The sequence below is a fragment of the Dreissena polymorpha genome, chromosome 2, assembly GCF_020536995.1.
Source record: "Dreissena polymorpha isolate Duluth1 chromosome 2, UMN_Dpol_1.0, whole genome shotgun sequence".
Lineage (NCBI taxonomy): Eukaryota > Metazoa > Mollusca > Bivalvia > Myida > Dreissenidae > Dreissena > Dreissena polymorpha.
In genome coordinates, this window is record NC_068356.1 from 139539841 (window position 1) to 139684019 (window position 144179).

General features: G+C 36.9%; 6 protein-coding genes and 1 long non-coding RNA gene across 19 annotated transcripts; 3 read left to right on the top strand and 4 right to left on the bottom strand.

Annotated features, from left to right (window-relative positions):
• Window positions 1-6333: 6333 nt before the first annotated feature.
• Window positions 6334-17508, bottom strand: LOC127869197 (uncharacterized). Its single transcript, XM_052411552.1, has 8 exons — window positions 17356-17508; window positions 15235-15370; window positions 14216-14309; window positions 10922-11046; window positions 9236-9378; window positions 8394-8439; window positions 7794-7945; window positions 6334-7337 (listed from the first exon to the last, which is right to left on the bottom strand). The coding sequence occupies exons 1-8, from the start codon at window positions 17364-17366 to the stop codon at window positions 7229-7231; spliced, it is 816 nt and encodes a 271-aa protein (XP_052267512.1). The 5' UTR covers window positions 17367-17508; the 3' UTR covers window positions 6334-7228.
• A 67-nt stretch (window positions 17509-17575) lies between these two features.
• LOC127869199 (uncharacterized) lies at window positions 17576-30592 on the top strand. 5 transcript variants are annotated; one of them, XM_052411554.1, is made up of 7 exons: window positions 17576-17812; window positions 19065-19178; window positions 19751-19865; window positions 22309-22382; window positions 23114-23267; window positions 27451-27573; window positions 29611-30592. In XM_052411554.1, exons 2-7 carry the CDS (start codon window positions 19107-19109, stop codon window positions 29799-29801), a joined length of 729 nt encoding a protein of 242 aa, XP_052267514.1. In that variant the 5' UTR covers window positions 17576-17812; window positions 19065-19106; the 3' UTR covers window positions 29802-30592. The 5 variants fall into 5 exon arrangements, with proteins under 5 accessions (XP_052267514.1, XP_052267515.1, XP_052267516.1 ...); XM_052411555.1 differs by lacking the exon at window positions 17576-17812 and adding an exon at window positions 17823-17899; XM_052411556.1 differs by lacking the exon at window positions 17576-17812 and having other exon boundaries at window positions 18626-19178; window positions 22312-22382.
• Window positions 30593-41532: 10940 nt separating this feature from the next.
• Window positions 41533-97681, bottom strand: LOC127869185 (DIS3-like exonuclease 2). Of its 3 annotated transcripts, none has more exons than XM_052411517.1 (26): window positions 97576-97681; window positions 93829-93915; window positions 92948-93040; window positions 70586-70715; window positions 68709-68812; window positions 67839-68300; window positions 67560-67628; window positions 66424-66477; window positions 66045-66146; window positions 65156-65518; window positions 60155-60302; window positions 59877-59964; window positions 59239-59338; window positions 58533-58686; window positions 57442-57554; window positions 56815-56922; window positions 55403-55579; window positions 54664-54800; window positions 54141-54264; window positions 53433-53492; window positions 51735-51821; window positions 51143-51290; window positions 49680-49810; window positions 48838-48942; window positions 44129-44293; window positions 41533-42622 (listed from the first exon to the last, which is right to left on the bottom strand). In XM_052411517.1, the coding sequence occupies exons 1-26, from the start codon at window positions 97651-97653 to the stop codon at window positions 42383-42385; spliced, it is 3627 nt and encodes a 1208-aa protein (XP_052267477.1). In that variant the 5' UTR covers window positions 97654-97681; the 3' UTR covers window positions 41533-42382. The 3 variants fall into 3 exon arrangements, with proteins under 3 accessions (XP_052267477.1, XP_052267476.1, XP_052267478.1); XM_052411516.1 differs by having other exon boundaries at window positions 92948-93043; XM_052411518.1 differs by lacking the exons at window positions 92948-93040; window positions 93829-93915; window positions 97576-97681 and adding an exon at window positions 73066-73084.
• Window positions 57586-58499, bottom strand: LOC127869208 (uncharacterized). Its single transcript, XR_008044477.1, has 3 exons — window positions 58330-58499; window positions 58084-58247; window positions 57586-57837 (listed from the first exon to the last, which is right to left on the bottom strand). It is a non-coding gene; the product is annotated as an uncharacterized LOC127869208 (long non-coding RNA).
• Window positions 97682-97688: 7 nt separating the features above from the next.
• LOC127870125 (uncharacterized) lies at window positions 97689-107342 on the bottom strand. The gene is made up of 5 exons (XM_052412781.1): window positions 107256-107342; window positions 105598-106236; window positions 104318-104415; window positions 100310-100417; window positions 97689-97706 (listed from the first exon to the last, which is right to left on the bottom strand). The coding sequence occupies exons 2-5, from the start codon at window positions 106229-106231 to the stop codon at window positions 97689-97691; spliced, it is 858 nt and encodes a 285-aa protein (XP_052268741.1). The 5' UTR covers window positions 106232-106236; window positions 107256-107342.
• A 3917-nt stretch (window positions 107343-111259) lies between these two features.
• On the top strand, window positions 111260-117343 carry LOC127869200 (tumor necrosis factor receptor superfamily member 5-like). Its single transcript, XM_052411559.1, has 5 exons — window positions 111260-111595; window positions 112095-112271; window positions 114089-114221; window positions 115801-115826; window positions 116761-117343. Exons 1-5 carry the CDS (start codon window positions 111484-111486, stop codon window positions 116994-116996), a joined length of 684 nt encoding a protein of 227 aa, XP_052267519.1. The 5' UTR covers window positions 111260-111483; the 3' UTR covers window positions 116997-117343.
• Window positions 117344-126503: 9160 nt separating this feature from the next.
• On the top strand, window positions 126504-141705 carry LOC127869201 (39S ribosomal protein L51, mitochondrial-like). 7 transcript variants are annotated; one of them, XM_052411560.1, is made up of 5 exons: window positions 126504-126640; window positions 132637-132722; window positions 136036-136177; window positions 139171-139278; window positions 141292-141705. In XM_052411560.1, exons 2-5 carry the CDS (start codon window positions 132648-132650, stop codon window positions 141537-141539), a joined length of 573 nt encoding a protein of 190 aa, XP_052267520.1. In that variant the 5' UTR covers window positions 126504-126640; window positions 132637-132647; the 3' UTR covers window positions 141540-141705. The 7 variants fall into 7 exon arrangements, with proteins under 7 accessions (XP_052267520.1, XP_052267524.1, XP_052267522.1 ...); XM_052411564.1 differs by having other exon boundaries at window positions 136069-136177; XM_052411562.1 differs by having other exon boundaries at window positions 126522-126577.
• Window positions 141706-144179: the final 2474 nt, after the last annotated feature.

Below are 144179 nucleotides of genomic sequence, written 5' to 3' on the forward strand. Positions count from 1 at the left end.
GATCTTTGTTTAGCATGTAATCTTCTTAAACAATTTAGTGGTTAAGTCGTCTTGGGTATATTTAAGAGTCAATGTAAGCAATATGATTGTTCGAACATGTGCGTCCCTAAATGTTTCTAATTAAAGATTGGTTAATCAAATAAGTCAATCACACTTGGGCAAAAATGTTTTGATGAAGGAATTTTATTGAGCCATCAAAGATAACACTGTTTAAAGAAGACAAGTGATTACCCTCGTAAGAGGACTCAGATAAGTGCATACTGATTAATCGTGGCAATTAAATCCTCTCTGTACAAGTTCTAGTTAAATAATCTGAAGTTAGTTTGACAAATTAAACTTCAAAATCCAAAAGTGCATACAGACGAATTTAGCTAATTCCAGCGTGGCATACACAGAAGGACTCTTGATAACATGATGCCCCTTATGTGTGACGATGAGTTTTCCTGAATTCAATTCGTAATAGATATGTATGCGTAATTTGGGTTATTATTTAAGAACAGTGAAATACATTCAAAATGCGAAATATTTATTTTTAAGTTGAACAGTGCAGTCAATGTATATGCCATGTTTTCTTATCAATATAACGTTATACAATACTAGTTTAGTGCATTTGCTAAATGTTTAAAGCAGGTATGTGTATTAGACATACCTGGTTTAAAGGTACCTATTCACAGATTTTGGCATGCATTGAAGTTTGTCATTAAATGCTGTGTATTGATAAATGTAAACATTGGATCTAAAAAGCTCGAGTAAAAAAATATAACTAAATTAAAGAAAACAAGAAATGTGTTTGTCGGAAACACTATGTCCCCTTCTGCGCCGCTTTGAATATTTTTTCTTACATTTGACCTTGAAGGATGACCTTGACCTTTCACCATTCAAAATGTGCAGCTCCATGAGATACAAATGCATGCCAAATATGAAGTTGCTATCTTCAATATTGCAAAAGATATGGCAAAATGTTAAAGTTGAAGCAAACAAACCAACAGACAGACCAACAGACAGGGCAAAAACAATATGTCCCCCACTAAAGTAGTGGGGGACATAAAAAGGTAACCCACCACATGGCTCAAACCACTGACAACTGAAGTAAAACGACAACAACAAAACTCTCCCAATTATTCAATCGTTTCGCGATGCAACGCTTTATAATTTTTAAGTTTTTAAATCATCAAAAGATGCATTTAATGGATATTTTAGAGCATGTTAAATGTTCAGCATTACTGTTTCCTCACAAATATCATAACTTAAACGATTTTTTTTTCATTTGTCAATTTACCATAACGTGAAAAGGTCCCTTTTAAAAGTTGTTCCTGATGATAAACTGAAAAACTCTTGTTTGCATGGTTACAGCTTAAGTATTTTATATAAACAGGAAGATGTAGTGATGTAAATCGTTGATTGATATGGCAGTGAAAGCGTTCTTATGTCCCTACTTTCAGAGGAATGGATATAGATTTGCTCTTGTACGTCTGTTCGTCCGGTGGTCTGGCTGGCCGGCCTGCTCTTCGGTCAGGAACTCATCGGCATTAATTTTCAATCGATTGTATTTACTATGTTTTAAGATTCAATCAAATTCCCTCACCAAAAGCATTTGCGTTTTACCGGGGCTGTTGTGTTTGATATCAAAATCGCTAAAAACAAACCTTTGATAAAGCGTCTTGTCATTGGGGGGAGAAAGGGACAAATATTTCAGTTAGACCTTCAAAACTTAGCCAAGTTCAAGTTGGCATTGAAGACGCACTACAATGGAATTGTACTAACATATCAATGAGCGCTACATGTTTTACCCGATACGGCGATGCACAAGTATCGTCTGCCTCCGTACACACTGCGTTGTAAGCAACTGCACACAAGAGAAAATATGTTGAATATTCGATTGACGATAATAAAAAAAGCTTCATTTCCAACAGAATGTTGATGTGCACATATTTACAGTATGCTAGAAAATGTTGTTTTTTTTAAAGATTCTCCATCGATTGAAATGAAGAGACAAGCTGAATGAGTTATCGCCAGACAAATAATTCTTTGTTTGTTATCTTTGTTCTGTTTTTCAACAGTATTTAACCCATTTATGCATAGCTTCTTGACAAAAGGCAAACAGCGTAGACCCAGATGAGACGCCGCAAGATGCGGCATCTAAACAGGGTCTGTGCTGTTTGCTTAAAGAAATTTCTGTCAGAAATATTCTAAATATAGAAATAAATAGACTAGACATCCCCAATTTGGAAAGATTGGAGAGTACACTAGGCATAAATGGGTAAACCTACTAACGCTTGTCTGGGCTAGCTGGTTCACCACAACTTATGCTTATTACTGACAACTGCCTTACTTGAATCTGAGGGCAGAAAAGAACCGTATATATAACGCAGGGGGTAATCACGTGACAAACAAGCTGGCGACGTCCATGCCGAGGCAGGTATTTTGCGTCGTTTTATACCCTTTATTACTTGTTTTATTTTTTTATTCCGCTAACTTTCCAGCCATATTAGAAAGAAAGTTACTGGCTTTTATTTCATAGTCATATTCGCTCTATATCTTGACTTTACTCGGTGCGAAATTTCTTAGCGGGATGACCTAATTAGGGCTCCACTAAGAAAATTTGCGGGGAGTAAAGTCGAGATATAAAGCGAATTTAAATACGAAATAAACGCTTATCACATTTTTAATTATATGGCTGGAAAGTGAGCGTCATTAAAAAAATAAACATAAGTAATAAAAGGTATAAAACGGCGAAAAATATCTGTCTCGTAATGGACGTCGCCATCTTGACTATCACGTGATTACCCCCTCTGTTGTCCTATCACCCTGAAGGTTGTGGCCAGCCGGAGAGTCTAACCCACGATAATAAGATTTGTATGCCGTACCATTTGTGTCAAAAGTACATATACGCCAACAGCTAAAAATAGATATCACCGCGGTGACAATTTGTCACTGCGGTAGCAATTTTGTCGCCGCGGTGATATCTATTTTGTCACTGCGGTAACAATTTTGCCACAGCGGTGACAAATTATTACTGTTGGTACATTTTTATGCCTGCTTTTACATTTATTTGTTTGGGTCAGTTTTCAACCAATAATTTTCCCCGTACCAAACCGACTATCATATATCAAAATCGTGTCAACCTTTATTTTGTTGTCGAGTTTGGTCTACACATGTATAATTACTTATACATGGATCTTTAAAACAAAAAACAAAACAAAATAATAAATAAACACTTGATAAGTCAAGTTGATATTGATTTATTCTTAGTAAACCAGCAACTTTTGTAAGAGTTTAATAGAGATCGCCAGCTGTTTGTCACACTTATCGGTTTTAGTAAATAAATGGTTAGTGAATCGTACATTTTATTTGTTAAATTACACTTATTGGCATATCATCTGCTTTATCGCAATTAGATCATAGGGAATCCATTGTTTAAGACTTGTGCTATTAATCTGTTATCGTTTGTTTAACGGTCCACTGCCTTCACGCTATACCCGGTTTTATGACACTTATCTGGCTGTAAAAACACACACAGACGTTGAGACAACGGAAAATAATAAGGTTTCTGAAATTGTCACCTAGATTATATTTTTTTATGAAGTTATAATTATATAAACATAAGGTGACAATTCTTAAGTTAAAACGAATAAAGCTTCATTTAAACTATTCGCCGATTTGCCGTTTTACAAGATGTTATTTCATTGGTCAGTTTGGTTTAGCTCTTATCAAGCTCTTTGGGTCAGACAAAGTACCACCGCAGTTACAAATATATCACCGCAGTGATAAATTTATTACCGCAGTGACAAAATTGTCACCGCGGTTACAATTTTGTCACCGCGGTGATATCTATTTTTAGCTGTTGGCGTATATGTACTTTTGACCCAAAGGGTACGTCATAGTATGATTTGACCAAATAATGATAACTGATGCTCATGGTCACATAACCCCAAACCGTAACTCCTGTTTGCAGGGTTACATGCAGTCAACATGATACTTAGCACACATTCGTCAGTGCATGCTGCCTAGGATTTGTAAAATACATTGCAAATGGTACGTTTTGGTATCAATTTGAAGGTATACTTGTAAGCAATAAGAAAAATAGCCATTTGTGTGCTCTACTTTTTCTGTTGATGGTTCACGGCTTTGCATACTATTTGAGACCAAAATGGCCGCCTCCACATCTGTCAAAACTAATGTGCATCTAAGGTAAATATTTTGAGTTACAACCCATAGAATTTGATGACATGCATTTTTTTCAAAAGATTATGCATTTATCTTTCCAATGATGTATGTTGCTATAGTGCTCAAACGCTTGGTCACGGTAAAAATTGATATCGAACTTCAACTATTTTATATGTAATATAGAAGGAAATTAATGCGAAACCTCATCTGTCCCCCGCTTTATAGAACAGACGAAATATAAATTAAACGAAATAACACGTTTAATAATGAAAACGTGATAAAGTCGCACGTGATTACTGCAGTTGTGTTATTTTGTTGTTTGTGATTTTGATCGCCCGTCTTATATTGTGTTTATCCTTAATGTTTATACTTTAATAAATTAATCCTGAGCGGAAATTAAATCACTTTGACAAGCCAACGTGCCTTTGACCTATTGGCCTCAAAATTAATTGGTCTTTTCCTTTCTTCCCAATCATATCATTCCCAATTGTTGTAGGTAAAATATTCATTAGATATCGCACACAAAACACAGAGCTACAGACCTGTCTAGCTACCGACTCATGGACAAGTGTAATGTAATACAACCCTTGCTGTTTTAAGGGGAGGGTGGGCATAAATATTAGGTCACCGAATTCTTTTGGAAATAACAAGACTTCATTAATTATTAAATCATAAATGAGATATTAAATAAAAGAACGGTAATTTTCTAGATATAAAATATATATTTATTAAAAAATCCTATAGTGCAAGGTTACAAAAATACAATTTTCAGGAAACATTAGTATTAAATAAGGTAAACTTTGTAACATACATTACAAACTAATAAATTTACTGAAAATTGTTCAAATTATTTAATTAAACAATAAACAGAAGATATAAAAGTTAACAAATTAACAAAGACGGTCTAATCTTAATTACAAAATAATAAGCAAACACTTGGTAATTGTGATAAACTAAAGATTACTATTTTTTATATAAATACAATCGACATAAATTAAAACATTATGTGGTTTAAACAAAATTCATAGTCATTAGAATTTCAAATTATTATGACCATAATGCATGACTCTTCCTTATTGTTGTTGTTGTTAAAAAATTGACCTAATAATGTGAAACGCCATGTAAATGCGCACCTGAATTTTTCTTCATTTTGGTGTTACTGATTGATTGAACGTCAAGTGTTTAAATCCAGGCCTTTTTATAGCAAACTGTAAATACTTATTAGATTAAAGAATCTGCATTTTATTGGACAGTTTTAAAAATAAAGTTTAACTATTTACAAAGAGCATTATGAATTATCAATACAAATATGAATTAATAAGTAAACTTTTCAGCAATCAAACATTTGCACACACTTAAAAAAAATACATTATGGAGACCAGCCCCGATGTAACACAAACACAATCAAAGCACAAAATGGAATGTTGAGTTTTAGTAAAAGACTGATGAAACTAACATAATAATAACAAGACTATTGCCAAGCAATATGTCCCCTACCGGCTCCACCATTGTCAGATTTTTTTTAATTTGTTGCATAGCAACCATAATTTTTGACGTACGAACAAAATAAAATGATGTGCATAATGTCCATATTGCCATCATCTATCAATGTTTTAAGTTTCATGAAAAAATATGAAGAACTTTTTAAGTTATCGCAGGATCCAGAAAAGTGTGACAGACAGACTCACAGACAGACAGACACACAGAGCGCAAACCATAGGTCCCCTCCGGTGAAACCGGTAGGGGACAAGAAGCAGAAGCAACCATTGTTTTGAATACAGTCTGCACAGCATGTGTACACATGTATAAATATTTTCCTAAAAATAAAATATGTAAACATAAATGCAGAAAATAAAGTAAATGCAAACCAAAATGATACTATGTTAAACATAAATCATAATGTATATATTGACAAAGATGGTGCTAAATAACAAAACATGTTCTGGTGGCAAAGTATCATTTATTGTAATATGTATGAGACTTTAAATAAGTAATTAAAGATGTGTAATAGTGCAGTTATTTTTTATCCCATCACCATACCAACGTACATATTAAATTTGCATCTGACAAATTTTGGTGTATTTCAAATTTGTTGAATTTAAAAAGATATGCAGTATAGTGAAATCTTTTATTTTCATTATGTCATTGGATGTTTTAAATTTTATGTTGTTTTCATTCATTTTCTTTTGTTTACTTTAGGCATGAAGACAGAGAAAATGCAAAATTAATAGGATAAATAGAATACTAGTGAAGTGTCCAACAAATGTAAGTTTATTTGCATGGCAGGAAAATCTGAGCATTTGACAAGATTTGTGCTTTAGGTTTTCTAAGTCCTGCTAAAAAGACTGACCTGTATTCAACTCTTAACTAGTAATATCTATATCTCTATGTGTACAGCAAAATGATTTTCTCCAACAAAAAACACACATTTTAAAATCTACCAAATCATTATTAAGTGCATACTTCCTTTTATTAAATCTAGTTATAACACGTAAAGAACAGTTATTTTAACAATTGGAGGCAAAATATCAGTTTTAAAAGTAAACGTTAAAACCAAAAACATTAAGAGAGAAAATAAAAAACCATGTAAATCTACAAAAAGAATTTTTATTTTTTATAAAGTATCTGAAGCCAAAAGACCGGAAAAGAAAGTATTGACTTTGTAAAAAAAGAACAAAATTTGCCCTTCACAAACATTTATTATGTATGCCACCAATAAAATATTGCATTAAAAACTTAAACTTTTTATGTTTAGATTGCCAAAGTTTATAACAGTGAATAACTTCATATTATAGCCACCATATATTATATCTCTATTCTTATTTATTCTTATTCATATTTTTTACATCCTTTTAAAACTTCTATGTTGACTATTAAATCCAAGCAAACATGTTTTATTGGAAAAAACTGTTGTTTTTTATAGCAGATGTTTTTGTTTCAGATTGCAACAATGCTTTCCCATCCAAAGTGTAATTATTTTTGTATCTGGACACTTTTGATAGCCAATGATTTTCTTGCAGATTGTTCACATTCTTTCCCATCCCAGTGATGGTTCTGCTGTCTATGTGATGACACATGAGGAGGGATCACTCGGAATGTCAACCTCTTTATCTGAGGACAAACGCGGGATGCCATCCAACACTCGCAGATTCGGCAAGTACGAAAAAACCCTGAAAATCATATGCATTTCAGGCATGTTCCAACTGTGTATGGGTAATTAGGAGGCAAAAATAAATAACTATAGCATTTATCAAATTAAATCTGCAGATATGAATTTCAGACCAAACATCAACAGAATGGCTCCAGAGTGACATTAATAGATCCAGAGCAGTATTATAAAAACCACAACAATGACACATCAATACCATATGTGTATGTCAGATGTCTAGAGAGAATTTTTTATCTTAATTGAGGGAAAGCGCCCAACCTTCCATTTTGGAGATCAAACAAAAAACAAGAACTAAGAACGGGAAGTTTTCACAGTAATCTTTATATTTTGGGACAATTGCATAAAATCAAGGTGATAAAATTGGCCCCATGCTAAAGAAAGAACAAAAGCCCTTGGATACTATTTTTTTCTGATAATCCTCCACACTTGAACACAAGACCTATGATAGAGCACTCACATGTTGCGATAGTTGATAGTGAAGGTGATAGGGTTTCCACGGAGATCCAGCTCCTCCAGTGGTGTCCCCTTAAGGCCCGCAATCCCCTTCCAGATCTTGATGGCATTGTTACGTGCCGTCAAGCTCTTCACTGCTGGTAGTTCTGGCAAACACTGAAAAAATGTATGCAGAAAATATTATTTTTACTCATTTACTTAATATTTAATTTCTGAACAATAACTGTAGAATGAATGATATTTGCAAAGCATAAGACACATAACATGTGGCAAGACCTTGTACATATCATTTCTGACTCTAGATTTCACTGTAGATCAGATCTTTTTTTTTATTTTTGCATTCAAGATTTTTAAGGCCATTCACTTGAATATAAGCCATACTTGCATAATCACAGACAATTTTGAAACAAATGCCTTAAACAGTTCAGCTGGTAAGCTTTTGTCCAATTTTTGCAGTAAGCTTTGTGTTTAAAGAACATTTAAATTTAATCAAATGTTTGAATAATAACAACTCCAATGATACAAAGCCCCATATAAACTTTTGCAACATCAGATTGTAATGTTTTTGATATCATTAAATATGACCAATATGCGTTTAACTTACCCAAAATCCAAACAAGAAATTGTCATTCAGGTTGATGTATTCACATCTGCAAAGAAAACAAGATGATAAGTTCAAAATACACATCTATGCCCTGTGGAAGCCTTGTAAGAATCGATTCATTTGCCCATTTGTAAAAGTTCAAAAGTAGGTCATGTCAATATCAAAATGAATTAAGGTGCTTTGAGCGTGTTTAAGAGTGTTCATAGAAAACAACCATACAAGTATCAAAGGTTTGTAGCAAGCAGTATTTAAATTAGAAAAAAATATGTCAGTTTAGGTCACTAAGAATTTGGACCTTCTAAAGTAGTCCAAGTCCATATGTGGGTCTATGTAAAGCCAAATGATGTCCGACCAAGTATCTAAGCTTTGTAATAAGCATGATTGATTTTGAACAAACATGGCATGTACTGTCATGTATGATCACTTGTAGATATCACAAAACAAACTAACTGACAATACAATTGCTATAGGCCTCATGGCGTCTATAGAAAGTCTTAAAAATAAAACAATTAAATCTTGTAAAACCAATTCAGCTGTTTCCTTTCAAATATATGATACCATAGGTAAATCTCTTTCTTCTTGTATTCATGATAGAAGGCATAAACATTGTACCTCTTTGTACAGAATTACATGTAGATTTTTGTAATTGAAGACTTGTAACCAATTGATCTTGATGACCACTGGAAATTTAGTACAGCATGGCTTATCTGCCTTTTTTTTCACTAACCCGTCAATCAGGCACTGTTGTAAATGAAAACAATGATGGATTTTGATTGTTTTTGTATTTTATTTTGTGTGTGACAGTGCTTGAAATTTATTAGTGATTTTAATTAAAAACCTACCTAGGAAAGGAAACATCCTTGATGTTATCCAATGTGTTATGTGCAAGGTTGATCTGTTTTGCAGACACACATCGCTTGAGGATCCGGATCAGATTCCTCTTCTGGTACTCCTCTTGAAGCTCCTGGTAACTCAGATTCACCACCTGAAAATACAAAGCTCCTGATAACCCAGATTCACCAACTGAAAATTTTTACAACCTGAAAATACAAAGCTCCTGATAACCCAGATTCACCAACTGAAAATTTTTACAACCTGAAAATGCAAAACTCCTTATAACTCAGAATCTCCACCTGAAAATACAAAGCTCCTGACAATTCAGATTCACCACCTGAAAATGCAAAGCTCCTGATAACTCAGAGTCATCACCTGAAAATACAATCTCCTGATAACTTAGATTCACCACCTGAAAATACAAATCTCCTGATAACTTAGATTCACCACCTGAAAATACAATCTCCTGATAACTTAGATTCACCACCTGAAAATACTAATCTCCTGATAACCCAGATTCACCATCTGAACATACACTATCACTGTTCTACAATATGTTGTCTAAAATGAGCCTTGTTGTGGGTAAACTGTGCATATGCGTAAAGTGTAGGCTCAGATAAGCCTGAGAAGTCCGCACAGGCTAATCAGGGACAAAACTTTCCTTTTTAATGGTATATTTCATTTAAAGGAAGTTTCATCTTAACAACAAGAAATGTGTTTGTCAGAAACACTATGTCCCTTTCTGTTCCGCTTTTTGTTGTTGACCTTTGACCTTGAAGGATGACTTTGACCTTGACCTTTCACCACTCAAAATGTGCAGCTCCATGAGATACACATGCATACCAAATATGAAGTTGCTATCTTCAATATTGCAAAAGTTATGGCAAAATGTTAAAGTTTAGGCAAACCAACCAACCAACCAACAGACAGACCAACCAACAGACAGGGCAAAAACAATATGTCCCCCACTATAGTGGTGGGGGACATAAAAATCCAGTCTAGGCGGAAAGTGTTGTCCCTGATTAGCCTGTGCAGATAGATATATATAAAACCCAGTCACCTATATAAAATGTGATGTCATCCATCTTAGGAAATTTCAGCAAGGCAGTCTATTGGACAGCTATACCTAGCTGTAACTTAATGACCTTTAAGTGGTGACCCTGACCTTGAGTTGACATGATTGCCTCATGCCATGTGCATATTGCCTCAATGTGACATACATTATTTACAGTGCATATAGATAAAGGCTCAAACATTCAACCTTTGAGTGTAGGTTCGAATCAGCATGCCTGGGTTATGCCTTCTACACTGTTTAAATGAACAAAACGTGCAACTAAGTTTAATGATTTTTTGTTCCATCTGGTATAGCTCATTAGCTGATATAAAATAATTGACACAACAATCAAGTCTAAACAATTTTGCCTTTAACCCTTTCAGCGCTGGAACCGAATTTTAAAGGCCTTTACAAACAGTTTGGATCCAGATGAGACGCCACAGAACGTGGCGTCTCATCAGGATCCAAACTGTTTGCTATTCTGATAGTATTCTTTGAAAAAAAAATCGAAGAAAATGCTAATTTTAGAAATTCAGCAAACAACATTTTAGCAGACAACAAATTTCCCAGCATGCAAAGGGTTAAGAGTGACAGTTGTCACAGTAAACTACCTATGTTCAGTGACCACTGATCCTCCTACCTCTGCCTGTTCCCAGTTCTCAAACTGCTGTGAATGCTGCTGCCGCTCCTGGCCGGCGTAGTCATGATGGATGGGGATCCCCTCCTGCTCTATCTGATGAAACAACTGCTCCTTCTCTGGGGGACCTGAACACAGCAGTCATATACCATTTATGGTGGACATGAACACAACAGTAAGATACCATTTATGGTGGACATGAACACAACAGCCACATACCATTTATGGTGGACATGAACACAACAGCCACATACCATTTATGGTGGACATGAACACAACAGCCGCATACCATTTACACATGTATGGTGGACATGAACACAACAGCCACATACAATTTATGGTGGACATGAACACAACAGTGACATACTATTACTGTAGACATGAACACAATATTATGATACCATTTATTGTGGAAATGAGCACACCAGTAATATATGATTACTGTGGCCTGAAATTAACAGTAACATACCATTAACTGTGGACCTGAACTTAACAGTAAGATACCATTAACTTTGGACCTGAATTTAACAGTAAGATACCATTAACTGTGCGTGTAAACACAACAGTCACACAACATTAACTGTGGCTGTGTACACAACAGTAACAAACCAATGCACTCTTTCAACTTGTCATATAATCTGGTTTCAACCTTGAAGTCAGTAACCCCCAAGACTTTCAGCTAACTGGTCTACTGTAGTAATTAACACTTGACCAAACAGCTTGAATACTTAAACCACTGCTTTATTGCAGACTTCAGTTCTCCCAATTTTACGGCACAGAGACCTCCTTTTATAGCCTCAACATTTTTTAACGAGATTGAAAAAGCATTGCTGTTTATGTACAGTTCCCTTGCTATTTAACCTTTCCACTTCTTTTCAACATCCATGATTGCAGAATATTTTGTTTCAATTTTCTTGATTTCTAACTTTTTAAGCTTATTTTACCAATTACAGTTGTGCGTATTTAAGTGCAGATAGAGCATAACAATTTACCCGGGTGGATATTGTTCAGACATTTCATGCATTGAACAACAAAATAGTAATGAAACGGATTGTCAATCAATAAATATTTAGTTGTTATGACTTGCTCAGTTTTATCTAATGAAATTGCATCAACTACTAAATGACTCCAATCACTATTTCATGATAGTCTCATAATTAACAGTTTGTAACAACGCCAGATTGATTTCGCCAACACGTTTATTACCAGCAGTTAAGTTTGTCCACGTGTCAAAACAATGCCTGTATTGACACCAGGAGGCGTCACAAACTTCCTAGATTCTTAAAGGGAAACAAGAGGCCCATGAGGGCCTGAATCGCTATACTGCTATAAACACTTTGCAAGTTTGGAAAGAATAAGATGGAAACTGTGTACTTAATCGCGCAAACAAGGAGAATTTTCTCTAATTCAAGGGGAGATTATTGTGTACTTATTTCTCCGATACTGCTCATATTCAATAGGGTTCAATTCCTCATTGATATAAAGATACTGTGCATATTTGGAAATATTTGGATGAAAACTGTGGAATAAATTGCATAAACAAGCGAGATTTCAAAATTATCTCATATTCAAGGGGAAGTCATTCTGGACTTATTGCTTCATTATTGCTCTTTTTAAACAAGGGCTGTTTGTAAAATATGCCCCATATGGGCTGTCAGTTGTAGTGGCAGCATTGTGTGAATACGTTTTTTGTCACTGTGACCTTGACCTTTGACCTGAAAATTAATAGGGTTCATATGCCAGTCATGATCAATGTACCTATGAAGTTTCATGATCCTAGGCGTAAGCATTTTGGAGTTATCAGCCGGAAACCATTTTACTGTTTTGAGTCACTGTGACCTTTACCTTTGACCTAGTGGCCTGAAAATCAATAGGGGTCATCTGCCAGTTATGATCAATGTAACTATGAAGTTTCATGATCCTAGGCTTAAGCATTCTTGAGTTATCATCCGGAAACCATTTTTCTATTTCGAGTCAATGTGACCTTGACCTTTGACGCAGTGACCCGAAAATCAATAGGGGTCATCAGCCAGTCATAATCAATGTACCTATGAAGTTTCATGATCCTAGGCCTAAGCATTCTTGAGTTAACATCTGGAAACCATTTTACTATTTTGAGTCACTGTGACCTTGACCTTTGACCCAGTGACCTGAAAATCATAAGGGTTTGAGTCCTCATTAATATAAAGACACTGAACAAGTTTGAAAAGAATCGGATGAAAACTGTGGACTTTATCGGATAAACAAGAAAAAGTAACCATTTTACTATTTTAAGTCACTGTGACTTTGACCTTTGACCTAGTGACCTGAAAATAAAAAGGGGTCTTCAGCCAGTCATGATCAATGTACCTATGAAGTTTCATGATCCTAGGCCTAAGCATTCTTGAGTTATCATCCGGACACCATTTTACTATTTCGAGTCACTGTGACCTTGACCTTTGACCCAGTGACCTGAAAATCAATAGGGTTCGAGTCCTCATTAATATAAAGACACTGAACAAGTTTGAAAAGAATCGGATGAAAACTGTGGACTTTATCGGATAAACAAAAAAAAGTAACCATTTTACTATTTTAAGTCACTGTGACTTTGACCTTTGACCTAGTGACCTGAAAATAAAAAGGGGTCTTCAGCCAGTCATGATCAATGTACCTATGAAGTTTCATGATCCTAGGCCTAAGCATTCTTGAGTTATCATCCGGACACCATTTTACTATTTCGAGTCACTGTGACCTTGACCTTTGACCCAGTGACCTGAAAATCAATAGGGTTCGAGTCCTCATTAATATAAAGACACTGAACAAGTTTGAAAAGAATCGGATGAAAACTGTGGACTTTATCGGATAAACAAGAAAAGTCTAACACACACACACACAGACAGACGGACACCATGCCATCCCATAAGCTCTTCTGCCTTTGGCAGTAGAGCTAAAAAATGACATGTTTGATTAGAGACTTACAGATGTCCTCGAGGTTTCAGTGCTCAAGTTTAATGGTGTTATTTTAAGCAGTAACAATAACAATCTTATATAATATATATTTATAACAATATTACTGTAGTAATCAAAATTCATATAAGTGAGCCTCATTCTGGAAAAACTGGGAATAGTGCATGTGTGTAAATTGTTGTCCCAGATTAGGTCCTGAAGTTTCTTTGCACAAAATTACGGTATACGCCTGCAGAGGTATGTGAGTGATGCAAAGGCATGGAACAACACTTTATACACATGCTTTAAGCCCCATTTTCCCAAGGCAGGGCTAAATTATCTCCCACATTCAATGTTGTTATAGTTGTTTACCTGCCCTGACCCTTGGAGCATGCAGCTGGTCTCCAGTGAGGCATGTCTGTCGTAGGTCATGCCAGACAGAGTAGCGGAACTTGTGTGAAGGGAGCTGGAAATGTGAAATAACAACAGTGTACATTACTGCAGAAATTAATTGAGTCATGTTTGATTAGCGTGTTTGGACTGCACAGGCTAATATGGGACGACACTTAACACACTTGCATTTAGCCCATTTTTCACAGAAAGACTTCAAATAATTGTAATAATAGGAAGTAGCACATGCTGAGGTTGAGGAAGTTTTAACATAATGATTCATGATTAATATGTTTTATGATGGAAAATGCAGTTAACCAATATAAGGAGGGTGTAATTTTATCATAATTAAAAAAGTTCTTATATTTGTGTATTTCTTTTTTAAACTACAAATATGAAAAACCACTTGTCAAAAATTGAGAGCCTTGTAGTGTTGCACCACTATTTATAACACTTTGCAGAACTGTTAACTTTATCCAACTGAACTAAAACAAGAGGGCTAGGATGGCCCTAAATCGCTCACCTGACTTATTAAGATCAGATGAAAACTATGACCTCTATTGTCTACACAAGGTTTTTTATGATTTGACCTAGTGACCTAGTTTCTGACCCTAGATGACCCAAATACAATCCCAACCCAGATTTCATGAAGATAAACATTCTGACCAAATTTCATAAAGATTGGATGAAAACCGTGACCTCTATTGTCTACACAAGGTTTTTCTATTATTTTACCTAGTGACCAAGGTAGTTTTTGACCCCAGATGACCCAAATACAATCCCAACCCAGATTTTATCAAGATAAACATTCTGACCAAATTTCATAAAGATTGGATGAAAACTGTGACCTCTACTGTCTACACAAACAAATTGTTGACGGATGCACACATGCACGCACGAATGTACACTCAACAGACATCACATCACACTTCGTCGCAGGTGAGCTAAAAATATTCTGCAGAAAACACACTACAAAATCTTTCAACTTTAAGTATATTTACCGGTGGTAAAACTTCCATTGAGTCTGACTCTTTCTTGAATCTGTCTGGAATCTTGGGTGCAGCCAATGAGGGTGGAATGGTGCCAGAAACACTTGTATTAAAGGTAGAGTTGGTGTCATGCCCACTGTCAGTGATACTAGAAATAACAAGGAAAGATGTTGTGAACATTCTATAATTTTACTTTCTTCATGCATAAACAGTAAAACTTCTTAAAAACATAGTTAAGCTGGAGTAGCAGAAATGCTTAAGTTATTGAATGTATCCATATCAAAATCTTGGATCTATTCACTTGGAATTTTTACTACCGAAGTATAAATTATTTGTTTTTAACATGAAAACTGTTGTCTGAAAAAATAAAATTAGAAATCAATGATATTTTCAAGGATTTGTTCACAGTTTTTGGCCTTTGTTACATGGTGTGTCAATTAAAGCTTAAATTGCTAGATTTTCACCACAGAATTGTTGAGCTCCATAGAACTTACTAGAAAAAAATACAAATAACAGATGATAGTTTGTCAGCAGGGCTCGAATCAGTGTCCTTTGGATTAAAAGGCTATTGCCTATACCATTTAGCCATCTGGACAGTTATATATTTACAGTCATTACATTTTGGGATAAGTGTTGTAGTATACTTAAAAAAACAACAACAACAGAATTATTCCAAATTATTCAATTATTTTATGATAAATGATTCTGTAAAAAAAAGTTGGAAAGTTGTCATTTTGACTATCTGGAAACTAGTCTTTTTAACCTTGTATCTAAACAATGAAATATGCAAAAAGGGTTCTATTTTTTTATTTAAGTACAATCAAGATACATTTATGGGATCAGTATCGTAATAAAGTTGTGCTGGTGAAAAGCCATAAATGTTTTGATACTTCTATTACACCAGTTTAATTAATTATTACCTTTTCTTACAGTTAAAGCCGAAATTCTGTTTTAAAATACAGATAATATATTTTTGTGGCACGTGTTTTTCACTGCAGAATTCATGCATTAACTGATCAGTTTTAGCCATAACCAATCACATGATCCAAAACCACTCACGGGGCATCTCAAACGCTATTTGAAATGTCAAAACATGAAACTTGTACACTGTGATTAAAACATTGTACAAAGTTGATATGCTAATAAACAGTGATTATGTTGTGTTTTATGTAGTATTTTTACATATTGCAAGCTGTGGAAATATACATAGCAAAGTCTGCACTAGACTGGAATACCCACAAACCATTGTAACCTGGCCCATTATATTCACAAATGGTAGCACGTAAAAGTGCTAAAAAATTGCAAAAACACAAACTTTCGAATTTTTTTTTCACATTTAATTTCAGCATATATATGTTACTATTAAAAGATTTGATAAAATTAGCGACTGGGTATACCCATTGGACAAGTGTATATTGTCATCTATTTTCGAGATGTGCGGGCACAGATTATTCCATGCATCATTTTATGAGAATCAAAAAAAGTAAAAGAATTTTCTTTTAAATTAATCAAATACATGAAAGTGTTTACACTAACATACTCATCTGCCTCACTTTGCAATTAATGTGGAAGTTTAATAAAGAGGACATGAAAAAATTGAATGGAATATGGATAAATTTGGATTATTTCAGTTGAAGTAAGATTTTGAAACGCAATCATACTTGTGGTTTTTTTTCATTTTAGGCTTGCCTGTAGTGAAGTAATGTTAGTGAAACATTGGTGGGCATGCATGTGACGTCATTCAGGAGCCAAGTTCTTAATGTAAACAAAGTGATACAAATAAGGCTACGCTCGATATAAAGCCATTAAGGGAATTGTACAATATCTGAATGTTGCCTTCGAGTGACAAACATCTGAGACAGGATTTTGATTCATCAAAATGTATCTTCTTTCAGGCATACAATTGAAAGAGTGAAAAATAAAGTTTATGATCAATTAGTTAAATTTCATGTAAAAAAACAACAAGATTGTCATTCTGCGTTCTTGAACTTATTCTGAGCTTCAGTCTGAAGTCTTTGTAAGTCTTTGTACAGTAGCAAGTCAAAATGTTAGTTTATATGCCATACTCATGATACTGATCGTTTCTTTTCAAAAACAATATTCCAATCGATGACTTATTAAATTGTTTTGCACCTTTCAGCCATAGTATAAACGAATCCTTCAAAGTTTAAACTTAAAATGTTTTATGACATGTTCGCGAAAACAATTTCGCCGAGGTTGTTTTGCTTTAAACGTCACCAATTTGTGTGTAAATTATCAAGTAAGCATAGAAACGTGACGCTTTTGTACCGGATATCCGGAATTTACGGGCAAAACGGTCGCAAGTCACTGTGTAAATAAAAAACCGTTATGTTTACTAACCTGTTTGTCCTTCATGAAAATGGTATTTCCACTTTCAGTTTACTGCGAAATAAACAGATAGAAAAAACGTTCGGGAAAAACGTTATTATTCATACGTCTTAGAAGCTTAAAGCAGTTTTCCAGTTTTAACTTCGTTAAAGTTTAATATCTTAAAGTTTTTACTTTACAGTAAGCTGTAACTGAAAAAGGAAGTCTTATATTGCTGAACATTATCTATCATCCTATGACGGTATGAGGTTTTTGTTTGAAAATTAGTAAAACTATACTGTACTGTAGTCTTATAGTGAATTAATAGACGTATTTTTTTCTAAAGGAGGTATGTATTATTTATTAATATAATTTAATTATAACAATATTCCTATTTCAATTAATATTACTACATAAAGCATTATTATGATATTATCTTTGATGAACTTTCCTTATATCATATATGTACTTTCCATTTATTATATAGCATAAACTAGTATGGTTATGAACACAATCAGCAGCTTGTTTGTAGTATTTGCTAGATAAAGAAAGAGTTTGATATTTTAAAAGTGTATGCAGTACATCTTAATGGTCTATAAAAGATAAATCTTACAACAGCTTCGAACTACTACTATTTTTCTAGCTTTAAGATAATAAAGTTGTACATGCCTTCTTTTGCATTTCAGTCTTTGAGATCGTCTCTAAAAAAATAATGTTACACAAATATTTTATAAAATATGTACATACTGATTCAGTGATAATTTGATAGGAAAAATTATCTTGTTATTAATTGGCTTTGCAAGGAATTTTATGATACTTTTATAATTAAATTTGCTGTCAATGTGGTTCATATTATGTTCAGTTTGTAGCATAAAAAATGTCTATAAAGAGCCATGGAAACATAACAAAAATAAATCGTATTGTGATTCATGAATGCTGTGCTTTGTCTGGATAGCTGCAAAAGGACCAAAATCATAATAACATCTTCTTTGAACTCTTTGTGATTATTCAAATTTTCAAAGGCATTTATAAACCATACACAATTGTATATGTTGACTATGTGATTACATGTCATATGATGAGGGTTTGTGCCTGAAAGTGATGTATGTCATTATGTATATATTAGACAGTATGGAAATTAAACCTGTTATTGCTCTAAAAGTTTTTATGAAGAAGTACCTAGAAACTCCGAACTTCTTTACATATTCCTTTGACATGGTAAAACAGAATAGGTGGCCCTCGGGCCATTATTAAACTTTGCCCCTGCACCACTTCTTACTAACCTCTCGATATAACTGTGTGGTCAATTATAAGAAGCTTTCAAATTATACACTCATGAATTTAATACAAATCTTTATGGTATTATGTTAAGGTTATATAAAACAACAGTTGAGGAGCTTAGCACAGTTTACTGTAAAAATGTACCGGTACCCCTACTTAAGGCTTAATAGCATTTCATATACAAGTGCCCTTGATCTCTGACTATTGATTGCAATTAACTTCGATGTTTGAAGTCCAGTTACCACTGGTTGATGGCCAAGTATTGACAAGTCCAGATGTCGGGACACAGGCATGCTGAAGATGTTGGAGACATGGTAGACAGGAAAGTCAGCAGGGCAATGAGAAAGGTAAACTAGAGCTGCATTCTTGACTGTCAGACTTTGCATTCTTGGTTGTTGTATAGAAATATTGTTTTAAATCTCGCTACATGACTCTTAAATTCTATATCTTCAACTATAAATATCATGGACATAAGAGAATTCTTTTTACATTTGAACATGTTTTTTCAGATTTATATATTGATCAATTGCAATGCTTGTTACATATGAACAAAAGTTTTCAATTTATTTTTTATTGACAAATTAGAATGCCTGTAACATTTGAATTTTGATTTCGATTGGATGAGCTTAGGAATATCCCATATGATTTGTAAGTAGGGGTGCAGTTGGTCCCTTTTAAATTTTATGGAGCTGCTGTGTAGAAAACCATCTGTGTTGGAACAAACTTCAGCAAAACTTGAATTTTCTACTTTAATATGCTTTGTCAGCGTTAGCTTACGTCCTTACCAAAATGGCCGTGCGAGGAATTCACGTCCATGTTAATAAATTGCTCTTAATTGTGGTAGTTATGTTCTTACTTTGAAAAATGTAATGTCTTTGAGGTCCTTTAATAAAGAAATATATGGTATTTGATCTTGCAGATGGAAAAAGCGATGGCCAAGGCTGCAATAGCTGAAAAAGAAGCTAAGCGTGCATATAAATCAGGCCGGGATGTCCCTGATGGAGTTACTTACACCACAGATAAACATGGGAATTGTGAGTCTTGGCTGGTTTTCTTAAAGGTCCTTAAAGAAATCTTAACTGAAGTTGTTCTTAAGGGAAAATTTAAGACAAAATTTTCTGGCAGAAATGCATTGTTTTCTTATTGAAGCTTTTAACTATTTTATCAATATTTACTGTTTTAAAACATTCAAGGCGAAAAGACTTCTACACAAAATAACCAAATGCTTAATTATCTTATTAATTTTAAGGAAAGGGTCTTTGTTAATTCTTACCCTGACAGAAAAACATATTGAAAAATATAACAGTTTGTTTAAACTTTGGAACTATTTTGAATGTTGATGTGTTACTCAGCCTTTTTTAAGTAGCATTATTTTTTGGTACAAGACAGTAGTCTCAAAATCTTAACTATGATAGGTAAAAAAGTATGCAAATATTTTTTTTCATATGTTCTGGGAAAACTAGAGAAAATGCATGTGGGTAAAGCATGATCCCTAATAAGCCTGTGCCGTGCGCTTAGTCTTAACTTGGACGAGCCTCTCCGCCTAGGTTTGATTTTCAAATAGAAGAGACTCTCTTTAAAAAAACACTTCTTTAAAAGCTGAATTTTTTGTCCCTGATTAGACTGTGTGGACTGCACAATTTGGGATGACACTTAACGCACGTGCAATCAGCCCAGTTTTCCTAGAATGCTGCTTGATATTGATTGGTTTGAAAAATTAAACCAGTTGACTCTTGCTAGTAGATATTTTTTTATAAATATAAATGCTTTCTCAATAGTCCTATTTACATTAACTGGCGACATAAGCCAATCTAACGAGCTGATATCAAGTGTTTATTGCTTAAAACAAGTTATGCATAAGGGTTTTTGAATTTTGTTTTGATTTTTAGCTCGGCTGTTTTTGGAGAAAACCCGATGTATTGTCATAGCCAGCTCGTCGTCCGCCGTCAGCCGTCCGCTGTAGGCGTCGTGCTAAAACCTTAACATTGGCTCTAAAATCAAAGTGCTTCCACCTACAACTTTGAAACTTTATATGTAGATGCACTTTGATGAGTTCTACACGCCACACCCATTTTTGGGTCACTAGATCAAAGATCATCACTGTGACCTCTAATATAAAACTTTAACATAGGCTCTAAAATCAAAGTGCTTCCACCTACAACTTGGAAACTTCATATATAGATGCACTTTGATGAGTTCTACACGCCACACCCATTTTTGGGTCACTAGGTCAAAGGTCAAGGTCACTGTGACCTCTAATATAAAACTTTAACATAAACCTTTACATTCGCTCTAAAATCAAAGTGCTTCCACCTACAACTTTGAAACTTCATATGTACATGCACCTTGATGAGTTCTACACGCCACACCCATTTTTGGGTCACTAGGTCAAAGGTCAAAGTCGATGTGACCTCCAATATAAAACTTTAACATAGCCTCTACAATAAAAGTGCTTCCACCTACAACTTTTAAACTTCATATGTACATTCACCTTCCTCATTTCTACACGCCACACCCATTTTTAGCTTGGCTGTTTTCGGAAAAACCCGAGGTATTGTCATAGTCCGCCGTCAGCCGTCCGCCGTAGGCTTCGTGCTAAAACCTTAACATTGGCTCTAAAATCAAAGTGCTTCCACCTACAACTTTGAAACTTCATAAGTAGATGCACCTTGATGAGTTCTACACGCCACACCCAATTTTGGGTCACTAGGTCAAACGTCAAGGTCACCGTGACCTCAAAAAAAAACATAATCTGACAAGCTTTCGCAGCCGAGCTTTGGAACCCGTTATGCGCTGCTCTTGTTATTACTAATCAATCCATCATCGGCTGAGCAGCAGTTTGAATTTTTAAGTGAAAATCCCAAATTTTGGTGTATGGTGTTAGGAGAGAGAAACTGAATAATACTGTATTCTAATTAATATTAAACTGAATAATATTGTATTCTAGTTAATATGAAACTGAATGGTACTGTATTCTAGTTAATATTAAACTGACTAATACTGTATTCTAGTTAATATTTAACTCAATAATACTGTATTCTAGTTAATATTAAACTCAATAATACTGTATTCTAGTTAATATTAAACTCAATGATACTGTATTCTAGTTAATATTAAACTCAATAATACTGTATTCTAGTTAATATTAAAGCTTGTCCGTGCAACATCCACATAACCTAAAGCATACATAAAGGGAATGACATTTTACAATTCACAACATGTTTGAAATTAATTCTCATATTCTCTTTGTTATCAAGTGTTTGGTCGTTGTGAACACATGTACTGTCCTTTCATGTTGACAAGGCTTTAACAAAAATCATACAATTTTCAAGATAGTCAATGCATTTTCAGCCGATTAAAATGCTCAATATGTTATCTTACTCCTGAGAAACATTGAAATAATTGTTATGGATGTATAACTCTGAAACTTGGTAAAGCATGTGTGGAAACTAGTTGTTTTTCTCTTTTTTTGGACAGTAGTCAAGGAAATTCATCGTGTTCGCAGTTACGAGGGAGATGTAATCATTGTGAATGGTGCTGGCCAAATTAAAGTAGGTAGCATATGGTATACATGTTCAAAGTTCTAAAAATAAAGATCATGCAAAAGCCTCTTTATAAATGTTGTTTATGAAAAAAGAACTGTCCTAATAAAAGTTTCTCACATTTGTTTAGCCATGTTTTTAACATTTCTATTTAAGTTGAAATTGACATTTTTCCAAAGTTGACAGCTAAAATTGGAACATATTTGGGGAAATGTTGGAGATATTATTCATCTTAAAGATATATTTAATTACATAATTATGAAAGACATTTTTAATCAAGTACCATGCCGTGTCCTCATGTTGTATAATTAAATCTGCCTTACTAATTATACTTCATTCCACATTAATAGAGGGTGTCATGGCCATATATGAAATTTCATGCGCTTTGACACTTAGGTCTGGATAACTCCAATATAAAAGTATACATGAATTTTTCTTTTGAGATAGGGTGTTTAGACCATAGCAATAGCTTGCACTGTCCTACATAATGCTTAATTGCATATTTCAAATATGATGTGCAGACTATAGCTAACTCACAAAATGCTTAGGTAATTCCTGTTTTTAGGTCGGGTTTGGATACATGTCACATTTTCTGTCCTCAATGTATCACCAATATCATAGTCACCTGTAACATTTCATGTCCTTAATGTGCCGCCCATATCATTGTGGCCTGTAATATTTCATGTCTTTAGTTTAATTGTGTAGGCATCTCTTGTGTAATGCAAGATTCCACCTTTAAGGTCGGCTGTCGAGAGCATGTTACCAAAGGCCCTGGTGGTTACAGAGATGAGGACAGCAGTGATGAAGAGTTAGCGACCAGTCGCTCACGACACAGACATGGGGAGCCTGCAAGGCAGGAGCCTGGGGTGGACTCAAACATACAGAGGCTTCTACGTAAGTGGTGTCTTTGGTGGACTCAAACATACAGATGCTTTTACGTAAGTGGTGTTTTTGGTGGACTCAAACATACAGATGCTTTTACGTAAGTGGTGTCTTTGGTGGACTCAAACATACAGATGCTTTTACGTAATTGGTGTCTTGGGTGGACTCAAACATACAGAGGCTTTTACGTAAGTGGTGTCTTGGGTGGACTCAAACATACAGAGGCTTTTACGTAAGTGGTGTCTTGGGTGGACTCAAACATACAGATGCTTTTACGTAAGTGGTGTCTTGGGTGGACTCAAACATACAGATGCTTTTACGTAAGTGGTGTCTTGGGTGGACTCAAACAAACAGAGGCTTCTACGTAAGTGGTGTCTTAGGTGGACTCAAACATACAGATGCTTTCACGTAAGTGGTGTCTTGGGTGGACTCAAACATACAGATGCTTTTACATAAGTGGTGTCTTGGGTGGACTCAAACATACAGATGCTTTTACGTAAGTGGTGTCTTGGGTGGACTCAAACATACAGATTCTTTTACGTAAGTTGTGTCTTGGGTGGACTCAAACATACAGATTCTTTTATGTAAGTGGTGTCTTGGGTGGACTCAAACATACAGATGCTTTTACGTAAGTGGTGTCTTAGGTGGACTCAAACATACAGATGCTTTTACGTAAGTTGTGTCTTGGGTGGACTCAAACATACAGATGCTTTTACGTAAGTGGTGTCTTGGGTGGACTCAAACATACAGATGCTTTTACGTAAGTGGTGTCTTGGGTGGACTCAAACATACAGATGCTTTTACGTAAGTGGTGTCTTGGGAAGTCTCAAACATACAGATGCTTTTACGTAAGTGGTGTCTTGGGAAGTCTCAAACATACAGATGCTTTTACGTAGGTGGTGTCTTGGTCAGACTCAAACATACAGATGCTTTTACGTAGGTGGTGTCTTGGGTGGACTCAAACATACAGATGCTTTTACGTAAGTGGTGTCTTGGGTGGACTCAAACATACAGATGCTTTTACGTAAGTGGTGTCTTGGTTGGACTCAAACATACAGATTCTTTTACGTAAGTTGTGTCTTGGGTGGACTCAAACATACAGATTCTTTTACGTAAGTGGTGCCTTGGGTGGACTCAAACATACAGATGCTTTTACGTAAGTGGTGTCTTAGGTGGACTCAAACATACAGATGCTTTTACGTAAGTTGTGTCTTGGGTGGACTCAAACATACAGATGCTTTTACGTAAGTGGTGTCTTTGGTGGACTCAAACATACAGATGCTTTTACGTAAGTGGTGTCTTGGGTGGACTCAAACATACAGATGCTTTTACGTAAGTGGTGTCTTGGGAAGTCTCAAACATACAGATGCTTTTATGTAAGTGGTGTCTTGGGAAGTCTCAAACATACAGATGCTTTTACGTAGGTGGTGTCTTGGGTGGACTCAAACATACAGATGCTTTTACGTAGGTGGTGTCTTGGGTGGACTCAAACATACAGATGCTTTTACGTAAGTGGTGTCTTGGGTGGACTCAAACATACAGATGCTTTTACGTAAGTGGTGTCTTGGGTGGACTCAAACATACAGATGCTTTTACGTAAGTGGTGTCTTGGGAAGTCTCAAACATACAGATGCTTTTATGTAATTGGTGTCTTGGGTGGACTCAAACATACAGAGGCTTCTACGTAAGTGGTGTCTTGGGTGGACTCAAACATACAGATGCTTTGACGTAAGTGGTGTCTTGGGAAGTCTCAAACATACAGATGCTTTTACGTAAGTGGTGTCTTGGGTGGACTCAAACATACAGATGCTTTGACGTAAGTGGTGTCTTGGGAAGTCTCAAACATACAGATGCTTTTACGTAAGTGGTGTCTTGGGTGGACTCAAACATACAGATGCTTTTACGTAAGTGGTGTCTTGGGTGGACTCAAACATACAGATGCTTTTACGTAAGTGGTGTCTTTGGTGGACTCAAACATACAGATGCTTTTATGTAAGTGGTGCCTTGGGTGGACTCAGACATACAGATGCTTTTACGTAAGTGGTGTCTTGGATGGACTCAAACATGCAGATGCTTTTACGTATGTGGTGTCTTGGGTGGACTCAAACATACAGATGATTTTACGTAAGTGGTGTCTTGGGTGGACTCAAACATACAGATGCTTTTATGTAATTGGTGTCTTGGGTGGACTCAAACATACAGATGATTTTACGTAAGTGGTGTCTTGGGTGGACTCAAACATACAGATGCTTTTATGTAATTGGTGTCTTGGGTGGACTCAAACATACAGATGCTTTTACGTAAGTGGTGTCTTGGATGGACTCAAACATGCAGATGCTTTTACGTAAGTGGTGTCTTGGGTGGACTCAAACATACAGATGCTTTTACGTAAGTGGTGTCTTGGGTGAACTCAAACATACAGATGCTTTAACGTAAGTGGTGTCTTGGGTGGACTCAAACATACAGATGATTTTACGTAAGTGGTGTCTTGGGTGGACTCAAACATACAGATGCTTTTATGTAATTGGTGTCTTGGGTGGACTCAAACATACAGATGCTTTTACGTAAGTGGTGTCTTGGGTGGACTCAAACATACCGATGCTTTTACGTAAGTGGTGTCTTGGGTGGACTCAAACATACAGATGCTTTTACGTAAGTGGTGTCTTGGGTGGACTCAAACATACAGAGGCTTCTACGTAAGTGGTGTCTTGGGTAGACTCAAACATACAGATGCTTTTACGTAAGTGGTGTCTTGGGTGGACTCAAACATATAGATGCTTTAACGTAAGTGGTGTCTTGGGTGGACTCAACATGAAGGGACTGCAAAGGGTTATCTGGGACGACAATTTACGCACCTTCATTTAACCTGTTTTCCCAGAGCGAAGCTAAAAGGAATATATCAAGATCTGCGATACAATTTGAGGTGTCTTTAGCAAGGTACTACAATCAACTACTATAGTTAACATTCATAGTGCAGTTTCTTATCACACAGCATATAAATAACTTGCCTCAAATGTTAAAGGCATGGGGATGATTTGCAGATGGCATTAGTCAGTCATGATTTCTCAGTGTTAAGGTCCTTTAAGTTTGATGTTTTTAGCCTCCATTTGTGTGTCTGCAACATATTTCCCAAACCGTTTGAAGTTTTGTCTGCACCATATCTCCCATACCTGTTAAATATTTTGTCTGCACCATATCTCCCATACCTTTTGTGTCTGCACTATATCTCCCATACCTGTTGTGTCTGCACCATATCTCCAATACCTTTTGAAGTTTTGTCTTCACCATATCTCCCAACCTTTTGAAGTTTTGTCTGCAACATATCTCTTATACCTGTTGAGATTTTGTCTGCACCATATCTCCCATACCTTTTGAAGTTTTGTCTGCAACATATCTCCCATACCTGTTGAGGTTTTGTCTGCAACATATCTCCCATACCTTTTGAAGTTTTGTCTGCACCATAGCTCCCATACCTGTTGAGGTTTTGTCTGCACCATATCTCCCATACCTTTTGAAGTTTTGTCTGCTGCACCATATTTATCATACCTTTTGAAGTTTTGTGTGCATCTCCCATACCTTTTGATGGATTTTCATGACATTTGCTTTCAATGCTTAGGGCATTAAGATAATGTGTAAAAGGCAGTCACCCTTGCTCCAAGCCAGAGTTACACTTAAAGATAAAAAGTTTTCAACTCTGCTGTGTGTGTCTGCTACATGTCTTCTATATCTCATAAAGGATTTCGATGAAAATTGGCTTCAATTTTTCCGTCATTGAGATGTGTGCAGATTGCAAAAGTCAGTAACGTCTGTGTCTTTTTGAGTCTCTTGTCTTGTGCCTAGTCCATATCTTGTACACCCATCGAAGGATTTTCATGAAACAAGGCTTCAATGATTAAGTAATTGGGACGATATGCAGAAGGCATGCGTTAGTCATGCTGGCTCAAAATAAAGGTCATCACTTCAAGGTGAGAAAATCGTGGCAGGAAATATAGCTGTGTCTGCCTTGTTTCCTATATTTTTCGTTTAGAAGAATTTCAGCTGTGAATATAAGGCAAAAAATGAATTCATAAACAACTAAATCTTGGATTTTTTTTGTTTAAGAATTCATGCCACAATTGAAATTGAATAACAAATCTGTTTGTTGACTTATGTAAAGGGTATGGTCTGTGCACAAAAAATGTAAATTTGATAACAGATACAAACCCGAGCCATGACATGCCAACATTTGTCACTCCATTTACAGAGTCCACACGACCTGTAAATTCAGACGATCTCCAAACTGTCAGTCAATACATTGGACAAGATTGGAGACGAGTGTGTAAGTAGACATACAGAACTAACAGTATTGATTTTCCATTTCAAAGATGCAGTTTTGTATTTGTTTGTTTTGTTAATTTTTCAATTGGTTTACTTTACTTGTGTATTGAACAATCCTCACATCGAACAGAAAAGAAATTATCTATACAGTTTATTTTTCATTTATGAATTGTATGTGGGTACCCGGTAATTAAGGTATCATGCAGTAATTAAGGAATTTTGGCAGACCCCATGGCAGACTCGGAAGCTAAGTGAAAATGGCTGTATGCAAACAGGGCAAGAACAGAACAGCCGCCAAGTCAACTGCAGTCTTTTCAGGTTTTATGCTGTTTGCTGCTCATCAGTATATTTGAGTAATAAATGAAGCCTTTTAAACTTGAATCTATTAAGAAAGGTCTTTCATTTTGTTTTTCTTAGGGGCTACTAGTGTGTTCAAATACATATCTGAGCAGGAAAGGGTTAAGAAGGGATGCCACCTGTTAAAGGCCATATTGGCCTGCCCTGGGGCATGTATTGGGGGATGCCACCTGTTACAGGCCATATTGACCTGCCCTGGTGCATGTATTGGGGGATGCCACCTGTTACAGGCCATATTAACCTGCCCTGGGGCATGTATTGGGCAGTGAAGAAGGGATGCCACTTGTTACAGGCCATATTGGCCTGCCATGGGGCATGTATTGGGGGATGCCACCTGTTACAGGCCATATTGGCCTGCCCTGGGGCATGTATTGGGCAGTGAAGAAGGGATGCCACCTGTTACAGGCCATATTGGCCTGCCATGGGGCATGTATTGGGGGATGCCACCTGTTACAGGCGATATTGGCCTGCCCTGGGGCATGTATTGGGCAGTGAAGAAGGGATGCCACCTGTTACAGGCCATATTGGCCTGCCATGGGGCATGTATTGGGGGATGCCACCTGTTACAGGCCATATTGGCCTGCCCTGGGGCATGTATTGGGCAGTGAAGAAGGGATGCCACCTGTTACAGGCCATATTGGTCTGCCCTGGGGCATGTATTGGGGGATGTCACCGGTTACAGGCCATATTGGCCTGCCCTGGGGCATGTATTGGGGGATGCCACCTGTTACAGGCCATATTGGCCTGCCCTGGGGCATGTATTGGGGGATGCCACCTGTAACATGCCATATTGGCCTGCCCTGGGGCATGTATTGGGGGATGCCACCTGTTACAGGCCATATTGGCCTGCCCTGAGACATGTATTGGGGGATGCCACCTGTTACAGGCCATATTGGCCTGCCCTGGGGCATGTATTGGGCAGTGATTACCTGTTACAGAACATATTGGCCTGCCCTGAGGCATGTATTGGGCAGTGATTACCTGTTACAGGCCATATTGGCCTGCCCTGGGGCATGTATTGGGCAGTGATTACCTGTTAAAGGCCATATTGGCCTGCCCTGGGGCATGTATTGGGCAGTGATTACCTGTTACAGGCCATATTGGCCTGCCCTGAGGCATGTATTGGGCAGTGATTACCTTTAACAGGCCATATTGACCTGCCCTGGGGCATGTATTGGGCAGTGATTTTTGTCCCTTTACCACTTAAAATTTGTATTTATACGCTCATTTGTTTTCCCTTGGAAAGTTATATTTAATTTTAGACCTTTCTTACTAAATTCAAGTTTTAAAGGCTTCATTTCCAACCCTTGGATACTGATGGGCAGCATAAACCTGAACAGATTGCAAGTTACTCGCAAGATATTCTGGTTTTATGCTGGTGCAAAAGCTATTTTCTCTTTACTTCTTATTGTGGAAAGGGTTAAAGGTGCCAATTGTTTGTTTTTAATATGAAAAAGGTTTGCCCTCTTGGGCTAAAATATTTCTCCACATTGTATACCACTTAATGATAATTTAGAGTTATTTAATGTATACTTTTACATCAACAAAGTAACAAACTAAACCACTAAATTACCTTACTGCTACAATTTCTATAATTACTGTGAAGGCATCATAAGTTGCTTCCTTTAATGATTCCCAATGAGGAACATTACACCTTACAGCATTCCCAATTTGCTTTCAGTCCGAAATCTTGGCCTTGAAGATGAAACAATTGAGGAGGTACGTGAGGACCACTATGTAGGGGGTTTACGTCAGATTGTGTACGAAGGACTCATGTTGTGGTCACGCAGACAACTGGGGACAGTGGGGGCGCTATCGGCCGTGTTACACCGTACTGGGCAGACAGTGGCGTTAGACCACCTGAGTCCTTGAGAACATACGGGAATTTCTCAGTTTTTTGGTTTGGTTCTATTTAAAAATGTGATGGGCATAATTATGAGATGTTGCAAAACTTTTGGGAAAGACTTTAATTCATGTGTAATAACATTGAAATGCACACTATAACTGGAAGTTACCTTCATTTTATGAATAATTGCTTTGTTATTTAAAATCATTCATCATTTCTCTCATGTGGTATGGTTGCCATTAGCCATCATTTATTTATTAATGATATTTGTCAGGCTTATAATGAATGACCTGGATTGTAAATTATAAAGTTTTGTTTTGAGTGAATTACATTGTATAGATTTGTTTGACTGTTTTTTTAATTTTATTTCATGAGATCAGAATTTGAAAGTAACTGATCGGTTAACTGTCGTGCAATAGAACTTGTCATTTCCATTTATCAGGGATCATCTTGTCATAACTGCTAATTGTGGTAATTGTAGCGTATGAATGTACATAACTGTGTTTATTATTATGTATATCAACTATACCAGCAGCCAATTGTATACATCTAGATAACTCATATCCAGCAGATAACTTTTGGTTATCTTCCATTTTAGGATATCTTTTTTGGTTAGCAATGTAAAAACAAAGAAATATCCAATAGGTGCACGTTTTTGTTATGTTTAGGAGAAGATTTAGCCAAGGTATTTGACTTTGGTTATCTTTACATGTATCAAAATAGAGGTTATCTTAAGGATTGGCTAAACGTTATCCAGATGAATACAATTGACTGCAGCTGGTCAACACATTGAAAGAATAAAATAAGAGTAAAGAAATTGCAAGCTTTTTCTTTCTCTACACATGCAGTAACATGAATACATGTTTTGATATTGAGAATTGGCTTTTCACCTTACTTGACTCAAATTTGAACTCCATCTAGATATTGACAATATAAAACAATGTGACCAAGTTTTATCAACAATGACCCAAACTCTGGCCTCTATAGTGGTACCAGGACTTTCCACCATAGCTCGCAATGACAAAACTGTGTTAGGATGAGCTAAGAAGTGCTGATGTTCACCAGTTGTTTATATCTGATTCAGCCTCCTCTCATTACCACTGTACATTAGAGCCTTGCCAGTTGTTCATATCGGATTCAGCCTCCTCTCATTACCACTGTACATATCAGATTCAGCCTTCTCTCATTACCACTGTACATATCAGATTCAGCCTCCTCTCATTACCACTGTACATATCAGATTCAGCCTCCGCTCATTACCACTGTACATATCAGAATCAGCCTCCTCTCATTACCACTGTACATTAGAGCCTTTCAGCCTCCTCTCATAACCACTGTACATTAGAGCCTTTCAGCCTCCTCTCATTACCACTGTACATTAGAGCCTTGGTATTTCAGCCTCCTCTCATAACCATTGTACATTATTCAGCCTCCTCTCATTACCACTGTACATTAGAGCCTTTCAGCCTTCTCTCATTACCACTGTACATTAGAGCCTTTCAGTCTCCTCTCATTACCACTGTACATTAGAGCCTTTCAGCCTCCTCTCATTACCACTGTACATTAGAGCCTTGCTATTCAGCCTCCTCTCATTACCACTGTACATTAGAGCCTTTCAACCTCCTCTCATTACCACTGTTCATTAGAGCATTGCAATTCAGCCTCCTCTCATTACCACTGTACATTCGAGCATTGCTATGTCAGCCTCCTCTCATTTCCACTGTACATTAGAGCCTTGCTATTCAGCCTCCTCTCATTACCACTGTACATTAGAGCCTTGCTATGCAGCCTCCTCTCATTACAACTGTACATGAGAGCCTTGCTATTCAGCCTCCTCTCATTACCACTGTTCATTAGAGCCTTTCAGCCTCCTCTCATTACCACTGTACATTAGAGCCTTGCTATTCAGCCTCCTCTCATTACCACTGTACATTAGAGCCTTGCTATTCAGCCTCCTCTCATTACCACTGCACATAAGAGCCTTGCTATGTCAGCCTCCTCTCATTACCACTGTACATATCAGATTCAGCCTCCTCTCATTACCACTGTACATTAGAGCCTTGCTATTTAGCCTCCTTTCATTACTACTGTACATTAGAGCCTTGCTATGCAGCCTCCTCTCATTACCACTGAACATTAGAGCCTTGCTATTCAGCCTCCTCTCATTACCACTGTACATTAGAGCCTTTCAGCCTCCTCTCATTACCACTGTACATTACAGCCTTGCTATTTAGCCTCCTTTCATTACTACTGTACATTAGAGCCTTGCTATGCAGCCTCCTCTCATTACCACTGAACATTAGAGCCTTGCTATTCAGCCTCCTCTCATTACCACTGTACATTACAGCCTTGCTATTCAGCCTCCTCTCATTACCACTGTACATTAGAGCCTTGCTGTGCAGCCTCCTCTCATTACCACTGTACATTAGAGCCTTGCTATGCAGCCTCCTCTCATTACCACTGTACATTAGAGCCTTTCAGCCTCCTCTCATTACCACTGTACATTAGAGCCTTTCAGCCTCCTCTCATTACCACTGTACATTAGAGCCTTGCTATTCAGCCTCCTCTTATTACCACTGTACATTAGAGCCTTGCTATTCAGCCTCCTCTCATTACCACTGTACATTAGAGCCTTTCAGCCTCCTTTCATTACCACTGTACATTAGAGCCTTGCTATGTCAGCCTCCTCTCATTACCACTGTACATAATAGCCTTGCTATTCAGCCTCCTCTCATTACCACTGTTCATTAGAGCCTTGCTATTCAGCCTCCTCTCATTACCACTGTACATTAGAGCCTTGCTATTCAGCCTCCTCTCATTACCACTGCACATAAGAGCCTTGCTATGTCAGCCTCCTCTCATTACCACTGTACATATCAGATTCAGCCTCCTCTCATTACCACTGTACATTAGAGCCTTGCTATTCAGCCTCCTTTCATTACTACTGTACATTAGAGCCTTGCTATGCAGCCTCCTCTCATTATCACTGAACATTAGAGCCTTGCTATTCAGCCTCCTCTCATTACCACTGTACATTAGAGCCTTTCAGCCTCCTCTCATTACCACTGTACATAAGAGCCTTGCTATTCAGCCTCCTCTCATTACCACTGTACATTACAGCCTTGCTATTCAGCCTCCTCTCATTACCACTGTACATTAGAGCCTTGCTGTGCAGCCTCCTCTCATTACCACTGTACATTAGAGCCTTGCTATGCAGCCTCCTCTCATTACCACTGTACATTAGAGCCTTTCAGCCTCCTCTCATTACCACTGTACATTAGAGCCTTTCAGCCTCCTCTCATTACCACTGTACATTAGAGCCTTGCTATTCAGCCTCCTCTTATTACCACTGTACATTAGAGCCTTGCTATTCAGCCTCCTCTCATTACCACTGTACATTAGAGCCTTTAAGCCTCCTTTCATTACCACTGTACATTAGAGCCTTGCTATGTCAGCCTCCTCTCATTACCACTGTACATAATAGCCTTGCTATTCAGCCTCCTCTCATTACCACTGTTCATTAGAGCCTTGCTATTCAGCCTCCTCTCATTACCACTGTACATTAGAGCCTTGCTATTCAGCCTCCTCTCATTACCACTGCACATAAGAGCCTTGCTATGTCAGCCTCCTCTCATTACCACTGTACATATCAGATTCAGCCTCCTCTCATTACCACTGTACATTAGAGCCTTGCTATTCAGCCTCCTTTCATTACTACTGTACATTAGAGCCTTGCTATGCAGCCTCCTCTCATTACCACTGAACATTAGAGCCTTGCTATTCAGCCTCCTCTCATTACCACTGTACATTAGAGCCTTTCAGCCTCCTCTCATTACCACTGTACATAAGAGCCTTGCTATTCAGCCTCCTCTCATTACCACTGTACATTAGAGCCTTGCTATTCAGCCCCCTATCATTTCCACTGTACATTAGAGCCTTGCTATGCAGCCTCCTCTCATTACAACTGTACATGAGAGCCTTGCTATTCAGCCTCCTCTCATTACCACTGTTCATTAGAGCCTTTCAGCCTCCTCTCATTACCACTGTACATTAGAGCCTTGCTATTCAGCCTCCTCTCATTACCACTGTACATTAGAGTCTTTCAGCCTCCTCTCATTACCACTGTACATTAGAGCCTTTCAGCCTCCTTTCATTACCACTGTTAATAAGAGTCTTTCAGCCTCCTCTCATAAGCCTTTCAGCCTCTTCTCATTACCACTGTACATTAGAGCCTTTCAGCCTCCTCTCATTACCACTGTTCATTAGAGTCTTTCAGCCTCCTCTCATTACCACTGTACATTAGAGTCTTTCATCCTCCTCTCATTACCACTGTACATTAGAGCCTTGCTATGACAGCCTCCTCTCATTACCACTATACATTAGAGCCTTGCTATTCAGCCCTCTCTCATTACCACTGTTCATTAGAGCCTTGCTATTCAGCCTCCTCTCATTACCACTGTACATTAGAGCCTTGCTATTCAACCTCCTCTCATTACCACTGTACATTAGAGCCTGCCGGCCTCCTCTCATTACCACTGTTCATTAGAGTCTTTCAGCCTCCTCTCATTACCAGTGTTCATTAAAGCCTTTCAGCCTCCTCTCATTACCACTGTACATTAGAGCCTTGCTATGACAGCCTCTTCTCATTACCACTGTACATTAGAGCCTTGCAATTCAGCCTCCTCTAATTACCACTGTTCATTAGAGCCTTGCTATTCAGCCTCCTCTCATTACCACTGTACATTAGAGCCTTGCTATTCAGCCTCCTCTCATTACCACTGTACATTAGAGCCTTTCATCCTCCTCTCATAACCACTGTTCATTAGAGCCTTTCAGCCTCCTCTCATTACCACTGTACATTAGAGCCTTTCAGCCTCCTCTCATTACCACTGTACATTAGAGCCTTTCAGCCTCTCCATTACCACTGTACATTAGAGCCTTTCAGCCTCCTCTCATTACCACTGTACATTAGAGCCTTTCAGCCTCCTCTCATTACCACTGTACATTAGAGCCTTTGAGCCTCCTCTCATTACCACTGTACATTAGAGTCTTTCAGCCTCCTCTCATTACCACTGTACATTAGAGCCTTTCAGCCTCCTCTCATTACCACTGTACATAAGAGCCTTTCAGCCTCCTCTCATTACCACTGTTCATTAGAGTCTTTCAGCCTCCTCTCATTACCACTGTACATTAGAGTCTTTCATCCTCCTCTCATTACCACTGTACATTAGAGCCTTGCTATGAGAGCCTCCTCTCATTACCACTGTACATTAGAGCCTTGCTATTCAGCCCTCTCTCATTACCACTGTTCATTAGAGCCTTGCTATTCAGCCTCCTCTCATTACCACTGTACATTAGAGCCTTGCTATTCAGCCTCCTCTCATTACCACTGTAAATTAGAGCCTGCCGGTCTCCTCTCATTACCACTGTTCATTAGAGTCTTTCAGCCTCCTCTCATTACCACTGTACATTAGAGCCTTGCTATTCAGCCTCCTCTCATGACCACTGTACATTAGAGCCTGCCGGCCTCCTCTCATTACCAGTGTTCATTAAAGCCTTTCAGCCTCCTCTCATTACCACTGTACATTAGAGCCTTGCTATGACAGCCTCCTCTCATTACCACTGTACATTAGAGCCTTGCAATTCAGCCTCCTCTCATTACCACTGTTCATTAGAGCCTTGCTATTCAGCCTCCTCTCATTACCACTGTACATTAGAGCATTGCTATTCAGCCTCCTCTCATTACCACTGTACATTAGAGCCTTTGAGCCTCCTCTCATTACCACTGTGCATTAGAGCCTTTCAGCCTCCTCTCATTACCACTGTTCATTAGAGCCTTTCAGCCTCCTCTCATTACCACTGTACATTAGAGCCTTTCATCCTCCTCTCATAACCACTGTTCATTAGAGCCTTTCAGCCTCCTCTCATTACCACTGTACATTAGAGCCTTTCAGCCTCCTCTCATTACCACTGTACATTAGAGCCTTTCAGCCTCTCCATTACCACTGTACATTAGAGCCTTTCAGCCTCCTCATTACCATGGTACATTTGAGCCTTTCAGCCTCCTCTCATTACCACTGTACATTAGAGCCTTTGAGCCTCCTCTCATTACCACTGTACATTTGAGTCTTTCAGCCTCCTCTCATTACCACTGTACATTAGAGCCTTTCAGCCTCCTCTCATTACCACTGTACATAAGAGCCTTTCAGCCTCCTCTCATTACCACTGTACATTAGAGCTTTCAGCCTCCTCTCATTACCACTGTACATTAGAGCTTTCAGCCTCCTCTCATTACCACTGTACATTAGAGCCTTTCAGCCTCCTCTCATTACCACTGTACATTAGAGCCTTTCAGCCTCCTCTCATTACCACTGTACATTAGAGCCTTTCAGCCTCCTCTCATTACCACTGTACATTAGAGCTTTTAGCCTCCTCTCATTACCACTGTACATAAGAGCTTTCAGCCTCCTCTCATTACCACTGTACATTAGAGCCTTTCAGCCTCCTCTCATTACCACTGTACATAAGAGCCTTTCAGCCTCCTCTCATTACCACTGTACATTAGAGCCTTGGTATTTCAGCCTCCTCTCATTACCACTGTACATTAGAGCCTTTAAGCCTCCTCTCATTACCACTGTACATTAGAGCCTTTCAGCCTCCTCTCATTACCACTGTAAATTAGAGCCTTTCAGCCTCCTCTCATTACCACTGTACATAAGAGCCTTTCAGCCTTCTCTCATTACCACTGTACATTAGAGCCTTTCAGCCTCCTCTCATTACCACTGTACATTAGAGCCTTTCAGCCTCCTCTCATTACCACTGTACATTAGAGCCTTTCAGCCTCCTCTCATTACCACTGTACATTAGAGCCTTTCAGCCTCCTCTCATTACCACTGTACATAGTGCCTTGCTATGAGAAAACAGGGCTTTATTAGTTTTCTAAAAGTGTCATCCCAAATAAGACTGTGCTTATAATAAAATGAGCCTCACACTAGAAAAATGGGCTAAATGAATGTGCTTAAAGTGTAGTTGCAAATTAGCCTGTGTAGGCTGCACAGGCTAATCAGAAACATCACTTTCTGTTGTAATGGTATTTCTTGATTTCAGGAAGTCCAAAGAATCCAGTGTAGGAGAAAAGTGTCCTCCCTGAATAGCCTGTGCGGATTGCACATGCTAATTTGGTACTGCACTTCAGCAAATGTGCATAAAGCCCCATTTTCCTAGTGTGCTGCTTATATTATTAAGTCTATTAATAGATTAAATCTTCATGTAGCCTGAAATAATTTTAAAATTTGTACACCAAAACAACGCTGAAAGTCAACTGAGTTCTGATATGGATTTCATATAGATGCAACAAAATAAAAGTTTGATTGCTCTAATTAACTTATTTGTATGATAAAAATACTTAAATCATATTTATACTTTTTAAAAACTAAACCTGCAATATTTAAGCATACATGTCAGGGCTTGCGCTCTCATTCTTACCATGAAAAATGGCCATAAATAATTTTGTCTAGGCCATTACTTTGTGATTCATTGTGAGATTTTAAAATCATTTGGCACATTTGTTCACCATCATTAGACGTTGTGTAGCGCGAAAGAATAACGTTAATATCTCCAAGGTCAAGGTCGCCACAACTAACAATAGATTGATTTTGAAACAACTATGTAACTCTGAACAATCAGTAACAATGCACATTTTGATTTTTAGTTGTCTCTCTTTATCAGACTTTTTTTATGCCCCCCTTCGAAGACGAGGGGGTATATTTTTTTGCACATGTCGGTCGGTCCGTCCACCAGATGCTTTCCGGATGATAACTCAAGAACACTTAGGCCTAGGATCATGAAACTTCATAGGTACATTGATCATGTCTTGCAGATGACCCCTGTTGATTTTCAGGTCACTAGGTCAAAGGTCAAGGTCACAGTGAATTGAAATAGTAAAATGGTTTCCAGATGATAACTCAAGAACGCTTAGGCCTAGGATCATGAAACTTCATATGTACATTGATCATGACTGGCAGATGACTCCTATTGATTTTCAGGTCACTAGGTCAAAGGTCAAGGTCACAGTGACTTGAAATAGTAAAATGGTTTACGCATGATAACTCAAGAATGCTTACGCCTAGGATCATGAAACTTCATAGGTACATTGATCATGACTGGCAGATGACCCCTATTGATTTTCAGGTCACTAGGTCAAAGGTCAAGGTCACAGTGACTCAAAACAGTAAAATGGTTTCCGCATGATTACTCAAGAATGCTTAACGCCTAGGATCATGAAACTTCACAGGTACATTGATCATGACTGGCAGATGACCCGTATCAATTTTCAGGTCACTAGGTCAAAGATCAAGGTCACATTGACTCGAAACAGTAAAATTGTTTCCGGATGATAACTAAAGAATAATTAGGCCTAGGATCATGAAACTTCATAGGTACATTGATCATGACTGGCAGATGACCCCTATTGATTTCAGGTCAAAGGTCACAGTGACAAAAACGTATTCCCATAATGGATTCCACTACAACTGACAGCCCATATGGGGGGCATGCATGTTTTACAAACAGCCCTTGTTTTCTAATTGAAATCAATGTCAATTTCACACAAGGGGGTTAACAATACACATTTTGATTTGTCTCCCGTTATCAGACTTTTTTCAACTGAAAACCTGGTTTTGTGACAATTTTGTCCCTTGTTCTAAATTGAATCATTTGTTTACGCTACTACTGGTTTATTTTATCGTTAACTTAAAGCCTTTCCAAGTTTAAAAACTGTTTAAAGCCTTCTGATGTTAAAACAAGATATGTGTTTGTCAGAAACACCATGTCCCCTTCTGCGCCGCTTTGAAGCTATATATTTGACCTTGAAGGATGACCTTGACCTTTCACCACTCAAAATGTGCAGCTCCATGAGATACACATGCTTGCCAAATATGAAGTTGCTATCTTCAATATTGCCAAAGTAATAGCAAAATGTTAAAGTTGGGGCAAACAAACACACCAACCAACAGACAGTGCAAAACAATATGTCCCCCCACTATAGTGGTTGGGGGACATAAAAACTGTTTTTTAACATGGGAAGGCTTTGATCAATACCAAGTAGCCAAAGACATTTAGAATTGTATAATTTAGTATTTCCTGAGTTTTCCTTAAGTGGCTTTGTGATTGCGGCCCATGCTGATTTATTCTTCTGTGGGGAAGCAGGTACAGACACATGATGTTTAATTGGAGGAGGCAGTGAATTTAACCATTACCAAATGTTCACATTCAGAACACTGTAAAAACATGTAAAGGATTGTATTTTGTCTTGTTGATTAAGAAAACTTTGTACAAATAAGGCAAAGATGATTATAATGAACACAATTTTTTTCAAAAGTCAGACAATGGAATAAATTATAGTATTGAAACTGTTATTTATTTCATACTTTTGGTCTTCGATAATCTTGGAAATAGCTGGTGCCCGTATTATCAAGCTTTTAGAACATTTTAACATAAACTTAAAGGATCAGTTTTTTTACATGTTCCTATTCGCTTGTCAAATCAGGAGGGTTGTTAAGAGAGATTTCTGTGTATACCCGGTAATACTTTAATGAAGGTAAGTTTTTCTTCTCTAAATTTATGGCTAGGTTGAAGACTATGAACGGGGTACAAAAGTAACACAAACGAAGGCAATCAGTTAAGAATTTATATTCTGAAAATGTGTATGATAATTAATTAAGTCATGGCATCCATACATAATAATACTAGACCATATGGATGTAAACAAGAATGCTGATCTCATTATTCCAAAACACAATTTACAAGTCACTATTAAACCTCAAAAATGGTATGTCAAATAACAAATAAATAGCAAATAAATGAAGAATCCAAAACAAAAGAAGTGTATAATTAATTGAAATAAAACAATTCATTCACAATATATAAATAATCACTTGAATGTATATACGCTGATTTGTAAAACACATGTTTAGAAGAAGTTTAAACTAACGAGATCTTTTAATGGAAAACAAGATGGCCGAAAGGGCTCACTGAGATCAAAGCTGAGTGACCTCTGCGGTCCCTTTTAGGACTTTCTTTCAAGCAAAGGGGAATAACTCTGTGGTTGAACTTAAATCTTGACCATGTTTGTATTGTTTTGAATTTTTATGTCGAGTCAAGATAAGATAAAGCTTTTGTGTTGCACCAAGTGCATTTTGCAGTTTTTTCCCATGAAAAAAAGAGCCATGATGGCCCCAAAACACCCACCTGAGTTCAATTTTCACCAAAAACCTGCTGACTTAGTTTTTTCCCCACAACTTACCCATAATACAACATTGTCTTGATATTGTCAGGATAAACTTCCTATCTTTGTTGTATTTAAAGTGGCTGCTAGATTTGTAATGTTTTTATTTTGTAAAATTTGACCACGTTACGTAAGTTTTGCCACATGCGACCTAAGGTCAAACTCGTCCTAGATATTGTCAAGATAAACAGTCTGACCAATATTCATTAAGATTGAGTCATACATGGGGCTTCTTGAGTCTTACAAAGCTTTTTCTAATATTTGACCACTTAACTCTTTCCCACTGAGAAGCAAAGTGAAAATAGATATGTGCTAACAGCATTAAACCAGAACAGCCTGCGAGTAAAGTGTGTTCAGGTTTTATGCTGTTTGCCGCTCATCAGTATCTAAGGGTTTGAAATGAAGCTTTAAAAACATGAATCTAGTTAGAAAGGTCTTCAATTAAATTTTACTTTTTAAAGGACTACAAACACGTAAAAACACTTATCTAAGTGGGAAAGGGTTTACCTTGTTTTGAAAATGACCCAGATTCGAACAGTTTTATCCAGATTGGGTGATAAATGTAGCATCTGGAGTGGTAACAAGCTAAAAATGGAAACAGCATTCCTCACTGTAACCAAAAAATCATGAAAAAAGCTAAACATCTAGTAAAACTGCTATTATATTAACAACTAAATGTAAAATCTATGTGATTTATACCTGTACTTATATTAAGATCTGACAATTATCTTAATGACTGACAATTGACAAATATTTTCCTCACATTTCCTTTAACAATTAAGCATTGTAATTTCATATAATACATATCTCACTGAGAATTCAAAAGGATAACATTCACTCAGTAAACTTGGCTTTTAGAAAGGTACATTCAAATATAATAACCAACATTAAAACACATCAGCAAGGTTTATAGTTTTGAAAACATGAAAATCAGATTATACATGTCTTATAAATAAATCTTGTTCTTAAAATGTAAAGTAGGAAATAACACAGCAAACTACATATTAAATGAATGCACTGTGAGACCAGTATAAACTGTTTGGCTTCAGGACTGCACCAACAGTTCATTTTTTAGAAGTGTTTCACTGTACACATACATACTAATGGAATAACTTACCGGTACTCAAATTGTGAAATACAATGTCCACTTTAGGGACTGCAACCTGTCACATGAATAATAATTGAGTGTCACTCTGTGATAACGGGCTTTAATGCATGTGCATGAAGTGCCTTTCCAGATAAGCCTCTTCCAATCAGGGACTACACTTTCTGCCTAGACTGGATCACGGACTACACTTTCTGCCTAGACTGTCACGGACTACACTTTCTGCCTAGACTGTCACGGACTACACTTTCTGCCTAGACTGGATCACAGACTTCACTTTCTGCCTAGACTGGATTACGGACTACACTTTCTGCCTATACTGGATCACGGACTACACTTTCTGCCTAGACTGGATCACGGACTACACTTTCTGCCTAGACTGGATCACGGACTACACTTTCTGCCTAGACTGGATTACGGACTACACTTTCTGCCTAGACTGGATCACGGACTACACTTTCTGCCTAGACTGGATCACGGACTACACTTTCTGCCTAGACTGGATCACGGACTACACTTTCTGCCTAGACTGGATCACGGACTACACTTTCTGCCTAGACTGGATCACAGACTACACTTTCTGCCTAGACTGGATCACGGACTACACTTTCTGCCTAGACTGGATCACGGACTACACTTTCTGCCTAGACTGGATCACGGACTACACTTTCTGCCTAGACTGGATCACAGACTACACTTTCTGCCTAGACTGGATTTTGGCTAAAAAGAGACTTTCTTTCAACATATAAATACTACAAAAGCTGAAAGTGTCGTCCCTGATTAGCCTGTGCAGGCTGAACAGGCTAATCAGGGACGACACATTACGCACATGCATTCAGCTCAGTCTTCCCAGAGTTAAGCTCATATTTTTTTACACGAGATACAATGACAATACTGACAAGTACATTCATTGCACTTGGCATTTTCAGAAGCACACAAATCTTGAACAATAAGTATAATTCAATAGAGAAATATCACTGACATCACACTAAATTGTCTATGTTTCATACCGGTACTTAGAACACAACAGGACATAACATCTGGGCCCATGTTTGAAGATTCTTTAGTCACATCTTAGTGATGATTGTATAAAGTATACACCAACACTTATCAAATCTCAATGTATCAATAATATTTTAAGCTCACATTCAGTTAAGAGTAATTTTTCATTTTTGGCTTATAACTTTCATATATGAATTTTCATTATGAATTGACGTTCATTTCCCATGTTCAGCATTCAAACTCAGTGCCTCGGTAGCCCTTGACAACTCTTCATCGTTATGCCCCATCTCCCTGTCAGCCAGGTCCCCTGTCCCACCTCCTTCCAATCCTCCCTCCAGGGAATTGTGCTGATGTGCCCTTTTAATCTGCTCAAATGCCCCACCCATCTGCTGATTTGCCCCACCCATCAACCCAAAGGCATCAAAGTTGTGTGGTTCTGGACGCTTCACAACTGCCTGAAAAATGATGAAAATAAACGAGGGGTGTTTGGAAGTTTTGGGTCAGGTTCCATAACTGATTTTTTCTACAATGTTTTGTTTAGGGAAAATTTTCACAAATATCGCTATATACCTTGTATTCGATTCTAGATTTTATTGCCTTCATATTTTCTAACAACACACAAAACCAGCTTGTTTCTTGCCAAAGCAACATCATTTCAACATGAGTGTTAACTTTGCAGGAAACACGTCATGTATATTATTAAGGTACATCTGTACATCAGTTAAATTTTATATAAATAATGACGAAAACAACAAAGTAGTTTGTTGAGCTTATACTATACAGAATGTAGAGCCTACAAAAAACAACTAATATATGAAAGGACTAAAACCAAACATGATTGAAGTGGTGTGTGTATGAAATACAGTTGAATTAACACTAACACACTAACTTGCAATGTTCTTCATTAAAGAATCATAAATATGTCTTACATTGTATGATTATCATTTCAAGTCCTTTTTGTGCATTGACTTTTGTAGATAGACTTACACATTTTAAAGTATTTAATTTATATAATATTGTTTTACAATTTCACTTTTTTATTGTACCTGTACTTAATTTAAAGGTTTTATTCCTTGTCATTAATGCCTTCTTTTCATGTGTACAAACAAGATGTGTTTGTGAAACACTATGTCCCCGTATATGAAGTTTGACCTTGGAGGATGACCTTGACCTTGACCCTTCACCACTCAAAATGTGCAGCTCCATGAGATACAAATGCATGTCAAATATAAAATTGCTAGCTTCAATATTGCAGAAGTGACATTACATGAGCAATTTTGACCCATATATTTGACCTTGAAGGATGACCTTGACCTTGACCTTTTACCACTCAAAATGTGCAGCTCCATGAGATACACATGCATACCAAATATCAAGTTGCTATCTTCAATATTGCAAAAGTACTCATCAAATGAGCGATTTTGGCCACATATATTTGACCTCTGACCTTGAAGGATGACCTTGACCTTGACCTTTCACCACTCAAAATGTGCAGCTCCATGAGATACACATGCATGACAAATATCAAGTTGCTATCTTGAATATTGAAATATTGCAAAAGTGTACATTAAATGAGCGATTTTGACCCATATATTTGACCTTTGACCTTGAAGGATGACCTTGACCTTTCACCACTCAAAATGTGCAGCTCCATGAGCATGCCAAATATCAAATTGCTATCTTGAATATTGAAATATTGCATAAGTGTACATTAAATGAGCGATTTTGACCCATATATTTGACCTTTGACCTTTAAGGATGACCTTGACCTTTCACCACTCAAAATGTGCAGCTCAATGAGATACATATGCATGCCAAATATCAAGTTGCTATCTTCAATATTGCAAAAGTTATTGCAAATGTTAAAGTTGGCGCAAACCAACAGACCAACAGACAGGGCAAAAACAATATGTCCCCACTACTATAGTGGGGGACATAAAAAGACCATATAAACACTTTACCGTCCATGTTGTTGGGAGATCCCCAGTTGCCAGCACACAGTCCACCACGGTGAAAATAGTGATTTCTTGCCTCACTTCTGGTTCCCCATCTACTGCCTGCCACACCAACACAAGGCTGGGAACCTTGTGCTCTCGTCTGAAGATCTTTTCCTTCAGGGGCAGTTTCTGGAGACATTCAAAGGGGGCATTTAAATTGAGCAGCGCTCAGTGAAAACCAGGCATAATGTATGTGCATATGTTTGCACAGGTTAATCAGGGACTAAACTTTTGGCTTGTATAGTATTTTCCATTTAAAGAACGTCTCTTCTTAGGGAAAATCACGTTTAGGCAGAAAGTGAGGTCCTTGATAAGCCTGTGCTGCCTGCACATGCTAGCTGTCTGCACATGCTAGCTGTCTGCAAATGCTAATCTAGGACAACCCTTTATTTACATGCATTAAGCCCCATTTCCTCAAGAGAAAGGCTCCATTAAATTATCTTTTTTTTTTAAAGAATTCAATGGCTGCAGACGGGTATATATTGATAATGTTCACAGTAATCTAGGGTACATTCCAATCCATAGCCTCTTGATGTTTAATGTCTAAATTTTAGTGCTTGTAACAAACAAGAGGGCCATGATGGCCCTGTATCGCTCCACTGTTTTTTAAATCGTGCAATGTGCATGGGTTGAAATGTACTCAAGCATGTGACTTTCTCTTTCTATCCCTCGTCCCACTGGGCGCTTAAAGTTGGAAGGGTGAGCATATTTATATATAAATTTGGCCCCAGGGGCATAATTTGAACAAACTTGGTAGAGAACTATAAGATGTCACTACATACCAAATTTGGTAGCCCTAGGCCCATTGGTTATGGACAGGAAGATTTTTAAAGTTTGCACAAAAGAGGCTTTATATAAGCATATGTTCAGTTTTGTGACCCCTGAGGCAGAGTCAAATTTGAGCCCAGGGGAATAATTTGAACAAATTTGGTAGAGGACTATAAGATGTCACTACATACCAAATTTATTAGCCCTAAGCTCTATAATTATGAACAAGAAGATTTTTAAAGTTTGCACAAAATAGGTCTTATTTAAGCATATGTTCATCTTTGTGACCCCCGGGACAGGGTCAAATTTGACCCCAGGGGCATAATTTGAAAAAACTTGGTAGATAACTTAAAGATTCTTATACATACCAAATTTGGTATAAATAGGCCCAATGGTTATGGTCAGAAGATTTTTAAAGTTTGCACAAAATAGGCCCAATATAAGCATAGGTTCATTTTTGTGACCCCTGGGGAACGGTCAAATTTGATCCCAGGGGCTTAATTTGAACAAACTTGGTAGAGGACTATTAGATGTCACTACATACCAAATTTGGTAGCCCTATGCCATACGGTTATGGACAAGTAGATTTTTAAAGTTTGCACAAAATAGGCCTTATTTAAGCGTATGTTCATTTTTGTGACCCCAAGGGCAGGGTCAAATTTGACCCCAGGGGCATAATTTGGACGAACTAAGTATAGAACTATTAGATGTCACTACATACCAAATTTGGTAGCCCTAGGCCCTACAGGTATGGACAAGAATCTTTTTAAAGTTTGCACAAAATAGGCTTTATATAAGCATATGTTCATTTTTGTGACCCGAGGGCAGGGTCAAATTTGACCCCAGGGGCATAATTTGAACAAATTTGGTAGAGGACTATTATATGTATCTACATACCAAAATTGGTAGCCCTATGCCATACAGTTATGGACAAGTAGATTTTTAAAGTTTGCACAAAATAGGCCTTATTTAAGCATATGTTCATTTTTGCAACCCCCCGGGGCAGGGTCAAATTTGACCCCAGGGGCATAATTTGAACAAACTAAGTAGAAAACTATTAGATGTCACTACATACCGAATTTGGTAGCCCTAAGCCCTACGGTTATGGACAAATAGATTTACAAAGTTTGCACAAAATAGGCCTTATATAAGCATATGTTCATTTTTGTGACCCCCGGGGCAGGGTCAAATTTGACCCCAGGGGCTTAATTTGAACAAATTTGTTAGAGAACTATTAGATGTCACTACATACCAAATTTGGTAGCCCTATGCCATACGGTTATGGACAAGTAGATTTTAAAAGTTTGCACAAAATAGGCCTTATTTAACGTATGCACATTTTTGTGACCCTCGGGGCAGTTTTAAATTTGACCCCAGGGGCATAATTTGTACAAACTAAAAGAGAACTTTTACATGTCACTACATACCAAATTTGGTAGCCCTATGCCATACAGTTATGGACAGAAAGATTTTTAAAGTTTTCACAAAATAGGCCTTATTCAATTTTGTGACCCCCTGGGCAGGGTCAAATGTGACCCCAGGGGCATAATTTGAAGAAATTTGGTAGAGGACTTTCAGATGTCACTACATACCAAATTTTATAGCCCTAGGCCCAATGGTTATGGACGAGAAGATTTTGAAAGTTTTCACAAAATAGGCCTTATATAAGCAAATTTTCATTTTTTGTGACCCCCGGGGCAGGGTCAAATTTGACCCCAGGGGCATAATTTGAACAAATTTGAAAGAGGTTCACCCCAGGAACATTCCTGAGAAATATTATCAGAATTGGACAAGTAGTTTAGGAGAAGAAGATGTTTTATGGAAAAGTTAACGCACGCACACACGGACGCACGCACGACTGACACAGGACCATGACATAAGCCCCGCTGGCCTTTACACAGGTTTACTGGAAAGTAGCGATGAAGGCATTATTGCATAATTGAATATCAGTGAATTCAAAAGATTTTCATAAGCTAAAGATTGGAAGTTTCAAAGGTAAATTATTTGAAACAGGTCCATAGCTCTGCTGATTTCACAAAACAGCAATCTTAAATAATGTTCACCCTTTTTCAGTAAACCAGTATAACTTTCCAATTATGGACATAACTAAGTCAAATATAAAAAAAAGGTCAGGGACCATATATTTTCCAGGTTCTTAGGTCAACAAGTTTTAACTAATATGGTGTCCGTCTAGCCACCAGAAGAACACAGGTTCTACTCTATAATGTCCACTACATCAATAACAGTAGACCCTCTATAATGTCCACTACATACATCACAGTAGACCCTCTATAATGTCCACTACATACATAACAGTAGACTATAATGTCCACTACCTACATCACAGTAGACTCTATTATGTCCACTACCGACATCACAGTAGACCCTCTATAATGTCTACTACATGCATCACAGTAGACCCTCTATAATGTCCACTACCTACATCACAGTAGACCCTCTATAATGTCCACTACCTACATCACAGTAGACCCTCTATAATGTCCACTACCTACATCACAGTAGACCCTCTATAATGTCCACTACATACATCACAGTAGACCCTCTATAATGTCCACTATGAACATCACAGTAGACCCTCTATAATGTCCACTACATGCATCACAGTAGACCCTCAATAATGTCCACTACGTACATCACAGTAGACCCTCTATAATGTCCACTACCTACATCACAGTAGACCCTCTATAATGTCCACTACCTACATCACAGTAGACCCTCTATAATGTCCACTACCTACATCACAGTAGACCCTCTATAATGTCCACTACATACATCACAGTAGACCCTCTATAATGTCCACTATGTACACCGCAGTAGACCCTCTATAGTGTCCACTACCTACACATGTAGATCACAGAAGACCCCTTATAATGTCCACTATCTACATCAGAGTAGACCCTCTATAATGTCCACTACCTGCATCAAAGTAGACCCTCAAGAATGTCCACTACGTACATCACAGTAGACCCTCTATAATGTCCACTACGTACATCACAGTAAACCCTCTATAATGTCCACTATCTACATCACAGTAGACCTTCTATAATGCCCACTACCTACATCACAGTAGACCCTCTATAATGTCCACTACCGACATCACAGTAGACCCTCTATAATGTCCACTACTTACATTACACTACCTACATCACAGTAGACCCTCTATAATGTCCACTACCTAGTCTACATTACAGTAGACCCTCTATAATGTCCACTACCTACATCACAGTAGACCCTCTATAATTTCCACTATGAACATCACAGTAAACCCTCTATATAATGTCCACTACCTACATCACAGTAGACCCTCTATAATGTCCATTTCCTGCATCAAAGTAGACCCTCAATAATGTCCACTAGGTACATCACAGTAGACCCTCTATAATGTCCACTACCTACATCACAGTAGACCCTCTATAATGTCCACTACCTGCATCAAAGTAGACCCTCAATAATGTCCACTACGTACATCACAGTAGACCCTCAATAATGTCCACTACCTACATCACAGTAGACTCTATTATGTCCAGTACATACATCACAGTAGACCCTCTATAATGTCCACTACCGACATCACAGTAGACCCTCAATAATGTCCACTACGTACATTAGAGCAGACCCTCCATAATGTCCACTATGTACATCACAGTAGACCCTCTTTAATGTCCACTACTTACATCACAGTAGACCCTCTATAATGTCCACTATGAACATCACAGTAGACCCTCTATAACGTCCACTACGTACATCACATTACATCCTCTATAATGTCCACTACGTACATCACAGTAGACCCTCTATAATGTCCACTAGGTACATCACAATAGACCCACAATAATGTCCACTATAAATATCACAGGAGACCCTCTATTATGTCCACTACGTACATCACAGTAGACTCTCTTGGAGACCCCAAGGCGCAGCACGAAGATGTCGAAGGCCTTGTCCATGACTCCCATCACCATCGCCTTCTCCTCCAGGGGACCAGCTGTCTGAAATCAGTACAGCCTTATATGAGTAATGTAGTGTATATGTTTTTACAACCCGCAGATCAATCATGCCTTTACAACCTTTTAAAACATCATTTGTTTCGTATTTCAAACAAAGCAGGTACGGTGAAATACATATTTCACCTAGACAAATGTCAAACAGTCATTATAATTAACTGTTCATCAGTTTAAATTTGAATTTTTTTTTTCTTTGAAACACTTGCTCCTACTTTCAAATACATAATTAAAACATTACACAGTGGTCAGGCACTAGTTACCTTGACAACCCTTGCTCCTACTTTCACAAACATTAGAACATTACACAGCGGTCATTCACTGGTTGCCTTGACAACCCTTGCTCCTACTTTCACAAACATTAGAACATTACACAGCCGTCATGCACTGGTTGCCTTGACAACACTTGCTCCTACTTTCACAAACATTAGAACATTACACAGAAGTCATGCACTGGTTGCCTTGACAACCCTTGCTCCTACTTCCACATACATAAGAACATTACACAGCGGTTATGCTCTGGTTGCCTTGACAACCCTTGCTCCTACTTTCACCTACAAAAAAACATTACACAGTGGTCATGCACTGGTGACCTTGACAATACTTGCTCCTACTTTCACCTACATAAGAACATTACACAGTGGTCATGCATTGGTTACCTTGACAATACTTGCTCATACTTTCACATACATTAGAACATTACACAGTGGTCATGCACTGGGTACCTTGACAAAGACGGAGAAAAAGAGCTCGCTGCTCAGGTCACCAACTCTCTTTGCTGCCAGTTTTTTATCGTTGGCGTGGTCAGCCCACTTCTGTATCTCCTTTGAGGATCTTTTAGACTCAGCACAGTAGTCTATGGAACAATGGGAAAATAATTTAAGCCTCGTTCTTGGAAAACCGGGCTTATTGCATGTGTCTTAAGTGTTGTCACAGATCAGCCTGTGGCACTTTACACATATACATTAAGCCCAGAATCCCAGAATAAGGCTCATTTAGATGCTTTCTTTTAGACACCATTATCTTAGAAAAAAGTATTCAATGCGAATTGTTTACCTCAAAAGGCAAGCTTTCACAACACTCTGTTTTCTGATAGCATTCAATACACTTTTCAAGATGAGCTGGCAGAATTATGCGCAAACAAATTTGCATTCAAATGAAGAAGAAAGCTTAAAATTAGGAATGCAAGGGGTTTACCATTTAACCAGTTAACCTACCAAAATGACCAGTAACCGGTTACATTTTTGGGAAAAGGTTAACCTGATTTTTTATTATGCTTATTTCATGGAAAAATTCGTCCGATTTTATATTTTGAATGCGACATTCTTTCAACTTGCACTGGCAACTAGTTAGAACAACATGCAACATGCTGCACCATCAAAAGTAATAAATAATGTGTCAATAAACAGAATAACAAAGCAATTAATCAGTACTTCCATGCTTTCAAACAGAGGGTATTTTGATTATTGGCACTATTGTTATGTTTTACTAGCAAAAATTTTACAAGCGAATTGCAGAGAATGGGGTTTATCAGCCAAGACAGGGTGCAGGATAACTTGACTTTGTGGAGTTCACAAGGGAACTTTAATGGATGTAAACACACCATCAAGTGGTGCTTTTTTTCAAATAACTTCTTAAAACAATTTTCTTAAGAATTTCCACTAGTGCATTAAAGACAGTCTTAATGCTGCTTATGGCAATTTGAATTATATCAGAACTACTTTATTTAATAAGATTGTGTTCTTGGCCAACAATTATATGTGTACAGCATTTGTGTACATGGTTATGCAGCAGAGCAACGTGAAATTTTATAACCAATTTCAGACATATTCAATGTTTTATGTCTTTTTTGCACTAAATATTTTTGCAAATTTATTTCAATAACTTGAGATATTTGCAAAAATAAAGTTCTTAACAGGGTGTTGACATTCGGTCCTGCCTGTGAGTAAACCCCTGAAAACCCTGCTGATCCTTCACCCTGAGACGTAATTGACACATTTATCTAAATCGTGATAAAAATAAGTTGAGACATTCAATGGCTTATTTTGATGTTTTGTTAACCAAAACTCAACACTGATTGCTGACAAAAAATAAATTGTAATTATAACCTCTTGCATCCCTACTTATAATGCATCTTTATCTCCCCATACATCCTCACCACACTGGTTCTCTATACATGTCCACTTACCTAGGGAGGCGGCCAGCAACCTGTGCACCAGGATGTCCGGGTACCTGCGTATCGGACTTGTGAAGTGCGTGTATAGAGGCACGTTCAGCGCATAGTGGTGGTACATGTGCTCATCCGGTATAGACCCAGAGCAAAAATACTTGGCATTCTGGGTGAAACAATTAAGATTAGTTAACAGGGACAAATACATTGATGCATGTGTGTAGACTGTCACCCCAGATTAGCCTTCAGGGACATCAAGTATGCTTTTGAAGGACTTTTTGGTTAAAACCTAGTCTCTACTAAACGAATATCCAGTCTAGGCCATGTGCTGATTGCACAGGCCAATCCGGGGCGACACTACACTAATGCATTTAGCCCTGTTTTCCCAGAACACAGCTCATATCTACACTTGTAATCCACAAATAAAATGCAAAAAAGATGTTCCATCAAATAAGGATGATTAAGAATAATCTTTAAAACATCAAATTCATGTAATATGATCTGATTTTGTTATCTTCAAAAGATGTAAAATGTGAAAGGAGCAAATCCCATGTGCATTCTGTAACTTAGAAATCACATCATGGATTTCCATGCAATTTTCCATGTATACCTGCATTGGTTTGGAACACAGTGCCACCAGGACCTGCATTCTAGCCATGGAGAAGTCATCCTCGCCATAGTAATTCAGCAGTGACCTCTGTACAACAAAAAGAGGAAACAACATGTCATGAATCAAGCACAACAAAGGGAAAGCATTGTTCCAAATAAAGTTTGAAGAAGAATTCTGGTAAAAAGAAGCATGTACTGGTCACAATTGTTTCATTGCAGTGACAAGATAAAGATAAATTGGTTTGCTTGGCAGGATATATATGTGATCACTCGTCAAGGCTCTAGTTTTAGTTCCCAAAGGCTCATTAAACTTATAACAGTCGAAACCCAATGGCTTGAACTTGCTTGGCTTGAATTTTCAGTTTGTTCGAACTCTCCTTGAAGCAATGATTTTTGTATTGCTATATATTCAAATAAATTTGTGTTGACTGGCTCGAATTCCCAAGGGTCGAATTATCGGATGGCCTGAACTGTTTTCACAGTCCCTGTCACAATTTTCACACGTTCTTTTGTTTTTTTGCTCGAACTTGCTTCAGTTTCCATCAAGCTGTTGATTGATTTAGAGCCATTGATTAAAGTCTCGCTGTGATTGCAAACATGTCATTGACTCAATTGTTAATTGATTTGATGGCGTTTTTTTGTAGATGCTGTATTATTATGGCTGGAACAGCTGCATCACAATATGTACTATGTCACCTTAAATAAATAGAAAACTTTGTATCTTTACATCATTTCATTCTTAAAACAAACTAGAGATGTGTTTGTCAGAAACACAATGCCCCCTACTGCGCCACTTTGAATTACAAATTTTTGTGTTGATTTTATCCCTTTAAAAAAAATATTACTTCCCTTGTGAAAATGATCTGTACCTGCCAAATGAAATAAAATAGAAATTATCTCCCTTTAAAGCTTGCTACTCCCCTTAGATTTTGTTTATTTGACCTTTGACCTTGAAGGATGACCTTGACCTTTCACCACTCAAAATGTGCAGCTTCATGAGATAACACATGCATCATGCCAAATATCAAGTTGCTATCTTCAATATTGCAAAAGTTATGTTTGACGCAAACAAACCAACAAACAGACAGGGCAAAAACAATATGTCCCCCAGTATAGACTGGGGGACATAAAAAATACATGTCGTGCTGTTTAATATTACAGCAATGTGCATATAGTGCTTAGGTAAGTTTTGTTTCTTAGTGCTGTTCCTTACATTTACCCGTAAAAAAGCTACGTAAAAACGAGCTGATATAAAAAACATTTATTATATGGTATTTGTTTTATTGTATGTGTAACTGTTTTAAATATTGATTAGTAAAACTATTTTGTTATTACTTGGTTGTAATTAATTCAAAAGCAAAAAATAGTATGGAGTTGGGCAGTATGAATACTCTTCAACTGGAGATGTAAATCTATTGCAGATTCATGTTAGTAAACATAACTATAGTAGAAATCGGTTTGCTCGAATTCCAGATGGCTCGAACTTATTTTGTCGGTACTGGCAAGTTTGAGCCATCGGATTTTGACTGTATGTTTTCAACATTGACTGAATATATTTTATAAATGGTTTCACTATATGCACATGTAACTTTTATATGCAAACTATACACCAAACTATTATATGCATTTGTCATGTAGTTCATTAGTAAGTAGGCTTTGATTCATGTTTTGTTGCCATGGTAAGATGGATGCTACCCACCTGGAAGGCTCCAGCGGAGCTCGTGTCAATGTGAATCCCAAGGGCACTGCATTGGTCGCGCTGAAGAAACACAATGTAGAGTTATTCATTATACTGGTTGTGAAATCTGATTTAATAAGAAAATGAAATGGATTTTTTGAACTGGTTACGAACAAAATATGGTATGAAATGAAAACAAGGGTAAAGTCATTGTAATCAAATACTTGAAAAAATACACAACTTCTTATAGAACAAAAACATGTTCAAAAATTCGAAGTTGTTTACTGACATGACAAATTTGCCAGTGACATCATTTGCTTAAATCGCATGCCATTGGTCAAAGCAAAACTTATCAATGAAACAATGCTCAAAATGATATTATATTGTTCAACGATTACATGGGCAGCATGAAATAGGATGTCATAGATTAATTTATTTCATGCTCATTCCTTAAGTTATGCCAGAACCTGTTAGACATAGAACGGTAACAACGCTTTTGACAGTCCCTCTTACATAGTGGATAAGGTGTCTACATAGCCACCAGGAGGTCACATTTCAGTCCCAATTGTTGAAGCATTCTTTCAATTTCTCCTAAACACACCAAGTATTGGTAATAAGAATTATGCCTCCGATCAGCTAAAATAAAAAGGTATAAACTGACACTTTGACACAATGTATTCCCATCAAGGAGATGCTTTGTTTCCATGTACCACACAAAACAATACCCACCAGAGTCTCTAGCATCTTCTCCTGGGGTGGGGGGTGTCGTCGTAGCAACGCTTTGTCAGGGAATTCCCTGTTGATCCTATGTGCCACTGCCATGTTGGCCAGCAACATGAACTCTTCCACGAGCCTGCAGTGGACAAAATAAATACAATACTATGTATATATAATGCAAGTCTTTAAAATTGCTTTCATAATAGTGTAGTAAATAAGCATCATGTCAAAGAGCATTCACACGACTTTCAAACACATTTTAAAAGAAATATAAGTATTGTTTTCTCCAAGGAAACAGACTTGATGATGTTTTATAAGCTTTAGGAAATCAATACTATGAGGCTATATAAATTGGCTTATAGTAAATTGCTATAAGAAACACACATTCTCGTACTTGGTGTACGCCATATTTTGGTGTATGCCATATTCTACAATACTTAAAGGTAAGTACATTTTGTGCTCAAGAACATTTCTTAACATTTTTAGCTTTACACCTTGAAATATTATAAGCAGGAAATAAGGAAATTTCACTTACTTATTGCTGTCCTTCTGCTGGTACACAGTGTAGCCGTTGGGCAGGCCAGTCTCTCTGTCCAGGCTGTACTGTAACTTAACCTGGTCTAGACGGAGGGCCCCACTGGACATACGGCCTGCACGGAGCTTCACTGCAATCTGGAGGGGACAGCTAATGTAAGGGGGACAATTGCTGTGATGGGGACAACTGCTGTAAGGGGGAAAACTAATGTAAAGGGGACAACTAATGTAAGGGGGACAACTAATGGAAGGGGGACAACTAATGTAAGGGCAACTACTTTTAAGGGGGACAACTACTTGATGGGGGAAAATGACTTAAAGGGGGACAGGTACTCAACAGGGGACAATTATTTATGAGGTAAAAGTACTTAGAGGAGGACAACTACTTTTAGGGGGGAAAAGTACAACAATTTGGGACAAGCACTTAAAGGGGGACAAGTGTTAAATGGCACAGTCGATATAACTGAAGTTGACCCAGTTAAAATTTAAAAATGTGGATATCTTAGAAGCTTGTCTAAAATATACATGATTGAGCAAGTGTTTTATGTGTTAACGAAAAGTATTTTGAAAATATTGCAAATAAGTTTTCAAAATAAGGAATAACCAATTTTACCAAAAGTTGATGCCACTAAAACACTTTATATGGGCCACACGTTTCTATTTTGTTTATTTCTTAGTAGATATTTACCACATACATTTCCATACACTTCTTACAGCTAACATAACCATTGCCTACAGACCTTGTGCAGGTTGAGTACTCGAGACTTGATATCGTCCACGGTGTAACCCTTTGAGAGAGGAGGCAACTCCTGCTGGCCCCAGTCCCGCTCTGGTTGCTCAATGAAGCCCTGGGCATGGTCATAGGCCAGCTTCACGCATGAGCGAATAATCGAGCGCCCAAACCACTCGTCCTCGATCTGGCACAAGAGAGGCATTCAAGTGAGGTCATTCAAAAATAAGGCATTCAAAGTGAGGTCATTCAAGTTAGAACATTCAAGTGATGACATTCAAGTGATGACGTTCAAATGAAGATGTTCAAGAGAGGACATTAAAATGAGAACATTCAAGTGAGAACATTTAAGTGAGGAAATTCAACTGAGGACATTAAAGTAAGGACATTCAAAGTGAGGACATTCAAAATAAGGACATTCAAAGTGAGGACATTCAACTTAGGACATTCAACTGAGGACATTCAAAGTCAGGACATTCAACTGAGGACATTCAACTGAGGACATTCAAGTTAGGACATTCAAGTGAGGACATTCACTGAGGACATTCGAAGTGAGGACATTCAACTGAGGACATTCAAGTGAGGACATTCAAGTGAGGACATTCAAGTGAGGATATTCAAAATGAGGACATTCAAAGTGAGAGCATTCAACTGAGAACATTCAAAGTAAGGCCATTCAAAGTGAGGACATTCAAAGTGAGGACATTCAAGTGAGGACATTCAACTGAGGACATTCAACTGAGGACATTCAAGTGAGGACATTCAAGTGAGGACATTCAACTAAGGACATTCAAGTGAGGACATGCAAGTGAGGACGTTCAACTGAGGACATTCAAGTGAGGACATTCAAGTGAGGACATTAAAGTAAGGACATTCAACTGAGGACATTCAAGTTAGGACATTCAAGTGAGGACATTTAACTGAGGACATTCAACTGAAGACATTCAAAGTGAGGACATTCAACTGAGGACATTCGATTGAGGACATTCAAAGTAAGGACATTCAAAGTGAGGACATTCAAAGTGAGGACATTCAACTGAGGACATTAAAGTGAGGACATTCAAGATGAGAACATGAAACTGAGGACATTCAAGTGAGAACTTTCAACTGAGGGCTCCAACTGAGGACATTCAAAGTGAGGACATTAAAAGTAAGGACATTTAAATTGTTGGGTTTGGGGTCACTTAAAACTAATGAATATATATTTCTTTACGGTGGATGTATCATCATTTACAATTAAAAAGTAGGCAGGGTGAAAGTTGATTATTTAATGAATTTCTATTGTCAATAATGAAATGACAAAATGAAAAGACTATCATTCACTGTTTGAATTAAAATTGATAATCTACGAACCCAACATACACCTTCTTTGTTATATTATTGATAATTATGATATTTAAATGCTGACAATATGTAAGTTACCTCCCCATTCTCTGTGATGGTCCACTGCACACTGAAGGTCAGTCGGTCCTCATCAGGGTTCAAACTGCACAGCTGCTCACACAGGAGCCTTGGCAACATGGGTATCACCTAGCAACCGCAGGTTACAATTAAAACATGGAAACTGCGTAGCATTAACAGTTACCATGGTAACATGTGATCACCCATAAACAGAAGCAACTGTAGCAATATATGCATCATGTAGAAACAAACAATATCTGTGGAAATAGAGGAATCACCTACCAAAAGTGACCCTGGCAACAGAAGTAACTGTTGCAACACAAGTATAATTTTTAATAGATAGTTACCATGGCATAATTGTTCTTGACAGGTACCACCTAACAAAAAGCAGCCACCATATTTTATTACGTCCACATAGAACATGCCAGTAGTACTGCCTAAATCTCTTAATTACTACACATAGCACGTACTGGATCTCATTTTCTCCCCCAAGGTTTTATGGCATTATATAGGCAGATGAATATTGTTTCAATTTTTAACTGGCATTTAAATTACACAGGAAAAAAGGAAGCATCCCACAACCTTTAGCCCTTCATTTATGAAAGTTATTTTTGTATGTCACACATAAATGTTCTGAAATGTACTCACCTTATGCACAAGATACACACTGGTGGACCTAAGGGCAGCTACTCTGTCCAACACTGTTTCTTCATCAACAAAGTAGCTCACATCAGCAATGTGCACCCCAACTTTGTACCTGCCTAATAAACACATGGTACTCTACATAACACATTGTACCTGCCTAATAAACACATGTTACTCTACATAATACATTGTACCTGCCTAATAAACACATGTTACTCTACATAATACATTGTACCTGCCTAATAAACACATGGTACTCTACATAATACATTGTACCTGCCTAATTAACACATGTTACTCTACATAATACATTGTACCTGCCTAATAAACACATGGTACTCTACATAATACATTGTACCTGCCTAATAAACACATGGTACTCTACATAATACATTGTACCTGCCTGATAAACACATGGTACTCTACATAATACATTGTACCTGCGTAATAAACACGTGGTACTCTACATAACACATTGTACCTGCCTAATAAACACATGGTACTCTACATAGCACATTGTACCTGCCTAATAAACACCTGGTACTCTACATAATACATTGTACCTGCCTAATTAACACATGTTACTCTACATAATACATTGTACCTGCCTAATAAACACATGTGACTCTACATAACTCATTGTACCTGCCTAATAAACACATGGTACTCTACATAATACATTGTACCTGCCTAATAAACACATGGTACTCTACATAACTCATTGTACCTGTCTAATAAACACATGGTACTCTACATAACACATTGTACCTGCCTAATAAACACATGTTACTCTACATAATACATTGTACCTGCCTAATAAACACATAGTACTCTACATAACACATTGTGCCTGCCTAATAAACACACGTTACTCTGCATAATACATTGTACCTGCCTAATAAACACATGGTACTCTACATAATACATTGTACCTGCCTAATAAACACATAGTACTCTACATAACACATTGTGCCTGCCTAATAAACACATGTTACTCTACATAATACATTGCACATGTCTTAATGATTATAGAAAAGTATAGAAGATCAAAATTAGATCGACAAACTTCTAACCGTAGCATGGGAATATTTTACCGTTTCCGAGATCCTCACATGACAATGCGTCATCAAGGTCACGTGCAGTGGCAGGGTCAATTGTGAACACACACTGACGGCGGAAATCTTCCCGCTCCTCCATCTCTGACTCAGGGATACGCCACGGAAGATTTTGAGGCAGGCAGTCCAAGGCCTGACCATAGGAAAAACAATTGTGTTGACCATGTGATTTCCACCGTCAGAGATAACACTTAACTAATTTTTGATGATGCCATGAAAAGCTCTATAAAATCAAACCCCTGTTTTCATTACAAACTGTTTGTTTGATGATCAAATAAATTCCTCAAGCTATTCTTTATGGTAATGAATAATTATTCTACATGTTTCATATTCCAATTAAAAGAAAATACATAAATCGTAGAAAATCTCTTTTTTACCAAACAAGTATGATTTCACATGTACTTTCAGATGTAAGTGGATAACATATCAGGAAGATAATATATTGATGAGATAACATATATTTGAGATAACAAGTAGGGGAGATAACAAATAGGGGAGGGAGATAACATGTAGTGCAGATAACATATAGGGGAGATAACCACTGAAATAAGTTTATTGCTCAACGTGTTCAATCACCATATTCTACTGCATGTTGTCACAAAACATGTTGTAACCAAGCTTTTAATAACAAAATTGAAGCAGTAGCTTGCAAATTCCAATGTGTTATTTAAGCATTAAAAGATACCTGTTGCGGAAATTCATCATAGTCTACTCCATTTTCAATAAGCATGCCTTCTGTTTCTGGTTCCACCTCCCCTGCTTCACCCAGGCTCTTGTGGAGGCAACTGAAATGTTAGGACCAGTATAGATGCTAAAATGCATCTTGTTATAAGGCAAACTAACAGAAATTTATGATTATTTAACAAAATACTTTATGAGCTCTCTATCGACAACAAGTACAATTAGCATTTTAAAACTATCCAATAAAGACTGCAAAATTAAGCTGTGATCCTGTATGGGCAAACCATGGTAAAATATAGATCTCGTTATAATGGTACATTTATTGATCATACAATATCTGTGAGAACTGAAATATTTTTCAAATAATACAAGTCTCACTCTGGAAAAAAACGGCTCCATGCATGAGCATAAAGTGTTGTCCCTAATAAGCCTGTGCAGTCTTCTCAGGGACGACACTTTCCATATTTATTGATTTTTTTTTTGTTAACAGAAATTCTCTTCTAAACAAAACTCCAGTTTAGAACAGAACTTTTATCTTCAATATTATAATAAGGACATTTCATGTCCACATCCCTGCAGAGGGATTTCATGACTGCAAACAATCTAATGGAATGAGAACCATGCTTCAGTTTGTACACTCACCCGTCTGCCATCATAGAGTCAGACCTCCAGTCTGTTACCCTGGCAACAAACAGATTCCTGGCATAGTCGTCAGGGCGCCCCAAGAAGTCTGCAATATAATTAAATATGTGTTAACAAATATTATGGTGTAAATTTTAAAAATAGCAATAAAAGAAGTAAATAGTTCTAACCTTTGGGACAGTTCTCACATTTGTGACAGTTCTCACATTTGGGGCAGTTCTCACCTTTGGGGCAGTTCTTACCTTTGGGGCAGTTCTCACCTTTGGGGCAGTTCTTACCTTTGGGGCAGTTCTCTATGGGGATCATGATCCTGGGCATGCGGTGGTCGTTGGGTGCAAACAAGGCCCTCCCACAATGCTTGTCCTGCATGGGGCGGATTTGTCCTGTGCATGCACGTGAGTGCTTCCTCTCAATAATGGCAACAACCTGCAGGTACATATGATGACAGGGGTTTCATTAAAGCACAGTAAATGGGAAAAACACCTGGCTATTTGATTACAAAATGTTTTGAACCCTGCTACTCTTAATAACAAGAGCTGTACCAAGACAGCACGCTTGACTAAACTTCAGCTTTGATATTATTATCTTTGTTTTCGGTCAGTCAACTAATTTATGGACCATAAAGACATATATAAAGTTGAATATCTGTTTAAGTTAAATAGTCTATAAAAACTTAGCACCGATTTTAAAAAAATAAAACAAGAACTTTGACCATGCCAAGAAACTAAATTTACAACTACAGAGCTCCAGATAAGGTTTTGTGAAATTCTTAACGTTATTACCAAATTTTCAAAAAGAATTCTTAACTCTGAAATTTTATTCTTAACGTTACTACTAAGTTTTGGAAAATAATTCTTAAGTTTTCTAAATGACCAAAAAAGAAATAATAATGGTTATTTTCATGCAAAAAATCAAAATAAACATACTAGCAACTGTATTTATACGAGTTCAACAGTGTATATTCAGTATTATACAATTTTTGTTTTTCAAATACCTTCATATGCCCAAATTGTGCTTAGATTGCATGCCTTCCATGAATTTGTACATATTTCACAATTAAAACGGGTCTACCCTTCAATTTGTTCAAAGATTAGCCACTGGAATTGTCCCTTTCACTCGTTCAATGTTTTTTTTTGTGCAAGTTTGGGCCCGTCGTGTCGCGTTTTTGTTTAGCTTTTCCGACTGTGTCGGCAACTAAACATACAACATCGTATAAGATCTTTTCTTTAATGTCTTTCTTAACATTTAACTTCGGCTCACTTTGCGTACAATATCAGAGCTCCAGATAAGGATTTGTGAAATTAGTAACGGTACTGCCACTGACAGAAAGAAAAGGAGTAACGCTTAAAATCAATTAGTACCTATACTACCATATCCAAAAATACAGGTAGTACTGTACTACCCGTGTTTTTGGATATTGAAGGGTGTATAACTGACTTTACAGAAACATTTGCAGAAATTATAATAAATAAATGTAGCTTCTTAAACAGTTACTGTATTAGGTTTTCCATTCTGAATAATGATGCAAAAACAACTACACATTAAAACTCATGACTAATACTATTTCTTCATTTTTCTTGACAAGAAAACACAAGCCAACTAGTAAGCTAAGAAAATGAACACTTATTTCACTGTCTCATCCATTTCCCATCTGTTCTGTTCTGTGTTCTTCTTGAAACCCCTTTGTAGAGGAACCAAACAATCGTTTGTAGACAGTGAATAATCCTACACCGAATATAAACACTCTATATTACACTTTCACACTATTCACTCCTTAGAATATAAGTGACAGTCTATCCACTAATCGCGAATATATGCCACTTAGAACTGTATGCGCGATTTTTCATTAGTTGTTAAAATATTAAATGAGATAAAAATAAAACATTAAGTGAAAGTTCATTAACGGAAGGTTGGAGAGTGCTTCTGTACATACATTAGAATTGTATTGCCTTGAATAAAAATATCCAATAAACACTATTGCCAGTTTAATTAAGAATTATGCCCTTCTTTAGTTTTTGTGTGTTTGGTACGGGGTGGTCGCTGGCTTGCATTGGTCACTAAGAGCAACTGATGTGTCCTGTCCAGACCGTAAAACAACAGTCCACAATGCTTTTCAAACTCGTGAAATTCTGTAGACAAATGGGTTTTCAGGAAAGTCTTTTAAGTTGGCCAACTGTTGATGAGTATGTAGAACTGTTCGTCTACGGGTAAAGTATTAAAGGAAGTCTCTGTTATCGCCTCCCACTGACGTTCTATGTCTACCATAATTGACTGTCTAACACTATGTAGGGCACTACACTTGAGCACAAAATGTTCTGCGGTTTCATGTTCTTCACCACACATCTGACATGTTGGGTTAATATCATACTGGTTAAAGATCTTACGTTTTGTTTGGAGCATGTAAGTCCCTGTGAGTAACCGTACCTTTGTTTGTAACCGTTCTGACTCTCTGGCCGTATATTCCAATGAGAGTAAAGGGAGAATCTTAACAGGCACGTACTTATCTGATCTCAAGAAAAACAATGTGGAATATAAGGGTGTTAAACTGTCTATTTAATCACTCCAATAGCTATGAACCGCTTTGAGTACACGTGTCTTCCATTTTCCTTTCGTGGGTGTGTTGTCAGCTAAGTCAGCAACAGTCCCCAACTCGTACTTCCACATTATATGCTGCACTTGTATGAACCAGGATGAGCTGTCAACTGATTTAAAGCTAATCTGACGTACAAGTAGCGCCCACTCAATACTGTTTTTATCTTGCAAGCATATAGTATGTAAGAAAGTCAGTGCCTGAATGTGAATTTGTTCTTCGATCGGTAAAAGTCCGGATAGAAGATATACTGCCGCATTGGCTGTGTTGTCTGGTAGTCTAAGAATTTCTTTAACAAACTTTTTTTGGAATGCTTCGAGACAGTTTATAATGCGTTCAGGAGGTAACAACAGTTCCAATCCATATAAAAGCACGGAAAGAACATAAGATTTGTAAAGATGAATAATGGACAGTACATTTAGTCCTGCTTGCCCTTTGTAACCACTACCAAATATACTATATGCTTTTCTTCATGCTTTTTTTAAATTTTCATCCACAATAGCTTTTTGGTTGTTCAGCATAGAGTCAGTTCGTATAATACCAAGATGTATAGCTCTTTGTACAGATGGGATTTCGTCATTGTTCATGAAGAGGGGAGTAGACACGCCCTTTTTACGTTGGTGACTAACATGGATATGCACGCTCTTGGTAGGTTGTAACAGGTATCGCTCCATATTGGCGAATTCTGCTGAAATGTTTAACAGTTCCTGAGCTTCATTGACCGTCTCGGCACATAAGCATATATCGTCCGCACAAGCACTGGCCGAACATTTGACGTCACCGATAGTGGATCCCACCCTGGCTTCTTGTAGGCGATCAAGCAGTGGGTTAACGTTGACCTTGTAGAGGTCGGTGCTCAGTACTCCTCCCTGTCTAACGCCCTGATGAACACTGAACTCAGCCGAGACACACCCCTTCCACTTAAATGCATTAGTGGAATCCCTATGGAAGCTATCGATTAGGGACCAATGTTTGTCGGATACTCCAATGTGACGCAGTCGTTGCATAAGGTGTTTGTGGTCTACCACATCTAACGCAGATCTTGCATCCAGAAAGATCAAATGCATTTCGGATCTATGGTCATGACATTCACAATACAGTTCTTCTACTATAAAAGATGAATTTAGCGTTGACGAGTTCTTAGTAAAGCCCCGTTGGTATATATTATGGCTGCTCTTTATGTTTGGTGCTATCCTATCACGCAGTATTGCTTCAATAACCTTGCCAATCACCGGTAGAATTGTTATGCCCCTATAGTTCCCTGAAACATTGGGTTCACATTTGTTTTTGAAAATGGGAGTCACCACACCTCTCTTCAAAGCCGCAGGAAACAGTCCACTAGCAAATACATGGGATACAACCTTTAAAAGATACTCAAAGGTGCTGTCTTCACAGTTCAATATATGTTCAACTGACATGTTGTAAACATCTGGCGCTTTACCAGTATTCAAATTTTCAACTGCTTTTTCAATTTTAGTTACAGGTTGGACGTATTGATTGCGGTTCATATTCACAGTCAGTTTGTATTCAAGATTAACGATTTCATCACATACATTGTCGAAAAGGTCATTGGCAGCCTGTTGCCCAAGAGCTTCAAAATGATCATGAAAACCACATAAAATTGTATCTTCTTGGTACCGTTGGTTACCTACGTATAAATCATCGTGTTTTCTAATGTTTTATGCCACGGATGCAATCACATCGTTTAATATCGAGGCGACAATGTCTTTTTCTGGGTTTACAGATTTAATGTCAGGATGGTTAGACGACACCGTATGCAGTCATTATGTGACAACAAAGAGTTGTTTTGAACCGCTTTCTGTTAAGCCGACAGTCCATTGCGCGCAGACATATTGTTTTTGACGGATTTACAAGTTACAGGAAATCACGCGACAGAATAGACAATAATATATGAACCCAGTCTACAACTCTTCAGTAATTTAAATTAACGAAAAGCGCCGTTAGGTTAGAGACCAACAAATCAATGGATATTAAAGTCGTAATTGTACGTCCAGTTAAAAAAAATCTTTTTAAATCTTCAAGGAAAAGGCGTATTTACGGCTGTACGGCCCTTATCTGGAGCTCTGCAATATGTTAAAAGCATGTTTTTGCACGCTTTGCAGTTTTTTAGGACGCTCTCTGGGCGCCGCCATTGTTTTTTGACAGACTGTACACGCCGCTTTTATTGGAAAAAATGCGCTTTGTTAAACAAACCCGATTACCATTTTCAATAATCACCGAAAAGATCATACGCGAAAAGAACTCAATAAAAATCGATACGAACCGATGCAAAAATAATATTCGTAACTTGATTCTGTAATTCTTAATGGTATGACAAGATTTTAAAATAAATACGTAACAGACTTGAAAATAATTTGTAATTACGAAAATACAACCCTTATCTGGAGCTCTGAACTATTTACCAAACAGTTTATCTGAATCTAAAACTCTGTATCTATTTCAAGCAAATGACCTTGACCTCTTAAAGTGACCTTGACTTCTGGGGTGGTGAGGTGGGTGTTCCACGCAACAGGCTGTCCCCTAATGGAGATTATGTGTGGAAAGTTTTTAACAATTGCTTGGACATGCACACACACACATACGCTGGACAATTGTGCCAGCTGTATTGAGCTATGCCCAAGCACATTTCATCAATACTACATGTGAAATCATTCCTATAATTCTTTACCTTGCCTGTCCTTTGAAGCATCTTTTTCACGTCCACATTCCCTTGATCACAGCTAAGTCTCTTCTTCACAGGACTGTTCCCCGACATCACATCATTCAGGGTGGTAAATCTGCTTTTAGGAGTGAATTTACCTCCCTTGGAGCAATCAGGTTTAGAGTCCTCCCCCTTGCTGCTCTCCCGTTTAGGAGTCTGGGATGCAGGAGTACTTCCTGTTGCAGCTTTCTGGCCCCCATGACTAGGCTGGTTTAAGACTGAGATTTCGACAATTTCTTCTGCCTCGATGACAATTTCGTCATCGGAATTCTGACCAATACTTGACTTGTTCAAATCGTTCTCATAACTCGCAAGCTCATCCTTGTTGAACTATGAAACAACAAGAGATGTGTTTGTCAGAAACACGATGCCCCCTCCTGCGCCGCTTTGATTGAAATATTTTTGTTTTTGATTATATCCCTTTAAAAATGATTACTTCCCTCGTAAAAATGATCCATAGCTGCCAAATGATAAATAGAAATTATCTCCCTTTAAAAAGCTTGTTACTTCCCTTGGATTTGTTTTTTTGACATTTGGCCTTGAAGGATGACCTTGACCATGACCTTTCACCACTCAAAATGTGCAGCTCCATGAGATACACATGCATGCCAAATATCAAATTCCTATCTTCAATATTGCAAAAGTTATGGCCAAGTTTTCAGACTGACGGACGGGCGGACTGACTGACAGACAGACAGACAGACCGACAGTTCAACTGCTATATGCCACCCTACCGGGGGCATAAAAATACCAGAAAGATTTCATTATAAAATTTATTACAATAAAGGACAATAATTATGCAAATTTAACTATAAATTATATTAACTTTAAAGATTGATTAGCAATTGAAACCTACCTTCCATTCCCCCTCTTCTAGCAGTTGAACAGCAACAACGTCCCCATTGAGGGCACGGTTCCTGTGCTTGAATGAGGATATCAGAATGTCTGATGTCCCATCCTGTGAAGAACAGAACATAAGACATTAAATTTCAGTGGGTCCATAACAGCATAAAAGGATGACACAAGGGTGGAACAATTGTTTAAAGAATGTTGTTTTTAATTAATTTATTTTATTTGTTTTAAATCCTCCTGATACCTTTAAAAGAATTAGAAAGCCATTTTTATTTGGCTGATAACAATGTATATTTTTCCAATTTGACCGGAATCTTAACCATTCCCAAAGTTGTAGAGGAATACTCTGAAGTAATATAAGTACTCAATTGCCGCATACTTACAGGGTGGGGGACGTATGCCTCCTCATAGTTCTTAGGGTTGATCCTGATGGCCCCCTGAAAAAGGTCAAAGCTCAGAAGTTAGCCTTGAGTAGTCTGGGTCAGGTAGAAGTAAGGCAAGTTAATTCACACATATTTATTTTTTTAATTATCATAACTTAAAATAGTACAATTGAGTTCATTTTTTACTCATCATTTAACAAACCATGTAGTATTTAACACAAGCTGCTATCAACAAAAAAAAAAAGGGAAAAGAATAACACTGTTCACAACACTGATATGTATTCACCGTACTGACATCTTTTCACAGACTGACAAGTGTTCACAAGACTAACAAATGTTCAAAGACTGACATGTGTTCACACAATGACATGTTTTCACAGACTACCAAGTGTTCACAGACTGACAAGTGTTCACAAGACTGGCAAGTGTTCACATACTGACAAGTGTTCACACACTGACAGGTGTTCACAGACTGACAAGTGTTCACAGACTGACAAGCGTTTACAAGACTGACAAATGTTCACAGACTGACAAGTGTTCATGGACTGACAAGTGTTCATGGACTTACAAAAGTTCACACACTGACATGTTTTCACAGACTACCAAGTATTCACACACTGACAAGTGTTCACCAGACTGGAAAGTGTTCACAGACAAACAAGTGTTCACAGACTAACAAGAGTTTACCAGACTGACAAAATTTCACATAATTACAAGTATTCACAGACTGACAAATGTTCATGGACTGACAAATGTTCACAGACTGACAAGAGTTTACCAGACTGACAGGTGTTCACAGACTGACAAGTTTTCACTGAATTAAAACTGTTCACAGCCTGACAAGAGTTTACCAGACTGACAAGTATTCACAGAATTGACAAGTGTTTACCAGACTGACAAGTGTTCACAGACTGACAAGAGTTTACCAGGCTGACACGTGTTTGCAGAATTACAAGTGTTCACAGAATAACAAGTGTTCACATAATAACAAGTGTTCACAGACTGACAAGAATTTACCACACTGACAAGTCTTCACAGAATAACAAGTGTTCACAGCCTGACAAAAGTTTACCAGACTGACAAGTGTTCACAGACTTACAAGTGTTATCGCAAGCACTATCACTACCAACACTTACTTCAATGAGAGTACCTGTCTTAAGACCTGCTGAGAGTTCTTCCCGTGTCAGATACTCAGCAAATACTTGCTGAAAATACACAGATTACACATGATTTTATTTATGTATGGAAGCATTGAAAAAAAGATTTTGTTTTTAATATATATTTTATCATAGGGGTTTATCTATTTATGATAACTTTTTTTTTTTCAACATTTAAATCCTTATTTTATTTATAAAAGTGATGTATGTAAAATAATGAAAAACACAAGATATCTATTTTAAAGAAATTGGAAATACCTGTCTTTTCCTTTGCCTTTGCCCTTGACCTTTGCCTGCACTACCTTGAGCTTGACCTTGATTTCCACCATGACCTTTCTGCGGGGTGTGACTCATATGGTGCCCATGACCAGCCATCTCCTGATATACTGGTACATGGGGGCCTTTCCCCTTGTGATGACCACCACCATGCTGATGGCTGCCATGGTAACCCGGCTGTCTCCAGTTCTTGTGGTCTGACCTCTGAACTTGACCCTGACTTGTAGGAGTTTTGCCTTTGACTTTATATCTCTCAGTGTCTAAGGCATCTTGCACAACGTAGACATTTTCACCCGACAAATGACGTCCTTGTGGTGGTGCAGGAGTCTTGTCAGGGTGCTTGCCAATTGCAGAGTTGTGACCTTGACCTTGCATCAAGCTTTCGTTAAATCTGGGACTCTGATTTGAAGCTCCTCTATGGAATGCCATTTGTGCTTCCTGGCTCTGAAAAAAAACAATCTAGCACAATCCATACTGTCTTAAAGCTAATATAAAATTTAAACGGCAAATATTCAACAATAAATGCTAAAAATAAGCATTAGGATGAAATTCAAAATTAATGAATTTGAGCCAAGTTCTGAGAAAAAAGGACTTAATGCATGTGTGTAAAGTGTTGTCCCAGATAAAACCATGCAGGCTAATCTGGGAGAACATTTTCGGACTGAAGTAGATTCTTGCCAATGATCAAACTACCATAAAGGTGGACAGTGTTGTCCCTGATAAGCCTGCGCTGACTGCATTAAGCCAGGCTTTTCAAAAGCATAACTCATTTGTAATTATCTCGCAAATAACTTGATATTTTACAACATGTAATCTATTTCATATCAGCAAGTATAAGAAATCCATTCTCACTCTAAGAAACAGGAGATTAAGGGCTGGGCCGAGTTGCAGCTTATCTCCCTTGAGGGTGATCTTATCGGACGGGGAGTTGTAGGGAGGGACTATGACCTTGACCCCTGAAATGTACATAACAAATAACATTAAAAAGCTCCTTAACCCTTTACCACTAAGATACATATGTTCATGCATTTGTAGTCCCTCAGAAAGTTATATTTAATTTAAGACCTTTTTTACAAGATTCAAGTCTCCAAACTTTAGATATAGATGAATAGCAAAAAGCATAAAACCTTAACAGACTGTGAGTTACTCGCAGGCTGTTCTGGTTTTATGCTGTTTGCATATAGCCATTTTGACTTAGCTTCTTAGTGGGAAAAAGGGTTAAATGCAAACAAAATGTCAAGCAATGTATAGTTTTTCTTCTAACAGATAACAATTAATTTCTTTCTTTTACAATGTTGTGAAACATAATCAATAATACTAATGTATTATACTTGTTATACATTTGTTCAATGCATATTTGACAATATACATACAATATTACAAAGAAATTAGGAATATTATTGAGGATACATTTTTGAAAATCCCAGTATACCACTTCATAGCACATTTGAACCAAAGTACATGGAACACTGGTAAGACATTTTTTATTATTTAAATATCGAGGATTAAGTTCTCGACTGTTGTATATACTAATTATTTTCTATATCACATACAACGAGCCTACACTGTTTTTTTGTTTAAAAAAAACCCTCTGTCAAACAAAATAATCCATACCCGCCAAAAGTTAAACTTTCTGCTCACACTAGTTTTTGTTAAAGGGGCCTTTTCACAGATTTTGGCATGTATTGAAGTTTGTTGTTAAATGCTTTATATTGATAAATGTAAAATTGGATCTAAAAAGCTCAAGTAAAAAAAAAAAGAATAAAATTAAAGAAAGAACAAGACTATTGCCAAGCAATATAAGTCCCCTACCGGTGAAACTCCACCATTTTCCTCAATATTTCTAGTCTATTTGTTGCCATAGCAACCAGAATTCTTGAAGTATGAACAAACTGAAATGGCGTGCAAAATCTCCATATTGCCATCTATCAATGTTTCAAGTTTCGTGAAAAAATATGAAGAACTTTTAAAGTTATCACAGGATCCACCATTTGTAGCAATATTCTAGTTTATTTGTTGCAACCAGAATTCTTGATGTAGGAACAAAATGAAATGATGTGCATAATCTCCATTCTGCAATCTGTTCATGTTTCAAGTTTCATGAACAAATATGAACAACTTTTAGTTATCTCAGGATCCAGAAAAGTGTGACAGACTGACGCACAGAGCGCAAACCGTAAGTCCTCTCCAGTTTCACCGTTGGGGACAAAAGAAGTAAACCTCAACTGGGCTGAAACCATGCACTGACCCCTGGAGTAAAAGACTATCGCTTAGACCATTCCGCCATCCTAGCTTATACAATAAGTGATGAATTTTATACTTTTGCTTACAATCCTCAGAGTATCACAAATATAATGCAAACAACAGAACTCTCCAAATTATTCAATCGTTTCGCGTTGCAAAGATTTTTACTTTCAGGTTTTTAAATCGTCAAAAGATGCATATAATGGATATTTTAGAGCATGGCAAATGTTCAGTAGTACTGTTTTCTCACAAATATCATATCTACAAGGAAAATTTGCGAATCTTAAACACTTTTTTAAAATTTTGTCAATTTACCGAAACGTGAAAAAGACCATTTAAGAAGAGATCTCTGTTAAATAAAAAATTCCATACAAGAGTGCCCTCCCTAATTAGCCTGTGTGGACAACAAAGGCCATTCTGGGATGACACTTTACACATATGGATTAAGCCCCATTTTCTCACAGCAAGCCTCATATCAGACAGACCTGTTGCTTCTCTAATCTCTCGAATATGACTCCTCTGTGGTCCAACTATGAACATGTGCTCTGCCTTTGGTACGGTCACTTCAAGGGAGGTCACATCTGGGTCCGATTCCTGTGAGCTGGCCGGTGTGGTCTGCAAAACATTTGGTGGGATGATATTAGAGTGCTTGCACTTCATTTTAGCTTCATAGATAAGGATTTGTGACAGAAAATTTCATGATTACAGGTAAGTCAAAAAGGAAGAAGAAAAAATCTGCAATAGCAAATGTAGGGTTTCAGAATATTTTTTCTGTGCAAACCAAGAATAAAAATTGTGACAATATAGTTCAGACAAGCAGATACTTGAGTAAAGAAAATACAGCACACACATATCAGAACTTGAAGCAATACAATTGACATACAGGCATGACGTTAATATACTGACACATGTATTGAAAAAATAATTTCATAACTCTGTTATTGATGAATGGTTTGTGTCCCATTTTGACAAGCATCATCTTCTCATCCATACATACACTCATACAAAGTTTCAAAGAATTTTGCCAAAGCAGTTTCAAGATGTGGCTCCTTACACAAAAGAGAGCTAACTTTCAAGCAAAAAAAGGCCCATAACTCAATTATTTGTATATGGTTTGCAACTGCATTTCACATGCATCATCAACGTATCCATATAAACACTCATATACATTTTTAAATGAAATTGGCCCAAGCAGTTTCCAGCTATGGCTCTGAACACAAAAGTGTTCTTGAAGGATGGATGGATGGATAGACACCATCCAAACTATATTCCTATGATGCAGGATAAAAACTGCCTTCATTTCAAAACGCAATTAAATGTTGAGCAATTTACATCTCTCCGTATAGATGCCAAATCCTATAAAAACAGATATTGTTTTCTTAATGGTGAATGAACAAATGATTTATAGTAATTTATTATTAATTTATAATATAATTTAAAATAATTAATTTAATAATTTATAATAATTACTTACACACCAAAAACGTCACTTCCTTTACGTTACAAAATGTATTATTTTATGATGTCCACCAACTTCCTTTCACCAATAGTGTTTTTTAATACTTAGACTACATGTGTAAGTGAAATTCAGCAATATTGTTGTTTTTATACTAAGTGAATTATCTCATTTTTGGAAAACGTGATCTCATACCATTTTTCAAAAACATACCCTTATTATTTTCTTTTTTAGTTTGGTTGAAACCCACACTTTTTTGTCAATTAGTCAGCAAACAATCCCTTTAACATATGGGATTGAGTTCTTCTTCAATAGGGTCATAGTCATGAACATCTGTAATAATTATTTTTATAAAATCAGAAAAATATATTTCCAAGAAGTTCTACATTTTTTCAACCAAAAGTGTAAACAAATAAAATAAAATTCTTTAGTGAAAGATGTAATGCGAAATGCTGTTTTATGTTTTAACAAGGATTTTCTCTGTTTATGTTTCTTATCATATTCACCGAATAGACAAGGAATTTATATTCATATGCATGAGCATAAACAATGCGAGAATTTACAAACAGATCATGTTTGACTTCAAATAATTTTTCTCTGTTGATATTTTTTTTCCTAATCCACGGTCAGGAGTGTGTGTTATCAACTTTAACACATCTATGATCCTAACTGTGGGTGAATAGATAACTAAATGTACTAAAACAATATAAAAATGTCTTAAACAATGTTTTATGTGTACATTTGCAACACATGTACATATAACATGACTAATTTATGTATAAAAAGCACAAAGCGACATCGAACCACGGATTATGCAATATATGTTGAGTGATACAGTATAAGAGTAATGGTTTTGCATCTACAAAATGTTGTTAGCAAGTATCAGCAGAAAAGAAGAGGGGCACAAAAGACATAAACCCCTCCAAAAACAAGTGCTAGCAAATCTTTTGATTGAAAATCACAATAACATTTTCAAAAAAGGTGAATAGTTTTTTTTTAAATATATTACAAAGCTAAACTGTCCTGTCATTTGTAGTAAAACTAAGTCATTGTTTCTATAGAGATTGTAGACACAGGTTTTCAAGAAAAAACACATTTCTTTTGATTGTGTTTTCCATAAAGAATAGCATGCTACTGTTCATAATTGCACCATGGACGGCATATGGTACATAGCCATGTTCATTAAGATAACAATATGTTACAAGTGTGAGAAACAAGAAGTTTTACTGTACATGTAACATTAGACCAAACTTGTACTTAGATCAAAATACTTGCTATTGCAGTCAAAATCATGTTTCAATTGAAACGTTATCTGTGTCACATGATTGTTTGCATCTCTGGCGGAATGTTTGCATAATTAGATACATTTCAGCTTCAACACAAACACTGACATATATAATCTGAAATGTACTGTAAACAATACATGCTGATGATTTTATATAATTATTGTAAGCATTATCATAGGCTAGCTGTAATACAAGTATTTACATATAAAATGAATACCCATACCTTATGCTCAGTTCATTCAATGTATGTTTACCTAACACAAGCTGTTAGATTCTTAAGCACATTTCTTTTCTTACTCCTGCCAGTGCTGTCAATGTTGTATGTTGTGATGTCATGTCACCTTACACAATTTGGCGTACAAAATGGTGGTTTGTTTCTTTCATTGACACTCTAAACTTTATAATCAACTTTTCCTGAGACAATCCTGTTTAACATTGATATAGTCAAAACAGATTATAGTAATGTATAACTGTATTAACTGGTTGTTCACCATTACAATTACATAAAATGTCAGAATTTTAAACCTGATTACATGATACCAAAACACTCAAATGTAGAGTAAGAATAAGACTCCAGAATAGACATCACACAGTTTGAAAACATGGTACCTCGATTTCACATATTTAGTATAAGGGATGACAAGAATTAACAAAACATCATATATATATATATATATATATATATATATATATATATATATATATATATATATATATATATATATATATATATATATATATATATATATATATATTTTGTTCATCAACAAGCTATTGATAAATAATTGAGCCTCTCTCTGTGAAAGCAGGGTGTAATACACCTGCATAAAGTGTTGTCCCACATTAGCAAGTGCAGTACACACACAGTAAAATCAGTGAAGATACTTTCGCTTTTACAGAACTTTTTGTTTGAAGTAAGACTCTTCTTAGTGAAAATCAAGTTTTGGCTTGAAGTGTACTCCCTGATTAGCTAATGCAGACTGCGCAAGCTAATCTGGGATAACACTTGACACACCTGCATTAAGCCCTGTTTTGCCCGAGTGAGTCTAATTTTGTATGCTATATGAAATTGAGGTTGGCTATAGATTAAAACAAGAGCACCGCATAACGGGTGCCAACGCTAGGCTGCGGGTGCAGTTTTGAATAAATGAAAGTTTGTCAGATTTTTTTTTTAGAGGTCACAATGACCTTGACCTTTGACCTAGTGACCCAAAATGGGTGTGGCGTGTAGAACTCATCAAGGTGCATCTACATATGAAGTTTCAAAGTTGTAGGTGGAAGCACTTTGATTTTAGAGCAAAATGTCAAGGTTTTAGCACGACGCCGCAGACGGCTGACAACAAGACGAGCTGGCTATGACAATACCTTGGGTTTTCTCCGTGCTAAAAATCAACATACTTCCTGTAGAAAACAATCCAACATCCAATGTATGCTAAACTTGCTTTAAGTTAAACATTCAGCGAATCATTTAATTTTAGATCAATGTAGTCCATACATCATAGTTTTTACAGATACATGTCAAGTTAGACATGCACTTCAATCAATAACTAATCCATTCTAGTATGTAGAAAACTGTGTTGGTACTGTTACAAATTTATAGCCTCCCAACTATGTGCCCAGGGTGGTATGGATGACATTGATTTTACTGTTACATGTATTTTGATACATGCAGGAATTAATTTGCTGATAATACTTGACACAATTATGCATCCCATTAAAGTTGTTCAGAACAGTAAAAATATCTAAGAGACATAAAGATATTGTAAAAACAAAAAGAAACAAGAATGCCAAGATGGTCCTTAAGCACTAAAATGAACATTTGGCAAAGATTTAATTTGATGATAATTTTTTTTGGACTTCATGCCACCCAATTTAAAACCAAGATTGTCTTTGGGTCAGATGGGGTCAAAAACTAGGTAACAGTGTCAGTTCTTAGAAAAAAATTACAAACCATCTGAATGCCTCATTTGTGATCAAAATAAATGTTTCAACTTAGTTTAAAAGTTTGTCTTGAACATAACTTGAAAATTTTCAAAATGGGTAAAATAATGTCACCACTAGGTAACCAGGTAAAATCTTGGACTATTGTTGGTAAACTTGCTTCATATTTGATAGATTTCCCTATGTACAGCATTTGAAGACAAGGGACAAAATTGTCACAAAACCAGGTTTTCATTGTGAAAAAAAAATCTGATAAGGGAGAAAACTCAAACTGAACTTTGAAATGAACAAACAAAATTAAACCCCTTTGTAAGTTTGTTTTTAAAAAAAAATCAATTTTTAGTCATGGCGACCTTGACATTGGAGATATTTACGTGATTCTTTCGTGCGACACACCGTCCCATGATGGTGATCAAATGTGCCAAATGATTTTAAAATCTCACAATGAATGACATAGTTATGGCCAGGACAAGCTCATTTATGGCCATTTTTGACCTTTGAACTCAAAGTGTGACCTTGACCTTGGAGATATCGACGTAATTATTTCGCGCGACACACCGTCCAATGATGGTGAACAAATGTGCCAAATGATTTTAAAATCTGACAATTAACGACATAGTTATGGCCCGGACAAGCTTGTTCCGCCCGCCCGCCAGCCAGCCAGCCAGCCCTCCCACATTCGCCAATCTAATAACCAGATTTTTCCTTCGGAAAACCTGGTTAAAAACAATCTTCTGATGTATAGAATTTAATATTATTGTTTACAGAAATAAATAATACCCGTCTTCCAGCGCAAGGATACTTAAATGAGGAAAACTAGGAAAACACTAGAATATTCTATGAAAATTGAGACAAAAACTAGGTGGTATAAACAGGTTAGAATCACAAGCATTTGATATACATGCTTTTAAAAAACTAGAGTGGTTAAAATCAATTTAGATTTAGATTGTAAGAACCAACAATGAAAATGCATATTTTTCTTGTTGTAAGATTTGGTTTTAAGTAGTCATTGAGGTAGGTGTGTGTTTATTTGTATTTATTTGTGTTTGCAGACTCCTTAAAGCCACACACCTTGAAATGAAATAAATGGCATAGAAATTTTAACTATAAAAAAGAAACATATTGTATCTATGCCAATTAGAATATATCTGGTGGATACAAGGCAGAAAACCGTCTATTTTGCGCTTTAAAACTTTAAAAATAATCACGTTTGTCGAAATGGACAGATACGTCTAGAAATCCTACTTTCGGTTTAAAAAGCGGTATTGTTTGAAAAATAATAAATTACTAGCTAACTAGGCTATAGATTAAATTTTATCTATGCCAATTAGAATATATCTGGTGGTTACAAAATAGAAATGCGTCTTTTTTTGTGCTTTAAAACTTACAAATAATCGCGTTTGTCGAAATGGACGTTTACGTATAGAAATCCTACTTTCGGTTTTAAAATTAAAAAATACAAAATAAATTACTTGCTAACAATGCTATAGATTTAATGACAACTCTGCACACTTTCAAATTGCATCTATATGTATTGATTAACATGTATTTCATTTCAAGGAGTGTGGCTTTAAAAAGCTCAAATAGTGTAATTGATTTAATCTACCGATTCAGTTGTGATGGATATTTTCATTATTCTAATTCTGTTCAAATAGTGAGGACGCCATTTTGTTCAGTTTACAAAGCGCAATCAGATTCTTTTAAGATACAGAAAATCGTCCCGGATAAAAGATCATATTTGTCCAGAGGATAAGAATAACAGCCAACACGTGCTGACAATTTGTGACTATTTGTATTAAAGAAGATTGTGTATTATATTATGTTTCAGTGACACCAAATTGTCAACATCACAGATTAATCAGCTAAAAAATATTCCTTCAATCAACAAGAGATGTGTACGTCAGAAACACAATGCCCCCTACTGCGCCCCTTTGAAAAAAAAAATTTATTTATCATTTGGCAGGTATAAAAATCATCTCCCTTCAAAGCTTATTACTTCCCTTGGATTTTGTCCAATCCAACCAGGGAGGGTGGGGTCTGTAGACAGTCTAAAATGACCAAGTCAGACATCACTGACAACCAAGGCCTGTGGTTTATCAAAGAGACCATAGCCAGAGTTCATCATGTATCTATGGACATAAGTCCAGAGGTATGTAATGAACCCTACCATTCACAAATTAGTACAGGAAAGAAATGAGAATTATATCATTTAAAACAAGAGATGTGTTCATCAGAAACACAATGCCCCCTATTGAGCTGCTTTGAAAAACTATTATTTTTTTACCTTTGACAATTGAAGAATGACCTTGACCTTGAACTTCCACCACTCAAAATGTGCAGCTTCATGAGAACGCCGCTTTCATTTTTATTTTTTTTAACCTTTGACCTTGAAGAATGACCTTGACCTTGAACTTCCACCACTCAAAATGTGCAGCTTCATGAGACCGCCGCTTTGATTTTATTTTTTTTGGTTGACCTTTGACCTTGAAGGATGACTTTGACCTCGAACTTACACCACTCAAAATGTGCAGCTTCATAAAATACACATGCATGCCAAATATCAAGTTGCTATCTTCAATATTGAAAAAGTTATGGCAAATGTTAAAGTTTTCAGACGGACAGACTCCATATATTTGACATTTGACCTTGAAGGATGACCTTGACCTTCACCTTTCACCACTCAAAATGTTCAGCTCCATGAGATACAAATGCATGCCAAATATCAAGTTGCTATCTTCAATAGTGAAAAAGTTATGGCCAATGTTAAAATTTTTGGACGGATGGACAGACGCCATATATTAGACATTTGACCTTGAAGGATGAACTTGACCTTCACCTTTCACCACTCAAAATGTGCAGCTCCGTCAGATGCACCTGCATGCAAAATATCAAGTTGCTATCTTCAATATTGAACAAGAGATGTGTTTGTCAGAAACACAATGCCCCCTAATGCGCCACTTTTTTTTACCTTTGACCTTGAAGGATGACCTTGACCTTGACCTTTCCCCACTCAAAATGTGCAGCTCCATGAGATACACATGCATGCCAAATATCAAGTTGCTATGTTCAATATTTCAAAAGTTATTGCAAAACTTTACTGTAAGGTTATTTTATTTATTTTTTACCTTTGACCTTGAAGGATGACCTTGACCTTTCACCACTCAAAATGTGCAGCTCCATGAGATACACATGCATACCAAATATCAACTTGCTATGTTCAATATTTCAAAAGTTATTGCAAAACTTTACTGTGAGGTTAAAGTTTTGAGACAGAATGACAGACAGGCCAAAACAATATACCCCCTCTTCTTGAAGAAGGGGGCATAAAAAGTTATTGACCTTTTTTTGACCTTTGACCTTGAAGGTCGACCTTAACCTTAAACTTTCACCACTCAAAATGTTCAGCTCCATGAGATACACATGCATGCCAAATATCAAGTTGCTATGTTCAATATTCTAAAAGTTATTGCAAAACTTTACTATATTAATTTTTTTAATTTTTGACCTTTGACCTTGAAGGATGACCTTGACCATGACCTTTCACCACTCAAAATGTGCAGCTCCATGAGATACACATGCATGCCAAATATCAAGTTGCTATGTTCAATATTTCAAAAGTTATTGCAAAACTTTACTGTAAGGTTAAAGTTTTGGGACAGAATAACAGACAGAAAGACAGGCCAAAAAAAATATACCCCCAATCTATAAAAAGAAAAAGCTATGGCCATTTAAGTTTTCGGACGGACGGACGGACAGACTGACATACACACATACACCCATACTGACATACTGACACACTGACGGACAGTTCAACTGCTATATGCCACACTACCGGGGGCATAAAAACCTTTGACAAATCAATCATTTGAGTTATAAATAATCAAAATAAAAAATCTGTACAGTAACTGTGAAAAGAACTTAAATTCTTGGTAAGGAAATATATAATCTGAGATTTATAATTATATAAACTACTTCCCTTGAAAATAATTGTCTCTAACAGATCTCTATTTTTAGTAGCAAATAATTAAAAGCCACTACCGAGACTGTAGATTCACCACTCAAAATGTTCAGCTCCATGAGATACATATGCATTCCAAATATCAAGTTGCTGTGTTCAATATTGAATAATAATCTCCCTTTAAAGCTTATAACTTCCCTTGGATTTGTATTTTTTGACCTTAGACCTTGAAAGATGACCTTGACCTTTTACCACGATGTGTTTGTCAGAAACACAATGCCGCCTACTGCGCCACTTTGATTTATTAAAAAAAAATATATATAATTTGGCAGGTCAGATAATTATGTCCATTTAAAGCTTCTTACTTCCCTTGGATTTGTTTTTTCAACCCGTGACCTAGTTTTTGACCCGGCATGACCCATATTCGAACTTGACCTAGATATTGCCTAGATACAACTTCTGACCAAGTTTTGTAAAGATCGGATGAAAACTATTTAAATTAGAGAGCGGACACGAAAAGTGTGACAGACTGACAGACAGACTGACTGACAGACTGACGGACAGTGCAATAACTATATACCCCCTTTTCTTTGAAAGGGGGCATACAATTAAAAACATGATTCAGAGCATTTTGGATCAAAATGTATAGAGTACCGTTTACCATATCATGTTGAATATTAACAAGAGCACCGCCTTGCGGGTGCAGACCGCTCATCTATTTTCTTTTTAAAGGTGAAGGGACTCTCATTTTCAATCACAAAGGAGGGAGGGGTGGAGTGAAGAGGGGTGTATAGTGTGGGGTTGTGGACATTTATTACATTATCTTCCAAAAAAGCGAAAAAAAAAAAAAATAAAAAAAATCGGGGGGGGGGGGGGGGGGGGGGGGGGGGGGGGGGGCGATGGGGGGGGGGGATTTTTGGGTGCGATGGTTGGACAGTATTTCAAACATAACCGTTTAAAAAAAAAAATTGGGGGGGGTGGGGTATAGTGTGAGGGTGTGGTGGTAATTTGTGAGATGATCTTACAAAAAAAAAAAAAAAAAAAAAAAAAATGGGGGGGTGGGGTGGGGGTATAGTGTGAGGGTGTGGTGGTCATTTGTGAGATGATCTTAAAAAAAAAAAAAAAAAAAAATAGGGAGGGGAAGGGGGGAAGGGGGGGGAGGGGGGATGGGGGGAGGGCACGGGGGATGGTTTGGGTGGAGTCTATTGTGGTATGTCAGGTAAGAGTAGTTTCGTCAAAGTATCAATCAAATCTAATCATAAATAAAGAAGTTATGGCAATTTTAGCAAAATTTAATAATTTGACCTTGAGAGTCAAGGTCATTCAAAGGTCAAGGTAAAATTCAACTTGCCAGGTACAGTAACCTTATGATAGCATGAAAGTATTTGAAGTTTGAAAGCAATAGCCTTGATACTTAAGAAGTAAAATGGATCGAAACACAAAATTTAACCATATATTAAAAGTTACTAAGTCAAAAAAGGGCCATAATTCCGTAACAATGACAACCAGAGTTATGCAACTTGTCCTTTTACTGTACCCTTATGATAGTTAGTGAGTGTTCCAAGTATGAAAGCAATATCTATGATACTTTAGGGGTAAAGTGGACCAAAACATAAATCTTAACCAAATTTTCAATTTTCTAAGTATAAAGGGCCCATAATTCCGTCCAAATGCCAGTCAAAGTTACATAACTTTGCCTGCACGGTCCCCTTATGATAGTTAATAAGTGTTGCAAGTATGAAAGCAATAGCTTTGATACTGTAGGAATAAAGTGGACCTAAACACAAAACTTAATCAAATTTCAATTTTCTAAGTATAAAAAGGGCACATAATTCTGTCAAAATGCACGCCAGAGTTATCTAACATTGCCTGCCCAGTCCCCTCATGATAGTAAGTAAGTGTACCAAGTTTGAATGCAATAGCATTGATACTTACTGAGAAAAGTGGACCTAAACGCAAAACTTAACCAAAATTTTCAATTTTCTAAGTATAAAAAGGGCACATAATTCTGTCAAAATGCACGCCAGAGTTATCTAACTTTGCCTGCCCAGTCGCCTGATTAAAGTAAGTAAGTGTACCAAGTTTGAATGCAATAGCATTGATACTTTCTGAGAAAAGTGGACCTAAACGCAAAACTTAACCGGACGCCAACCCCGACGCCGACGCCAAGGTGATGACAATAGCTCATAATTTTTTTTCAAAAAATAGATGAGCTAAAAACTAGGAATACTCCAGACATTTGAGACAAGAGGGCCATGATGGCCCTGTATCACTCCACTGCTGAAAAAAGGCGGAAACAAATATTCTTTGCATGTGCAAATACTTAAATATAGGCCCTATTTAAGCACATGTACTTTTTTGTGACCCCCTGGGCTTGGTCAAATTTAACCCCAGGGGCATAATTTGAGCAAACTTCGTAGAGGACTACTATATCTCACTACATGTACATACAAAATATGGTAGCCCTAGGTCCTAGAGTTAAGGACAAGAATATTTTAAAAGTTTTCAAAAAATAAGCAAGATATAAGCGCATATAATGTTAAATTTTGTGACCCGCTGGTCAGGGTCAAATTTGACCCAAAGGGCATAATTTGAACAAACTTGGTAGAGGACTATAAGATGTTACTGCATACCAAATTTGGTAGACATAGTCTGAATGGTTTTCGACAAAAAGATTTTTAAAGATTTCACAAAATAGGCGCTTTATAAGCGTTTATTCAATTTTGTGACCCCCCAGGGCAGGGTCAAAGTTGAGCCAAGAGGCATTATTTGAACAAATTTGGTAGAGGTTTATTAGATGTCACTATATACCAAATTTGGTTGCCCTTGGCGCAATGGTTATGGACAAGAAATTTTTTAAGTTTCCACAAAATAGGCCCCATATAAACGTATGTTCAGTTTTGTGACCACGGACAGGGTCAAATTTGACCCAAGTGGAATAATTTGAACAAATTTGGTAGCCCTATGCCTTATGGTTCAGGTCAAGTAGATTTTTAAAGTTTTCATAAAATAGGCACTATATAAGCATAAAATCGATTTTGTGGCCCCCAGGGCAGGGTCAAATTTGACTCCTGGGGCATAATTTGAACAAACTAAGAGGAGGACTATACAATGTCACTACATACAAAATTGTGTAGCACTAGGCCTAATGGTTATCGATAGGAATTTTTTAAAGTTTTCACAAAATAGGCATTATATAAGGATATGTTCAATTTGTGACCCCTGGGGCAGGTTCAAATTTGACCCCAGGGATAAAATTTGAACAAATTTGGTAGAGGACTATAAGATTTTACTACATACCAAATTTGATAGCATTAGGCTGGATGGTCATGGACAAGAGATTTTTAAAGTTTTCACAAATTAGGCCTTATATAAGCATATGCTCAATTTTGTGATCCTCCGGGGCAGGGTCAAATTTGACCCCAGGGGCATAATTTGAACAAACTTGGTTGAGAACGATAACGTTTCACTACATACCAAATTTGGTAGCCCTAGGCCCAATGTTTATGGACAAGAAGTTTTAAAGTCTTCACAAAATAGGCCTTATATAAGCGTATGTTCAATTTTGTGATCCCCAGGGCAGGGTCAAATTTGACCCTCAGGGGCATAATTTGAACAAACTTGGTAGAGGACTATAAGATGTAACTACATACCAAATTTGGTAGCCCTAGACCCAATGGTTATGGACAAGTAGATTTTAAAGTTTTCACAAAATAAGCCCTACATAAGCATATATTCAATTTTGTGACCCCCGGGGCAGTTTCAAATTTCACCCCAGGGGCATAATTTGAACAAACTAAGAAGAGAACTATTTCATGTCACTACATACCAAATTTGGTAGCCCTATGCCATACGGTTATGGACAAAAAGATATTTAAAGTTTTCCCACAATAGGCCTTATATAAGCATATGTTCAATTTTGTGACCCTCAGGGCAGGGTCAAACTTGACCCCAGGGGCATAATTTGAACAAACTTGGTAGAGGACTATAAGATGTCAATACATACCAAATTTGGTAGCCCTAGGCCCAATGCTTATGGACAAGAAAATTTTGAAGTTTTCAAAAAATAAGACCTTTATAAGCATATATTAATATTTGTGACCCCCGGGCAGTTTCAAATTTGACCCCAGGGGCATAATTTGAACGAACTAAGGAGAGAACTATTACATGTCACTACATACCAAATTTGGTAGCCCTATGCCATACAGTTATGGACAAAAAAGTTTTTAAAGTTTTCACAAAATAGGCCTTATAAGAGCATATGTTCAATTTTGTGACCCTCGGGGCAGGGTCAAACTTGACCCCAGGGGAATAATTTGAAAAACCTTGGTAGAGGACTATAAGATGTCGCTACATACCAAATTTGGTAGCCCTATGCCCAATGGTTATGGATAAGAATTTGTAAAGTTTTCACAAAATAGACCCTATATAAGCATACGTTCAATTTTGTGACCCCCGGGGCAGGGTCAAATTTGACCCCAGGGGCATAATTTGAAGAAATTTGGTAGAGGACTAAAAGCTGTCTCTACAAACCAAATTTATTAGCCCTAGGCCCAATGGTTATGGACCAAAAGATTTTGAAAGTTTTCACAAAATAGGCCTTATATAAGCATATGTTCAATTTTGTGACCCCCGGGGCAGGGTCAAATTTGACCCCAGGGGCATAATTTGAAGAAATTTGGTAGAGGACTATTAGATGTCTCTACATACCAAATTTGATAGCCCTAGGCCCAATGGTTATGGACGATAAGATTTTGAAAATTTTCACAAAATAGGCCTTATATAAGCATATGTTCAATTTTGTGACCCCGGGGCAGCGTAAAATTTGACCCCAGGGGCATAATTTGAAAAAATTTGGTAGAGGACTATTAGATGTCTCTACATACCAAATTTGCTAGCCCTAGGCCCAATAGTTATTGACGAGAATTGTTTTAAAGTTTTCGCAAAATAGGCCTTATATAAGCATATGTTCATTTTTGTGACCCCCGGGGCAGGGTCAAATTTGACCCCAGGGGCATAATTTGAACAAACTTGGTAGAGAACGATAAGATTTCACTACATACCAAATTTGGTAGCCCTAGGCCCAATGTTTATGGACAAGAAGTTTTAAAGTCTTCACAAAATGTGCCTTATATATGCGTATGTTCAATTTTGTGATCCCCAGGGCAGGGTCAAATTTGACCCTCAGGGGCATAATTTGAACAAACTTGGTAGAGGACTATAAGATGTAACTACATACCAAATTTGGTAGCCCTAGACCCAATGGTTATGGACAAGTAGATTTTAAAGTTTTCACAAAATAAGCCCTACATAAGCATATATTCAATTTTGTGACCCCCGGGGCAGTTTCAAATTTCACCCCAGGGGCATAATTTGAACAAACTAAGAAGAGAACTATTTCATGTCACTACATACCAAATTTGGTAGCCCTATGCCATACGGTTATGGACAAAAAGATTTTTAAAGTTTTCCCACAATAGGCCTTATATAAGCATATGTTCAATTTTGTGACCCTCAGGGCAGGGTCAAACTTGACCCCAGGGGCATAATTTGAACAAACTTGGTAGAGGACTATAAGATGTCAATACATACCAAATTTGGTAGCCCTAGGCCCAATGCTTATGGACAAGAAAATTTTGAAGTTTTCAAAAAATTAGACCTTTATAAGCATATATTAATATTTGTGACCCCCGGGCAGTTTCAAATTTGACCCCAGGGGCATAATTTGAACGAACTAAGGAGAGAACTATTACATGTCACTACATACCAAATTTGGTAGCCCTATGCCATACAGTTATGGACAAAAAAGTTTTTAAAGTTTTCACAAAATAGGCCTTATAAGAGCATATGTTCAATTTTGTGACCCTCGGGGCAGGGTCAAACTTGACCCCAGGGGAATAATTTGAAAAACCTTGGTAGAGGACTATAAGATGTCGCTACATACCAAATTTGGTAGCCCTATGCCCAATGGTTATGGATAAGAATTTGTAAAGTTTTCACAAAATAGACCCTATATAAGCATACGTTCAATTTTGTGACCCCCGGGGCAGGGTCAAATTTGACCCCAGGGGCATAATTTGAAGAAATTTGGTAGAGGACTAAAAGCTGTCTCTACAAACCAAATTTATTAGCCCTAGGCCCAATGGTTATGGACCAAAAGATTTTGAAAGTTTTCACAAAATAGGCCTTATATAAGCATACGTTCAATTTTGTGGCCCTCCGGGGCAGGGTCAAATTTGACCCCAGGGGCATAATTTGAAGACATTTGGTAGAGGACTATTAGATGTCTCTACATACCAAATTTGATAGCCCTAGGCCCAATGGTTATGGACGATAAGATTTTGAAAATTTTCACAAAATAGGCCTTATATAAGCATATGTTCAATTTTGTGACCCCGGGGCAGCGTCAAATTTGACCCCAGGGGCATAATTTGAAAAAATTTGGTAGAGGACTATTAGATGTCTCTACATACCAAATTTGCTAGCCCTAGGCCCAATAGTTATTGACGAGAATTTTTTTAAAGTTTTCGCAAAATAGGCCTTATATAAGCATATGTTCATTTTTGTGACCCCCGGGGCAGGGTCAAATTTGACCCCAGGGGCATAATTTGAACAAACTTGGTAGAGAACGATAAGATTTCACTACATACCAAATTTGGTAGCCCTAGGCCCAATGTTTATGGACAAGAAGTTTTAAAGTCTTCACAAAATGTGCCTTATATATGCGTATGTTCAATTTTGTGATCCCCAGGGCAGGGTCAAATTTGACCCTCAGGGGCATAATTTGAACAAACTTGGTAGAGGACTATAAGATGTAACTACATACCAAATTTGGTAGCCCTAGACCCAATGGTTATGGACAAGTAGATTTTAAAGTTTTCACAAAATAAGCCCTACATAAGCATATATTCAATTTTGTGACCCCCGGGGCAGTTTCAAATTTCACCCCAGGGGCATAATTTGAACAAACTAAGAAGAGAACTATTTCATGTCACTACATACCAAATTTGGTAGCCCTATGCCATACGGTTATGGACAAAAAGATTTTTAAAGTTTTCCCACAATAGGCCTTATATAAGCATATGTTCAATTTTGTGACCCTCAGGGCAGGGTCAAACTTGACCCCAGGGGCATAATTTGAACAAACTTGGTAGAGGACTATAAGATGTCAATACATACCAAATTTGGTAGCCCTAGGCCCAATGCTTATGGACAAGAAAATTTTGAAGTTTTCAAAAAATTAGACCTTTATAAGCATATATTAATATTTGTGACCCCCGGGCAGTTTCAAATTTGACCCCAGGGGCATAATTTGAACGAACTAAGGAGAGAACTATTACATGTCACTACATACCAAATTTGGTAGCCCTATGCCATACAGTTATGGACAAAAAAGTTTTTAAAGTTTTCACAAAATAGGCCTTATAAGAGCATATGTTCAATTTTGTGACCCTCGGGGCAGGGTCAAACTTGACCCCAGGGGAATAATTTGAAAAACCTTGGTAGAGGACTATAAGATGTTGCTACATACCAAATTTGGTAGCCCTATGCCCAATGGTTATGGATAAGAATTTGTAAAGTTTTCACAAAATAGACCCTATATAAGCATACGTTCAATTTTGTGACCCCCGGGGCAGGGTCAAATTTGACCCCAGGGGCATAATTTGAAGAAATTTGGAAGAGGACTAAAAGCTGTCTCTACAAACCAAATTTATTAGCCCTAGGCCCAATGGTTATGGACCAAAAGATTTTGAAAGTTTTCACAAAATAGGCCTTATATAAGCATATGTTCAATTTTGTGACCCCCAGGGCAGGGTCAAATTTGACCCCAGGGGCATAATTTGAAGAAATTTGGTAGAGGACTATTAGATGTCTCTACATACCAAATTTGATAGCCCTATGCCCAATGGTTATGGACGATAAGATTTTGAAAATTTTCACAAAATAGGCCTTATATAAGCATATGTTCAATTTTGTGACCCCGGGGCAGCGTCAAATTTGACCCCAGGGGCATAATTTGAAAAAATTTGGTAGAGGACTATTAGATGTCTCTACATACCAAATTTGCTAGCCCTAGGCCCAATAGTTATTGACGATAATTTTTTTTAAGTTTTCGCAAAATAGGCCTTATATAAGCATATGTTCATTTTTGTGACCCCCGGGGCAGGGTCAAATTTGACCCCAGGGGCATAATTTGAACAAACTTGGTAGAGAACGATAAGATTTCACTACATACCAAATTTGGTAGCCCTAGGCCCAATGTTTATGGACAAGAAGTTTTAAAGTCTTCACAAAATAGGCCTTATATAAGCGTATGTTCAATTTTGTGATCCCCAGGGCAGGGTCAAATTTGACCCTCAGGGGCATAATTTGAACAAACTTGGTAGAGGACTATAAGATGTAACTACATACCAAATTTGGTAGCCCTAGACCCAATGGTTATAGACAAGTAGATTTTAAAGTTTTCACAAAATAAGCCCTACATAAGCATATATTCAATTTTGTGACTCCCGGGGCAGTTTCAAATTTCAACCCAGGGGCATAATTTGAACAAACTAAGAAGAGAACTATTTCATGTCACTACATACCAAATTTGGTAGCCCTATGCCATACGGTTATGGACAAAAAGATTTTTAAAGTTTTCCCACAATAGGCCTTATATAAGCATATGTTCAATTTTGTGACCCTCAGGGCAGGGTCAAACTTGACCCAAGGGGCATAATTTGAACAAACTTGGTAGAGGACTATAAGATGTCAATACATACCAAATTTGGTAGCCCTAGGCCCAATGTTTATGGACAAGAAAATTTTAAAGTTTTCAAAAAATAAGACCTTTATAAGCATATATTGAAATTTGTGACCCCGGGGGCAGTTTCAAATTTGACCCCAGGGGCATAATTTGAATGAACTAAGGAGAGAACTATTACATGTCACTACATACCAAATTTGGTAGCCCTATGCCATACAGTTATGGACAAAAAAGTTTTTAAAGTTTTCACAAAATAGGCCTTATAAGAGCATATGTTCAATTTTGTGACCCTCGGGGCAGGGTCAAACTTGACCCCAGGGGTATAATTTGAACAAGGGACAAAATTGTCACAAAACCAGGTTTTCATTGTGAAAAAAAAATCTGATAAAGGGAGAAAACTCAAACTGAACTTTTCAAATGAACAAACAAAAATAACCCCCTTTGTAAGTTTGTTTTTTAAAAAAATCTATTTTTAGTCGTGGCGACCTTGACATTGGAGATATTGACGTTATTCTTTCGTGCTACACACCGTCCCATGATGGTGAACAAATGTGCCAAATGATTTTAAAATCTCACAATGAATGACATAGTTATGGCCAGGACAAGCTCATTTATGGCCATTTTTGACCTTTGAACTCAAAGTGTGACCTTGACCTTGGAGATATTGACGTAATTATTTCACGCGACACACCGTCCAATGATGGTGAACAAATGTGCCAAATGATTTTAAAATCTGACAATGAACGACATAGTTATGGCCCGGACAAGCTTGTTCCACCCGCCCGCCAGCCAGCCAGCCAGCCAGCCCGCCCGCATTCGCCAATCTAATAACCAGTTTTTTCCTTCGGAAAACCTGGTTAAAAACCTTGGTAGAGGACTATAAGATGTCGCTACATACCAAATTTGGTAGCCCTATGCCCAATGGTTATGGAAAAGAATTTGTAAAGTTTTCACAAAATAGACCCTATATAAGCATACGTTCAATTTTGTGGCCCTCCGGGGCAGGATCAAATTTGACCCCAGGGGCATAATTTGAAGAAATTTGGTAGAGGACTATTAGATGTCTCTACATATCAAATTTGATAGCCCTAGGCCCAATGGTTATGGACGATAAGATTTTGAAAATTTTCACAAAATAGGCCTTACATAAGCATATGTTCAATTTTGTGACCCCGGGGCAGCGTCAAATTTGACCCGTAGGGGCATAATTTGAAGAAATTTGGTAGAGGACTATTAGATGTCTCTACATACCAAATTTGAAAGCCCTAGGCCTAATAGTTATTGACGAGAATTTTTTTTAAAGTTTTCACAAAATAGGCCTTATATAAGCATATGTTCAATTTTGTGACCCCCGGGGCAGGGTCAAATTTGACCCCAGGGGCATAATTTGAAGAAATTTGGTAGAGGACTATTAGATGTCTCTACATACCAAATTTGATAGCCCTAGGCCCAATGGTTATGGAGGAGAAGATTTTTAAAGTTTTCACAAAATAGGCCTTATATAAGCAAATTTTCATTATTGTGACCCCCGGACCCCCGGGGCAGGGTCAAATTTGACCAAAGGGGCATAATTTGAACAAATTTGAAAGAGGTTCACCCCAGGAACATTCCTGAGAAATTTCATCAGAATTGGACCAGTAGTTTAGGAGAAGAAGATATTTTAAGGAAAAGTTAACGCACGCACGGACGCACGCACAATGGACACAGGACCATGACATAAGCCCTGCTGGCCTCTGGCCAGTGGAGCTAATAAACAAGGAAAAATAGGCAAATTAAAAAAAATAATAATGAACAAGAGCTGTCACCATAGGATGACTTATGCCCCCTATAAACGCTTGATAGAAGTTTTGAGCTTTTTTCGAAACCTAAACACAGATATCAAAACCTAAAGGCGGACCCTAAGTTCTTGGTCAAGGTCACAGGGGTCAAAATTTGTGTGCGTATGGAAAGGCCTTGTCCGTATACACATGCATACCAAATATGAAGGTAATATCTCAAGGGACATAGAAGTAATGAGCATTTTTCAAAACCTAAACGCAGATTTCGAAACCTAAACGCGGACCCTAACTTCAAGGTCAAGGTCACAGGGGTTAAATTTTTTGTGCGTATGGAAAGGCCTTGTCCATATTCACATGCATACCAAATATGAAGGTTATTTCTCAAGGGACATAGAAGTTATGAGCATTTATCAAAACCTAAACGCAGATTTTGAAACCTAAACGCGGACCTTAAGTTCAAGGTCAAGGTCACAGGGGTAATTTTTTTTGTGCCTATGGAAAGGCGTTGTCCATATACACATGCATACCAAATATGAAGGTTATATCTCAAGGGACATAGAAGTTATGAGCATTTTTCGAAACCTAAACGCAAAGTGTGACGGAAAGACAGACAGACGGACAGTCCGATCACTTTATGCCGCCTTTTCTTCGAAAAGGGGGCATAAAAAGTAGGGAAACAACGAAAAACTAGAAAGGCTGGAAAGCTCCTAAAATGCATAGATGAAACCTATTTACAGAAACATCCTATTACAAAACATTAAATGTCTTTATTTTAACTTTTTGTTGGTACATAACATTTTTAAGTACTAGAAATGGCGCATTATGTCTGGTTTCATATAAAACATGTATTTATAGTTGAGTTTATTGTAAAACTAGAAATGGTGCGGCAGAGGCCGACGCGTATCCCCAAGCCGCATGTTTGACCCAGGGGGCACCCCAGGGTTGGTAATGGGGCCATGCATAGTTGAGATTGACTGTATTGACATAAGAGATGTTCAGTATCCATTGGAAGTGAATCAGTGTAGAAATGAAGAAGTTAATGTAAAATAACATAAAACAGGAGATGTGTTTGTCAGAATCACAATGCCCCAGTCTGCGCCGCTTTGATTTATTTAAAAACAAATTATCATTTGGCAGGTTCATTACTTCCCTCCCTTTAAAGCTTATTACTTCCCTTGGATTTGTTTTTTTTATCTTTGACCTTGAAGGATGACCTTGATCTTTCACCACTCAAAATGTGCAGCTCCATGATACACATGCATGCCAAATATCAAGTTGCTATCTTCAATATTGCAAAAGTTAGTGCCAATGCACCGTACCGGGGGCATAAAAATGAATGAAAATCTCTAACCCGGCCCCACCCTAACCCCCATAACTTTTGACCCAAGGGTCGGATCAAAATCAAAATAGTGCAGGGTCGCACATATGCTCATAGCTACCATGTGTGTAATTACAAGGTTCTAGTGGTTATAGTGTAGGAGGAGATAGTGGCAAGGACAGACAGACGGAGAGACGGACGGACAGACGGCGGAGATAACCACAATATCCCCACGCTTTTTTTAAATGATCGGGACCCCCTCTCTTATTTAAAAGACCTCTGAATCTTAACCATTCTTGTGCTGAGGATCCCTTGAAGATAATATTGGTGTGAAACGATGCCCCTCATACTCTGTTTGCAAGAGCATAAATTTCCTTTACATTCATCTACAGAGCTTTGGATTTCTTCCCATCTTGATAGAATTTTCATATCTGTTGTGTAGACAGCACAAGCAGACTGGTTGGGACCATAAACACCGGATTTGTCTCTGTTTTGTTGAAATGAAAATCTTTTTACCATCTTATCTATGGTGTGATAATTAGGTGGCAGCAAACAACAAATGCAAGATAAGGCCATACCCCTTCATGAAGTAAAATTGCAAAAATAGATAGTGTTTAAAATTGTTTTATTTACCAACAAGAGAGAAAACTTGTTATAAAATAAGCCCCTTTCAAGGTCTGGGTGACTGGGTTATTGTAGAAATGAAGGCACAGACAATAGTGGAGGCTCCAAGAAACATGGCAATTCAATCAAACAAGATCTAAAACTTTTTATGTTTTAATGTAATTTAATAAAAATACTTGTGCACATTTTATGTTAGGTCTTCTGATAAGATTTAATGATTACTCTCCAGGATAAAATCATGGACATTTACATAGGACACTTATGATGAAAACCAAGTGAAATCCTCTTGGAAATTTTGCATTTCATGCATAATACAGTAATATCAAAACATTTATGTCTAATTTAATTTCAAATACAACAAGCTGTATCTTTATCTTTATGGTCTTTTAGAAAAGAAATTATTTAAACAATTATTGTACCATATACCACTTAAACAAAATGTGAAATGCGAATTAAGTCTGACATATACGATACTATATTGCTAAGCGCATCTGTTGCTTACATCATGGCTGACAATATAGAAAAGAACACATGGCTCTCAGCAAAAAAATAACATAATAATCGAATAAACAATGGTCATTATACAGTAAGTAGGAATAAATGAGTTGCCTGTGATAATTAACGATGCAGTAAACGCTTTAGATACAAACAACATAATGAATACACAGTGGATGTGTATCACAGAACAAATGTCCACAAATTAGCATTCAGTTACTCCCAAAGTTCAAACATCTTACAAGATTATCATTAGGAAATGGTATAAGACAAACATGGTTTCATTTAAATGTTAGATCTGTGAATAATCAGTTTCATATGCATATATGTTTATTGATTATTATGTTTGTCATGCAGTACAGTTTACTGAAACAGCATGGAACTTTAATGGAAAACATTGCAAGGCAAATATATTAATATTAATCAAAGTAAGTAAAATACATCAATTACACTTGAAATTGAGTAAATAAGTGTGCTTGTTAATTTTTTTTTGTTATTCCCACAACTGCCAATGATGGGATTTAATGATCCTCCCCAAACCAGGTTTTCACAGAACATAATTTGCCTTTTTTGCCTAAGCTGCGAGTGAAAGTGCCCCTTTGAATGTATTGCCCCATGCCCCTATGCCCTCCTGGTAACAAACAGCTTTTTTTTTAAATGTAGTGACCTTGACCTTACCTGACTGGCCCAAAATGCAATCTCATGGCAGGAGTTCAAGCAAGCTACCTTCATACACAACTGCCCTGTTAAACTAAGTTCCAAACTTGTCTTGAGTGGAAACGGTTTAGTTCCAGTTTAGTAACCACGACCTTGATACAGTCTTCATACTTATTTAATGGCCAAATTAGACCATTAATTATACAGATGACCTTGACCTTTACAGTAGGGTGATGTCTTCAAATTAAGCTGAACATTTGTGTGTTTAGTTTTTTTAATTGCTTTGATAATGATAAAATTCAAGTCCGGATAAGCTAAGATGCACACAGAAACACGTTCTAGCACATACACTCAACCATTTTGACTGCTTTATCGAGCTTTTAATAATGACAAAACATATTTAAATAGATACATTTGTTATTTAAGAAACAGACTGACAAACAAATCCACAAAACTGAACTAGCATAGATACTAAAGCAGACATAATTTACTCAGACGCAGACTTTATGCACAGCATTTAGGCTTGTTTCGCAGAACAATGCTAAAATATTTGTGACAAAATAATTGAAAACAGTTCATACTCACAATCGTTACATTTGTTGATGGTTTGTTTTCTGCCCCTTTATTTTTGTTCTTCTTGTGCTTGATTCCCACGCTATTCTGACCAGATTCATTGTGCTGCTACAAACAAACAGCTATCCTTACTTAAGGTTGTGTTAGTCTGTGCCCAATTTAAGCTTTCCGTTTTATGAGTTCTGTCCAGTGCAAAAGTTGCAGCATAATTATAGCTAGGTGATATTTGGTCTCTCATTCTTGTACAGAAAGTCTTTTCTTAGAAAACACCCATTTAAGGCAGAAAGTGCCATCCATGATTGGCCTGCACAAACTGCACACGATTATTTGTGACGCTACTTAACATGCATGCATTAAGCCCAAATTTCAACAACCAAACACTTAATGAGTGAACAAGAGAGTTGGAAAGCTGCAAGAAATTTCTCATGTTTTAAATTCTAAAATTTATTTGGGGATTTCTTGAAACATATGCAGATATTGTACATCATTGCAAAAAAGAATGAACTGCGTGCAAGATGTACACAACATAGGAGATAGGACTTTTTACAGTTTGCAAAAAATTAGAGCTCAAATTCCTTGAGTGAATGGACATTACAGACTTGGTTACCCTCTTTTTAATATTAATTATGACTGCTTTTGTTCGGGCATTTGTCTTTGTCATACGTTCACAATGCATTAGAACAACCGAGAGTTCTCTATTTATTTTAACATAATATCATAGACTTTTTTTGCAATAGAACTGACTAAAACAATTATATTGTCCTAAACTTTACTCAGAATCTTTAATTGAGTTGAGTCACCACAATTATTGTGTTTTGCAGCTGTACAAATATCGGTGAGTATCATACCAGCATTAATTTTAAGACATATTCACAATGGTTCCTTAAACTTACAGCGGCAGGGGACAATGGTTGGTTCCTGTTCTTCTTCCCTTTCTTTCCCTGGCCTGTAGTTTGCTCTGCACTGCCTGATTTTGGTAGCTGTAATGCAAGAACCATCCATTTAAACTAGATCTTGTTACAATAGACAAGCTACCCCTGCCATACCCACCTAAATTTAAATATTAAGCAAGTTGTAACAATAGTATGGCATGTAAACCATGAGTAGTGCTCAGTTTTATGCGCAAGGGCCCTCGTTGGAATTAAATCTTGCTGATGCAACAATACATTCTCAATAGTTAACATTTAAGGCCTTAGGAATTCCGAGCTTATGAAATTTTATAGTTATTTTGCTGCATAAACTATTTGGCCTCCCACCCACTACTGGTTGTGGCTAGTGATGATTACAGGAGCTTGAATTAACAAGAGGGCTATGGGCCTTAAGGCGCTCAATAAGACCCAAAGGAACTAGACTAAAAAAGTGCGAGCTGATTCATGACGATTGGACTAAATAAAGTGACTTACAGAGTATTCACAAGTTGTTGTTTTTTGTTCCGACCATGCTTCACTTAGATTTGACAATAAATGTGGCTACTAGAGTGTTAACAAGGTAAATGTTTACAACAAACGATGAACTACTGACAAAAGCAGTCTGCAAAATTCCCCTATCGCCTGATCGCCAATGCGATGAAATCTCAGCTCTGGCGATAGAAAAATTGAATATAGATCGCCTGAATTGCGATGAAAAAAACCCAGAGGAAATAAACAAATAAATAATCAATTTACGCATTTCAGGAGTAAATTCTAACAGTGACACCGCTTGGTTACTTCCCTTAGTTTTCTAGTTTTCATTAGTGATCTCCCTTAGCTGTTATAGAGTTTAAAGTCTGGCTCACGTATTAAAAATGTCGTAATACTTTTGGTAAACTGAACTTGAATTTTACGCCGATAAATGAAATAATAGTGCGCATTTTTGTTCTTAAATTAAGTAAAACAGTTGAATGTGTGTTATTAATAGCTTTGAAATTAATAAATATCCGTAACAGTGTAACACTTCAATATTTACACATGTTATAAAGTCACCGATTACGCTTTTAAAATATCAGTTTATTATCATGATCGACTGATGTAAAAGCTTATCCAGTCAACTAGCATACATGGGCATTCACTCCAAACAATTAAGGCTAAGATCAAAAGATGAAAGCAAGTGTCATTTTGCCGACAGTTTTGATAGTTTTCCATTTTGATAGTTTTCTAACACAATTAGTACACCGCCTTGCAGGCGGAGTTAAGCGGTACATTAACATCGATAGTAACCAATGAGAACGCGGGCATTGTATTTACATATGCAGTAGTTTACCTAAGCGATGAAATGACGTCGTTATGGACATGTATTTATGCACAAAAAGTTAACGCGCGCAACACATTCCCAACAGTAAATATGAATACGATTTACTCTAGGGTGTTATACTGTTAACTTGTTTCGTGTTTCAAAACTCTTAAAAAATAATTCCCCAGTCAATGCGCAATTTATTGTGAATTCATAACCATACACACATAAACTAACTCACCCCTGCATAGTGCCAATGTATCCATACGTAGACGACTTTATTTTATATCCCTTAGTGTATTATGAAAGTAAATGCATACAAATAAAAAATATATTTCAAAATATAGTGATCAATTAAATCAAAACACTTGAACTCATGAGCCCTGGTGTTTATCATTCATATGATTAAGATCGATACCCGTGAGCACCGCTTATGTATTTTTACTGGTAACTACTTGCTGCCGAGAATTACACTTTTATTGTACTGCTAAAGCCAATAATTTTTAAACTGAAACTGAAAGCAACGACGGAATAAACGTTTGAAACCTGGAATACTGATTTGTTTACAATCTTACGGTTACCCCCCAAATGCAATCTATATAAAACGACTGTGTTCCTCCTTTCATGATAATGTCATTGTAAATTAATTATCCCCACGCTTTTTGAAAAAAAGGTGGGGATATTGTGGTTATCTCCGCCGTCCGTCCGTCCGTCCGTCCGTCTGTCTGTCCGTCCGTCCTGGCCACTATCTCCTCCTACACTAAAAGCACTAGAACCTTGAAACTTACACACATGGTAGCTATGAGCATATGTGCGACCCTGCACTATTTGGAATTTTGATCTGACCCCTGGGTCAAAAGTTATAGCGGTTGGGGTGGGGCCGCGTCAGAAATTATCACTCATTTTTTTAGGTTATTTTACATTTACTTCTTTATTTCTACACCGATTCACTTCAAATTGATACTGAACTTTTGTTATGACATTAGGGTCAATCTCAACTATGCATGGCCCCATTCCCAACCCTGGGGCGCCCCGCCCACATAGGCCACACCCACCAAAAATTTCCATTTACTATAATTTTTTCATTTCTACACGGATTCACTTCAAATTGATACTGAACTTTTGTTATGACATTAGGGTCAATCTCAACTATGCATGGCCCCAATCCCAACCCTGGGGCGCCCGCCCACATAGGCCACACCCACCAAAAAATTCCATTTACTATAATTTTTTCATTTCTACACGGATTCACTTCAAATTGATACTGAACTTCTCTTATGACATTAGGGTCAATCTCAACTATGCATGGCCCCATAACCAACCCTGGGGCCCCGCCCACATAGACCACACCCACCCAAAATTGCCTTTACTATAATTTCTTCATTTCTACACCGATTCACTTCAAATTGATATTGAACTTCTCTTATGACAATACAGTCAATCTCAACTATGCATGGCCCCATTACCAACCCTGGGGCGCCCCGCCCACATAGACCACACCCACCCAAAATTGCCTTTTACTATAATTTCTTCATTTCTACACCGATTCACTTCAAATTGATACTGAACCTCTCTTATGACAATACGGTCAATCTCAACTATGCATGGCCCCATTACCAACCCTGGGGCCCTGCCCACATAGACCACACCCGCCCAAAATTGCCTTTTACTATAAGTTCTTCTTTTCTACACCGATTCACTTCTAATTGATGATGAACTTCTCTTATGACAATACGGTCAATCTCAGCTATGCATGGCCCCATTACCAACCCTGGGGCACACCTAGGTCAAACATTCGGCGTGGGGATTCGCGTCGGCCTCTGCTGCGCCATTTCTAGTTCATTTTTTTTCTGGCTATGAAAAATTTCTTCTGGCTATGACATTTTTGAAGTTTCATAGCCACATTGGCTATGAAGACAAAAAAGTGAGTTTTGCAGACTGCAAAAGGCAATCACAAACGCTCACCATGAGCACATTTTGCTCAGGTGAGCTTATATAACTGTGTAACAGGACTTTAAAAAGAAATAATAAGAAATATAAGGCTTCTTATAGTTCTAAAATGTTCAGCATCAAGCAGAGCCTTGTTCTGGTATCACAGGGCTTAATGCGTGTTCATAAAATGTCGTCCCAGATAAAAGTGAGCAGTCTGCACAGGCTTATCAGGGAAAACACTTGACTGGACTGGATTTAGAAGTGAATTTCATAAAATGAAAAATTCCATAAAAAAGGAAAGTTTTGTCTCTGATTAGCTTGTAAGGATTGCACACACTAATCTTGGTTGATATTTTGCACACATGCATTAATCCTTATGTTCCCAGAATGTAGGCCATTTCATAAAACTGTGTATAGGGGATATAAAATAAACTTGCAAGAAACATATGGCTGACTATAGTTTTACAATGTCCAGTAACAAGCTTTAACCTGATTAGTACCTGATATGCCATCTCATACTGCCTGCCAGGGGAGGCCCTCAGGTTTCTGGACTGGTCTCTTGCCCCTCCACTGCCCATCTCCCGGAATATAGCCTGGCAAACACAAAACAAGATTAGAGCTGAAAACCAGCCTGGAAAACACAACAAACATTTAAGCTGGAAAACAGTCTGACAAACACAGCAGACATTTAAGCTGGAAACCAGCCTAATAAACACAGCAAACATTAGAGCTAGAAACCAGCCTGACAAACACAACAAACATTAAAGCTGGAAACCAGCCTGACAAACACAGCAAACATAAGAGCTGGAAACCAGCCTGACAAACACAACAAACATTAGAGCTGCATTCTTGGAAAACTGGACTTAAAGCATGTGTGCAGTGTCGTTTCTGATTCACCCGTACCTTCATCACAGGCTTTTCACGGACAACACATTACTACAAGACTGGATTTTTTGTTAGAAAACTTCTTTTAAAACTGTCCATTAGAATCGAGCGAATGTTCTATACAATCGAGTTTAAACACTAACTTTTTTACAATAGGTTGCCCACACAGTACTTTCTCTAGTACATTTGTCGCCCCTTGAGAATTAGAATCCAATGACCAAGGACAATATCTAATTATAAAATACTTATTTTTCACAAAACAAAATCAGCCAATTTAACAAAATTGCTGTCAAGACTCGATGTGTTATGGGCTTTTTTCTCTGTTCGTTTTAAAATAAACTGATAAACTGTGGGAAAACTGTTTCAAGCTTTATTAGAAAAGCATTTTGCTTTAACAGACTACACAATTTTGAAATCGACTAGTCAGAACATAAATTTCCTCGCCAGTGTGAACGGGCAATCACTACTTCCTATCCATGAAAAGGAATACTGTGACGTGTTTTACAGTCTGGACCCAAAACTATGAAAGCTCTTAGTCTAATACATAGTCTGAACTCAAAATATTTACTAATAAGAATGCTTGTAATGTGTGAGCAAACATATGAGATTCAGTATAAAGTTGAAACAAGAGATGTGTTCTTCAGAAACACAATGCGCCCTACTGCGCCGCTTTGATTTTTATTATTTTATTTTATCATTTGGCAGGTACAGATAATTATCTCCCTTTAAAGCTTATTACTTCCCTTGGATTCGTTTTTTTGACCTTTGACCTTGAAGGATGACATTGACTTGACCTTTCACCGCTCAAAATGTGCAGCTCCATGAGATACACATGCATGCCAAATATCAAGTTGCGAGCTTCAATATTGCAAAAGTTATGGCCAATGTTAAAGTTTTTGGACGGACTACGGGCGGACAGACAGAAAGTGCAAATGCTATATGCCACCCTACCGGGAGCATAAAAATGAATGTGTGCAGTCATAAGGGCCTCGGAGGAAATGTGTCTTTCCTGCCAATCATGTTGAACAGTGTGATCAGCAAATGAACATATCTTGACAATAACTACCAGCCGCGCGTTGGGAAAACGGCACGGGGGATGGTTTGGGTGGAGTCTATTGTGGTATGTCAGGTAAGAGTAGTTTCATCAAAGTATCAATCAAATCTAATCATAAATAAAGAAGTTATGGCAATTTTAGCAAAATATAATAATTTGACCTTGAGAGTCAAGGTCATTCAAAGGTCAAAGTAAAATTCAAGTTGCCAGGTACAGTAACCTCATGATAGCATGTAAGTATTGGAAGTTTGAAAGCAATAGCCTTGATACTTAAGAAGTAAAGTGGATCGAAACACAAAATTTAACCATATATTAAAAGTTACTAAGTCAAAAAAGGGCCATAATTCCGTAACAATGACAACCAGAGTTATGCAACTTGTCCTTTTACTGTACCCTTATGATAGTTTGTGAGTGTTCCAAGTATGAAAGCAATATCTATGATACTTTAGGTGTAAAGTGGACCAAAACATAAATCTTAACCAAATTTTCAATTTTCTAAGTATAAAGGGCCCATAATTCCGTCCAAATGCCAGTCAGAGTTACATAACTTTGCCTGCACGGTCCCCTTATGATAGTTCATAAATCTTGCAAGTATGAAAGCAATAGCTTTGATACTGTAGGAATAAAGTTGACCTAAACACAAAACTTAATCAAATTTTCAATTTTCTAAGTGTAAAAAGGGCGCATAATTCTGTCAAAATGCCAGTCAGAGTTACATTACTTTGCCTGCACAGTCCCCTTATGATAGTTAGTAAGTGTTGCAAGTATGAAAGCAATAGCTTTGATGCTTAAGGAATAAAATGGACCTAAACACAAAACTTAACCAAAATTGTCAATTTTCTAAGTATAAAAAGGGCACATAATTCTGTCAAAATGCATGCCAGAGTTATCTAACTTTGCCTGCCCAGTCCCCTCATGATAGTAAGTAAGTGTACCAAGTTTGAATGCAATAGCATTGATACTTACTAATAAAAGTGGAACTAAACGCAAAACTTAACCAAAATTTTCAATTTTTTAAGTATAAAAAGGGCACATAATTCTGTCAAAATGCACGCCAGAGTTATCTAACTTTGCCTGCCCAGTCCCCTCATGATAGTAAGTAAGTGTACCAAGTTTGAATGCAATAGCATTGATACTTTCTGAGAAAAGTGGACCTAAACGCAAAACTTAACCGGACACCGACGCCAAGGCCGACGCCAAGGTGATGACAATAGCTCATAATTTTTTTTCAAAAAATAGATGAGCTAAAAAATGTTAAAAGTAATCATCAGTATTATAGATGAAATATACCTCACCTGTTCAACACCTTGGTATTGCAACAGTTCAGGGAAGGCCTGAAGGAGCTTCTGGTCAATCAAGTCATCAACTTCATCCATATATTTTTCGTCAAGCAGATCCTGAGACTGATAAAGACAGTGAGATTTCTGAGAAACAGCACTCATTTTCATACCACTCCTAGTAAAGTCTGATTTTCACTCGTACCAATGCCAACAACAGGGCCCTGCGGCACTCGTGGGAGACTCCAAGGTACTCACCTTCTGGAGGCAACCATTACGACAAATTTTCTCAACAAGTTTTATCAAATACATATCAAATATTGCCAAAAACAAATCTGACTTCTAGAGTGTTCACACACATTTCCTGTAATTTTACCTAGTTTTAGACCCCACATAACCCAGTTTCAAGCTCAGCCAATATATTCGTGGGATGTTTGTTGTGACTAAAATTCTTTGAGAAATACAATGCCCCCCAGTAAGCCAAATATGACCCCAAGCGTTCTTGAGTTATCATCCGGAAACCACCTGGTGGACGGACCGACCGACTGACCGACCGACATGAGCAAAGCAATATACCCCCTCTTCTTCAAAGGGGGGCAGGTGGTGGTGGAGGAGGAGGAGGAGTAGTAGTAGTAGTAGTAGTAGTAGTAGTAGTAGTAGTAGTAGTAGTAGTAGAAGTAGTAGTAGTAGTAGTAGTAGTAGTAGTAGTAGTAGTAGTAGTAGTAGAAGTAGTAATAGTAGTAGTAGTAGTAGTAGTAGTAGTAGTAGTAGTAGTAGTAGCAGTAGTAGTAGTAGTAGTAGTAGTAGCAGTAGCAGTAGCAGCAGCAGTAGCAGCATTACAATACCAATACTTAAGAATGATCAAATGGGAAAAGGTAACCTAGCACTGGCAGTAAATATGGGGTTCATTTACAGGTCAGATTTGGAATCTCTGCTGTAAAATGAGATTTTGAATGAATTAAAGGGAGGCAAATCTGTAATAAAAAAAACATGCATAAACCGTAGTTGTTTCCCTTGTTTGAACCATGCTTAATCCTTATAATGCCTATTTCCAGTAACTGTGACCTTCACCTGTGACCTTGACCTTTGACCTAGTGACCTCAAAATCAATAGGGGTCATCTGCGAGTCATGATCAATGTACCTATGAAGTTTCATGATCCTAGCCCCATGCGTTCTTGAGTTATCATCCGGAAACCACCTGGTGGACGGACTGACCGACCTACCGACCGACCGACATGAGCAAAGCAATATACCCCCTCTTCTTCGAAGGGGGGCATAATAACAAAAGGGCAATAAATTTGGAGCGCTCACAAGGCAAATGATGCCCACATTTGATGGAAGACGCACTACGCACAAGAGGCAATCTCTGCACAACAACACAATGTGAGCATTTAATTCTCAGGTTAGCTAAAAATCTTAATTAATTTTTTAGGGGGGGGGTGAAATTTTATGATTTGTATTTGAAATTTTAGATATGGTAGGATCAAATTTGACAAGATAACATTTATTCCTATCCTTCCTATATGACTAATACAGAAAAATTAACCTTCTTATTACAAATGTATTTGAAACAAGAGGGCCAAGATGGCCCTAGTTTGCTCACCTGAGAGGAGTCGGTTCATTCAATCTTTACCAAATGTCAAACCTTACCTAGATATTGTCCAGACAAGTTTCATCATTATTTCATCTGCGAGTCATGATCAATGTACCTATGAAGTTTTATGATCCTAGGCGTAAGCATTCTTGAGTTATCATCCGGAAACCATTTTTCTAATTTGAGTCACCGTGACCTTGACAGCCATTGTGTGAATACGTTTTTTGGCACTGTGACCTTGACCTTTGACTTAGTGACCTGATAATCAATAGGGGTCATCTGCGAGTCATGATCAATATACCTATGAAGTTTCATGAACCTAGGCATAAGCGTTCTTGAGTTATCATCCAGAAACAATTTTACTATTTCAGGTCACCGTGACCTTGACATTTGACCTAGTGACCTGAAAATCAATAGGGGTCATCTGCAAGTCTTGATCATTGTACCTATCAAGTTTCATGATCCTAGGCCTAAGCGTTCTCGAGTTATCATCCAGAAACCATTTTACTATTTCAGGTCACCGTGACCTTGACCTTTGACCTAGTGACCTGAAAAACAATAGGGGTCATCTTCCAGTCATGATCAATGTACCTATTTAGTTTCGTGATCCTAGGCATAAGCATTCTTGAGTTATCATCTGGAAACCATTTTACTATTTCGGGTCACCATGACCTTGACCTTTGACCTAGTGACCTGAGAATCAATAGGGGTCATCTTCAAGTCATGATCAATGTACCTATGAAGTTTTATGATCCTAGGCATAAGCGTTCTAGACTTATCATCCGGAAACCATTTTACTATTTCGGGTCATCGTGACCTTGACCTTTGACCTATTGACCTGAAAATCTTTAGGGGTCATTTATGAGTTATGATCAATCTTTCTATGAAGTTTTATGATCCTAGGCCTAAGCGTTCTTGAGTAATCATCCGGAAACCATTTTACTATTTCGGGTCATCGTGACGTTGACCTTTGACCTAGTGACCTGAAAATCAATAGGGGGTATCTGCGAGTCATGATCAATGTATCTATGAAGTTTCATGATCCTAGGCATAAGTGATCTTGAGTTATCACCGGGAAACCATTTTACTATTTCAGGTCATCGTGAACTTGACCTTTGACCTAGTGACCTTGACCTTTGACCTATAGTGACCAGAAAATCAATAGTGGTCATCTGCGAGTCATGATCAATGTACCTATGAAGTTTCATGATCCTTGGCATAAGCGCTCTTGAGTTATCATCTGGAAACCATCTGGTGGACGGACGAACCAACATGAGCAAAACAATATACCCCCTCTTCTTCGAAAGGGGGGGGGGGGCATAATGAGAAAACTGCCCCCCTCCCAGCAGCCATGTTATTCAACTGACCGGAACCATTTTTTAACTCAACTCTCGTATCAAGGAAACAAATGTTCTGAGCAAATTTCAAGAAAATTGGGCCAAAAATGTGACTTCTACTATGTTCACATGTTTTCACTATATACATAAAGAGAAAAATGCCCCGTCCACTGGCAGCCATGTTTTTTCACCGATCCCGACCATTTTCAAACTCGTCAGAGATAGCAATAAAACCAATGTTTTGACCAACTTTCAGGTTGATTGGGCAAAAATTGTGACTTCTAGAGTGTTTACAAGGTTTCTCTATAGCCAAATAGGGAAAACTGCCACTATATACATAGAGAGAAAAATGCCCCGCCCACTGGCGGCCATGTTTTTTCACCGATCTCGACCATTTTGAACTCGTCCGAGACATCAATTAAACCAATGTTTGACCAACTTTCATGATGATTGGGCAAAAAGGTTTCTCTAAAGCCAAATAAGGAAAACTGCCCCTTCATGGCGGCCATGTTTTTCAAAGGATCAGAACCACTTTTGAACTCAACCAAGATATCATTAAGACAAACATTTTGACAAAGTTACATGAAGATTAGGCATGAAATGTGACTTCTACAGTGTTTACAAGGTTTTTCTTTTTTTTGACCTAGTGACCTAGTTTTTGACCCGGCACAACCCAGTTTCGAACTCGGCCGAGATTTCATTGGGACAAAGCTTCTGAACAAGTTTCATGAAGATGGGACAAGAAATGTGGCCTCTAGAGTGTCTAAGAGCAAATGTTAACGGACAAACGGACGGACGGACATACGACGGACAAAGACCTGTCACAAAAGCTCACCTGAGCAATCAGGTGAGCTAAAAAAGGGCATAACTCAAGCAATTTTTTAGGTTGTAAAAAAACAGAATTACAAAACTGTAAGATGCACAACTTGATATCATAAGGACTATTAATGCATAAAACTTTCATTGTTTTATTACTTCGCCTAACAAGTTTATGTCTATGGACTGACCGCAAGACAAGCAGACCAACAGATGTCCATGGTGAATCCAGTAAAACACAATTTAATAATGTTATGGCTATATTTTCAAGTATTTACCTGGTACTTCATTGATTGGGGCGGTCCTTTCTGGCCCCTCTTGCCCATTGATTGCAGCAGCTGGGAGTAGGAACCACTGCTATCTTGGTCCCCGTAGTCTACAACAACAATGTCTTAGTTCACAAGACAACACAGATGACAATATATGGAAAAACTGCGCTTAATGCATGTGTGTACATTGTACAAAAAGTGGTTACCCAAAATTTGAAAAGTAACATTTTCCAAAAAAATCTGACCAAGGTTTCCCAAAACATATGCCAAACTTATCCACTAACCTAAATAATTTGTTTATTGAGTTCATTATACAGCAATTTAATGCCCTAGCACTTTATAATACAAATTTTAGAAAGCATTTAAACATGCACTTATAAACAATCCCTATGCTGTAATTTGTAGTTATATGTATTATATTTAAATTCTTCCCAATTAAATGGTCTATACCACTTTTTTTCCCGATCAAAATGACACAGGCTGTAAAATATTAAGCAACAAAAAATCACTGGTGTAAAGAGTTTTTCTAGTCTGTATGGCTAATCAGGGACGCACTTTCTGTCTGAACAGTAATTTTCTCCATAATAGACTTCCTTGAAATAAAAATTACCATTAAAGCGGAAAGTGACGTCTCTGATAAGCCTATCTATGAGGACTGCACTGGCTAATCTGGGATGACACTTGATGCACATGCATTAAGCCTAGTTTTCCCAGAATGAGGCTCATATATACCTTCCGGTATATCAGTTTGCTTGAAGGAAAATTACCATAATGACTTCACCAGCTATTTAATTAAAAGCTCCAGTTCACAGACAGTTATTCAGTTCACTTTAGAAAGCATCAGTACCAGTACAGGTAATAACGTTCATGTTCCCGAAATATATTTTTTTCGTATGATATGTACTGATATACATGTATATTAAATTGTCAATATCCTGGGCTATTTCTCATTATTTTGGGAATAAGACCTATACCCTTGAATAAGAAATGTAAGCTTTCATTCACTATTAATTGGGAAAAAGTATTATTTATCATATGCCATACCCTGTTTCACATGTAATATAACCATTACGAATATTTTTATCTTATACATGAGTAATATACTTTTTAAAATTTTTCACTGGCTTAGTTTTCGTTCAATTGACCAATCGCATTTTGTTACTTTCACATTTATTATTTGCTAAGGAACAGAAACAGAAACAATTTCTGCAGTGTTTTATTAACATAAAATTTGAAAAGTCTGGCATTAAGTTATTCATCTCAGTCATACATGTTTTACATTGTGTTACCTTTCTCTGGTGACGGACCCTTTTTCTTGTTTTTCTTCTTCTTTGGACTTTTCTTTTCAACACTGCCCGCAGAGTTGTCCTTCATTTCTCCTTTCCTATCTTCCACACACCCAGCCTCTGATGAATACTTCTGCTTGATTCTGGCACCTTCGATCTCTTTCATATCCACAGACTGGGTTTCCCTCATTACAGTATCGTCACTGCCAATATTACAAACTAAATTCTCCTGATAACTGGCCAGGAACTCTGCCTGCATTTCACTGGAAATACTCCCAATCTTTTGTTTCTTCTTACCAGGACTGTCAGCTTTTTTATCCTTCTCCGGTGAAGTTTCTTTGATATCAGTCCTCTGTAACTCGCAAACAAACTTGGACATCTCAGCACTTACAGATTCTTTCCCATGATCTTTTTCTGACTTTTTTCCAGACGCTTTTTTCAAGGTAACATTTTGTAGCCAATCAGTTCCATTTTCTTGCATCTCTTTTAATTTTGTCTGACTTTCAATCATTATGTCCAGCCCCTGTAATTTCTCAGTCAATGAATGCAACGAGCTAGAATTTTGAACTGTTTCTGTATCATTGCCAGCAGCCTTGGTCTCTCCCACATTTGTTTCTTCACTTCTTGACTCTGCCATTTCTACTAATTAAATAAAAATAAAAGAATTATGTAAACTATGTTGATGGAACATTTTTGTTGAATAATGTTTTTTTTAAAGATGATATTTCAGCAAAGTTTAACCTAAAATATAAAATCATCCCTTGTTCTCATTGGTCTCAACTGTCCCATCAGTCCCTCTAGAAATGAAGATGTTTTACCATTTTTGAAAGTTCAATTTATTTGATGTTTTACCATTTCATTTGATCACTGCCATGATAATCCCCATGACTTCCAGTTTTCTGTAGAAAGTAAGTTTAGTTTATCCAAGTGTGTTATGATTATTTATATCACACAACACATAATAATTACAGGTGTGTTTAAAGGTTATTGATAAGTTTTAAAAATTTGTCATTACTTGCTTATTTATGAAAAGTGAGTAAAAATAATTATATTGTATGAACAACATGAACAAATTTCTAATTTTTATTTAGAGATTATTCATAAAACAAGCATGCCGATGGTAACAAAACCTTAGCAATCAGAAGTGACAGACAGATGACTAATGAGAAATATTGTACATATAGATAACTACGCAGAGGTAAACTAGCCAGCAATACGTCTGCATATTTCTGTTTTAAGTGTCGAAGATTATACATTTAACTAAATATTGACATATCAAACATTTGCATTTTAATTGATCTCAGTTTTAAGTTGTTAAGAGGGTGGACCAGGCCACACATTTGCTAAAAACACACAATTTTCATGTAATGACTTATTAGATTAGGTGCGCATGTCGGCAATACACCAACAAACTGACATTCTTTATATTGGCTAACAATCATTATTGTTAACCTATGTATCGAATTTTAGTATAGGTATTTTGTTATTTTATTGATGTTATAGATGATGATCCATAATTTAGTGGTGTGCAACCGATTCCTTATATAAAGCGGAAAATGTAATATTTGACTTATATATCTCTGATGCCATGCAATTTCATTTAATCACAATTTGTTATGTCATAAATTAATAACTTAAATATCAAAGCACATTTTCTTTACCTGATTCGTTCGCTATCAACCTATAGAATGCATTGTGCAATATTTTACTTCTTGTCAAGGGGAATAACACTAGATAAAGCGTGAGATTCAGACAAAACGGGCTACAGAGAATCAGATATTCTATAAAAAATAATGTCTGGTTCCCGAGCTGTAAAATTAGCCTGTGCACACTGATTAGCTATATATAAATAAATAAATTAATTTTATTTTGAGTCGGCAAGACATATAACAAATAACATAAGCTGCAAAGCTTTTTAACCGACTAAACAACTAGTGTAAGCAATACAACATGAGTAAAACAGCTAAAAGAAAGATCAAATAGATGTTTTTAAGGGTGAAAGCATAAATTAAGATAATAAATTACATGCAACACTGAAATAAGTTTGACAATATTAAAGCATTAATAAAATTTGAGGCAATTAAAAACTGTGTAGGAAGCTGCTGATCTAGACCTGCTAGTAGGACTAAAAACTGCAATAAGACGAGTGAATAAGAATCTGAATTCAAAAAGAAACACAAAAGTGCGACAGATAAAAAAGTGCTAAGAACGAATATCACCTCGAATCAGATTCGAAATGAACTGATCAGCAGCTTTCTCACAATAAAAACAAAATAAAGCATGAAACAAAATTAAGCATGAAACAAAATAGGAGCAAACTAGAAGCAAGCACAGGCAATCAGAATAAAATAATACATACTACAATAGCAAAACAAAGACATCAAAAGCCACTAAACACAAATTAGAAGCTAGCACAAAAATAAAGCATGAAACAAATTAGAAGCAAACTAGAAGCAAGCACAGGCAGACAAAATAAAATAATACATAGTACATACGCAAAAACAAAGACATCAAAAGCCACTAAACACAAGTTAGAAGCAAGCACAAGCAATCAGAATAAAAAGCTAAATAATACATAAGCAAAACAGAGGCAGCAAAAGCAACTAAACACAGTGTGGCATGCAGCTCCAGAACTTTATGTACCTATGTAACTTTACAGGAAGAACATTTGCATTCTTTGCCAGTCCAGCTCATCATAAAGCTTTTAAATTGGTTAAAATTACTTGCTTTCCTGTGGCTTTCTGGTAAAGCATTCCACAGAACTGGAGCTGCATGCCGGAAGCTGTTTATACCATACTTAGTAGACTTGACTTGGGGAATCTCAAGAAGATTGGTATAACTGAAGTGATAACGAGATTCACGTTTGATAACAAGGTCATTTAGAACAGGTGGAGACATTTTATTTATAATTTTGAAGGTTTCAAGTGCTATTACTCTGGTTCTTCTAATGTATAGACTAGGTAAGTTTGCTTTTGTGAGTAATTGGTCATATGAGCTGTTGTAATCATCATATACAAAGCGAAGAGCTCTCTCTTGTATTTTTTCAATTTTGTCTGTGTTACTTTTAGAACAGAAATGCCAAGTTAGAGGGCAGAAACTGAAATTTGATAAGATAAATGAATGGAAAATGGTTAGTCTACTAAGACGACAGAGGTTTTTCCCTATTATTTTCAGGATATTTAGCTGCTGTGCTGCCTTACTGCAAATGCTACTAATGTGGTGATCATAATTTAGGTTTGAGTCTAAGTTTACTCCTAAAAGTTTAACAACATCGTCACATTTTATATTAGCATTACTTATGTCGAGAGAAAGGTTTTTGGAAGCGGTTCTTTTTCCAATAGCTATAGCTTGAAACTTGTCGGGATTGACTTGCATACAATTAAAAGTAAACCAGTCTATAAGGATATTGCTTTCTTCTTGTAGAACTTTAACAAGGTCATCAAAATTTGTGGAACAGTAGGAAAGTGTATTATCATCTGCATAATTATAGAGTGTGCCCTTGTGAATAAAATAAAAGATATCATTGATGAAGACATTAAATAGGAGAGGCCCGAGTATGGAGCCCTGAGGTACGCCTTTGATAATATGAGCCCAGGAGCTTACAGAACTACCTATTTTGATTTGTTGTTTCCTATGGGATAGATAAGAAGTTAAAAGATCAATAGAGTTGTTAGATAGACCATAATATTTAAGTTTGCATAGGAGAATATCATGGGGCAGGCAGTCGAACGCTTTTGATAAATCCATCAGAACTGCAGCAACATATTGTCGGAGTCTAATGCAGATTTCCAATCCTCGACAAGTTTCAAGAGTGTTGTTTGGCATCCATGCCCTTTCCGAAAAGCACATAAAAAGTATATTACCGTGTAGCTGTATAAATAATTAAAAAAAAACATATCGACCTTTGCTTTTAGACACACTCTTTATAAATTTGAATTGGTTAAGGTCATTTCCAACTTGCGATATAAAAAGCATCATTTTGAAATCTGAGTTGCGTCTAAGATTATACAACAGCGAACGAATTCAATGCCTTCAGCGCTTTGATTAGAATGTGTAACTGTGTAACCTCCTCAATAATATGGATATGAATATATGGTTGCCCCCTCCCCCCTTCCCCCACCCCCCCTAAATCAAATTCAGAGCAGGAATACTCCGCACAGAAAGTGCCATCGACCCGAAATCTCAAAAGGTTGCACTAGGCCGTAGGTCGTAAAAGCCCCGCCGTGCGGTGAAAGTTTCACAATGTTCAATAGGCCACCATCTCGATGTACTAGTGCGTATTGCTGCCTGGGTTCACCCCGTCCGTCTTCCACAAATGCCACCTCCGCAGCTCCAGTCCTTCTTCATTAGCCTTCATACTATGGAATCTCCAAAGGATTATCCGTAAAACATCCAATCCAATTCTGCTCCCAACATTATTTCAGGCAAAACATACCAACAGTAAAATAAAACGGCTGTAATCAGTTCGTTGTTACCGGTATATATTTTTTTGTTGCTACTGGTAGTACACGGTAATATAGTGTATTTGCCCTACATTATTAGAGACTTATTTTTGTGCTTAAACGTATTATCTTGAATCATGGCGATGATTGCAAATCTAAAGTGTTATGTTTTCTTTTAAAAGCTTTTAATAAATCATCCAAATACGGTACACGCAGTTGTGAAGATGTAAAAAAATATTATACATGAACGCGCGTATTAGTTTTATGATAGGAGCGTGCACTTATATAAAATGTTCAGTATTATTTTATCAGTTTATTCTTATTCTTGTTAATCTTATGTATTTATTGTATGTATTTATTTTATTTTATTCTTCTTCTTCTCCTTCTCCTTATTCTTCTTCTTCCCCTTCTTCTTCATATTCTTCTTATTTTTATTATTTTCTTCTTCTTCTTCTTCTTCTTCTTCTTTTTCTTCTTCTTCTTCTTCTTCTTCTTCTTCTTCTTCTTCTTCTTCTTCTTCTTCTAGTTCGTATCATTATTATAATTATTATTATTTGACAGTCCCCAAATAACTTTTTTAGATATACTAGTATATTGTTTCCATGTAAGCTAATATTATTGCTGCATCAGTAAAATAACTTGGTAATTTAAGCGATATCTGTATAAGATGAAGAAAATAAATTGGTAGTTAAGCGATAACTTAATAAGTTAAAGAAAATTACTGTGTAATTTAAGCGATAACTGTATAAGCTTAAGAAAATAACTGGGTAAATTAAGCAATAACTTTATGTTTTAACAAAATTCACTGGTTAATATAAGCGTTAACTGCATAATCTACAGAAAATAATTTGGTTATTTAAGCGGTAACTTTATAAGCTTAAGAAATTAAGTATGTTATTTGAGCGATAACTTAATCAGATTAAGAAATTAACTGAGTGATTTAAGCTATAGCCGTATAAGGTAAAGGTTATTGGTTGGAGAAACTTGTTTCTTCTTCTTTCTTAAACTCTTTGTATACTGGATCTCAATATATATTTATTTTATTTCGACCTTTAAATGTATAAATTTAAAGCGTTTACTGACAAACTTCAAACACGCAAAATATCTTTGAAAAGCGTCTCAAAATGTTATATGATGGCCGCGATTCAAGACAACACTAACCAAAACACAATAACAAAACGTGTAGACTGTTAAAAGTAATATCCGTTGCTTGTGTTACTTGCTTTATACCGGTATATCTGGTTCAGGGTAGATGTCGAGTTTATGTTTATTCATGTGGGAAATAAATACTCTAGGCGATTGAATAACAACCGGTATAGTACATTGTGGTAAAAGTGTATACAATGATAAGTCAGTCACACTGTAGAGAAACTTAACATCAACGATCAGCATCTTACGAACATCTTTTTTCGGATTTGTCTCTGTAAAATAAGGGAAATTGTTATATATGGAGCTTACGGAGTTTAATTACCAATTTGTTACTTTTATTGCGCTTTGTTTTGGACAAGCAGTTAATGGAATGACAGAGTGCGCCGTTGGATATGGTGTGAAAATGCTGGGTATGCCATTATTATTATTATTATTATTTTTATTATTATTATTATTATTACCGGTATTATTATTATTATTATTATTATTATATAGTATTATATATCATCATCAATCATCACCATCATCATCATAAATCATCATCATAAATCATCACACATCATCATCATCACCATACATCATCATCATCATAAATCATTATCATCATCATCATAAATTATCATCATCATCATCGTCGTTAATCATTATTATTAGTAGTAGTAGAAGTATTACTGTTAATATTATTGTTATTATTATTAGTAGTAGTAATATCTAAAAGGTTCAACTAGTTTCGTTTTGAAATTAGGCATGTACCATTAGAAATGTTATGTTATTAATATCCGTATTAATACGATTGTTGTTATCCATTTATGTACACGATTTGGCAAAGTTTCCGTCACATCCAACAGCACGACTTCCGTGAAAAGATATATAAAAAAACGGTTGTTTGATAACAAGATCTGCTTTCAGCCGCACAATGGTCTGATACGGTGTGTGAACAATGCACCGATGGCGTGACGTTCTCAAATGTCAGTTCGGCGTCATCGCCTTGCCAACTCTGCACCGCCTGTCCGAACGGAAACACGCCGTTCGTGAAGTGCAACATACAGGCTGACACAGTGTGTGAACGGAACGAAGTTAAAAGAGGTACTATTTAGGACCATAGTATTATGCTGTATATAAAAACGAACGATTATGCTTATTTTTTACACAGGCGGACATTATTTTAATGGCCCGGTGATTAGTTTTCAAACTAATTACAACTATTATCTCAAAATCACGCTGTAATTAATTACCTCTTGTGGTAAAAGTAGATTAGATTTAATAGATTTTAGTTCACACCAAGCAAACCGATTCATTATTATTTCACATTCATAGCAAATATAATTCTTTGAAATAAATTATTTCTTGCAGATGAAATGGGTAAGCATTTTTGTACCTACGCATATGACTTTTCCCCAAATGTGTGCATCCGGATTTTACTGAACGATTGTAATTTGATCTCAATCTGAAAAACTGAACGGTTGAATCCAGTCGGTAATCTATCAGGATTCCGCAGATGTGGCATTTCAATAATTGGTTCTACAAAACAATTTCAATAATTTTTTCTACAATACAATGTCAATAATTGGTTCTTCAAAACAATTTCAGTAATTGGTTCTACAAAACAATGTCAATAATTGGTTCTACAAAACAATGTCAATAATTGTTTCTACAATACAATGTCAATAATTGGTTCTAAAAAACAATGTCATTAATTGGTACTACAAAACAATGTCAATCATTAGTTCTACAAAACAATGTCAATAATTGTTTCTACAATACAATGTCAATAATTGGTTCTACAAAACAATGTCATTAATTGGTTCTACAAAACAATGTCAATCATTGGTTCTACAAAACAATGTCAATAATTGTTTCTATAATACAATGTCAATTATTGGTTCTACAAAACAATGTCAGTAATTGGTTCTACAATTAAATGTCAATAGTTGGTTTTAAAAAACATTGTCAATAATTGGTTCTACAAAACAATGTCTATAAATGTTTCCACAAAACAATTTCAATTATTGGTTTTACAAAACAATGTTAATAATTGGTTTTACAAATCAATGTCAATAATTGGTTCTACAAAACAATGTCAATAATTGGCATTAATTGGTTCTACACAACAATTTCAAATATTGGTTTTACAAAAAGGCAATTTATGCTCGATGTTAACTGGAAGGTGGTGTTATAGTCTTTATCATTAATGTTGAATACACATTTTATTATAAAATGTTGAAATATTTCACAACTGTAGCAATTTTATAACTAGTATATATTTATATGCTTGGTGCCGAAATCATACTTATAAACAGTTAGTAAGCGCATTCAACAATTGCAATTATTCTTGTAAAGGTGCTGCGCGGTGTTCTGAGCATAAATTAAAAAGTTTCATTGATGGGATTTTTTTTATAATAAACCTTTAACATCTTTAACACACATAAAATCATTATTATGTGGTCTTATTTAATACGTACTCTACATACTTAATATTTTAAGTTGTAAAACTATTGCTGTTGAACGACACTTACTTTAAACCTCGGTAAACTAAACCCCGCTGGGAATCTATAGATCGACCCGATCCAGACTCCGTTCGGTTTAGACAGAGTTTACTGTATAACGTTTGTTCGGTTTAGACAGATTTTACTGTGTAACGTTTGTTCGGTTTAGGCAGATTTTACTGTGTAAATATTGTTCGGTTTAGATAGATTTTACTGTGTAACGTTTGTTCGGTTTAGACAAATTTTACTGTGTAACGTTTGTTCGGTTTAGACAGATTTTACTGTGTAACGTTTGTTAGGTTAAGGCAGATTTTACTGTGTAACGTTTGTTCGGTTTAGACAGATTTTACTGTGTAACGTTTTTTCGGTTTAGAAGATTTTACTGTATAACGTATTGTGCAATCTTGTTTTTCGCAGTTATCAACAAAGATTTCACGTTGACAACCGTCAATATTATCGAAATCGTCTTTGGTGTGGCTGGATTAATTCTGCTCATCTTAATCGTCATCAACAGACAACGCTTGTCGCCGATTCTCCTGAGGATGTGCAGGTAACGTGTTTCTCTGTAGCGTAAGCCCACTCGGTTTAGAGCCAGCCAGATTTGTCTGAGCCTTGTTCTGTGAAAACATGGCTTAATTCATGTCCGTAAAAGGTCATCTCCAAAAAAAGCCTTTGCAGTCCGCACATGCTTATCAGGGACGACAATTCCGCGTTTATGGTATTATTTGTTTAGAGGAAGTCTCTTCTAATCGAAAATCAAGTTTAGACGCAAAGTGATGTCATAGATCGGGACTGAAATGATAATGTTGGACGCATCTGTACGCGCATGAACTAAGCCCAGCGTACCCAGAACGAGACTCAACTTATAAGATACCGTTACTGAACATGTTCACATCCGAATGATCATTCCTATCCTGTCTGCCGGGCGCTTGGCCGGAAGGCACTCGCTTGAACTAGCTGCTGGGCCACATCAAAACATGCTGCCTGTTGGGGGCTACAACCTACCGCCACATAGGCGAAAACCCTAACTACTAGACCAAATAGACGGTATTCTATGTGTCGGCGAGCACCTTGTGGCCGTAGCTTGGCTCAGTTGACATACTCATGAATGAGCTAGAAGTAATGTATAAGTACAATCTTATTGACCTATATTTAGCAGAGCGAGCGCGGCGAAGCGAGCCCCTTCATAGCCAATAAGATTAAATATATACTTAATAATTATGTTCAAGAGTAAAACATACAATATAATTGGTCGTACACATGTACCTGACTAAAACAGATGTATTAAAATGTCAAATTATTGTTATCTTACTATAAATTCCGAGAACCTTCATAAAATGTTAAAATGACCTGAGAATTTAGACTGGTAGATATAATCGTATTGAAAGAAACTTGTGACTCTTCCAATGATGTGACGTCACTGAAGTGGAAGATGAATTCCCTTTAAATGTTAATATTTCATCCAAATAAAGGTGAACTAACTTAAAGTTAGGACCAAGTCGGACCTAGCATGTTTAAACTTACATATTAAATAAAAACATACAGCGAAATGTTCAGGTTAAGCAAGTTCCTATTAGGGGTGCTAACTATTCTCCAACGTAATGCGCGTAATAATAAGCAAGGTAATGTATAATTAAAAATTAATTATGTTATATGTATTACTTTAAATTAAATTACATTTTACAGTATATGCAATGCTTTGTTTAACCATGTTTTGTTGCTACTGAATATATAAACGTATCATATACGTTAATTAAAACTATAACTTGGTATAGTGCCGTTACTACCTAAATAATACATGTAGAGGGGTTTTAAATTATATTATTTTATGCTCATTAAAATATCATAATATTTTAATGGTATTTATTTCAACCACTTACTAAAACAATTCCGTATATAACGAGATATGCTGTTAACATGTGTAGTCAACGCGGATTTGTTTTAAATATCTGTAACGTTAATCCAATTCCAGATTTATAATATTTCTGCAATATCAATTTCTTAATACATGCAGTTTGTAATATCACATGAAATTGTAAATTTTATGTATAACACAATTATGATCTGTTGTGTTCTTTAAACGTTTAAGTAAAAGCATAAAATTAATTATGTTTAATTAATAATTTCAGGAGGAAACAGCCTGTCAAGTGCGTATGTAAGTAAAGTTCGTTTTCTTATTCAAAGGAAAAGTGCACATTATCAAGGGTTCTATGACCTGATCAAAACAAATCAGAAATAAGTAAAAGGCTGTCTTGAACACTTCCACTTTGTTATGTTTCGATATCATTTGAGTCTCGTTCTGGGAAAACCGGGCTTAATGCATGTGCGTAGTGTCATCCAAGTTTAGCTTGCGCAGTCCGAAACAGCTAATCATGGACGATACTTGTTCCGGCGTAACTATATTTTCGTTTAAAAGAGACTTTCTTTAAACGGAAAATTCCATTAATTGTGCAAGTGTCGTCCTCGATTAGCTTGTGTGGGCTGCACTTGCTTGTTTGGGACGACATATGCATTAAGCTCCGTTTTCACAGAACGATGCTCATGATTTCAAGGCGCACCGGATTCATCAATCGTTTTGTCAGTAACAGTTTTCTTCATTCAACCAGGTGCAATGTTGTGATGCTTACAAAAGAAACAATCGAATTGAAACAGGTCAATTAAATATAAATGTCAAAGTTATGTTAGTCAAAATACCTGACCAACTGCCTTTGCTTTGAATGAATTTGAATGAATCACATATGCTCGTTTTTATACAAAATGTTACATACACATGTAAGCCCTCGTAAATATATGGGGCAATTTATATACAAACTTTAGCACTTCAATTCTCACAACTTGTGGATATCTACATATGGCAAATTTATACATCGAATGCACACTTCACTCGTTGATACGTGCATTTTGTAAGTAAAAAACAAAAATGCAGGCAACTAGGTAAAATGAAACATCACTATTTTATTATTGTCTTAACGTATACTGTGAACATTTTATGCCGAACACACACAAATTTGCTTTCCAAATTAACATGCGGATATGGGTTATTCTGCGGTTTAAAAAGGATGAACGAAGTTATAAAGTTCATGTTTCAGACACAAGTGTCAAACAAGCTGGAACAGGTTTGTCAAGCAGAGCTGACGACTCTGACGATAGTGACGACACCTCGATTACCAGCCGACCCCATGTTAGCCTGTTCACCACATATGGGCGCCCTCTTGAGGCGGGAGCACAGGCTGCAGGTCATGCAACAAATGGGACCAACCAGCCCAACGCAACGGCGCGACTTGCAGATCCAAGTGATGCTAATAATGGAAGAGAACTACTTTAAGAGACACACTAAGGCGTATGAATATTAACCGATTATGCGGAATTTTACGGCCTTGCGTTAGGGCCTCTCGAAAAGATTTAATTCGGAACTCGCGCGCTGTGGGTTTTTCCGATTTCTGAGCGCGCGCGGGAGGTACAAACATTGTCATTAATACAGTAATGACCAGTAACGTCGATATCCGATTTGCTTCCCATTCAGTAGCTGATAATAAGTATTTTTAAAAACGACAGTATTGTTTCTTTTAGGAAATGTCAAAATTCAAGTGTTTTGTTGTTATCACTATAATAATAATTATTATTAATTACACATAACAAATCTAACACTGATATACATGTATGTCAAACGTTTTAATATGCATAGATATATGTTATATATGTTCGTCCGGTAAAGCATAGACAGTTCTGTGATCGTTAATTTTCGAGAACACTGACTCTTAGTAATTTTACTACTGACGTTTGCTTCTTAAATGGAAATTTGCGCCGAAGTGTTCTCGAAAACCAGAGCAACACACAAAACGCGTGATATACCGATCGAAAGCTATATGCATGCCATATTGCCTGCACTAGGTCGTATGAAAGTCAGAGGATGATCAGCAAAGATATTGGAAAAAAAAACCTACCTTGCGCGGCTGGTTGTTGTCATAAAATGACTACTGACGTTGACTTTTGTGGTCACGTGACAGTTTTTGTTCATTCACAGTGATTATAATCATTGAAATTATACTTCTAGTACTACTACTACTAATAACAATAATAAAAAAATAATATTAACACTACTGCTACTACTACTACTAACACTACTACTACTAACACTACTACTACTACTACTACTACTACTACTACTACTACTACTACTACTACTACTACAACAACTACTACTACTACTACTACAACAACAACTACTACTACTACTTCCGCTACTCTGCTGCTGCTACTACTGCTACTGCTTCTACTACTACTACTACTACTGCTGCTGCTGCTACTGCTTCTACTAATACTACTTCTACTACTTCTGCTGCTGCTGCTACTACAACTGCTGCTGCTGCTGCTACTGCTTCTACTACTACTACTACATACTACTACTACTACTACTACTTCTACTACTACTACTAACTACTACTACTACTACTACTACTACTACTACTACTACTACTACTACTACTACTACTACTACTACTACTACTACTACTACTAACGATAACGGTTTTCGTCGGCAATTTTGATGCTGGTGGCATTAAGATTTCGTCTGCATCGGCCCCTAGCTTCCAAACAGCTTGGTGCCTTGTTTTGCCTTACAACAAAGCAGGCTCCTCAGCTCTGCGCGGAACTTCGATCCGCTGAACACGTAGATGGCAAAGTTGAAGGTGGCGTTGAAGTAGCTGACCAGAACGGCAACCTCGCAAATGAAATAAATGTACAATGTACTGGGCGTCGTACCAGGCCGTGTAAGGATCAACTGACCTGAGCGCCAGAAGCTTCTCCCTCTGGTAGGGAAAGTACACACTCATGACTAACGTCGGTGTCATTGTGACGAGGAACAGCACGCACAGTGCAATCATGAGCAAAGACACTGGACGCGTGTCGTGCGCCAGACCGGAAATATTCATCCGCTGACGTATTGAACGGGAGCGCGCGAGCTGCATTACGATGATGACGTTGCCAATTAGTAGCAGCGGAAACGGCGCGCCGAGCCTTAACGTGAAGTCGATCCATCTGTAAACGTAGTCAAATAGGTCGTGGTATCCCTTCGTGGACGGAAGGCACGTATTCATTCCCTTGTATCCACTCACATCAAATATCACCAGTGTTATTATATTAATTCCGAACACGGCTAGCACAAAGGTGACGATGATCAACCCAGCGTTTCGTGGGGAACAGCCCAGTCTTACTTAATGCGGGAAGAGCACGCAAGCTGTTCTCTCTCGCGTGACAGCCACGAGAGGTGTGTGTTGCAGCTGGCAAGGTAGACTATCAATTTACACTCGGGGTTACTCAGTATCAAGATGTCAACGCCCCAGGTATAAAACACCCGGGATGGCAAAAGTGCGCTGAACAAAATGAGCGTATCTGAAAGCGCCAGAGCAAACAGGAACACCGCCGTTGACATCATCTTCTTCTGACGAAGCAGCACGAAAATAGTCACACCGTTTCCGATCGTTAAAGTGGAAATAAGAATCGGCGGGATTACCCTCCAGAGCAGCGCACGTGTGTCTCTATAGTAACTGACTATAGAGTAAGGCTCCCATCCGGAAACGTTTGATGACGTCGCGTTGAACGTCTCCAGTTCTGTAACGTTTATCCATGTAACATTACTAGCAAACTTTGTAGTTGCATCCATAGTTTCCTAAGTTTCGATTTTTTTTTCGTTCAAAACTCCTTTACTTGAACAAGTATTATAAATTCATTTGTATCGCCCCACTTTTCCCATTCGGTAGTGCACCTATGTCATTCGCGATCTTAGATCTGAGATGACTTTTCTATGAAAGTACTGGTAATGTTTCATTAATTCTCAGCAAATAGCGGATCTGGATCTGCCTAGATAATTATTTCAGGTGTAATTTGCCTGATGGCTGTGTCATCATTCTATGTTTAGGTTATTCATCTAGTGGGGGAAGGATTAATCATCTCAAAATGTTATGTTTGTGCTCGAAATGATAAAAACATTACATTAAAATAATTGCGTGAACAATTGATTAATAATGCAGGAATGATAATTGGATTCGAATCAGAAGCAAATCAGAAGGGAATGTAGTTTGTTACAAATTAACAATTATCACATATTTTGGAGTGGTACATCTAATATGGTGATTATGGAAGCTTTCAGTTAAATTACTAGGCTGTTTGTCACGCCATCAAGGAAACCGCATATTCATGAGAACTATGTCGTGCTTCATCGGCTATCTCCGGACTCCTCCGTAAGCAATAAATCGTCTGCTGATTTTTTGTTTTTTCTACCGGTCTTACTAACGTAGTGACGTCAACATTTATGCTGCTGATCAAGAGTGGAGCATTGTGTACACACCGGTCTTTCTGACAATAACGTAGTGACGTCACCATCTATGTATAGAATAAGAGTGGAGAACTACGTCGTGCCAATCGTGATACATCGGCTATCTCGGATTCCTCCGTAAGAAATAAATCGTCTGCTGATCCAGAGTGACGTCGTGCTTCCGAAGCTGCCCAAGCCAATCTCGCGTTCGCTCGTAAATATTCAGATATCAAGCCGGAAATGAACATGGAATATATTGCGACAAAAAAAATATAAAAAAGAGCAGTATGTATCGCGTTAAATCTATGTTAGAAAATAAAAATGCAATCCTACCAAAATCTGTTTTCTTGTGATGGTAGAGATTGTATGTGAGAGCTTTGCGTGGATATTGAAAGGTCATTGTGAAGAGTTTCATACCTGAGAAAATATGAGATATAGTAACGGTATTTGGTATATTATTGTCAAGAAAAAGCAGTGGCTTTGTCTATGTAAATGTGGCACAAACTCGTGTTTAGCAATCTAATATTCTGTGCTCATTTTCTTATAACTTACACTTACAGAGCATAAGAAGACTACATATAAGATCTCAAAAAGAAATAAATTGTCGCTAATTGAAATCAAGATCTGGTCTTAACGAATGTCTCCGTGGAACATAGCGTTACTTATATGATATATTATATCGAAACCATTTAAATAAATTTGCAGTACTTAATTAAATGCCTTACCTAGTTTTAGTCTAACGGCCGGATCCACAAAGCTGAGCATATCATTGATATCCTTTAATCGATATTTCACTAATCTACATCCTATGTATATAACGTTTCTATAAATTAAAGCTACATCTATACAATTTTACGACGATCAAAACATATTATTATATCGATTAAAATAAATGTACATGGCCTTTTAACATTACATACCACATCAAATATTGAACCAACCTAGATATGAGATCCGGCCTGTACGACGCCTCTACAAATCAAAGTTTACTCGAAACGATCTACTATCATAATGTTTACCCGACACGATCTACTATCATAATGTTTACCCGAAACGATCTACTATCATAATGTTTACCCGAAACAATCTACTATCATACTGTTTACCCGAAACGATCTACTATCATAATGTTTACTCGAAACAATCTACTATCATAATGTTTACCCGAAACGATCTCCTTCAAAATGTTAACCCGAAACGGTCTACTATCATAATGTTTACCCGAAACGATCTACTATCATAATGTCTACCCGAAACGTTCTACTATCATAATGTTTACCCGAAACGATCTACTATCATAATGTTTACCCGAAACGATCTACTATCATAATGTTTACTCGAAACGATATGCTATCATTATGTTTAGTCGAAACGATATACTATCATAATGTTTACTCGAAACGATATACTATCATAATGTTTACCCGAAACGGTCTACTACCATAATGTTTACTCGAAACGATCTACTATAATGTTTACTCGAAACGATCTACTATCATAATGTTTACCCGAAACGATCTACTATCATAATGTTTACCCGAAACGATCTGCTATCATAATGTTTACCTGAAACTATCTACTATCATAATGTTTACCCGAAATGACCTACAATCATAATACTTATCTAGATCCGGATTGCAAGGGCGTCGCCACTTTCTGCTGCACCGGAATATCCGTTGGAGGGCCTCGGCAACCGTCGAGCCGGGTCCACCTTGTACAGCGGGGGCTTTATGTGGCGTTTGCGTGCTCGGTAAACCTGTAACACGTTTCTGCTTGACCGATACACGCAGGTCTCGGGGCAGGGGTTTACTTCACAGCGGATGTAGAATTAACGTGCTGCATTGTAGGACTCAGCTGTCAAGATAGACCTACGTAGTATGGAGACTGCTCCGTGTGGCGTCTGCGTGCGGGCTAAATCCGAAGCATATTACTGCAAGATCGACACACGCAAGTGCCAAGGGATTTCTATCGAACCGGGGGTCGATTTCCCGCGCATCATCATCATCATCAGAATCACTGTCGTCCAAAAAGCTGCTAGGCGCTGAGCTACAGCCACAAATTCGATGGTCCGAGTAGATGACACGGATGTTGAATCGTCAATGTCTGAGTCCGTGTCGCTAGATGAATCGGATGTTGAATCGTCACTGTCTGAGTCCGAGTCGCTAGATGACCCGGATGTTGAATCGTAACTGTCTTAGTCCGAGTCGCTAGATGACCCGGATGTTTAATCGTCACTGTCTTAGTTCGAGTCTCTTGATGACCCGGATGTTTAATCGTCACTGTCTTAGTCCGAGTCTCTAGATGACCCGGATGTTTAATCGTCACTGTCTTAGTCCGAGTCTCTAGATGACCCGGATGTTTAATCGTCACTGTCTTAGTCCGAGTCTATAGATGACCCGGATGTTTAATCGTCACTGTCTTAGTCCGAGTCTCTAGATGACCCGGATGTTTAATCGTCACTGTCTTAGTCCGAGTCTCTAGATGACCAGGATGTTTAATCGTCACTATCTTAGTCCGAGTCTCTAGATGACCCGGATGTTTAATCGTCACTGTCTTAGTCCGAGTCTATAGATGACCCGTAGGTGGTTCGTTACTGTCTGAGTAAGAGCTTGACGAGTCGCCCGCCTCATTCTCACTCGATCTGATATCCTCCCACGAAGTACCGGACTCTGGACTTAATGTTCCCTCATTGCCGGACTGTGTGAAGTCTGTACGTTCCTTTTCCAGTCGGTTGTAGCGTCGCCGGTGATGAAGTCACTGATGATGTCTAGAGACAACCATGTCCTCAGAATCATAATTTCATGAATAGTAGTGGAAGCAAAAAACGTAGCATAAGAAGCAATATCGATAACCTAGAAAAACTATCTACTACCTAGAAAAATGGGCCCATGATTGGGGAATGCGGTTTAACTCCAAGGAATGTTATCTCCTCGGTTAAAAATCGAAATCTTCCTTCTTCTTCTTCTTCTTTTATAATAATGGCTATGTTCAATACTGATACATTATGGCCATGCGTGGGGGGGGGGGGGGGGGTTAAAAAGAAATAGATTGATAGGTTTCCAGAGTTACTCAATCCACTCAGGAAAATCCTATCAACAGTGATAAAAAAGGTGCAAAACCTGACACCTTTAGCCCTTAAGACTTAAATATATACATATACAACTGTGCATGTGGTGAGAATATTAGTCGAGTTAAAAACAGAATAAAAGCAGAATCATGTGATCTAAGGAAGGAACACTGATGTAGGCAGCACTGATTTAAATCCAGGGATCGTATTAGCGCTGACTACATAAGATGGAAGTGTGTTCCATTATACAACTGTTCTTGGAAAGAAAAAAAAATGTTGTAATCAGCTGTACTTGGTGGTATTTGGTATGCCATGTGATGGTGATGACGTGAGTGTCTAATGTATGGAGTGAGATAGTGAAGGGGATTGACATCAACATGATTATATACTATTTTATAGAACAAAATGAGTCTAGCTTGTTGTCTTCTTAATTGCAAGGTATTCCAATTCAAATCCTTAATTATATTTGTGACCGTGCCCGGTGTCTTGCTGTAATTATTCGTTACAAATCTGGCAGCTTGACGCTGAACATTTTCAAATTTATCAATATCTTTCTGATGGTAAGGGTCCCACACACTAGAGCAATATTCCAAGAAAGGTCTAAAAATGCTGTTATATGCCGCTGCCTTAGTTTCCATTTAAGAAGAATGAATGTTTCGTTTTAAGAATCCTAAGCTCTGGCTTGCTTTTCTACAAATTTTATTTACGTGAGGTGACCAGTTTAAAGTTGAACTTACATCAACGCCAAGATAAGTGGCTTGGTTTACAACAGACAGAGGTTGATTGTGAAGAGTGTAGGCTGTTTTTAATGGTTTACGGTTTCTCGTTACATGCATGATATGACATTTTTCTATGTTAAAAGACATCTTTCATTTCAGCTCCCACAATGATAGACTATCTAGATCTCTCTGAAACTGAATAGTGTCAGCCAAAGTTTTTATGGATCTGTACATGACACAGTAATCCGCAAATAGACGGACGTTTGACTTCACAGACAAAGGTAGATCATTAATGTAGAGCAGAAACAGAAGAGGCCCAAGAACTGATCCCTGGGGTACGCCAGAAATTACAGGGGCCATGGTGGAAGTTGCCCCATCTACAACAACCTGTTGACTACGGTTACCAAGAAAAGCTTTAATCCAAGAGTGTGTAGTGCCCGTGATGCCATAATGGGCTAGTTTCAGCAACAATCTACCGTGATGTACAACATCGAAGGCTTTGCTAAAATCCATGATGGCAACATCCATCTGGTCTCTCTGCATGGTAGAAGCTAAGTCATGGATAAAACCCACAAGTTGGGTTTCGCAAGACCGCCGGGCTCGAAAGCCATGTTGGTTGTCCACCAGGATATTAAAGTTGTCAAGATGGTCTAAGATGTTACTAATAACGATATGCTCCAGCAATTTACAAGCAATACATGTTAATGAGACTGGTCTATAATTACTAGCTTGGTACTTTTCACCTTTTAAAAAAAAATAGGAGCTACAAAAGCCATGGACCAGTCAGAGGGACAGAACCAGAAATAGGTGATTTGTAAGAATTGTAAAAAAAGGTGCAATTTCAGTTGCACATTCCCGTAAGATTCTGGGTTTGATTTGGTCTGGCCCTGCGGCCTTGTATGGATTCAGTTTGAGTAGGAGTTTCTTAACACCATTTACCGTAATATTAATTGATGGCATGTTTTTATACGGGCTATTACCAAGATCTGGATATGAGCTGTTTGTGTCATTAGTAAAAACAGAAGAAATTGTTTATTTAAGACTTCAGCTTTTTCCTTGGGGTTAGATTTTAAGACCCCATCATCCCTCAAGGGTGCTACACCACATGAGTCATTTTTAAGCTTTTTATGAACCCCCAAAAACGTTAAGTTGTCCCATGTTTATGTTCTGTTTCATCACATATTATGTTGTTCATGTAGTCCCAGTAAGAGTTACGAATTTTCTTTTGTATGAATGATCTGATCTTCTTAATTTTTGGAAGTAAAGTGTAATTTTTAGTCTTTTTCATTTTGCTATAAGTCCGGTCACGTTTTTTCATTATCTTTTTAATGTCAGAATTCAGCCATGGTAGATGCTGCTTGCCAGAAACAGTTTTAGTTGGTATGTATTTTTCAACAAGTGTGTTAAGACAGACTTTGAATTTGTCCCAAAGCTGCTGGACATTCCTTGTTCTACACCATTGAAAACACAATACTCAACAAAACGGACCAACTGTATACTAGGCTTCATGAGACGCAACCTCAGATACTGCCCCCAAAGCTGCCGACAAATAATGATTCCAATATCATAGGGTGGTGATTTTTAATGGCTCTTTGTCAATTTTTCTCTCATTTAATATGATTTTATATATTTATTTAAATATATTCGGCTCCTGGGCCCATATACTATCCAGGGCACGTTACTTCCACCTGTGCTATTGAGTGCTTAAAGGACGCAATATCAGTAAAGTTGGAAATTTTCCAAGTTCATATTAACTTCATTCGCACTCCCCGTTGCATTAAAGCCAAACTTGTACGTCTTTTCAACGTATCTATTCTGATTCAGAATAACAAACCAAAATCATCGACTTAAATTTTAAATTTTTTAAATGGGGGATGGAATTTAACGGAAAGAAATGCTACCTTCTAAGCTCCAAACACAAATCTAGCTATTTTTACAATATCAACAAAGAAATCCTCAAAAGAGTTCAAGAAAACCCCTACCTTGGGATCACCTTATCTGAAGACTTGGAATGGAAAACTTATATAACCAACATAACAAAGCGAGCTAACTCCACTCTAGGATTCCTAAGAAGAAACCTCAGTCACTGCCCTCTAGAATGCCGCAAAAATGCCTTCCTAGCACTAGTCCGCTCCAAACTAGAATATGCCAGTGTGGTTTGGGATCCTTTTCACCAATCTGACATTGACCGCCTAGAGGGTATCCAGCGATCAGCTGCAAGGTTCATAACCAGAGACTACCGCTCCAGACAGCCTGGCTGTGTGACCGAAATGCTCCAAACGCTGGAACTCCCACCACTCCAAGACAGACGGCGCGCCCAAAGGTTGACACTATTGTACAAGGTGGTGGAAGGGCACGTACCGGCCATTCCCATTGAACGATACCTTAAGCCACTAAGGCCTAAACGTACTATAAGGGCTAAACAATACGAGGGCTATATTCACCAAAACATTGTGTGTAACTTTGTGAACAATAACTCCAAGTGTTTTGAAACTATTCCATCAAAAACTGTTCTTTTTAAAAATTCATTCTTTGTAAAAACTGTGATTGACTGGAATAAACTTAGTGATGACATTGTGAACTCGTCAACTATAGACATTTTCAAAGACAGTGTATTTAAACAGCAATAGTGCATCTATCGCGCACTCCACCACCGTCGAGTTAAAGCCAGAATTGGTTTCTTCGACGTACACATCCAGATCCAGATCCATATCCAGGTCATTGGTCCGTTTTGTTTCATTACCAGTTTGACTTACATCTATTGGTGGCGTGTAGCCTTGAATGAAATAGCAATCGGATAAATTTGAGTACGGACGAAGGGCATGTTATGCATATTGATTAATTTCTTTTTTATAATTACACTTACTGCTGTAAATGCGAATTGCTTTACTTTTTGTTTTAAAACACATATAGTTTTTTTTTTAAATACGCGACTTACTGAATAGTATAATTGTGATTTGTCTCGTTCTAGTGCCAAGGTTGAAGTTTCTTTACCTAGAGCTAGACTAGCAATGTAGCAGAACAATTTTCTGCTTGGAAGATTTTGCATTTGTCTTCAAAATCGTTGCACAGCGAACACATCATGCACATGGTTAAATTAAAAGAGGTGTTTGGCAGCCTGGTTAGAAAATATTGGAACTCGTGCAAATGTCTTTTCTAACACTGACTGGGCATACCTAGTCTCATTTATAAGACGCGCAAAGAATTTAGAGATACTTTTTATATGGGCTAAATTCTTTGGAACGTCTCATCGTTGAAGGACCTTTTTTGTGGTGGAAACCAGAAAGTTTAAATTTTCATCAATTTGCGTAAAATTGCAACATTACCAACTCATTCAGTTTTAATTCAGAAGTTCATTTTTACATCAAATATCGTCGATTCGAAGTTTGAAAGGCATAAACTTCTGCTTAAATCGCAAAACAATCACTGACCTGTAGCCATGTCATGAAACTGATTTAAATATGAACCAATCAGAAGAAGGCATTACGGTGTAACGTGTACGCGTAATTTTATTTAACATGAGCTTTTAACACCGACTTTTACGTAACTAGATCTAGAATGCTAAACTTTGTCGATTTAATAAGCATATGTTCAAAACAGATATGGTGCAGTTTCTATTCACTGTTCTAAGTTTCAGGAAGTGTTTATGCATGTCTTTTTCGCACCTCTGTCTGTGTTGTTTTATGTACTTACATTCTACGTTACAAAGGACAGTATACTGTACGATCTGTATCAATATTATTTATGTACAGTATAAAAATAAAAGATGTAATTTATTTCAGAACTTTTTAATTGTCAATTTAGAAAAAAAACAATGCTAAATTAATCCAGAAAAGTATAACCTCGGTTTACTATGTAACGCGCTGCACCACAACAGACGAACGCAAACTGTATTTTACGCTGTTTATTCTTCCACTTTAAACCAGATGCTTTACATCGAGGTCGTGTTATCGATTTATATCTACACAGCGAGCGAATCGAGAGATATTGAAAAATTGAATAGTGGTTGGATTTAAATTGCTCGGGCGTGCAAAATTCAAAGTGTCATTACATAATTTTTACGGAACATTATCGAGAAATGAATTATCTACACAGGTATGTAAATATTATTGCAATCCGTTGTTATTAAGTGTCTTTTATCGGGGCTTGAATGTTGCGCACAAAATCCTTGCGCAACAATATAGACAAAGAACAAAAAATTCCCACCACATAATTGGTCTTTCACCCTTTGTACGCTCCAAATATTACCCATATAAAAAGTAGCTTAATATTTAAGAGCGTCAAAAATTTGGACTAGGGCATACCCTGTTGCAAATTGCTTGTGAGAAAGTGGTCCGAGGTCCTTTTTGCAAGTTTTCTCAATTTCTACTCTAACTTGTGACATTTGACTTTCAAATTTAGACCGCAACGTAACCTATGTATGCTCTTATTAGCATGTCTTTCCGTACTATTGGCCCTCTTAATGAAAACATTCAAATTTTGGCAGTGAACAAATACAAAAACATGCATTTGTTATATCGTGTAAGTACCTGTTATCGAACAGCACCTATTATCAGACGTTTTGTTTTGGTTCTGTATGCACATGCGCAAAAGTGCGCATGACGTCACATTGATAAACAAATGGTCGCACATGAAGTCCATGACCTACTTGCCTACTTAGCTTGAAAACAAATGCGCCAAAAACAGGTTAAAGGGATGCATTTATTGTTATTTACACCGTTTTATGTGTTTTTTGCTATTACTTTTTTAATGCATTTAAAACGTGCATTTACACAACAAAAGCATATTTCCGTTTGCAATTTTGATTGCAGCAGACGCAGATTTTTTCCCCAAGTCCGGGTCACGTGATAGTCATGTGACTTTGTATATACTGGAGTAGTATAATATTTATTAGTGCTGCAACAATATACCGGTATATCGGTATATATCGCAATACGCAATCCGCATATTGTATTGGGATACGATTTTCATCATACCGGTACGAAAATTTTACAAAAATTCATTCACATTTTGTCCAGAAATTTTGTTCGAAATAATGATAACAAGGAAAACAAAACAAAGCAGTGTAAATAATGTTTTACGTAAAAATAGCATTCTGAAAAGTGTATTATACAGAGTAGCGTTGTTACATCAGAGCATTCGTTCGATGCTTTTGAACAGATTATCATTGAATTAATTGCGCATAGCTGTAAATGTTTCGTTCGATTCTGAATTGAGCATTATTAAATTTGTAATCTGAATTTTGGTAATACGCTTCCAAATTTTAATGCTAATGCGACAATACAAAATTCTAGCGTCAAATGAAAAAATGCTTTATCCTTTGTCTCAATAAAAAGCGCGCGAAAATTATGCAGACATGTAGAACATCGCATGGAAAGTATGGGTGTATTTTGTGTTGTATAAAAACGGGAACATCATGTCAGGTGAATTACGCGTGTTCAGTGGAAAAAAACGCCCCGGTTGGACGTTATTTCATCACATCTTTAAATAGTTACAAATGCCAAAATGTATTTGATACGAAATGTTTGTGTTTCTTGTTATTCTTGAGCACATTTATAGTAAATATTTACCAGAATTTGCTTTAAAACTGGAATATACGTGATTATTGGGTAATTGGCAAGTTATAATTTTGGTACAAGTTAGCAATATATTGCGATATATTGCAATACGGGTTTTTGAACTGACAATATATTGCAATACGGTTTTTGGCGTATTGTTGCAGCACTAATATTTATGAAGTGTCGGGTAATAGGTCATGTTTACATCGGCCGCCATTTTGTTTTGTCTGCTAGAGGTGACAATAACCAGGGAATCATTGTTATAAATTCTTGAAGGTAGTTTGCTGGAAAACTTCACAGATAAATTATTCAATGATTGAACTGTTAGTCATTTGTTAAAACAAAATGTTTTTGTCATTTTAAGTGTTTTAATTTTAAGGAAATTTAAAGTAATTTCTTAGGTGTTCGATAACTGGTTCGTCCACCATACAGGGTTCCCAATAAGAGCCGGCCGTCAGCCAAATCAGCCGTTTGAAATCAGATTTTGGCCGGTTGAAAATCGCTAAGATTTGGTAAATCGTTATTATCGGCAATCAACTTTTCGAAATTTGCGTGTCTTTTCGGTAATTTTGCTCATATCTGCTATTAAGCAAAGACTTCTTATCATTATCTCCCTTAACACATTACAACAACAATGAATCGGTCAAAAGTCTGTAAAATATTTTGACATTCTGTTCATCACATGTTGAGTTGAAATTTCACAAAAGTAATAAAGAGCTTTTTTATGTCCCCCACTACTATGTCCCTCACTATAGTAGTAGGGGACATATTGTTTTTGCCCTGTCTGTTGGTCTGTTGGTTTGCGCCAACTTTAACATTTGCAATAACTTTTGCAATATTGAAGATAGCAACTTGATATTTGGCATGCATATGTAAATCATGGAGCTGCACATTTTGAGTGGTGAAAGGTCAAGGTCATCCTTCAAGGTCAAAGGTCAAATATATGGGTCAAAATCGCTAAATTTTAATGTACACTTTTGCAATATTTCAATATTCAAGATAGCAACTTGATATTTGGCATGCATGTGTATCTCATGGAGCTGCACATTTTGAGTGGTGAAAGGTAAAGGTCATCCTTCAAGGTCAGAGGTCATATATTTGTGGCCAAAATCGCTCATTTTATGAGTACTTTTGCAATATTGAAGATAGCAACTTGATATTTGGCATGCATGTGTATCTCATGGAGCTGCACATTTTGAGTGGTGAAAGGTCAAGGTCATCCTTAAAGGTCAAATATATGGGTCAAAAATGCTCATGTAATGTCACTTCTGCAATATTGAAGCTAGCAATTTTATATTTGACATGCATGTGTATCTCATGGAGCTGCACATTTTGAGTGGTGAAGGGTCAATGTCTAGGTCATCCTTCAAGGTCAAACGTCATATACGGGGACATAGTGTTTCACAAACACATCTTGTTCCATTTATATTTTGTTAATTAAAAAAATTCATAAAATGCACACATGGCCCAAAATGCAGGAAATCAAGTGCTCAATTTTAAAATTCCCCCCCCCCCCCCCCCCCCCCCCCCCCCCCCGCCGGACCCCACTTGAAGGCCTGTTGGTTTCAGATTTGTGCCTGTTGGCTCAACAGTTATTGAGAACCCTGGTAATATATAATATCTATAGTTAAATGTGTATTCTTGGACATTTCACCAAAAACTGCTTTTAAATCGGCAACGTTGTGAAAAAATACTGGCTAGACTTAGTTCCCTTTAGTAATTTATTTCATGTACACTTTGTCTCACAGTATCGGCCCTTCTGATTGGTTGTTGAGATTTGTTACTATGCGCACTTGCTTGTTCTAAAAATAGTAACTTTATTGAAAAACGAAACTCTTGCTCATTTAGTTTTTAAAATATTTTTACATTTTATTGAAAAATGAGCAGCATATAACGCATTACATAAAGCTACTATTAATCCATTAACAAACTACTTATGTGTGTGTTACATGTACATACTAGTAATTTAAAAATCATAGCATCGTACTGGAATAAACATGACCTACCAATGAACACTGGAAATCATGAGAATGATCGTCATAATAGTCATGGATAACCATCAAATAAATTAAAACTTCTAAAAAATGAAAAAAAAACATTACCCTAATTACTCTATGTTATCGGACACTTAAAAATAATTATTTTTTTTCGTGTCCGAAAACATAGGTATGAATATATTCACAAAAGAATTGAAGTGTCCGAAAATAGCGTCAATTGTATCAACGACTACCGGTAATAGCATGCGCTTGTAAAATACCATGCCGTACAGTATAAATTACAGTTATATATATTTGCACTGCATTTTAAATAATTTTAAATGCTTAATTTATTTGACAAAAAGTAACTACAAGGTTGTACTTTGACCAACGAGTTCAAAGATGAGAATGTGACGTACCAATACTCGCTAGTATGAACCTGTAATTAACGCAAAAAAGCAAACTTTGAACTCTTTGTTTGTTCATTTCAGATAGTTGTTTTCTAACACCTTCCATTGTTCGTAAAATTTAAAATAGGGTGCATCACACTTTGAAGCGTTTAGTATTTGTCACAGTTATTTTACTTAGAAGGGGTGAGACCATTGCGGTAGATAATTGAACTGTCAATTGGTACTGCCCCTGGTAAGTGTCATAACGCTTATGCTATCGGGCGAAACCATTGTTTAATACCCGTTTACCAGGTTATTTACCCAATAACGCAATGTAATGGTCCGTTGCCCTCAGGCATGCACCTTCCATGTTTTATGATGTTAATCTGGTTGTAAAACCCCATGATCGAAGTGTCATTAGATATCGAAAACAGGACCAAAATTTGGTAAGATAGCGCTGTAAAATATTCTGTCCGAAAACTTAGAGACATAAATAATGGACGAAAAATCGTGTGTCGGAACATGAAGAGTCATGAAAAATAATTATTTTTGCTAAAAAAGGGGATGTCCGAAAACTTAGAGTGTCCGAAAACATAGAGTAATTACGGTATCTTTCCAGCACTTATTGAAGGTTTATGATCGTTAAAGGCCCAATACATGTACTATGAGGAGGGCAAATACTATGAAATTAAGGGATAGGGCTATTGTTTAGGAATTTGAGGACTAAATTGTTCATTTGGTCTAGTGAGGTCATTTAGGAGAGCTCTTGCCATGAAAGTATGGTGTCCTAGTTTAAACTCCTTTACTGTCCACACAATTTTCTCTCCCTGCCACAATGGTTTGAGCATCAAGAAGAAAACATCAACATTTAAAATGCTTTTGATATGATTTATACATGAGGAAACTATATATTGTATAGTGTAATTAAATTCTTTACTTTCAGAGACATTAGAGATGTCATGGTTAACCAAAGGGATCACATACGCTCGTCAGTTGTTTGCTAGATCCAGCAGCTGTTCACAATGCATTGTAAGTAACAACAGTGAAATTTTTCACTAAGCAGCCTGGATTCTTAACGTTTGTTTTAATAAATCAAATGCCACATGCGGCATAAAACCCGGGTTTTATAGTATTGACCGACCCGGTCTGGTAATACTGGAAAAACCTGGGTTTTACTGGGCAATAGTGGGCAATACTGTGTAATAAAGATATTACAATATTGTATAACTTAAACGATAATAATGAGTTTGTACATATTAAAAGAACATATCAATTAGCAATTTTTAACTATTAGTTACATTGTCAACTTCTAATTCATGTGAAAACATAGTCATAATTCCTTCTCATTTTCATGAAAATGGAAATTCTTTTTCTTTGTCTGTTTGGATGGGCATTACTTGGGTATCGAAGATATTACACAATTATACAACAGCACAACTTGCATAATGATAAAAATGATTTAGTACATAACAGAAAATAACTATTTATTTAGCAATTCTATTGTATTATTTACACTGTTAACTTCTACTTAATGTGGATGCATATTAATAATTACTTTTTTTCTGCAAAAAAAGTGCAATTCATTTTGTGTTTGTTTTGGATGGTTTGGATGGGCTTTACTGAGTAATAAAGATATTACACAATTATATAACTTATATAATTATTAGTCTCTATAAAAACATATCCATTAATTATTAATAATTAGAAACTATTTGTTACATTTTAACCAACTACATCATGTGTAAAGTTTGGAATCCTAATAATACTTTCTTATTTTTACATAAATGAAATTCAATTTAATGGTCTTTATGGACAATACTGGGTTTAACTTGGTATCTGTGTTTTATCTGATTTACATTTTATTAACTCACATTATTTTTCTAAAAATATGATATGATATGTAACAGAATGGTATTTACGAAGGAAAAGGGAAATGGGTAGAGACATGAGGGATTATACATGTAATATATCTTTTTGTTATCATTAAAATAATTTAGTTGATCTCATGTTGCATTAAGACTCATGCCCCAATTTAGTGTTTTAAATTATTGACACAGTTTTGTGTCATCATTTATGACACACAGTTTGTACAACTAACAATAACACTGGGCCACTTAGATAAACATTGGACCTATTTGCGCCACATAAGGGCCCTATTAGGGCCAGACAAAGGCCCTCTAACTGTTTATTAAGGGCCATAAAAGATACACAGACTAGTGCCAATTAGGGCCCTCCCATTAACTGTGAAAACATGCTTTGATTGCTACAGTAAGTGACAGATTCCTGCATGTTCAATGAAGAAAAAAATAGTATTTCCCAGTATTGCCCACTTTCAAAGTTTTGCCCGGGGCGGGAAAAAACGGGTTTTCCTGGGGGCGGGTTTTTCGTGCCAAGTCTGACATGCGCACATGGGTTAAACATGTATAGAAGAGTCTTTTTCACATTGACAGAAGTATTTTCTTAGGTTGTTTTTTAAGGGCATGAACAAACAAATGCTTTTTAAATGTTTGAAATTTGTATTAGAATTCAAATAAATCATTTTAGCAGTTGATATTATGAAGTTATAGCAATTTATCAAAACATAAGTACTAAATAGAAACGAAAAGTTATAGATTGGAAAATACAGTAATGTGACAGTTTGAAGACTAGAAATGGCGCGGCAGAGGCTGACTCGTATCCCCACGCCGCATGTTTGACCCAGGGGCGCCCCAGGGTTGGTAATGGGGCCATGCATAGTTGAGATTGACCATTGAAGTTCAGTATCAATTAGAAGTGAATCGGTGTAGACATGAAGAAATCATATTAAAAGGCAATTTTGGGTGGGCGTGGCCTATGTGGGCGGGACGCCCCATGGTTGGTAATGGGGCCATACATAGTTGAGATTGACCGTATTGTCATTAGAGAGGTTCAGTATTAATTTGAAGTAAATCGGTGTAGAAATGAAGAAATTATAGTAAAAGACAATTTTGGGAGAGCGTGGCCTATGTGGGCGGGGCGCCCCAGGGTTGGTAATGGGGCCATGCATAGTTGAGATTGACTGTATTGTTATAAAAGAGGTTCAGTATCAATTTGAAGTGAATCGGTATAGAAATAAAGAAATTACAGTAAAAGGCAATTTTGGGTGGGCATGGCCTTTTTGGGCGGGGCGTCCAAGGGTTGGTAATGGGGCCATGCATAGTAAAGATTAACCGTATTGTCATAAGAGAGGTTCAGTATCAATTTGAAGTGAATCTGTATAGAAATGAAGAAATTATAGTAAAAGGCAATTTTGGGTGGGCGTGTCCTATGTGGGCGGGGTGCCCCAGGGATGGTAATGGGGCCATGCATAGCTGAGATTGACCGTATTGTCATAAGAGAGGTTCAGTATCAATTTGAAGTGAATCGGTGTAGAAATGAAGAAGTTATAGTAAAAGGCAATTTTGGGTGGGCGTGGCCTATGTGGGAGGGGCGCCCCAGGGTTGGTAATGGGGCCATGCATAGTTGAGATTGACCGTATTGTTATAAGAGAGGTTCAGTATCAATTTGAAGACAATCGGCGTAGAAATGAAGAAATTATAGTAAAATAACTTAAAAAAAATGAGTAAAAATCTCTGACCCGGCCCCACCCCAACCCCCATAACTTTTGACCCAGGTGTCAGATCAAAATTCCAAATAGTGCAGGGTCGCAAATATGCTCAAAGCTACCATGTGTGTTAGTTTCAAGGTTCTAGTGCTTATAGTGTAGGAGAAGATAGTGGCCAGGACGAACGAAAGACGGAGATAACCACAATATATCCCCACTTTTTCTCCGAAAAGCGTGGGGATAATAAGAAACTCATTCTTGAACATCGTGGGGGCTTACGGATGGTTTCTGTCAGACTGCATCTTCTTTAATTTACATGTGCAGACAGCTTTAAATATAACTAACACTGTCTGGGTCATGAATTTACTGTAATTTTTAATTGCTCATGCGCACTCCTCAATAAAAAAGAATTATTTTTTTTACCAAGAATTGAATTTACGTATTTTGAGTGAAAAAATAATTTACTTAATAATGAATCTTTAATTTGGAAGTGAATGACCAATATCAAAAAGAGGTTACCAAATTCAAATGTTAAAAAAATATTGTCTGGAAAATTGTAGCCAACCAGTAGATATTGTCAATAATTCAAGACCCTGCTTAAAAAATATGACAAAATTTAGGAAACTTGCAAACTGAGAGTGTGAAGGTTTTGATTGTCTAAGAATTTTTTCTCTTAATTATTATCTGTCACCAAAATTTCAGATCTTAAGTGGTTTGGTACAGCAGGATGAATGTGTCTTTTCTTGCATTATTTTGTGATGATGTTATCACTGTCTCCAGACGCAGGTTGACAATAAAACCTTGTTGGTGGAGTCCATGAGGTGTAGGTCTGTGGGTCCAGAGTACAAGTTTCCAGCTCCATCTCCGTACAAAACTCCAGGTCCCAACCGGCACGGATACAAACAGAACTGGTTTGATGGAGGTAACTACACTTTAAAGGGAACTTTTTACAGATTGTGGCATGTATTGACGTTTGTTGTTAAGTGCTTTAAATTTGATGAATGTAAAAAATTGCAACTTAATAGATCCAGTAAGAAATAAGAATACAATTATTAAAAAAAAAGTAACCCATATTTGGGCTCAAACCACTTACCCTTGGAGTAAAAGTCTATTACTTCGACCACTAGGCCATCCGTTCTCATACAGTGATTGGTGAATTTTATACAGTATATACCTAATCCTGGTAAAGTCACAAAATGTAACAATGCCAACACAATTCTTCAAATTATTCAATTGTTTCACATTTGTAACGCTTTATAATTTTCAGGTTTTAAAATCGTCATAATATGCATACCTATTATACATGTAATTATGGATATTTTAGAGCATGGTAAATGTTCAGCATGTCTGTTTCCTTGCAAATATCACAGCTACAAGCTAAATGTGCAAATCTGATTTTTTTTTTCAATTTTGTCTATTTGCCAGAACTGAAAAGGTCTGTTCAATTTCTATGATACATCTTTAACCTAAGAATTTCTTGTACAGTCTGTTTGAAATTATTTTGTAAACATATAATTACAAGGCTTGAAATGTTTGTTATCAGGGGTACACTGGGTTCAGTGAAAATAGAACCAATTTTAACTCGGCTGTTTTCGGAGAAAACAAGAGGGATTGTCATAGCCAGTTTATAGTCCGGCGTCTACTGTCCTCCGTCTGCGTTGTGCTTAAACCTTAACATTCGCTCTAAAATCAAAGTGCTTCCACCTACAACTTTGAAACTTCCTATGTAGCTGCACCTTGATGAGGTCTACATGCCACACCTATTTTTGGGTCACTAGGTCAAAGGTCAAGGTCACTGTGACCTCTAATAAAAAAAATATAAAAATTCTTATGTCCTAAAATATGTAGGCTTTTGTCAACATAGTTTTCAGATATAAAAAGAGACAGATACAAATCGGGATAATTGAAGGGTTTGCAAATCACCCCTTAAACCCAGTTATGTAAAACATTAACTTCAATCAAGTATCTCTTCCTCTTATGAAATATAGGTGAACTGAGCTAGCCATTTATGGTGAGGCATAAATCGAGTTTTGTATATTATTGGCTTATATTTATGTCGTGTGTGGCAGCCAATTAAGGGGACGCTGCTGCCTAATGGGTTTGCAGAACGCTGGCTCTTCTATTATGGGCTTTATCAATACATTGTACTAGCTAGTATGCCATTTGTTGAACACAAGGAGCACCAGCAGGGTTCTCAATAACTTTTGAGCCAACAGGCAAAATGTGAAACCAACAGGCCTTCTAGGGTGGTCCGAGGGAAATTTTTATTAACCAGGTTTTCCGAAGGAAAAAACTGGTTATTAGATTGGCGAATGCGGGCGGGCTGGCGGGCTGGCGGAATAAGCTTGTCCGGGCCATAACTATGTCGTTCATTGTCAGATTTTAAAATCATTTGGCACATTTGTTCACCATCATTGGACGGTGTGTCGCGTGAAATAATTACGTCGATATCTCCAAGGTCAAGGTCACACTTTGAGTTCAAAGGTCAAAAATGGCCATAAATGAGCTTGTCCGAGCCATAACTATGTCGTTCATCGTCAGATTTTAAAATCATTTGGCACATTTGTTCACCATCATTGGACGGTGTGTTGCGCGAAATAATTACGTCGATATCTCCAAGGTCAAGGTCACACTTTGAGTTCAAAGGTAAAAAATGGCCATAAATGAGCTTGTCCTGGCCATAACTATGTCATTCATTGTGAGATTTTAAAATCATTTGGCACATTTGTTCACCATCATGGGACGGTGTGTCCCACGAAAGAATCACGTCAATATCTCCAATGTCAAGGTCGCCACGACTAAAAATAGATTTAAAAAAAAAAAAAAACTTACAAAGGGGGTTAATTTTTTTTTGGTCATTTCAAAAGTTCAGTTTGAGTTTTCTCCCTTTATCAGATTTTTTTTTCACAATGAAAACCTGGTTTTGTGACAATTTTGTCCCTTGTTTAAATTAAGCACTTGATTTCCTGCATTTTGGGCCATTTTATGGCTATTTTAATGGTCAATCAGGCACTTAAATTTGAGCATTTTTTTGTGCATTTTATGAATTTTAGCTTTTTTAACTAACAAAAATGAAAAATGCTCTTGGATTGGGAATGGGGCAGAAATTCGCCCCTACAGGAATGGGAAGAAAAGGCCTGATCGTCCATCTACCATGCACATTTTGCGTGACACTTCTAGTTTGAAACGTAACTGAATTAAAACAAACTTTCACAACAACAAAAACTTTGCATTAACACAAAAAAACCAAGCAATCAGGAACAAAAACTCATGATGTGATGAAACGAACGCCAAAATATTTGACTGCTTTTTGACCGATTCCAATTTGCCCCTTTTCATTGTTGTTGTTGTTGTAATTCTAATACGCTTTCGAATGTAGCTATCGACTCTTAGTGCTAACGAGATTTATGACACTTTAGTAACCGGGAATGCAATGTTAGACTGAACCGCGTGTCTAATGATACAAAGGTCATTATTATGTCTCGAAAATTCAAACCAGTCAAAAACACGCGTTAAGGGAGATAATGAAGCGACGTCGTTGCTTAATAGAAAAAAAGGAGCAAAATTACCGAAAAGACACACACATTTCGAAAAGTCAATTGCCGATTTTCCGAATCTGAGCGATTTTCAATCAGCCAAAATCTGATTTCAAACAGCCGATTTGGCCGGCGGCTGGCTCTTATTGAGAACCCTGCTCAAGGATGTAGTTGTTATGTTTTAATACAAAATTCAATAAAGCCTATAAGGTGGAAGTATTATAAAAATGAGTGAATTTACTGTATTGTTTGTTTAAGTCCCTGATTTGAATTTTTTCAGTATCTAAATAAACATGGCTTTCATTCTACTAATTTGTTCCCTGTATCATTTACTTGTGCCACCAAGTACAAACAACTTAACAAAACAACTGTTTTTCAGGATCCTTACCAAGGGGTATACCGACCAAGGTACATGCTCTGAAACCCTACAGAGTGAGGAAGACTTGGGGTGCAACAAAGGCACTTTATGGAAGAAATGACAACATAGGTCAGATTGTTAAAAGAGTCTTCTTAGATATGTATTTTGACGCATTTGTAGTCCCTTAGAAAGTTAAATTGAACTAAAGACCTTACTTACTGCATAGATTCAAGTTTTAATGGCTTCATTTCCAACCATTATACATGTATACTAATGAGCAGCAAACAGCATAAAATCTGAACAGACTGCAAGTTACTTGCAGGCTGTTCCCTTTGTATGCTGTTTGCACATAGCCATTTTCACTTTGCTTCTGAGTGGGAAAGGGTTAACAGAGTCTTCTTTGAAGTAACATTTTTTTCAAAAATCACATCTTGAGGTTTATGGACTTCATATAAGTTCATGCCATATGAATTTGTAACATAATATTTATACATAGATAATTACAACCTTTTGCATTTTCACATACAGACTGCATTTTGAGTAGATAATCAGCTTATGGAACCTGTGATTCATTTTTTTATTAAGGTTTAATACTTAAGAGTACCCAGGGTACATGTAAGTAGTACCCAAACCGACAATGACCAATCGAGCCCTATTAACCCTAATCATAAATATTCGCGTCCATAGTACTTTTTGCGCGAAAGTAAACATGGTGTCATTTATTGCAATATTGAGTTTACAAACTTGAAAATGACATACTGTGTCTAAAATTGCATAAAATATAAATATTGACAATATACATGTACTGCAAATGGGACATTAAATCATGTATAGATTTGAAAAATGCAAATAATAAATGATTAAGATGCCAATATAATTATTAATGTTGTACATGCAAGGCAGAGAAGCTGTCTTAACTTTTAATTAAGCAATGGAAACTGGCAAGTGAGATAAAAGTGCCATAAACAGGCTGTCAGATAGAGCCTTTGATTAATACTGTCTTGTGACAGGTTCTTCAGCTGAAACAGCAAACTGTGACAAGATATAATGTTATCTAATAATGTTTGAGTGGTATTGATAAAACGATTGGAGATGTTGGAAAGGTTTTTGAGGAATCCTATTATGTTTTAGATTATTAATATAAGTTGCATAACATTACAAATACAACTGAAAGGGTGACAACCCAATTACCGAAAGTCAAGAGACACAAAAAGTTTTACTAAACAAGTAGCTCTACATGAAAATATACACTTATACACAAAAATCAAATGGAAGAGCAAAAAAAAAAATTGACTTTAAAAATTGTATTTAAAATCTTATGAAGTCTTCCCCCATCCTCTGAACTATTTTACAAGATCAAATGAATCACTGTAATAGAGTGCAAATTAAAGGTTTGTGCTTCAGTTTATCAAATGCTGGTCATTGTACACTGTGGTCAAAGTACAGTCTTCAAAAATCTATCTGTTAAATTTCTTTAATACACAATCAAACAATAAAAAAATTGTTGCAAAAGTAAATATTTAGATGCTTTTTACAAGCACAAGCTATTATTAACCTTTTACATTATGCACTGAAATATAGGGACATCCAGCTAACCTGGTATATTATCAGTGTGTCTTTAAACATTGGAAACTATTTTTAGAACATGCACATGTAAATTTTTAGACATGAAAGAAAATAAATGATTAATTATAGAATTATTGTAGAGTAAATAACAGTAGTTAAAAATAGAAAACAACTTAAATGGGCGCATATAAGCTTTTAAAATTGTTGTATTTATTGCTTAATAATATGAAGAAGCCTCATCCGGGAAAACTGGGCTTATTGCAAGTGCATTAAGTGTCATCTTGCTTTTAATTTATGTTTTGTTTAAACAAAATTTCTTTTTAGCCATAGTCCAGTGGAAGAAACTGTCATCCCTGATTAGCCTGTGCATACTGCAAGGCTAATTTGTGATTGCACTTGACCCACATTCATTAAACCCAGTTTTCCTAAAGTAAGGCTAACTTTAAAAAGTGTCACAATTGTTTGGTAATAATTCCCCGATACGATGACAGTAACACTTATAGTTTGCAAATGAACATAAAATGCCAGTAGCAACGTCAAGGTTTAAACGCTTGTCTGCTTATTCTCCACTCTTAGATATTCTCGGGGACACAGACCTGACCCCGAGGGACCTTCTCCGGGCCCCAGCCTGGCTTAAGGGTTTCAATGGCAACGAGATGCAGCGGCTGATACGTCTCATGGGCATGGAGGGGCACAAGATACGTCAGCTCTACCCCACGTACTACAACCAGAACTGGCGGCGCATCAAGTACCTGTACAAGAAGTATAACCAACATAGGGGCAAGCCCATCACGAATGTGATTGGAACACAGAAGGTGTATTGATCCAGGTCTGTGTGTAGTTTCAGATGACAGAAAATCAGTGCTGTTGATCTAGCTTTCCTTTGTAATGAAGATACCATTTAGGTGTATTTACATGTATTGTTTTATCTCGGACTCCCTGAAATGAATGATTATTTCCATTACAGAAGACAGTGTTAAGCATAAAATTTAATAATACAAAAATAAAGAGTAGTTAGCAGATGATAACATTGCAATGTTCTTGTTAGAAATAAAACATTATGCACTTTTTAATTCTTATTTGTTTGTGTTAAAGAAACTTTTCTCTGGACATGCAGTCTTTGAAATTGATTCAATATTTTTAAAGAATTTAATATTAAACTTAACATGCCATTCTATGCAGCTTACTTACCATTTTTCCATTCTTCACATTTTACAAGAACTCCAGAGTATTTGAGTTCCCGCACGTGCATCAATAATGAATGAAGTTTGTTTCGAAAACATACGATTCCAATTATCGCTAATAAGAATTAATCACGATGTCTGCGACTACCGGGGTTATCTCAATTTGATAGGATCATTAGGACATGTCCAAAATTAAAACCGCATTTCAATCGTTCAGACCTAAAGACCTAACAAGAAAAGTAATGTCCGCGGAACATTATAGTGATCCGAGAGTCTCCGTCATTTTAGTATAAAATTCCTCGTGTTAAGGGACAAGTAAAATCTGCCACGAGTGTTCAGTATGATCAGATTCCGCAATATTTCTTATGTTAAACAGAGGAAGGGTTTGTGCGTGTTGGTTTTTTTTGCAATTTTCTCAATGTGTTATGTTAATTATTCTAGAAGCGACGGTACAGAGTGGCTGTCATTCCGTTTGTTTACATTTCACCAACCATATTTCATTAACACATACACCAAACTAACCACCTGCTTACGAAAAACAAAATGCCTGGCTTGTCAACATCACAATTCAGTTTAATGAAGTCGTCTCCGATCTCAAGAAATGTAGTTATCTCTTTTGGAAAAGATGCTGTCGCCGTTGAACACATTTGAATAGGTTTTTGTTCATTGATATCTGATAACATTTGTTTTCTCTATAGCATCTTTAAAAAAATACGTTGGGATGGGTGTACGGCTTGTTAAAACCGAATTGAACAATGGCGAGGCGGTATGATTTTGTTTCTTAGCTTAGACGATACTCACAACGCTTCACTATTTTATATTTGTTTGCTATTGTTACAATATCTGCTATGCCTCTTCAAGTACTTCAGTTTTACGATCAGTAATATTTATTCACCCCCGGAAACCCGATATGATGTAAAAAGTTGGACGTGCTTGGAAAAGTTTCCGATAAATTTTGCTGAATTTCGGTAGGGTAAGTAAATCCAGTTTTATAATTGTTTAAAAGCATTTTTAAATTAAAATATCTTTTGGTATATGCAAATGAGGTATTATCATGTATGTTAAAAAAAATCCTGGTAATTATTATTCAGGATTTATTGAAATTTGGCTATTTGAAGTCGACGATGCAGGGATTTGTCCCCTATTTAGCACTTTATTTACAAATTTCTTTAAAGGTATGCCAGTGAAAGTGTTTGCACCGAAAATGATATCAATCAATGTCCCCAGAGTAACATATCCGCCAGGGTTTCTTAAAAAAAATCGTATTGGTGGAGATATTCGACTTAACATTGTTGATGAAACAAGGGCTGTCAGAGGACAGCGCGCTTGACTGTTCGAGTGCTTGACAGTATAACGTAAGCCATCATGGGGAAATTATTCAATAAGGTCAAGGTAATAGTTCAGGTATATTTTCCACAATCTATTGAACATTTGTAAAGACATAAAACAAACTAGTAAGATTTTATTTCAAGTTTGATAGCAATAGCTTGGATGGGAAGTTTGGACGGTCCTTCAATTTATTTATTAATTTATTTTTTTATTTTTTTGTGGGGGGGGGGGGGGGGGGGGGGCACGGATTCTGGGTTGGGGCATGGGGTACTGTTTGAGTGGAATCCATTGTGGTATTCAGGTAAGAATTGTCTTGTCAAATTAGTAATAAAATCTGATCATAAATAAAGAAGTTATGGCAATTTAACCAAAATTTATTCTTTTGACCTTGAGAGTCAAGGTTATTCAAGGTCAAGGTCAAATTGAACTTGGCAGGTACAGTACCCTCATGATAGTAAGAAAATATTTGAAGTTTGAAAGCAATAGCTTTGATACTTTAGAAGTCAAGTGGATCTAAACACAAAATTTAACAAAATATTCAGCTACTAAGACAAACAAGGGCTGTTTGTAAAACATGCATACCCCCCATATGGGCTGTCAGTTGTAGTGGCAGCCATTTTGAGAATACGTTTTTTGTCACTGTGACCTTGACCTTTGACCTAGTGACCTGAAAATCAATAGGGGTCATCTGCCAGTATGATCAATTTACCTATGAAGTTTCATGATCCTAGGCCTAATTATTCTTGAGTTATCATCAGGAAACCATTTTACTGTTTCTAGTCACTGTGACCTTAAAATCAATAGGGGTCATCTGCCAGTCATGATCAATGAAGTTTCATGATCCTATGCGTAAGCATTCTGGAGTTATCATCCAGAAATCATTTTATTTTTTCGAGTCACTGTGACCTTGAACTTTGACCTAGTGACCTGAAAATCAATAGGGGTCATCTG

What these genes read in the sequence shown, in the direction of transcription:
- LOC127870125 (XM_052412781.1), bottom strand. Translation starts at nt 106,231, where the DNA reads ATGGCAGAGTCAAGAAGTGAAGAAACAAATGTGGGAGAGACCAAGGCT. An exon ending in GGGTCCGTCACCAGAGAAAG is followed by an intron (nt 104,416 to 105,597) that starts GTAACACAATGT and finishes TTGTTGTTGTAG; the next exon opens with ACTACGGGGACCAAGATAGC. An exon ending in CCCAATCAATGAAGTACCAG is followed by an intron (nt 100,418 to 104,317) that starts GTAAATACTTGA and finishes TGTCTTTATCAG; the next exon opens with TCTCAGGATCTGCTTGACGA.
- LOC127869200 (XM_052411559.1), top strand. Translation starts at nt 111,484, where the DNA reads ATGGAGCTTACGGAGTTTAATTACCAATTTGTTACTTTTATTGCGCTT. An exon ending in ACGGAACGAAGTTAAAAGAG is followed by an intron (nt 112,272 to 114,088) that starts GTACTATTTAGG and finishes TGTTTTTCGCAG; the next exon opens with TTATCAACAAAGATTTCACG. An exon ending in ACAGCCTGTCAAGTGCGTAT is followed by an intron (nt 115,827 to 116,760) that starts GTAAGTAAAGTT and finishes TTCATGTTTCAG; the next exon opens with ACACAAGTGTCAAACAAGCT.
- LOC127869197 (XM_052411552.1), bottom strand. An exon ending in AGAACTGGGAACAGGCAGAG is followed by an intron (nt 9,379 to 10,921) that starts GTAGGAGGATCA and finishes TTGTATTTTCAG; the next exon opens with GTGGTGAATCTGAGTTACCA. An exon ending in ACTATCAACTATCGCAACAT is followed by an intron (nt 7,338 to 7,793) that starts GTGAGTGCTCTA and finishes TATGATTTTCAG; the next exon opens with GGTTTTTTCGTACTTGCCGA.
- LOC127869185 (XM_052411516.1), bottom strand. Translation starts at nt 97,653, where the DNA reads ATGGGCAGTGGAGGGGCAAGAGACCAGTCCAGAAACCTGAGGGCCTCC. An exon ending in TAGAAGAGGGGGAATGGAAG is followed by an intron (nt 65,519 to 66,044) that starts GTAGGTTTCAAT and finishes GTTGTTTCATAG; the next exon opens with TTCAACAAGGATGAGCTTGC. An exon ending in ATGTGAGGATCTCGGAAACG is followed by an intron (nt 57,555 to 58,532) that starts GTAAAATATTCC and finishes TGTGTTTATTAG; the next exon opens with GCAGGTACAAAGTTGGGGTG.
- LOC127869199 (XM_052411554.1), top strand. Translation starts at nt 19,107, where the DNA reads ATGTCGGGACACAGGCATGCTGAAGATGTTGGAGACATGGTAGACAGG. An exon ending in ATGGTGCTGGCCAAATTAAA is followed by an intron (nt 22,383 to 23,113) that starts GTAGGTAGCATA and finishes TCCACCTTTAAG; the next exon opens with GTCGGCTGTCGAGAGCATGT. An exon ending in AAACATACAGAGGCTTCTAC is followed by an intron (nt 23,268 to 27,450) that starts GTAAGTGGTGTC and finishes ATTTGATAACAG; the next exon opens with ATACAAACCCGAGCCATGAC.
- LOC127869201 (XM_052411560.1), top strand. Translation starts at nt 132,648, where the DNA reads ATGTCATGGTTAACCAAAGGGATCACATACGCTCGTCAGTTGTTTGCT. An exon ending in ACAGAACTGGTTTGATGGAG is followed by an intron (nt 136,178 to 139,170) that starts GTAACTACACTT and finishes ACTGTTTTTCAG; the next exon opens with GATCCTTACCAAGGGGTATA. An exon ending in TGGAAGAAATGACAACATAG is followed by an intron (nt 139,279 to 141,291) that starts GTCAGATTGTTA and finishes CTCCACTCTTAG; the next exon opens with ATATTCTCGGGGACACAGAC.